This window comes from Buteo buteo, chromosome 4 (genome assembly GCF_964188355.1).
Source record: "Buteo buteo chromosome 4, bButBut1.hap1.1, whole genome shotgun sequence".
Taxonomy (NCBI): Eukaryota; Metazoa; Chordata; class Aves; order Accipitriformes; family Accipitridae; genus Buteo; species Buteo buteo.
This window is the reverse complement of record NC_134174.1, coordinates 17,203,501-17,347,679: the sequence shown is the minus strand read 5'-3', so window position 1 is coordinate 17,347,679 and position 144,179 is coordinate 17,203,501. Positions and strand designations below refer to the sequence as shown.

Below are 144,179 nucleotides of genomic sequence, written 5' to 3'. Positions count from 1 at the left end.
CTGTCCATGTCACCAACAAAGATGTTAAACAGTGCCGGTCTCAATGCAACTGCCCTTTCTGCAACCAGTTTAACAATTCTCTCTACCTCCTCCACCTGAAACATTTCTGCCCCTTCCCAGCTCCGTACGTCCTCACCTCCTCCTACACCTCCTTTTCCCTTGCAGTCGGTCTCCATCTGAGCTCTGACTTGTCTCCACGACCCCAGTGGCACCTTCTCACCTCCTGCAGCCCTTTCACCAGCCAGACAGATCTCCTTCTGTCCCACCACCTGGTAAGGGTACAGGAGGGAGAAGAGCGGGAGTTGTCTCCCACTACAGCAGAGGAGAGTAAAATCTGCTCACAGATTTCTAACATACCTGGAAGCCTTCTGCCACTGGTTGCATGCTCAAGGTCATTTTGCCAAATCTGAGCCAGAGCCCTGAGCGCTGCCCTGCCACCTCCATCAGCTCTGCAACCAGAGCAGGCTGCTGCAACAGGACCCTTAAAATCTCACTAAAAATCAAAATTTGCCAAGAAGCTCAAACTCTGGGCTTGGACTGCTATAGGGGAATATTGATTTCTTGAAGTCTCTGGCCAAACTGAATGAACAGACTCAGAGCTACTTGGGTACATATAGTCTGACTGCTAGCCACTGGTGGGCGTTGCTCTTTATTTGTGCTAAAATTTTGCTCTTTCAAACAGGCAAATATGACTTTGTCCTCTTTCTACTCTCATGTCCCAGGTGGCAAGGGTTTGCCATACTGCAACAAACTCTGCCATTACATAGCCATGTAAAAATAACCCACCTCCCAATCCACAACCAAAAGTAAAACAGTAAAGAACATGAACAGGTAATTGCACTGGCTGTAACTCAGCCAGATACAAATAATTGGCATTTTTGGGGGTGCCAGTGTTTCTTTAAAAAATAAATCAACACCCACCTTCCACCCCGATTTTGAAGGAAGAACTAATTTCCTGACATTTATCAGTTGCTTGGGTTTAAAGTAGAAACCTTTGAGTGACCATGTATGCAAAGACCAGTCCTGCCTGATGAGCAAAAAGTTGAGGCTGCCTGGAGGACTAACCCTTCTTTAACACCTGGTCCTTACAGCAGATCTCTCAAATCCAGTTTCTATTAAGGATGGCATAGGCAGAATCTATCCACCTAGAAGTTATCAAACACAAAATAAACAGGAAAGCAGTATTTCTCTCCCTTTATTTAAAAAGCACCTGCTGCATCAACTAAGTTATAGCACAGATAGAACATGAAAAATAAGAGTTGGCAGAGACTAAATTGGAGAAACAATATTTCAGTTGGTCCTCCTACAGGAGTGACTCTTGTCAGACTAACCATGAGGACAGACAGAGCCAGGCTCTCCACCTTCCTTGGCTTTCAGAGGCAGCTCTGCTGGTAAATCCTGGTCAATGAGTGCTGTTGGCCAAGCCTTAGCTAAAACAAAGCCAGCAAAGCACCAAGCGGCTGATAGCAGGGAGGCTGAGACAGCCAAGGCTGGGTAAAGTGGCATTAAGCAGGATTCCTCTGTGTGTCTGAAGGTGCCATGTGGAAGAGAGAAAATAAATTGGGTTTGTTCCAAATAAGACCCTGAACTTTTGCTGTTCCAGAGGGGTTGTAGCCAGCATCTTCTAGTTCCTACATCTGCTAGTGGGTATTTTTTATTTCTTAATGTGAGCAATATGTTATTTTCATATATATATATATACTGTAAATGCCATTTACATATATATAATGTAATTACAGATAAGCTCTGGAGGGCAAATCAACCCCATCTTTTGTTTACTACAGAGCCATAGAAATAGAAGAACCAATAGGACTTCATTATTAGCGAATTAGAATAATGACATTATTACACTGCTATTATTACACTGCCATCATTATTAAGACTTTTAACTCCTGAAGTGTGCTAAATGCTCTACAGAAAACCATAGGGCTACATTCAGACTGTCAACTCTAAGGATAGGATTCAGCTCCAGACTAAATCAAGGTGCCACCATTTAAGCTGCATGTTTAAGCTCATATTACACTCATGGAGAGCCTAGTCAATAGAGTCAGTGGAGCACAAGGAGTGATTCAGCTCACTCTAGCAAAGTCACCTCGAGAGTGATTCGGTTGCCCAAACATAAACATCAAGTACCATTTGAGATGCTGTAGGCACCTTGCTGGCATCCCAGCAGTGATCTCACAGGCTTGCTGCCATATCTGCCGGCCAAAGCAAGTGTCCCAAGTATCTTGGGACATCTAGAATAACACAAGCAGCTATGTTTGGGCACCCTCAATAGCTCGGAGGACTATTTGCTCTCAGGGCTCAACTGACTGTATTCAGTTGCCTAAACAGAGGCTTCTAGTGATATTTGAGGTGCTCAAGAATCTGCTCCCTCAAATACAGTGGCCACACCAGAAGGGCATGGTCACCCTGTGTTGTATCTGCTAGCCTTGTGAAGTTGTCTCAGATACATGCAGAGCATCTCAAATTGCCCTCTCTCAACACAGACACATAAATCTCACTTTCCACTACTTGTCCTGGGGGTGGGACTCCCTAACCCCTAGCTGTGGATAGGTATCTCGGAGAGCTCCCTAAGCTTAGACTACTGGAATCAGATGCTCGAGGGTATCCATCCTCCAGAGCCTGCAGAAGACCCTGTCCTCCTGAACCAGCTTATGCAGGAAAAATGACTCCAACCTGGTGTCAAAGACAGATATTCCAGCTGCTGAAGTGTCACACTAAAGGTAAAATGCTTTAGTGTCCAACCCTCCTGCTCAAGCAGGCCACCTAGAGCCAGTTGCCCAAGGTCCACGTTAATATGAGATCAATGTAAGATTGTAACTGATAGGCCTGAGATTTGTCAGCATGAACACGAGTAAATGAAAGTGGATAAGTGGATTCTTTCAGGGATCATTAGCAACCTGAGGGAGATGAGTGCCAGAAGGCAAAGGAAGGACTGGGAGGAACAAGGGTGCAGTTAGGGGACAAGACTCAACTTCTTCGTTGAGTCTAGAGAATGGGGTATAAGAATGTGGGGTCAAGAAGCAGGGGAGACAAGTGTCAGCTTTATGGAGATGGAAGATCAGATGATTGCTTGGACTTTAGGAAGAAAGAGGCAGGAAGGGCAGAAGATTAAGGCTGAGGGAGAATCTGCGGGATTCATGAGTCCTCAGCAGCAGCTGAGCCAGGGGTCAGGTAAGCAGGGCTGGGGGCTTCTGCAGGCTAAGCACCAGGGGCAGGGGTGAGGTCAGGGTTTACCCTCTGGATTTAAAGGACACCAGTACTGGTAAGAAGAGGATGTGGTGTGCATTTTTTTGCCAATAAAAAAAGGGAAAAGATTGTGAAAAAGAAGTACTTGCTTTATTCCTGCAAATAAGCCCCAAAACCTCAAATGTGCAGTTTGTAATTCAACTCACCCTCTGTAACCATTCTAAATCCACTCTGAGACCCACTATTTTTAATATTTTAAATAACTCTGCAAGGATTAGATAAGGATTTAGTGGTCTTATCCTCCCATGGATAACAACGTGAAGCTCTTTCACCTGTTCGTTGCTGCATTCACTTCCTTTCCTTTCTGTGTATGTGACAGCGATGCTTTCTATTCCTCTGCTCTGAAAATTAGCCTCCCCAAACACTGACATGCTTAACAACTGTTGTTCCTCAATTTGCACAAAAATGGAGTATTATTCCATAATGCCGCATAATTTGCCAACTCTTACACCTCCACAGTCCTGAAATCTTTTTCTCTGCATCAAGAGGAATTTGCATACCTCAAGTATCCAGCCTCCTTATGAAACCAAATGCAAACTATGCCTGTTTGTTTCTTAATGTATCAGCAGTCTGAAATTTCTGTTATCTGAGCTGGTTGCAAACAGCCCTTTCAACCACGGACTTGTCAAAGCGCCTTGGATGGCGGCTCTGCCAGAAGTATCATCCCCCTTCATCCCTGCTGGGAAAAGCCAGTGAGAAATTTTGGAATTTGCCCTGGGGGAAATGCCCAGTGAACACGATGTGTTCCGTCGTCAGAGCAGCGTGGCCGTGCAAGCATGAGAGGCCTGCCGCCGTGCTGTCGCCACAGCCGTAGGTGCTCAGCTCCCAGCAGAGGTCCGCCGGCACAGCACCGCAAGCGGAGGCCGTGCCCTCCGTCCCCAGCACCCGCAACCCACAGCGGTGGCTGCTGCTTTGTGCACGGGGCTGCTGGTGAGAGAGGACTGATCTGCGTTTGAGGAGAGCAGCTGCTCCTAGCCTTTGACTGAGGAGTGGGGCTGTGCATAAATCCCCACTCCTCCGGCACTTAGAGGTGTGGGGCCCATGCTTGGCCACATCGAAGTTGCCTGCACCTTATGCTATACTGCAATCGTACGCTTAAGCTTCACGGGCAGTAAAATGTTCCTAGGGGTTCTTGCTTCGGTCTGACCACATCTTAACAACAGGTCTGGTGAAAGGTGTAGCTTCAGTGGGCTGCCCAGGGGGCACAAATGTGCAGAAATGGTCTGCCAGGCTGTATCCACAGCCAGGAGACACAGGCAGAGGGTGGCGGGGGCATGGGATGGGAGCTGGGGACACCGCTTGGATGCCACAGTGTAATGCTGGTGCTTTGCCCACAGTCCAAGATCTTCCATGCAGTGCTAGCACTCTTTGCATGGTCCTACGGTTGGTGAAACCCAGTCAGGATCTTCTGGCGTCAGAATTTCCTCCTCTGTTGTCATGGGGGTGGTCTTGCACATCTTCCTATTGATTTAGGTTGCTACGTCTCTCAGGAAGATGCTTGCACCACCTCAAGCCCACTTCGGCTCATCCCTGGTCCCCTGTAGGTGTGTCTGGCTCCAGCGCTGTCCCTGCCTCACAGACGGGACCTGCTGCTGCCACCCCCAGCTCTGCTCACCTGCTCAGGGGCTGTGGGACAGTGCCCGGTGGTGAGGGCATGGCCCACGCCAGGGTGCCCCACGGCTAGACCCCTCGCAGAGCAGCCCTCCAGAGGCTGGAGGTGGTTGTGGTGCCCAAAAGCCCGTCATCCTCAGAACCCAATGTACCTGAACGCTTCACAGACAGCAGCTACAAGACTGCGCTTTTTCCCCCTCTTCTTTCTACAAAACCAGTTGAAAATACTGGGTTTTCCCCTTAGTTTTTCACAATATGTTGGATTGTGGCCACCTCGGCCATCTCCACTGCCAGTAACCAGCTGCTTGGTCCAGTCTCTTGCTCGTTCATGGGGCACTGCAGGACATGCGGAGGTGATGCCCTCCCCTGCATAGTAAAGCTGGATGCGAAGTCACCTCCTGTGATAATCATGTCTCGCTGTGCCACCTCCAGACTGAGGTGCCTCCCTGTGCCGGGCAGCAGAGCAGAGCACTGCCTGTCCCACACGTAGGAGATATTGGGGATGCGACAAGGGGTAAAAAAGTCTGACGCAGTTCAACCCACTTCATTTTCCAGTCTTTGTGAAGTGTCAGAATTGGATTTCCAGATACACTACTCTGCTGTGGATCTGACTGAGAGATTTAATGCTTCAAGAACATATTTTCTTTCTTGTTCAGATGCAGATGAAAACTCAGAAGAACAACTATTCCCATGGGATTTTTGCCCAGAAGTAGCAGAAATCTCAAGCAAACAATCCGGTTTGTAATATCTTTGACTTTCCTGTTCAAAAATCTCATGAGGATATTTTCCAGGACAGATGAATTTAAAGCTGAGTGCGACCTAGGTTAGGACTCAAATCCAAGTGAGTCCGCATAAGCTTATGGGTTTTTTCCCCTCCTTTTTAATAATGACTTGGGCTACTGAAAGAGAGCAGTGGTCCCTGCTCTAGTGTCACTGCTTGGTGCTGTGCTATCAGGAGATTTAGGCACAAATGAAATCAAACCCACCACAGAGTAAGCACAGCATAGGCCTGACTCCCCATCGGCATGTGGTGGGGTAAGGGCAATTCAGCAGTTGGCTTCCTTTATTCAGTCCTGATTTTTCACAGCTCCACAGCCTCACCTTGATTGCATGCAATTGGTAAAAAAGCAGCACGCTGGTCCAGCACAGCTCTGCAGCAGGCAGGAGTGCACGGAGAGCCTGTTATCTGTGACTGCCTCGACCAGGCTCTGCCTGAGAGCCACACACCTCTGGCCTTGGCTTTCTGTCTGGGTCTCACTGCAGCTCAAACACAGCATTCTTCAAAAGCAAAACTGATGAAAAGCATAACCACCAGGTATTTTAAGTTATCCCACCACTAGATTCACCACCACTACATGGCACGAGTAAGACGCTGGGATTTGCTTACATTCCCACAGAGCTTGCAGTGTGGGAGTTTCCTGCAGGATTGGATTGTCTCCCCCACCTGCCTGTGGCATGAAGTATGCTGGGGCACAGTCACACGCATAATAATGTATAGGAAGGATCTGTAGCTGATGGTGCATATCAGCTCTAAAGGTGGAAGTTATTTTCGGGGGAAAATAAGAAGAAAAGAGGAGAGAAAGAAAAAAAAAGGAAAAGGGAAAGGGAATGTGCGTAAGGCCCTTTGTAGTCCAGTAACAAATGGCTTGGAGACTGTGATGGGTAAAATGTCTTGGGGGAAAAAAAGAATTGGAAGGGGAAGACAGGGCGTAGGAAAGTGCAAGGTGGGGAAGGGACGGGCTGCAGGAGAAAAGGAGAGTGAACAGATCTGAAGATGAGTGGTCTGTGGCTGAGAAACCCAGCCTGTCCTGGCTTGGTGCCTCTGAAATTCCTTGCAAGGCAGACTAATACATTCATGAGCAAGAGACAAGGATGAGAGAAAAAGAAGGGAACAGTGAATTTTATAAATTTGGTCCTCCAAACCTACTCTAAGGAGAGCTTGATGAGACAGTGAGCAGATCCTGGGGAAGAACCACTGCCCTGGGTCTCCCACTGCTTAAACAGCATCTGAAAGTGCCTTCTGTAGTCCCAGTGAGCTGCACTGCAAAATAACAAGGCACAAATACAGCTTGTCCCAGCACAGCTATGAGGAGGAATTTGTGGTTTAGCACTCCAAAATCTGACTCTTTCAGAGAGGCTTTCTGCTCAGCACGGTGCAAAATTCCCCAGGTGCACCCCTCCACGCTCCCCCTGTAGCTTCTCAGAAGGTGATTATACAGCACGTACAATACCAAGGGCTCTTGGTATTATTAGAAGCCTGTGTAATAGTGTAGTTACATTAAGGAAGGATAATGGTACCACACTTACAGACACCCCCAACCTTATTTAGCTTAACAAAACCAATGACTCTCAGTTGGGCAAAAGAATAGTATCAAATCGCTGCTGCTCACTGAGGCAGACTGGCAGGGCATCCCCTCCTTTGGTGCTCCCAAGGGCCCAAAGGTTACGGAGGAGTTTCAAAGATCTGCCTGCAGCCTCCACCTGCAATCAGCACTTTTATCTCAAAGACAGATCTTGTCTCTGTGCCATTTCCTAGAGCTGTCAGGTAATCACAACTGTTTGTGCTCTCCCAACAGATTTCATGGCTACAAGGCTTCAAAATGAAACAGCCAGGCAATGAGGCGTTTCTCTGGAGAAGACATGTATTGACTAAACAGTTTAAGGTTTTTACTCACAGTAGAAGTAAAATGGATTGTGTATACCTGCCCAGTCCAAAGCCCACTCCAGTTCAACAGAAATACAAAACCACTACCGTGTGCAAAAAGGAAAGGAAACAGAAATCTCACAGAGGGCATGACAGGTAAAAGGTCAGACCCACCAAAACTTTAGAGCACCTAAGCTCTGTGAAATCCCACAGAAGACAGATTCCTATGGTGCAACTTGGAGAAAAGATTTCCGTGGTTCTTCTGTCGGAGCAAGTGGAAAATGCAGAATAACTTCAGTTAGGGTGTAGACCCCTTCAGCGCCTAATAGGATGGATCTGGCCCTGCCATCAACTGTGCCTGAAAGGTGGGCATGCTGCTCGGTAGCTGCATGAAAACAAGAAGTACGAAATGAGGTCAACTGGCAGTAATGGTTCCTGAAATCTTCTCTTAAATCTCTGAGCAGGTCTAGCTCCTTCCTAACTGCCCTGGCAGGCCAAGCCTTGAGCTGGGGAACTTGACATGGGGAAATAAGGAAGTCTTCCCTGCCCATCCAAGCCAGAATGTATTGGCTGGAGCTATCAATCAGATGACCAGCCAACAGTATTTCATGAACTTCTCTCTAAGGTGCTACACTTCGGACATGATGGAGTCTGGTTTTCAGCTTTGAGGTCTTTAAAAGACAACAATTTCCTGCATGAAGGTAAATAGCAAGAGTGACCATCCGGGTAAAAGGAAGCTAGTCACACCAAGGCTCCCTTTATATCAGCCGGGAGAAAGAGGCAGGTTTAGGGTAGAGTGGTGTTTGGATCTTTCCATATCTGCCTTACACATCTGGCCATTCAAGTGTCTGTGTGGTCAGATGATTCGTGCCTGACATGTCTAAAGCTTTAAGCAGAGGTCCAATTTCCTGCTTTGTCCTACAGCTGTAAACCAAGAGTTTCTCCAATGGCATCCTGAGAGTCCCTTGGCATACTTGGAGAGATTAATCAGACCCTGTAGCCATGATCTTGCTCAAGTCAGAACAAGGTGCAAGGAAATACAAAACCAGAGCTGTGCTCATATTTGTCTAGGCAAGGTTTGTCTTGACAGGGAAAAACAGATTTAAAATACAGTAGAAACAGACTAGCTGAAAAACACTTAGGAAAAAAACCCTGATGCATTACTTGCACTTGATGTATTTAAAATGTCTGAGAGTAATGAACTGGCACCTTGCTCAAATGGAAACAAAAGACGAAAAGGTCTCAGATGGGGCAGGGGCTGGGAAGGGAACACTCCTGATGCACATGTTGGTCTCTGAATGTAAGCCTACTTCACACTCCTCCATGCAAACATCATTATTCTGAAAGGGTTTTACTTATGTTCATATAAAAGGAAAACTTCTGTTGCCCAGAAAAGATGAAAGAAAATTAAACCAGATCTGACCCAGCCTGCTGGAGATAACAGGAAAAGAAAACACAAGGCTGATACAAACACAGGGTGATAATTTTACCTTTTCATTACAAGCAGTTATCCCCACCTTCCTAGGATGCACATGCTGCATACACGCTGTGTTTTCTGGGAATGGCTGGGCATGGCCATGGGTTTGAGGGTAGGATCCTAGAAGTTGGGAAGAAGCAATGGATAACCAATAAAGAAAAAAACCAACTTGTTCATCAAAACCTTCAGCTCACTGCTTAGCAATTTTATCAGCAAAAAGAGTATGCACAGCTCATCCTTACAGTGCCTCTGTAACTCAAGAGCAGTGGTGGGAATTAGGACAAAAAAGAGTAATCCGCTAGATAAATGTTTACTGCCTTTTCTCTCTTCTAACCCTTGTGGCCCCAGGCAGCGGGGAGCCCATACCGATCTGTAATGTAAATCGTGCTGTCTCCCCTGGCTTCTCCCTCCCTCTCCCCAGCAGCTGGGATAGGTTCGGTGCTATCTGCTCGTGTAGGTAGCAGCCTATTTGATATAACTGCTCCCCACTGCACAAAGTGGCCAGGTGCTGTGACAGCTCGTTGGAGCTCTCCAAGTCACTCTGGCAGGGGTTTTTCTACCATTATCCTCCCACAGCCCCCGGGGACATGATTAATTCATGGAGCGTCACTGAAGGCATCTTTCTGTGGCATATGGAGTTAAAGTGTCCTCTTCACAGAGCTGCCTGGGGACAACTGTGGAATTTGTACAGACAATCCCACTAGGTAGTCAATCTTGTAAAAGCACTGATATTACAAAGTAAATACAAGTGATCTATTTGTTTAAGGTTATTACTGTGACCGACAGGGTATTAAAACAATCTTTCTACTGACAAAAGATATCAGGCCTGCACTCCCATTTGATGTTCCTAGGCGTGCTTTTTCTTCTCTCTTTCTTAGCCACTGAGCTTTGGGGTGTTCATCAGATTTGACTGATATGGAGATTGGAGTACACTGCACAACCAGTCCATTGAAATTCCATTCAGATATGGGGCTTAAATTATAAAAAGAAACCTTAGCTAGTAATAACACTTTGATGTGCAGATGCATAAAAGTTTTAACTTCTACTTTCTTCTGAAACAAGTCAGCTTCCAGTCATGCTATTTGATTCGTATTTTATCTTTTAATACATCCAAAGCACGAATATTAAACATTGCCCTCTGTGGTCAGGAAAATTACAGTGGGTGCCACATGAAGGCTTCCATTTCATCCTTTTATCAAGGTTGTATATTGGACACAAGGTTGGACACTTCCCCGCAACATGAATATACTGCCCAATGTTCAGAGAAAAAAGGTCAGTCCCTTTATATCTGGTCCCTTTTCAGAAGCATACCATTTCTTTTGGAACTGGAAATTTCAGCTAGAAAAGGACTTTGCCTTCCTAGTTGCATTTTATATTCCAGCAGCAGACAGGCCTAAGGAAGAAGTCAGTCCTGGACACAGAGAGCACCTGGACAGGCTTCCCTCTGCTCTGTGCTTCGCAGCCCTTACCGCGCTCTCCTGGCTCTTTTCTATTCCAACGTGTGCCATCCTATGCAACTCCCCACTTTGCTTATTTATTTTTGCTAGAAGGGATACTACCATTTATTCACTCATACCCATGCCAGCCTCATTTTCTTCCTTGGGATCCCACAGGATCCAACAGCAGGTGCAAAACTCTTTGCCCTCACAATCCCCAAGCCTAGCACTAACCCTAAACTTACCAGAACAATAATTAATTATCATCTAACTATGATCCACATGTTCATGTGAGAATCAAGCTTCACTTTAACTTTATGGCTCTTGCAGGATCCTGTAAATAACATGTCAAGCCTGCACTTTGCTACCTCTAGCTTTAAACCCAGACCAGCAATACTTCTATGCTTCCAGAATTAAATGTGAGGGATTCCTTCATACTGGCACTGGCCTTGTTCCAGGAATGATGACTCTTGCAGGATCCAGGAATAAATGTAGCTTATCACTAATCAGAAGACATTTGCCCAGGTTTTATCTCTCATTTTAGTATTTCATGTTTTCCCACATGGTGCTAACCAAACCATGTCTTTAATCCTAAAGGTCGCAGGGTTTGGTCAGGATTAACATGTCAGTGTGAGGAGGGGACTGAAAAGCTAGATTTATGTTTCACTCCTTCGAGGGCTAGGGTGAAGACCTGTGCCCACAGGAGTTCTGGTTTCCTGCCAGGCAATACCAGTCGTGCCAGAAATAAATACACAATGGTGCATGCAACCCCACGGGAGCCTTACAGGGGTGCCAGTACACAACCCTCCTCAGACCCTTAATTCCTGGCTTTTAAGCTGACCTCAGCTTTAAACCAGACACACAACCTGCCAGAAGGTGCATGCCAGAGGAACCAGCCCTCAGCCCAACCCGTCAGGACCTCTAGGTGTCACCCAGCTCTGTGATGCTCTGCCCCCAAACTGTGCAGACAGTGTCCGAGCCAGCTGACTCCATCCAATGCCCAGCCAGGGACTGTGCTAACAATTAAACAGCATGGTCAATCACATATCCTGCCTCTGTTTAGTTTACTAGTAGAGATACAGCCTGAGATACTGTTGTGGTTTAACCCCAGCTGGCAGCTAAGCCCCACGCGGCCGCTCACTCACCTCCCTCACAGTGGGACAGGGGAGAGAATCAGAAGGGTAAAAGTGACAAAACTTGTGAGCTGAGATAAAGACAGTTCAATAGGTAAAGCAAAAAGCCACGCACACAAGCAAAGCAAAACAAGGAATTCATTCCCCACTGCCCATGGGCAGGCAGAAGTTCAGCCATCTCCAGGAAAGCAGGGCTCCAGCACACCTGATGGTGACTTGGGAAGACAAATGACATCACTCTGAACATCCCCCCCTTCCTTCTTCTTCCCTCAGATTTATGTGCTGAGCATAACATCATATGGTCTGGAATACCCCTCTGGTCAGTTGGGGTCAGCTGTCCCGGCTGTGTCCCCTCCCAACTCCTTGTGCCCCCCCAGCCTCCTCGCTGGTGGGATGGGGTGAGGAGCAGAAAAGCCCTTGGCTCTGGGTAAGCAAGGCTCAGCAGTAACCAAAACATCCCTGTGTTATCAACACTGTTCCCAGCATAAGTCCAAAACATATCCCCATACTAGCTACTGTGAAGAAAATTAACTCTATCCCAGCCAAAACCAGCACAGATACAGTAATAAATACGGCCCTGCAGGCCCCAAGATCAGAAAGCACGTTCTTCATCCCATTCCATCTTTGTCTTACCTTTAATGCCATAAACAATAACTTTGCTAGATAAAATACAAGTCATTCAGCCCTCAGGCACCAGTCTTGATTCTAGTATGGAGTATTTGGCAGAGTGCAATGCAGATAAACAGTAAATGATTCATTTCCCAGATTCCTGTTGTAAATATTATTGCTGGAATTTAAGTTCTAGGACTAAAAATGTAAAACCAGATAACTGCAGAACAGTTTAGATGAGAAAGGATGTCTGACCAAAGGCCTCTGCTCCTACCTCCTGCTCAAAGCAGGGGCGGCTTCAAAGCAGAGCACATTGCCCTGAGCCTTGCCCAAGCTGAGACTCTACAACCAATTTGGCCACCCTGTTCCAGTACATAACCACCCTCTTTCAAAAATGTTGTCCTTACGTCAAGTTGGTATTTCCCTTGCTACAGCCTGTGAGAATCACTTCTTGTCTTTTCATTCCGCATCTTTGAGATGCAGTTGGATTTTTCACCTCTATGACCACTCTGCAGAGACAGCAATTACATCCCCCTTAGCCTTCTCTTCTCAAGGGTATACAAACCCAGGCCCCTCAGCTCTTCCCTGTACGTCAGGTGCTTGGACTTCTTAACTAGCTTGGTGGCTTTGCACAGGACTCCCTCCACCTCTGTTGTAGCAGATAGGCCCCAAAGTGGATGCAGAATCCAGAAGTGGCGTTACAAGTGCTGGTGCAGCCCGGGATGTGGCTGGTCTCCCTGGCTGCAAGGGTGCAGCACTTGCTCGGGCACAACCCATTGTACACCAGCATCCCCAGGTCCTTTTCTGCATGCTCTGTCGCCCACCTGCAAGGTTTTATGGAGTTGTTTTGTTCCAGGTGCAGGACTTTTTGCACTTGTCTGTGCTAAACTTCATGAGTTTCTTGTTGGTCCACTCTTCCAACTTTTCAAGGACCCTCTGAATGGCAGCCCTGCCCTCCAGTCATGAACCACACCTCCCAGTTTGATGTCATTGATATCCGTACCCACCTCGGTAATGAGCCCTGAGGGATGCCAATTTTACTGAATTATCAATTAGGCTTTGAACTATTGACTGGACTTTGAGCCAGACAGGCCAGGTATTTTCTCACCCACCTTGTAGTCAGTCCATTCAATGGTCAAAAAAGCCAGATACCTGCCTGGGACCTGGCCTGCTGCCTGTTGCCCACCCTGCTACCCTCAATGTGGCCTGTGTGTGGACCTCTGAGGTTTGTTCTAGGCATAGCTTCAGAGCAAGGGCTAATGCTCCAGCTAAATCTAGGGATGAGGTCCCCGGGAGATGGACAAGTAGGCTTCCTGGTGGCTTTTGGGAGGCCATCAGGGCTAAGGGAAAAGCCACTATGTGCCAGAATTAACATATAATGGGATTTTTTTTGAGAAAATGACCTCACTTATTGTAATGTACATGAGTTAGAATTAGGATTCAGGGTTGTGCAGCTATGTGTTGGTGGTCCATGATTAAGTGCTAGTTGGTAGACCAGGATGAAGGCTAGGCTTTAAGTTCAGGCTATGAGTGGGGACCTCATAAGTTGATGAATTGAGGCTTCCTCGCCTGCCTTCCACAATACCTGCTGGATTTGAGCTGGGATAGGCTCCAGTGTACAATACAGTGTTTTATTTACTTAAGGCCTTAACTACACCAAATGGTTAAGCTTTGTTTTAGATTTTTGACAGAGAGAAAAGTCTCCTCTGCAGGCAGAAGGAAACAACTAAACATGTCAGACTGATGTGGGAGCTAACAGTGGTGGGACAGATCAACTCTGTTTAAGGGTAAGAGAGAAGTGGTTCCCTTAGCCTGAGTGAAAGCCCGCAGTGACTACAGGCAGGAATGAAGGCTGGTGTGAAATGAGGCCAATAGATCAGAGCTTGTGCACTGAACATTAAAAAGAAAATATTTTTGGCCCCTGATTTCTAAACCCTACCCCGTATCTATCTATCTATCTCATCCCCTAACAAATGAAGAAATGCAACTAGCCCTCAAGCAAATCAGTCATCCCACTGAACACTGCTCCACATCTCAGCAAACAGGGCTTGCAGGACACAGCAATGGCACAGGCATTTCACCCACAGGAATCCCACATTTGTTAAATGACTCACTATAATGTGCATGATGCCAGTGGCACCAAATGCAACCAAAGCCTGCATATTTTGCAGGACTCATTACTGTACTAGTTTCCCAGCCCTGAATTTCCCAGGCCCTAATGTGAACCCAGTAACAGCATCTCTAGTTCAATGAACTGTAAGACACAGTCTGTGGCACCAGTCCTCCTCAGAGACTCCAGTGGCAGAAAAAATCCCTAATTTTTCAACGCCTCATTTCCCATGCCTCACTGAACCATGTAGCTAGGTGAACTATGTGATATATGATATGTACCTCAGGATATGACCTTGAGCAACGTGATCTAGCTTTGAAGTTGAAGCTAACTTCGAAATTGGCCCTGCTTTGATTGTAGGGTTGAGGCAGATGCCCCCAGACAACCCTACCAGACTTTACTCTGTGAGCCTGCACATGAACTCAGCTGGCACAAGCCTCTCACCTGAGTTTTGTAATATCAGCCAAGAAATCAATTTATGCAGCCCTTTATCTACCTGACTGTAATGCCAATGCAAGCATTAGTGAGCGCTGTCTCATCCAGGCCTGCGGTAGAATTAACCCATACTATTTTCCCAGGCTGACATTTGAATCTTTTGGGCTTCAAAAGATGCTCAGTAAATTTCTATAACCACATGAAGAAGGGAAAAGAAGCCATCTTTGGTTTCATGTCATAACCCTCTCATTTGCTTTTTCTTGAGTTTTTTTGAAATCTTCACCTTTATGCTTCTGTTATCATAGGGGTCCTTTGGCTGTCTGTGTTCAACCTTTCCTCCTGGGCTCAGTCCATCCCCCATATAGTTTTCCACTAGTCACAGAGGGAAAGCTGCCGATCACTCTCCTCTGCCCAGCCTTGTGTGTGATGGCTCCCTATCCCCCACCACTGCACGTGCCATGTTCCTCTGAGCCACGCTGCTGCTCTCCCTCACCCAAGATACAGAAACATATACTATTGGCTTTACCCTTGTGCCTATCCTTTTTGAGAAGATCAAGGCTTTAATTTTTTCCCAAATCCTCATCTTCTTTTCTTGAGAATAAGGTGAACGCTCATGGCTTTCTAATGTGTTTTTAGAAACACATATCAATTATAGCATTAGTATGGCATTTGAAGAACCAGTTGAAAAACTTGGAAGTTAGATGTCTAGTTAGACCTCTAATTTAATAATCACCTGAGACTGGGATGACTCTGATTTAATTTGCTCTCAGTGCTGCACCTTTTAATGGAGGAAGTGTTTCCTCTTCAGAGCAAAATCAGCTCCTGTCTCTGCCAAAGTTCAGCCTGGTGCAGAGGTGGGTCACTGAGCCCTTCCCAGATCCAGGGGAACAAGGACTTGCACAGTGCCCTTGTTGAGGACCCAGGGGTACGGCATGTGGGAAAGCCCAGGAAGGGTTCGGTTCTCCAGTGGCCCCAGTGTGTCCTTGGGCACAGTGCATTGAAAAGCAGCAAGTGGGACAGGGGATCCCAAATGCATCTTGGTCACAGCAGTTCAGGTCCTTCACCCTCTGCAGCATCATCTGTCATTTACGCCTGAAGGTACAAAATCTAGGTTGTCCAGGTGGATGGTCAGTGGCAGGTTCCTAACCCACCAGCCACCCATTCCAAGCTGCAGCTGTAGCTCACGTTAATTTTCCTGCCAAGTCTTAACTGTAATTTAAATTTCCTACACTATTTAAGTTGAGCAATCTGTACTTCAGATCTCTTAAGCATTAATAAAACTGTTATGAGAAGTTTGGGGATAAAAGGTTAAGCCCATAAAAATATGCAACTCATTTATAAAAATAACTCCATCAGGTTTTTCACAGACTATAAAGACAAAAGTGTTAATTTCTGCATCTGTAGTAACCTTGGGACTGCCAGTGGTAGAAGTCACAGGAGTAGCCGCTCTTTGGGAAGCGGCTGCCCCAAACTTTTCAAAATCTGTAGCTAGCCCATGGTCCTTGCAACACAGTGTCAGCGTGGCATTTTCTATTTCACAGCCAGAGAAGCAGCTGGGAGACATCCTTGGCCACCTCTCGGAGCTCACCCCCTCCTACGAGGCTTGGCACATGACCCTCTCCCCCAGCAGGACCACAGAGCCTGTATCTCTGCCCCTCTTAGCAGGAAGGGCCACTTCAAAGAAGCCACATTCTCCGCCACCTGGAGATGCTTTTTGCAGGGTCACAGAGACAATCTCCCCGTTTTACCTGACTGTGGCAGTGCCACCTGTGGGAGATGCTTCAGGGCATGTCAGACATCTGAAGCACCCTTGATGTCTTCTGTCGGCTGGGCTTGACTCAGTTTGTATCCCCTGCAACTGGGGGACCCACTGGGGCTAGCTCAGATACAGCCACTCGGCATTGTGGACAACCTCAGTAGGGTAGAAGGAACCTGTTCTTGTGTCTATCCCCTCTCGGTGGGGAGAACCAAGGCTGCCAGTATTATCAGGTGAATCCAATGGAACACAGTTAAAATATTCTACAGTCATTTATTTTTAAACTAACTTTGTTATTAGCGGCTCCCATTTGGGCTGAGATCATGAAAAAGCCAAGTGTGTCAGCTGCCCAGCAGATACACAAAACCAGTGGGGGCTGGAGACAACTTTTAAGCTCTATTAAAAACCCAGATCTTTTGCTATTGCTGTAAAATACTATGAAAAATGTTTATGTAGTTCCTCAGGAGCTCAGAAATTATTTTAAAATAAATCAGCTTAAAATAAACCCAATAATTCCTTGTTATACGTGATACCGTATTCATCCTCATATAAGCAGCTTTCTTCACTAAGCATTAGCTTGTATTTGCCTATCAATTTTAGAAAGCCTGGTTTCTCTCCATCTAGCAGCCTTTAAAGCCTTTTCCTCTGCAGCGTTTGCTGGACAGTCACGTAAATGCAAGGCAAGCATCCTCCTGGCTCGTTACTGCTGATTACCCGGCTCTGGCCTGGTTTTCTCCCCTGCTTGTTCTGCAGGCCTGGCCTTTTCTGGGAACTGCCATCATTCCACACAGCAGCACAGCACAGGGAAGCTGTTTAAAAATTCTTCCTTTAGGGGGGTGAAAGAATGCTGTGTGGATGTTGCTCACAGTACGTGATGTTACTCCAGAAGCAGCACGTGGCAGCCCACGGGTTGGCCTCAAACGTGCAGTCCAGGTTCTTTATTAAAAAGTATACAAATTTACATTGAAACGCAAATCTGTGTTGCTATGAGCAGTGACAACCACTGTGACGAAGCCCTGCATCAGGGGTTTCTTGCCTGCTTGATGTCTTGGTCACACACTATAACCCCACCAAGCTCCAAGCTATTTATTTAGCTTTACTCTGATATAACTAACATCTATGGCTGGTCCAACATCTTATCCAGTCTTACTTATCACAAACTACACTTTAATAGAAATCTCCTCTCAAACCAATAGCTTAACGAAAGGGAAAAGCACTTTCTCCTCCCCAGTCTGTCCAGGGAGAAGGGGGCAGGCGCCCATCGCCTGCAGCCCCACAGCCGCTGCCCTGGGGGTGCAAGTGAGGAGCCGTCAGGTGGGAACAAACTGATGCCAGTGGGAGCTTGAGCAGGTCCCAGGAAAACATCGCCTCATTCAAACAACCATAATTTCATATAAGATAGCTCACCATAGGCTGGCCATCCTCTTAGATGTACTTTTTTCTTCCTATTTGTGTTAAAAATGAAAGCAGACACAGGAGAGTGCTTCAAGCACATACTGTGTGAATAGAAGTAGCAATAATAGTACTTAGCCTTTATGTAGTGGCTTTTCATCTGCAGATTCCAAAGCACTCCCATTACTGTCATTCTCCGTGTTGTCCTGAAAGAAGGGACATGGCCAAGCTCACCAGCACATCCCACCAGTCTCCCATGGCCGCCAGCTCTCACCCTGGCCTTCCCACCACTTGTCCTGGGGTGCCTGAGCTCTGCTGGGTTTCTTCTCACCACCTTCCCTCCCCAGGTGCCTACTGGGATGGGGACTGGTGCTAAGCGGGAGGGAGCAACCTCTGGGTAGGAGATGCTGCCAGGGGACCTAGTCCTAAGTGGTGCAGGGAAAGGGCATCTTCCCAGTGCTAAACCAGCTTCTTGAGGTGGGCGGCCTGAAGAGCTGTTTCTCTACCTCCTGCTGGTAAAAAAGGAAACAGTCAATTAGCACCATGTTAATAAAACGGACCTCCAGGTTTGTTTGCTTTTTTTTTAATAAATGCACAGTACGCACACATAAAAAAGGCCTGTACATAGGGGAAAAACAGTAACCCAGTCGCTCTTTTCTATGTGAGGAGCAGGGGATGCTCTCAGAGCCCTCCTTCATTAGTCACTTCAGCAACCACGTACCCTTGCAGGGTGTGCAAATGGTGCCCGGAGAGGGGCGGTCATGTTGCGGCGAGTTTTGTACCTGCCTGCAGGTATTTCACACGGACCTGGTGTCTGCTGCAAGGTCAGATTCCTTCAAGGTGTTTCGAGACAGTGAAAGGCTGGAGAGCCCAATCGTTGCTGATGTTTAAAAACATTTCAAGCTGAGCTGCAGTACTGAATGAGCAAACAGCAGCGGGGAGCCCCTGGCAGCTGCAGGAGGATCTGGGCCTGTTCTTTATAGGGGAAAAATGCGCCTCCTGCGCTTCGGCTTCGTGCGCTGCGAATGCTGTTCAACACCGGGATTTCCATGGAGATGGAGGTATTGCATATTGTTGAGGCAAGGATGTGAATTTAAAACAGAGATATGATTGATCTCAAAATGCTGCTCAGGGGGCAAGGCACTGTTATGCTAAAAAGTGTGTTTTCCAGCCCTCTGCCACAGCCACGGAAGGCTGCCACTGTTAACTCCTTCAGTGCCAAACCCAATAGGCACCCTGACAATGAACAGCCTGCCATAGCTTAAAATCTATTCAGAGGTAGCAAGGTACCTGGCTGCCTGATGCCTCAGCTCCGGTATTTCTGTGATACGATCATTTCCATAGCAGTGTGGCCATAAGTGCTCCCCCTGCAAGGTACTGGGAAGCTTCAGTTCCTCCGGGGAGTTAGTGGAGACACAGCATCCTGAAGGATAAGGCCATCAGATTTTGGATCTGCAGAAGGATTTAACATGAGGAGTTAATAAAAATAAGAATTTTTTTTTATATGTCAGCCATCCATTAACTGCCAGAAAATGCAAAGAAAACATATTATTCAAGCCAAATAAGTGTTTAGTGCCAATATTTTCTCCTTTTACATCCCCTACCTGCAACTCAACACTTAAACTGAACTTGAAACCAGGAGAAAGCAGTGAGAGACGCAGGAAGGTGACTTGGCACGTGGTTTCAGCTACTTCTGGCTGAAGAAGGTCTGTCATCAGATGAAGGTCTTTAAGCTCTTTTAGGATTGGGCAAGCTCAGAAATATTAAAAACAATGTGTATTGTGCATCTGCGGAAAAACCCTTGGTGTATCAGTGCGGAGGTGCAGTCAGCCTTGCAACAGCCCTCACAGGAGCATTTAGCCAGGAAAGCACGTGGGTGTGATGCTTGGGACGGAGACGTGGGGGCAGAGAGGACGGTCACCTCTACAGAAATGAGACAGAAGAGTCCCTGCAAGAAGCTGCTGAGGGTTTCTGATTCAGCAGGGAGCTAATGTGGCTGCTAAACCTCTCACAAGAAATTCAGCATGGTGGGAGGCAGGAAGCACCCCCTGCTCCCAGCCCAGGGAAAATGGGGTCTCTGCTTCCCCAGGGGGATGGCTGGGGAAAGGACCCTCTGCTGCCAGCATCCTCCCGCCCCACCGCCCTGCCTGCCACCCAGGACAGGGTCTCCGAGCCCAGGGCTCCACCAAGGCACCGGCACTGCCATGAACAGGCTGCTGCCAGCACCAGGAAAGGCTGCAGAGCCTATATTTCCAAAGAGCTGAGGACCTTGTGAATGTCATTGTGAAATCACTTTTTTTGTTTAGGACTAGAGGTGGAGGGAGTGGAAGGGGGAATTAGCAACATACCCCGGTGTGCTGCATTTCTGTATATGACAGGTAAAGAAACTCTAGCCCAGAGATCTCTGGGGCTGTGTGCTTTGGTCCTCTCAGAGCAGCACATCTGAAGCTCTACCAGCCTTTTCTGTCCCTCAGATCACAGCAGCTTTCCCAAGCCACTGCCTCTGGCTCCCCAGGCTCCCCTGGCTGCATGGGTCTGCCCCCGTTTCGCCTGTCCGGTTGCAGACGGATGATGCCACACCGTTAATTGTGTGGTGGCAGGACATATGCTTGTCTCTCACTGCTCTTCATACTCCACCGAAAATGAAGCATTTTACATATTCTTGATTAGATGAATGGCCCAACAAAGGCAGTCTTCATTAAAATTCCATATACATAAGTATCATTAAAACACAGAGCTAGCTTGTCCACACACACAAATTTCCCGGTGTTAAATCATGGAATTATGACACTTAATAACGTTAGAAACAAAAAAGTTAGTCTGGCAACAAACCATCAGACAAGCACTGCAGGCCTGAATTTCACTGTAAAACTATTGCTTGGTTGTGGGGCTTATTTTTAACTCTACCCACAATGTCTGGAAACCACAGACTGAAGATTTCTTATCGTTGTTGTGAATAAACACAGTGTGTGGGAGAGAGAGAACAGAAAAGCACCAGGGCCACTGTTCGGCACGAGACATTTGGGTGGGCAGGGATCAATCTGGACAAGCGGGTCGTGACAGCAAGAAGCATGAGGCTGCGGGGGCCTCCCTGCTCGTGGAGTTCAGCCTTCGCTGTCTCAGCAGTCAGGTAGTATGACCTTCATAAGCTGATCTAGGTCCACCTTAAAGTTATTTAGATAATTACATTTCCTCAGCTAGAACACTATTCCTAGATCTGATTCTTCTAATAGCTTGGGATCCTTCTGGTAATTTCCAGCCTATGTTTATTCAGGGCCAGTTTATATCCCATACCTAAGCTGTCCTTCAGATCAAATCTCCCTGAGGACCATTCCCTGAATATTGTATTTGCAGTGAGCATATCCCATCTCAGTCCGTGTTTTACCAGGCTAAACACAGACCCTTTGCTGTCTCCTTGAATGGTAGCTTCTCCTTTCCACAGGCAGCCGTAATAATGACTGGGGTTTGCAGGCGTCTCTTCTGGACACAGACCTACACATTTGCAGTCCATAGGATGGGTGTGGATTTGAAGGTAGTCTAGAAGGTCAATGTTGTCAGTGTAAAAGTAGCCTTACTGGCTTGAGGGGCTTTGATGCTTGAGGTAAACAGTGATTTACCATGCCATTCTCTTTGGCAAAAATAGTTAAATTCCCTGGTGACAGTTTCAAGTGCAGCCAAGGGAATGCTTAAGTAGGATGGCCACCTTTGTGAGCGTTGGACAGGGCGGGCTGAAAGCACAAGTCCCATCACACAGTGCTCTACCACCATCCACAGCTGTGGGCTTTTCCATTTCACACCTCCTGGGCTGCTAATTAAGTTGGCCTTCATGTGAGCAAAGTTTAGGTGCATCCTTATATTCCACCTCAGTGAAGATTTGGATGTGACAAAAAGAGTCAACATAAAACAAGTTTCAGAGCAAGTGACAGGGGGATTAAAATCCAAGCAGAGCATAAACATACAAGGTTAACATCATCAAAATGAAATTACTTTCTCCTTATTGTTCTTTATAGACTGCATATTGACCATGAAAGTGAACTGTTTTCTGTAGCATGTTCAATTGACTTCGTGAAACTTCCTTAAATCAAATTGGAAATGTTTTGAGATTTCTCAGGAGAATAAATGAGAAATAAATAGCAAAGCAGCATTTTGCTGAAGTGTCTAGTCACCAGTCATCATTAGATCTGACAGACAGAACAAGATGTTTAGAAAACTTATTGAATATGGTCTGTTATCTAGCTATGTACCAAGGCTTTTATCTGATATATCTTTCGTTTTCTTAATATAACAAGAACTCTGTTGTATTTGCAACAAAAATATCTGTTTATCCTAAGGACCTTGTTGTCTACAGTATGTTGTTTCTGAGCACTACACAATTTATTTTATGGCAACATAGTTCTCTCTGTTTTAATATTGCTGTGAAAAATTAGGAACATTACAGTTTGTCTGGTGAAGGGCAGACAAAAATCTGCTCTTATTTATGCTTAAATAAATCTAAAACAACTGTTGACTTAAGTTGCTCATCTAGATATCCACTGCTGTACCGGAGGAGAAACTCATCTACAGAATGCTCATTTTTTTCCATCACGGCTGTCCCTGCATGGCTGAGCCCAGGGTCCTGATAGATAATCTACAAACACTTTGAAAAAGTCATTGTCCTCCAGCTTAGATCTCCAGCCTTGCTCTGACCCTATCTCCAGCCTTTCTCTGTTATGTTACAGAGACTCAGAAACTTCAGAAACCTTTTTTCCCTGGGTAGGGACTTATAGGCCATGACCAAGGCATTTAAGCTTCTTCTAGATAAATTATATTGAGCTCTTGGCATTCTCTAAGCTTTTCCAGACTTCAAATCATTCTTGCAGTACTTTTCTGAATCCTTTCCAATTTATCAGCATGCTTTTTAAACTGGGGATCCAAGAAGTGGTCAGTTTGTTCCAGTAATGCTCTTGCTAATGCCTCACGGAGTGATAATTTCTCTTCCCGCCTCTCATCAGTATTTTCTTCCCATGCAGCCAAGGATCGCTTTAGCACTTTAGCCACTTGGCTAGCCTGGGAGCCCATTAGCAGTCAGCTATCCTCTGTGAAACCATTCCTTGGACGTTGCTTGCTGAAATACAGTCCCAAGTCCTATCACTGGTACCTGCATAAAAATATTCCAGCATACACAGTTCCATCTCCAGCAGTTCAGCCCCATGTTAAAAGGCACATTATTCAAGGAAGCCCGGACTGTGCCATCAGGTAGCTCTGAAGGGCTGCCCTTTATCACCTGCAGCCCTGCTTTTTGCAGTCAGGTCCACTGGGGTGTATTAGGACCCCGGCTGTGGGTGATGTTGATGAGAACAGGACCATGAGTAGGCACTTCGTGAGATCCCAGTGAGCACGCTCCACTGGGAGACTGGTTTCTCAGATATAATTACTTTCTGAGATCTGTCCATTAGCCAATTTCTGAGCCTTTTGATAGAGGTTTGTATTACCTTGTGTACAGAAACGGTTATTTTTTTAACAGAATGTCATGCGTTATTGAATGAAATGCCTTACAGTGTTGAGTTTGGCATGCTGTTAACTTTTATCAGTAAACCTGCATCTCAAAGAAAAAGCAGTATCAAGTTCAACAGAAATACTGCTCTGCACTTATTTGCCTATGCATACAAAAAAGCAATCAATCTGCAAAACCTCGGCAAATAAGAAAATATATTCAGTTATTTAAATTTTCAAAGAAAAACCTTTAGTTCAACTGCTTTGCAATATTCCTGAAAACAGAAAGGTTTTTACTCCTTCCTGATATTCAGCAACTCCCATAACATCTGAGACAGCTAATTTCACTCTCGAGCCATTTAAAGCAGATGGATTGTAGTCATGCACAAAACTCTCTAATGAATAAGTAAAACTACAGTTACTTATTATATTATATAATAGCCATTTGTAAAGAACTGATCATTGAAGCAGTTGAAGTTTTCAGTTTCTCTCTGCCTGGCTTTATTTAATTGCCTTTGTCTGCCTCGGTTTTGTTGTGCATTTACTGCCATCCAGTGCTTCTGTGAGATATGACTCCATCATCCGCTATTAAGAGCTAACCCAAAGCAAGAATATTTGGCTCTTAGCGTATTCACTGACCTCATTTGCAGAAGAAGTGCTACAGGTATTTTACAGCAATACGCTAGCGCATCGCTCGCTGTAGCAGTGTTTTGAAATGATGCAGTACCTGATTGTGCTGACAGCTCCATAATGACGGGACACCAATTTTCAACTCCTCGGGCTAGGGCTCTGTCTGCCCAGCATTGGAGGGGGCTGATTTGAGCTGCTCTTTTGCAGGTGTCAAAGAGAAGAGGTTTCATGATGAGTACTTTAAATAATGGTTTGCTTTGGTTTTAAGATGTTAATTGTTTGGTTGTTTTTTTAAATTCCCTGCACACAATTTGCTTTTGCATTTTGTAGCCTGCAAGTACTCAGAGAGTGTGCTACTTCTGCTTCCCTGAAAGATAAAGCTCTGTACTTGAAAAGCATCCATCCTACCAGGATGTTTTCTTTTTTTTTTCTTTTTGGAAAAAAACCACACTTCATAAGATCTGCACATGTTTATACAATGTCTAAGAAAGTTAAAGTAGTAAAGATTTTAAAAGATCCAAATTTTTCATATTTTCATGAAATGTTGGGTGGGGTTCATAATGAACAGTCCATGTAGCAAAAAAAAAAAAAATAAATGGTACTCCCACATTATGCTCATTTTAGTAAGTCTGAATGTCTTAATTCTGCGAGGAATAAACCATCTGGGGCTTCGGAAAGGCCCAAATGTTACTTCAGATTTCATGAGAAGGTGGGGAGAAGATGAACCAGGTAAAATGAGAAGTTTAGGGCTGTGAGGTGGGGAGTCAAGCTCAACCCTGATCCTGGCTAAGTCATTCAGACCACGTTTTTGAAGCTCTTTACGTACTCCTTGGTTTGGGTGGGTATGAGATACCTAAACAGCTTTATGTATCCAGGCATCTTCTTTGTACTTTCAGAGTTTACCAGCTAGTAGCATTTTCCTTATAGCAACGATATAATACATTGTGGTGAAAATTTACTTAAGGAGAAATGTATATTTGTGTATTTAAACTGATGTCTATTTTGCCATTGTATGGTGATTTAAGGAAGCCAGAACTGGTAGTATACAGCACTTAACCGTTTTTTGTTAGTTTGTGGGAGGTCAAACACTGGAACAGACTGCCCAGAGAGGTTGTAGTGTCTCCAACCTTGGAGATATTCAAAACCTGACTGGACGTGATCCTCAGCAACCTGCTGTGACTGACCCTGCTCTGAGCACAGGATGGACTAGATAGTCTCCACAGGTGCTTCCAGCCTCAGCAATTTGTCGTTGCATGGCATAAATTTGTCCTGAAACAAAATATTATATAGATGCAGGAAATTATTGTACACAAACCCTAGGCAAAATCATAGCCAAACAGTTTAATTATGTTCATGAGCTAACCACTTTTCACTTTCTATTAAGATAATGAACCTCTAATGACACAGAAACTCATAATAGTATTCATAAATATCACATAATTTAACTTCCAATATATTAAAATGTTCAAGCACATCCTTAAGTATCAGAATAACCCTACTGTGATCGATACTCAGATTTAGGCTAAGCACGTGTTAGATGAACACATAAGCTTTACCTCTTCTAACACATCCACTGCTCTGGTATCTGTAGTCCAGACCACGGAGCTAGCTAATAAAGGGCAAAATGAAGGTTATATGGATATTAGAAGCTGGTGTGTGTCCGGATGAGATAGAAGTGAACTGGGAAACCAAGAACCCAAAGAAGGGAAAACCTGGCCCGGAAAACACTTCCAGGTGCAACCATAAATTTCCCATGTAAAACTTCAAGCACATGTAGTTCAGCTGCTCCACATATCCCAGGTAAGTTTGGCCTCAGGCTGGAAATATAGGGGATTTTTGCTTCTACAGCTGTATTTAACCAGGAAGGCTGACATACATGAAGACTCTTAGTTACCCTGACCCAGCTTTCCTGATCGTCTGATCCTTGCTTGCCCAGCACAGCACCCCAGAGGTCACCCCATCCCCAGGAGCACACGTCCCGGCAGGCACAGTGCTCCATGCCCACCAAAGCCTTCATCTCCCCTTACCATGAAACCACACCTCCCCCAGCCTTTCCTTCCTCCCTGAATAGAAGAAAAAAAGCCTCCACAGCTCTCACCTGCGTGATAGGACAAGGGGCAATGTTTTCAAACTAAAAGAGGGTAGATTTAGACTGGATGTAAGGAAGAAATTTTTTACGATGAGGGTGGTGAAACACTGGAACAGGTTGCCCAGAGAGGTGGTAGATGCCCCATCCCTGGGAACATTCCAGGTCAGGTTGGACGGGGCTCTGAGCAACCTGATCTAGTTGAAGATGACCCTGCTCATCGCAGGGGGGCTTGAACTAGATGACCTTTAAAGGTCCCTTCCAACCCAAACGATTCTATGATTCTATGATGTGAATACTCACATCACCATATACACCTGAGCAGCGGTGCTGTACTGCTGCTGAATACTCTTTGCTTAGTTTCTCTCCCACAGCAGCAGGAGGCTAGGAGGAACTGCTGAATGCAATGTTTCAATATTAGATTTTGTGCTACAGTGTTATATTTTACTTTAAAAATCATGTTAATTAAAAATCTTTGCCTCAATTAATCTCCATGACTTGGAGAATTTCAACTGAGCCTTTAAAAAAAATTATCTTCCCCTTCATCATTGTTTCTAATTTTGCATTTCTTTCAGAATGGTCATTCAAAGAGGTTTAATCTGATTCACTTTGGTTTTTAATTGATTCCAAATCCAGATGGTTTTACATTCTTCAAATGCCTCAAACAGAGATGGTAGGGAAATGCAGATCCATTCTAATAACAAAAAAACCCCTGCCCTGAAGACTTCTACCCTCATCTAAAGCAAAAAACCAAAAGCACAAAAATCTCAGACAGGACTTTGCTGAGAACCTGGATAGGATACCTGAAGCCTGGGGAGCAAACTGTAGTTTTTTTAATCCTCAGCAGAAAACAAAACAACTTATTACTGGATTTTTTTTCAATTACCTCTCTCTACGGCTCAAAAAATATCACAGACACATAAAAGAAATAGCTTGGGTTTTGTGACTCGCAGGGGTATGTGGGAGGTTGTTTGTTGGTCTCACTTCTTTTAAACAAAAAGTAGAGTCTGATCCTATGGCTGGATCCACCAGCAGCTTTTCCACTCACATGGGGCCAAGTATGTCTAACTGACGCTCTTAATTCTAGCCTGGTCTCAGATTGTCCTGAATGGAAATACTGAGATCTGAATGCGCTTTGATACTGCTCTGCCCACAGCTCTGAATGGAAAACTGATCATTTAAGCCTGTTTAAAAATGCTGAAAAGAATATGTAACACACTGAATGCTGAAATCACAGTTGAACCACAGAAAATAGGTTTGCTTTTGAAGCAGCAGGAGAACAACAGGTTTGGCTTTTTCCACAAGTGTCTGTAAAATTGGGCAAAGAGAGACTCCTTTGCCTTTTCTGGTCAGTGATATCTTTACAAGAAAGTTTGATATGCCATTTCTTCCAAAGTTTCATCTAACCTCTTCCAGATGCCTGCACTACTGGTGTCTCAGCTCCCTATTTCACCATGGCCTAGTATGTTTTTCATCCTGTTAGGTTTGTCACAGTATGTACCCTACCTGTTTTCATGTTTAGTTACTTCTCCTACAGTCTCTGAAGAGCTCTTGACCTTATACATCTGCTGCATGAAAGTATTTACAGGCTACGAGCCTATCCTGTCGACATCCCTTCCTGTACTGCATCACATCGAGTTTCTTGAGGAGCTCCTCCTCATATTACCCAGATTTTAAATTCTCTTTTGTTTGTGCTTTTCCTATGCTTTTAGAAACACTGTGAATCATGTCAATCCCTCTCTCTGCATTTTTAATGTTTTTCTGGATCTGAAATGAGCATTGGCAGGTAAACATGTGATGGACACTCCATAGCCTTGGCAGACCTGGGCATTAAGACAACTGAAGAAAAGGAAAATAAACCTTGCTTTGACTTTAGCCATGAAGAACATATGCTTGCTTCCTGTGTGATTGTACCCAGAAATTTCTTTAGTCATTTCATGGTGCCTGATTAGACATAAATCCCACCAAACCTAAAAATATTAATTGGGTCCTGTCTAACGTAAGAGCAATCTGGGAGTCAACACAGCTCCTGAAGGTAACGTAGCACAGGTAAATTCATCACATAGAAATGTGGTGGCTTGCCAGAGTCTCCTTTTTCAAGTTGGGAATTTGGTTGCATTACCAAACAAGTTTATAAAGCTCATCAGGAGCTTTCTCTCAAAAGGATTTTTTGATTTAGCATGACTGTGGGTAAATGATGGGAGACATAGTTCCACCAAAGACAGGCTTCTCAGGCCCCCAGCCATTCAGATGTTCTCAGGAGGCTGACAAGGACCCACAGAGGTAAAGGAGAGAAAGCAAAGTAGGTTGCTGCCTAATTGGCATTCCTTCCCCAGGATTTTTGGCTATGAGGTAGCAAAGCCTGAAGACTAACGCCACAGGGGAAAATGGGAGCAAAGAGGACATAAACTCATACCCCCCATGAACTGCTGCTTCAGGGACAGGTATGCGTTATAGTTCATGGCTTGAAGCAAAAATGTCTAGATGTTTCCAAATTAGGTGGTGTTTTTTGAACAATTTGGTCAGATTTTTATGTGTGCTCAAGTGAATATTTCAGCCTGCATCAGGACAAAACAAAAAATGTTGAAGAACTCATTTTTCCCCTGGGATGAAAAACCTAATTTCTACTTGGCTGTAGAAAATGAACAATCTGCAGTAGCTTAGAGGCTTAATTAAAAGCAGACTATACCTGTGGTAAGAATTGGCAAACATTGACTTGTTAATGCCTTCTGTGAGCAATCAAAAAAAAAACCCCAAACCAAAAAATCTACTTGACTTTGCAGTGTAAGAAGAGCAATTTTGAAGAGCCGGGCTTTGGGACCCTGACCTTTGCTGATGGTACCCTTGGAGATAAACAAGACTAAGGCAAGCACTGAAGTGATGCACAGATAGAAAATACTACCTTAATGAGATGTATTTTATAGAGCTGTGTGTTTTTACCACCAGGCCACGATTAAGACCTAATGAAAAACAGAAATAGAAGTGCTTTTGAGATGATGGAAACAAAATCTATTGCCACTACTGGTCAAATGGCAAAGGGGTCTAAGCCAGTTTCCCAGCACTTGCTGTGCAGACGGGGAGCTGCTGAGAAGTGCTGCAGCTGGCCACCTCATGGAAAATGCAGTAACTCTCAGCAGAGGTTACATGGACAGGAATTTAAAGAAATTACACTAAAACCTGCTAAGTTTAATTTTACTTTAAAGGATTGTTTACCGTGAGCCTTCTAAGACCCTCACTTGCTCTAAGGTCTGGCTCACAAGTAAATAGAAAGCCATCATTGCAGAGCTGAATAGGATTCAGCTGTCCTTAATACATGTCCTAGTAAGAAGAAGTAATTAATAGCTTTGAATAGGATACCAGATGAATAGAAGACAGTTCCTATCACACTCTCATCCTTGCTACTGCTCTAAAACACACTGTAAGACTCATCCCATTTGTGTGAATGGCTTCTAAATGGCCCATTTGTTTAAAAGTCCCTTTTTGCTGTGCTGAATTTCCCTCCTAGAAAGAGAGTCACATTTCACATTAATAGTAGAGCCGCAGCTAGTAGACCCCCTGCAAGCAGGGCGCTCATCGCTGCTGCGTTCACCAGCTTGCAATGAAGTTCACTCCACACTGATTCATTACTAGGGAGAAGATGCAATAGCAAATTCTTTCAGTCTTGCTGACCGGTTCATCTGTTAGTCAAATAAACAGAGGAGGAAGCTGGTTAATTTGGTAACAGGAAGGCTTTCTTCATTGAAACATCACAGGCAATAAATAACAGTTCAGTGGGGCTTTGTTTGTTCTCTTGATTATTCCATGTCTGTAACAAAGAGAATTCATCTGGTATTATGTTTAAATGAAGAAAAAAATATATATAGTCATTTGTACCAAAGTCATACAGGGAAACCTAAGATGTTTGCAAAGAAAGATTATAATGGAAAATAAAACACACATAATTTGTAAGCAACTTTAATCCTTTTTCTTCTTTCTTTTAGAGAAGCTCATTACAGAAAGAGAACTGAATTTCTGCAGTAGCTGCCTTCGCTCACAGACCTCTGATGAGCAATCAGCACTGTGCACTGAAGCATGAACTTTATATGTGTACAGAAATTCACAGTTCAACAAATTCCCCAGATCAACCTGGAGATGGAATAACAACAGAATTAGATGTGTTATTACAGATAGTGACCCAACACCTTCATTCTTCATCTTTCATTTACCTATCCCTTTGCCTGCATCCAGAATGACAAGCTGAGTCTGTCTTCGCTCAGTCACTTCTGTGATGAAGTGTTTGATGAAATTTCTGCAGGCCAAAAATATTATTGCTTTCTTATTAATTTTGATGTTTTTTTTACGTTGCTATTCACATAGAAGCCACGTATGGATAGAAGAGATAAAGGAAAATGCCACATCGTACAGGCTTTGAATTAAAATAAAGTCCCTGCATCCCAGTTTTTTTCACGTACGAAAACACAAGAAAGATCCTGCATTTCTTCCATTTTTCCAAGAGGAATCACTAGGTGATTTTAACTCTGCCAGTGAAAGCAGCAACAAATTCAGACTGCGACAGGTGGGATAATTTTAGTATCTCTTGTTTTCTACAAAGTAAACTTCTCATCCAAATATACCTCCTCCCTGCAAGCCTGCCATCGTGTCCCTGGTCATCGTGCTCTCCAAACAGCAGCTCCAGCTCCCCTGTGCTGCACGAGCCACAGCAATGGGCATCTCCGTGCCACTGACAAGACGGAACCAAAATGCCAGTGTCTCTGCGCTGACCCAGCACCTGCAGCTGGCACAGAAGACAGCGTACTGGTTCCTGTCAGGGTGGTCAGCAGTCTGCTGGGGTAGCCAGATACTGGTACTAAATTACAAGGATTTACTAGGTCCAGCATTTTTAGTGTATCTTGGCTTCCCTTCTTCAAACTAGTCTGCAAGGCTTGCAAAGGCATTAACTTCTTTCTGAGGCACTGGGGAGAAGGACACCAGTGCTCTTAGGGTTGTGGAAAGCAAACCATTTCTTACAGCTGGAACCAGTGGCAGACAGACCCTGAAGCCAGGTGCTGAGACAAGCGTATTTCCAGTCCTGCCTCCTGCCATGCAAAGACTGCTGCAGCAACTGTAAGCAGCAGCCTCCTGCCTCTGAGTTTCCTCGCTTGTTGGGTGACCCAGGATATAACGAGATCCCCATTTTCAGAAGTAAAAAAGAATTTGGCCTTGAATAGCAGGTGATATTTTTACATTTCAGTTCAAACTTTTTTTCTGAACATGACAGGGGCTTTTAGATTTCACGCTCCTCAAAAATACTCGTCGTAACTTTACTTTAATAATCCCTGTCTGTCATATCTGGGACTTCAGACTCCTCTTGCCTCATACAAGTCTTAAGCCAAAGTAATATCAGCAACAAGAGCAGCACAGTCTGCCACTTCATCTTTTTTATTTTATTGTGTTACCTTAACTCTTCCCCTTCTCCCTCCCTCCCTCCCCCCAGTTGGTCAATACTTTTAAGATTTTTGGTCACTAAAATCTCTTTTATGTAATACATATTTCATTACACAAGAGATTTTGGAGCCACATCCTTGATGTATCAGCTTAGCACGGACAAATTTGTAACAGACCCAGTTTGTAGGGAAATGGCACTGCAGGGTGTGCCCATCCCTGGGTCAGACCTGTTTTCACATCCCACTTGCTGCTGGCCAAGGGGCAACGGCTTTCACCTGCTTGTGCCAACCACATCTCGCTGGTACAGCATCCAGTATCACCTGTCCCATCCAAGGCCTATCAGCAGGGTGGGAGCATCCTTCCAAATGCTGGAGGGCACCACAACTCCTGCTGGCATCAATAACCAAAACTGCCCTGTGCAAGGATTCTTACAGATAAGAAGCACATTTACTTTATTCACTAGAGGGATAAATACATTATCATATCTTGAAACAGTCCCCAAAAGACTAAAAGAAACGCAGGTGTGTCTGGAACCGCCAACTTCCCCCACTGGTGCTGCTCGAGGGCTCCTCTCCTGCTTCTGCCCCAGCCCCCTGCCCCGTGGGTCATTCCCCATGCCCTCCTCCGCAGCCATCGGCCCTGTGGAGCTCACCAGGTGCTTCGCACGCCAGCTTTCGTCATGCCTTTCATTTATTCAAAGTCTTCTAGCAAAGGCAGAGAGGTGTCCTATGGTGAGTGCCAGGGTTTTCTCCCTGTCTGTTCCCATTTCGAGCCCTGCAGCTGAGGTCTCCTTCAGCCCCCCTTCAGGTCCCCCGGTTACCTTCCTAATTCAAAGCCACTGGCGCCGAAGCCCAGCATCACCTCTGCAGTTCTTCAGTTGAAGTGCCGAGGGTGGTGGCACATGGAGTCCCACCACTCAGCTTTATGGCTGTGAGAATTTGAGGATCCAAAAAGTTTGGGGAGCAGGTTAACATCTCCAGAGGTTTCCCTTCCCTGGTACTGCGGCAGTGGGGCCCGGTGCCTCACAGAGCACATGTTTGATGTCACGGCCGTGATGGAGGATGTCCCCAAAGATATTTTAAGTAGTTCAAGCTGGCTTATTCTACCATAGGGGACCACAAAGGTGCCATAGCTTTATCATTAGAGAGCTCTGAGCTGATACGTCTGATCGCAACCTGCGCCAGATCTGTTTGCCATTAAATCATTAGTGGTCCATAAAAGCTGAAAATAAATCAGGCTACTATTCACCAGACTTTGGCCATTTCCTAATCTCATGAAACACACAAAAATAGCTATGCTAATGACATTGTTATGAATCCAGTTTTCTTGCTCATCATTACCATTTTAAAGTGGCTTAAATGGACTAGTAATCACCATAGCAACAAAGCAGCAGTCAGGAGGACTACTATCGAGAGAATTTGGTGTCTTAAAAGGGAATGTGTTTTTTTTACATCTTTTCAATGAAACCTGGGTTTCTTCTGATTTTGAACCTGATAACAGACCAGAAAGAAACAGGAAGAAAATATGAACATTCTCACGAAAGCACTGAATATCCCCAAATCTACATTTATTTATTGATGCAAAGTTTAAGGGGCATAAATATAGAAGTAAGCAGGAATTAGCATATCAGGAAGGATCTAAGTATTCATTGGGGTAAATAACACATTCCAGTAGCAAAAAGGCAATGTTGCACCTGGGAAAGCAAATAACTGAGGTCTGGAAGAAGACCACAGTGTCTTGCTGTACCTGAGGTTTCAGGGTTATTTTTATAATGACTTTTCCTGCTTCTGCCTCCTCTTTCCATTGTCAAACACTCACAGACCCTTAAAATGACCTGTCATGGTGTACATCACAGTCTAACATAGTGGTTTTAGTTGTTCCTTAGACACTGGCAACCACAGCTAATTGTATTAGAGATGAGATAAATTATTTTTTTTAAAGTGTGTGCTACTGCCTGGCTTAAAAAGTTTAGATCTGTCTACAAAAAATAATGACATTGAAATAGCTATCATTCTCTGTTGTCTCTTTCCTACCCTTCCCTTCTTCTGGAAGACTTGATAGGTCTCAAGAAGAAGCAAATTGAGTTAAATACAACAAAACTGTTTAAAAACCTTTTTACCTTTTTTTTTTTTTTTTTTTAAAATATTGAACTATATCTGCACAAATGCCCAAGAAACTCTGGGTAAAAACTCCTCCTGTGAAAACTGAGCCAGCTGCAGCTGAGGTTGCAGTGCTGGGATGTTCCTCTGCCACAAGCCCTTCACCGGCACATGGCAGCAGAGCCCGAGGCTCTGGGTCCTGGACTAAGAAGCAGAGGGGAAGCCAGAGGCCAGCTTCTTGTTGGCCAGATCCTACCCCCTACTTAACATTATCTTGCCAAGCCACTGACTACAGCAGGGTTCTGGGCTTCCCAAAAAGAAAGATAGCTCTTCTTCCCCAAAATGCCTGACAGCAGTTGTTCTATTTAGGCACTAAATAGGCAAAATAGACAGCAGGTACAAGCAAGACACCTGCCTGCATGCAGGCATCATTTAGCAGCCTTAGAGAACAGGGCTTTGCAGTGCACAGTCCCTTCCGACCCAATAAAAAGGCAGTGGTGAGTATTTTCTGCTCTTGAGGAGCTGGTCCTCGGCGTGCCGCAGTGCCACGCAGCACGGGGACTGAGAGCCAAGGCACGAGGCGGGCGTACCCTGCGGGGTTTGGAGCCCAGGAGCAAACCGCAGGTGGATGATGGGCTGGGGGAAGCGGTAGAGAGCTACCCCCAGCCACGCTGGCCAGCCCTGGGCTGCTCAAGTTGCCAGTTAGACGACAGACATTGCACCCTCGAAGGCAAAGTCCTTTTCCCAGCTCTTTCCAGTCTGCTTACCTTGCCGGAGCCTGAGGAAGCTGCGCACATCCTGCTGGAGATGAGGCCTCTCCATCCCTCCCCACCCTGCCTACAGCTGGCAGGCTTCTGCATCAGGAGGTGTGAGAAATTATATTACTTCAGCCTTTAGCCTCCACCTTGGTACAAAAGCATTTCAGTATTACAGAGCACCTGGATTAACTGCATTGCTTCTCTTTTGGAATGCGCAAACATAGTTTTCTTCTTATAAGGGGCTTGGGTGCATGTCAAAAACTTGCATCCCGATGCCACTGTAATCACTAGGTATGGAGACCTTTTCCAAGACCTGCACACTGACCTGTAGCCAGATGCTATTTTCACCTCACTGCTGACGAGTGTGTAGAAACTGCTGATGAGCAGATCCAAAGCAGTACACTTACTCCGAGTTCCTTTCCTTCATCATTAAATACCAGCAGACGGACTCAGCTTCAGGTTGTCCCCAGCCATGCCCAGGGCTCGGGGAAGATGCAGGTCGTCTTTAACCGTGAGCCGAATGCAGCAGGACCCACCAGGAGAGAGCTCACAGGAAAACACATTGGTTAAAAAACCCACCCCGAAGGTCTCAGAGGTGCCCAGCTGAGCAATGCTCTGAGTGATGGAGAATTCCAGCTCCAGCACAGCGTTGCAATACCTGTACCACTTGGGGATGAGTAGCTCTTACCCATCCTTTGCACAGGAGCACCTCACCCTCACGGCTCAACAGGGTCCTGCACGTTACCCACTGCAGCAGCTGATAGTCAAGCACTGGTGACAAAGGTCCCTGCTGCTCATTGAAAACATATGAAATTAGACAGGCGATGTAGCTCTTCCTAAAGAGAGCATCAGAACCAACATCTGGTAAATGCACTTCAACTTCATCCCCTGCAAGGGCTTCCCTTTTAATTAGTTAAAAGTCTCACTCACCAGCTGTATTCAGCAACAAATTAACAAAGAAAGGGTTTTTAGGCCACCTCAGCCACATCGGTAGCAAAAGGAACTGGAGACCAAGGGTGCCCTGAGCCCCGGCTGGCCTGGCACAGCACAGTCCCCCGGGCTCTGCTGGCGGTGCTTCTGAGCTGTAGACTCAGCCTCCAAAAAGGAGAGACCACGTAGTTCCTGCGCTTCAGGAGCTACAGAAAGAGTGTAAAACCAGACAGAAACAGTTACCCTAATAAAGGGGGACAAACCACGCAGGACGGGTGAGACCCCCCTCTGTAACAGTGCCTCTCTCCCCATCGTGGCTGCTCTCGTGACCTTGGCACAAGGCGCAGTGCGAGCCGCGCCGTCCTTCCCACACAGAGCTGGCTGGTTGAAAACGTAACAAACCTGATCGAACGGGCAACAACAGCGTGGAAACGAGGGTAACCGCCTAAAGAGGAACTCTCTTTTGCTACGAGAAAAGTTCAGTTTTTGACCGAAACCTTTCTGGCTGTAGCCGCAGGAGAGCGGAGCAGGACCCCTTCCACCTCTGCCCACCCGCCGGTGGCCTGGGGACGGCACTGGCCCGGCTGCCGGAGGCGCGAAAAGCCCGGACGCTTCTGTCGCTCGTCCTGGCTGGGACAAGCTGGAGCGTGAGGGGGTGATGACTCTCCTGGCCAAGAGAACGAAGCCGTGACTTGTACCCAGCCGGGACGGGCCCTCGCTCCGACCGCTCTCTGTGCCGGGGGTACGTGAGCTGCTGCACCCTGACCCCCCGCGCAGCCACGTAGGAGCCCGGAGCTCGCTGCAGGCGCCTCCGACCGGCTGCGAAAGCCAGCGGAGCAGCACGAGCTGGGCTCGGAGGGGTCGTCAAGCTTGCGGGCACTGTGAGGGTCCCCTGGGCCGAAAAGCTTCAGCAGCTCCGTACCTTTAGACAACTGCAGGGCTGGGTGCCCGCCGTAGGAGCTTTAAAGCACCTACGTTTGGGGCTTAATCCCTCTTGGAGATCCAGGTTTGCCAGAAATCAGAAGTCAGACCGAGTTTGTCACCACTGTGCCCCCCCCCATCACAGCGTGTGACGTCTCCTGCCAGCTGCTCAGGTCTTCTCTCATCGGCTGATCTGTTTTCCGAGCAATCTGATGTGATTGCTGAAATGACGCTGCTGAAAGCGAGGGAAAAGTGTCTCTCATCAGGGCTTTCTTGACAGTAACAAAAAAAAAAAGTCTAATTCCTAAAAACAAGAACTCAGAAGTAACTGAAACCTGGCACCTATATTATGATTTTATATTGTCCAGCAAGGAGGATTATAATACAGTGTCATAAAGTATCTCAGCCACAGAATGACATAAATAGCTTACAAAGGACCTTGTGTGATGCATTTTCACACAGGGCTTACAGGTCAGGTTCCCAGAGCTGTCACGGGAACCTCTCAACACCAGCAGTGCCTCAGGCTGCAGGCAGTGCCGAGGGACGAGCCATGGCCAACAGTCCCCACTCCAGTCTGGCACTGGGGATGCTTTTCTTTTTTTTTCACTGGTGACTTGGGCAGCTGATGCTTTCAAAAACCAAGGGGGAAAAAATCATAAAGACAGAGGTAAATACAGCAAACATTGAAATGCCTGGCACCACTGCAAGGACACAGATCTGGGTGTGTTTAACAGTGAGACAGTATTTTCTTTGTAGACTAAGGGTACACAGGCATAAAGGAGCAGGTCATACCCCATCTGAGAACGCTAGTTACTCCTATCTAGGTTTTAAAAGCATCAAGTGTTAGAAACTCTGCATGCCTGAGAAAAATTCTCATGCAGGTGTGTGCCGACGGGGATCTGAGCTTTCTCTCGGCAGCCGGCGCTGCTGGTACAACCAGTGGCGCATCTGCACGCAGCTTACAAGTCAAGGAAGAGATTTTTTGGAGATTCAGGACACCAGCACCGCCAGCAACTTCCTTTTCACACAGGCTCACAATCTGATCCTGTATCTACCCTCTTTTTATACCAACCCACTTCTGAACCTCTGAAGCTGGGTCAAGTATAGGTCTGCCCAAGCTGCACTTTGAAGAGATGATGAGCACTGGGCGTAGGGGAAAAACAGGGAGAGTATTGTGCTTCCTTGGGGGAGCTGCAAGAAATGAGATAAAATCATTTCTGCCAGTTATTGTCCCCACCCCCTTCTGCTAAAGGGGGCACCACAGCTTCCTTCTGGCAAAAACTCATTCTAGACCCAACCCTCTAGAAGCCGCATTTCCCAGCAGATTTAACCGAAAAGTGATTAACCAGCTAAAGCAGGCAGGAACACTCCCAGCCTTGCGGTATCAGATGGCAGGCGATGCCCGAGAAGTCTCCCAGTGAGAGGAGCACCCGAGCGGTGCCACCACCTCCCGAGCCCTCGGCCCCTGCGGGAGCACGGCGGGGCTGGAGGCAGCTTCGGGAACTGAAACGGGGAGGGCTGCCTGAGCACGATGGCTGGGCACGGGGCTCGGGGCCTGGAAAAAGAAAGCCTACCCTCATGCGAACGCATCTGCTGGGCACTGAAAGGTATGGGTTTGTCAGTGCACACAGCTACATACCCACAGGCACAGGTGCAGAAAGCAGACGGTAAAACTTGGAGATTAACACTGGTTAAAAAAACCCAAACCAACCAATAAATCCTGTTTTTACTTCAATTTAACAACATCCAAGATCCTTACTTCTGACTTTTAGGAGGAGAACGCGCCGCCCTGCAGATGACAAGTCTTCTGCTCCTCCTGCACGGGTGCCCCGAGATGGCTGCCCCCACCTTCCGAGGGGACCAGCCTCTTCCCCCCGCGCCCCGCTCCGTGCTGCCCGCAGAGCCACAGCCCCTGAGACAACGTGCCCAAGGAAAGCCCGCGACCTCTCCTGGCCATCCTTCCTGGCTCCCCTACAACCCTCCCTGCTCTGATTGCAATGGCCCAAAAAACGAGATGAGCAACTACCACCCCCTCCTCACCTTCTTTCTGTCAGCTCTGGTTGACGTCCTGAGAGAAGGAGCAGGGGAAAAGTCAGTGCTTGAAGGAATCAGATTTAGTGGATTAAATGGAGCTCTAACAACAGCATACCGACTCTAAATATTTGCACAATTGGGTTTTGTGCAGAGTTAGCTTGCACACAGACATTTTTAGCTCAGTTGCTTTCCATTATTCTTTAATATTACAAACTCAGGACCAGCCTTTAATGTTTATCCAATTTATATTCAAAAGTTACCTCCGAAATCTGATGGATATTGCAAAACTGGGAAGGGGAACATAGAGGCAACTGTCTGTATCAGCTCCACTAGACACCAAAAACCTACCTGCAGCTGCAGATCCAAGGGTAGCTCAGCCAGCCTGTAACAATTTACTGTGCTGGAAAGGGAGATGTACACTCCTTCTCCCATTGTGCTCAGGTCCTCTCCTGGGCTCCTGACAATTTTAGGACGGTTTGGTGAGCCCTAGCGCCAGTACAAGGTAGGTGGCAGGGAGCTCTCAGTTTGGCATGAAACCATTGTCAGCTTAAAATGTTTGCTTGAGCAGAAGCCAGAGTTTGGGCTTTTCAAGAAGGTGTTTACCCAGTTGGACCTGGCACACCTGTAGAAGTAGGCGTGAAAGGGCTCCTGTCATCTACAAGTACGGAGAAGGCTGCATAGTGCACAGTAAGTCTTCACTAAGCTGTCCAGCTCATCAGGAATATAAAACAATAAACCTACTCAAATAGGAATAAATTTTTAGCATGCATTAGCAGAGCAGTAAGTCCAGGTTGTTTGCTGAGGCCATGTATGATTTGTGTGTATTTATTTTCCGCAAAAGTCACCAAATGCAACTGGTATTTGCCACACAGTGACCTTGCGCGAAGACCATGGTGGTCATATGTGAAAATGGCTGTTAGGGTAATACAATAAATTCTTCACATGAACATTCTGTATACACTTTTTGGTATATTTAAAAGCAGAGTCTCAACATATTTACACGTCTTTGAAGACAGCATCTCCCCTTCTTTTCTGAAAGCCTTTCTGAACTCTGCTCAGCCACAGATGGTGGGGGGACCACCCACAATCATCCCACGTCCAGTTTTGGACTCAAAGCTGCCTGTTCCTCACATCCCATCTGTCCTCCCTTCCAGCAGACACCATTTCAGTCCTGCATCACCCAGACCAAGTCCAGGGCTTAACTCCCTTCTGCTGTGCTTTGCTTTCCTTGGATAGTGCCCAGAGCCACTCATCTTGCAGAAGGATTTGACACAGCCACCGCAACTCCATGAGCTATGCAGTCGGGGTTGCTTATTTTGGGAAATCGTAGGGGTCAACGCACCATGAGAAACCATGTGAAGCTCCGTCTATGAGCAGGAAGATGGCTTTCTGAGGTCTCTCCCCTGCCAGGTGACCACTGTGAGCAGTGATGATGCCCTGTGCAGCTTTGGAAACTTTCCCAGAGCATGTCTACTAAGCAACACCATCCACATGCTTCCTGCAGGCATCCAAAACACAGGGTATTGCAAGAAAAACCCATCTGAATACAGGAAAGCCCTGAAGTAATATACTAAACCCTACCCCGAGAGTAAAAAAAGGTAACTGCTACCGTTACATATATACTCCACAAAGAAATGCCCATTAGATCATTTCCACCCCACCCTTTTTTGCAAAGAGCTTCTTTTGTTCCCAAATGTTTCTCAGACAGCATCTCTGAAAATTTGTAGACCTGCATGATATTTTTAGGGATTATTTGGTTCAGAAACAGCTCATGTGAGTCTTATTCCTTATTCCTGCTGTGTGGCTGGTTAACATTTGTCAGTGGCTAATGACATTTCTGGTCAGAGGAGATGATTTTTCAAAAAGCAAAAAATAACACTATATAGTTGTTTGATTTACAGACTGTACACTAGGAGCACTCCTCCCCAAATACTTACCTAAAAAACTAGGGAGAGGATTTTCAAAAGTTCTTGCTGACTTAGCTGTGAGAGGTTAAAACCTCACCCCTGTGCTCAAGAATAGCATGGAGATGCCTGAGCAAATATTGGCTTAGGTTCAGTCCTTCCCAAATTCCATTTGGCAGCAGGCAGCTATTTCTACATTTATTCCTCTCCAAACAAGTTTTGTTTGACATAGGCTTGCACCAGTGAGAAAACTGGCTTTGTCAAGAAGAGATTTTGTCCGCTTTGAAGAGCTCACTCAACGATTTCAAGAGGCATCCTCTCCCTTCAGTTGTGCAGGTCATCAAGGAACAAAGACATGACACATCAGCGTGAGAAAATGGAAGCCACTGAGTAATCCAAAGCAGCAGAGAGAGTACTTTAGCTCCAATTTGCACAAAATGGAAAATGTAACAGGTGCGAGGCAGCTTTAGTGAACTTGTGACATGTTCATCAGGGAACGGTCAGTCAGTATTTCAAAGTAATCAGGACTGAAAGTATGAGGGTATTTTTGTCAGAGGAAGAAAACTGGAACAACACTGAAGCAGAAAAATCCAGTTGAGAGGAAAGAGAAGAAAGCTCTCACTTCGAAACTTGAGTAGTCACAGAGACAGCAAACCAGAAATTTGGGCCATTTAGGAATGAAAAAAGAGCAACTTCTCTTCGGACATAATTCAGCTTGAACTTTCAGCTAGACTGTAAGGTAAAAGCCAGCCACAAATTACTAAATGAAGTGAGAATGAAGAGAAATTTCTGTCTAGGCACGCACATGCTAGTAGGATTTTATCCATTCACATGAGATCATCCAGAGATGAAATAAAGAGCAGAGGATAAGGGATGCAGTAGGCCAAATGGGCCAAGTGGTTTTGGAGGAAGGCTTGTGTATGCGCATGAGGAAAAGCAAGAAAAAAACATGAAGGAAAACAAATATAGAGAATTAGGGGAGGGTGAAGCATAAGGCAGAAGCTATAGAATAAACAAAGTTGGTATTTAATAGAAAAGCACAGTGAAAAAGGAAGACTGAAGGAAATCATCCTCCACATACAACTATTTTCCATGAAATGGGCAAAGATGGTGCTTCAGTAGAGGATGCAAAAGCAGAGATTTTGCCTAATTCACACCTCAAATTGGCTGCAAAGCTCACAAGGTACAGAAGAGCCAGCTATCTAAACACAGAAACAGGTGTTTGTTTTCCCCTTTTCTTCCCTGTCTCCCAACCAAATCCAACCTGGCCAAATACAGCATCAGTTCAGGCTAAATATATCAAACACATGTTCACAACTACCTTCCTGAGGCACTGCATTAAGCCAACTTAACTTTTAGAGCATCCGCAGCCCAGTGAGGACACTGTTGCTGCAAGGGCCTGCTCCCTTTGCAACGCTCTGACTTCTTCAACACAGAAAAGGAATGCCTCACATCTTTAGTACTTTCTACTCATGATGTAGGAAAAATACTTGACGGTCTGAGATGAGATAATAATTCACAGGTAAAACATTTAGCTTATCCTGAAACTGTCTAAACAGAGGAATTTAGTGAATCCAGGGATTCAGTAGAGGAACTGAGACTTAAAAATTACTTAAAAGTGACAGCAAAGAACCCCCTCTGCTTCTGCAAGCTGAACACTGCCACTGTCCTTTACTGTTAATCCAGGTACTGCACAAGACATGCTTTTATCTGCTTATCTGCATTAACCCAGCATGTGCTGGCGACACTCTGCAGACCACCACCAGCATGCCTCCTTTCCTTGCACAGGCGTTAGAGTCACACAGAGAGCAGGTAAATGGCTCATTCAATTCAATTCTGTTATCTTCATGGGCTGCTAAAGAGAGTTTGAGAAAGCAAGTGGCATTTTCATGAATGGCATGAACGACCATCCCCTCCTCCCAAGTGCCATGCAGTCTACGGCTGAAATGAGAATTCCAGGCTCTACACCCTCCTTCCACCAGGCTTCAAGCAGGGAGGGTTGAATCCAATCTCTGTGAGCGCTGCTGCAGATGTAACTCATCTTGTACAAATATTTTATGAAAAATGCATTAAAGTAGTACAAGTCTGAAGTTAAGTATTGTCAGAACACATAAAGTACCAGCTTAAAAGCACCACTGCATTGCCAGATGCATCCCTGCCATCATGAAAAAACTAAACATTGAAATAAATAGAGCAGCACGCATTCATGACTGAAGATCTGTCCCAGACTGATCTATTTCAGCTGAGCAAAACACAGAAAGGAGTATTGTAGAGGCAAACAAATAGGTCTGGATTAGATGACCAGGCAGCTCACTCCTGGTATTACGTTCCTAACTGCAGACAAAGGCCTGTGTACCCAGTGAAAGCCAGTGCTGTGCAGCGAGCCTCCCTGGCACACACCACGGATAAAGAAGCCCTGCCTTATATTTATCCCCAGTTGCGTTACAGGTTACACAGAAGCACAGCCAAAGGCTCAGCAATTAGGCACGTGTCGGTGCAACCGATGAGCTGATGCGACCACAGATGCTGCAGAACAGCCGCCACATCTGGATGTGAAACGCTTCTGCTGAGCACACCTCCTGCACACCTCAGGGGTGGAAAAAGGCTTATCCTCACCTCCAGTGCCCACCTGTAGCGCAGTCTGCAGCTATTTTTTTCGTGGATGAACTCCGGCAGGTATGAGTTAGTACTCCTACAAACAGTCTTGTGCTATCCATGCCCTCCTGCAGTGGCAGCATCTTAGAAATCACTCCTTGCTTTTTCATCCCTTAAATTAACTGTGTGATTACAAAGTGACAGATGTACTTATAGACAAAGATCTAACCAAAAATGTACATCCAGTCTCCAATACATTAACAGGATTATTTAAAACAAAACCATGTTCCTTGGGCTTCAAAAGCAGTGAGAAACAAAATACACTCTCCTTCCCCCCAGTGACAGACTTGAGGTGGCTATGAATCTGCCCAAAAGCACTAACTCGCCTCGTTCCAAGAAATCAGGCATAGTTTTGATAGATAAGTTATTAAAGTTTGTAAGAAGTGTTAGCACAAAGCATTTTTAGGTTTATTTAAATAAAAATTATAATTTATACAAGACTTTTTAAACAAACAAGATTTTCTTAAAAAATGTACAGAGCAAATCATTTCATTATTTCAATTCTTCATACAGTATAAGTCTTTTGTCAAACAAAAGTTACACTGATAATGAATTATTTACAACTTCAAAATATAGACTCAAACTTCAGACATAAAAATTTTAACATCCATTATATTTCAATGATTAGTAGAAATTAAACATCTGCCAAAATGTACAGAATTCAATAAAAACTACCAGTGTTTTCAATACAAGTTTAAGTAGCCAAAAAAAAGTACATCCTTTCATCTCTTCACGATTGGATAAAATCTCTTTTCTCTTTGTCTGCAGGAACAATGCTGCTGGCGTCCTGTGTGATGTTGCTGCTAATAAATAGCTCGTTTCATTCAATCTTGCCTCACAAAAGCTACAGTGCACAGAAAGGCATGATTTCATATTTCGTCTTTTTTTGCCTTTTGAATTTAAATGGTCACCAATGAAGAATTAAAGCAGTCAGTTTTCATCTCCCTTTTTTTTTTCCCTCTTTAAAAGGGACTCAAACTAACCAATGCACTTCTAAAGAAGTTAAATCCAATTACACGTGAATGATCCAGCAATGAACCACAGACATCAACAGAATTGCAAATATAAACAGCAGACAGACAGAATGACAAGAACATCACTTTCTGCTATTAGAAAGTAGCACTTTACATTAAGTGGTACGACCCATCCTGTTATTGAAGTACAGCAGGCTATACTGCAAGACTATGTAGGAAGATTGGAATTTAAGGTTAGAGCTTCAGTGTAATTATACAAGTCAAGTTTATATTTACTCACTGTCCATCCCCTTCTGCCCTCCAAACCTGGGAGAGCGTAGCAGGAGGAAAAGCATGAGTAAACACACCAAGGTTACCTTCTAGTGTCTCTGAAGTCACATACACTACAGGAGCAGTTAATGTAGCAGGAACTTGGACAACCCAACGTAAAGTGAACTTTGCAAAATATGTACATAGATGTTTGTCAGTTATATTACAACTCTATTTTCTAAAAAAAATCCAGTCTGTTTTCTATATATTAGAGTGAAACAATGTTGCATTGCAATTTGCACTAGGTTTACTGCTTTAAGAATCACTAACTTTTAAGTTCACACTGTTAAAGTGCGGATTCATTTCAAACATCAACACGTTAGATTTTATAAGAAGTTTCTAATTTCTTTGTCCAGAAAAAAAATTTTAAGAGCATATTGTACATATGAGGCATTTCAGTCTGGGAAAAAGATAATGACTTCTTTTCTCCCTCTCCGAAGCCTAGGTATGGTTAATTGTCCTGGCACCATCAACATCAGACCTATAGCTCCTCCAGGAACCAGCATCTAGGACAACCCTGTATACGAGGGTCAACCAGTGAAGGGTGGGAGGGGGAGGAGGTAATAAGTGCAAGTCAACTGATTTCCTACTGAAACTGCTGTTATGATCAGAGTGAAGGTATAAATTACATTTGAAAAATGATACAAAAATAAGAAAAAGAGCATGCTCTCTGTAAAAAATATAGTTTTCTGTTTCTTCAAAAAAAAAGGATAACCTTAAACACACCCAAGGAATTTTTCTTCTTAAGACAAAATGAGTGAATCTGATTAAGATTTATATAACATTAAGCGATTTTAATGCCTATTTGTTAGTCACACTTACTATTCAAGGAAGCTTCTAGAAAGGAAAGCCAAATGGTAATACACAGCAATTACAAAAAGAGATTAATTGGTTTTAAAGTAGGTTTGATGAGAAAAATTTAAGATCAAGGATTTTTACTTAAACATAAAACCTGCATGTGTAAAGTGAAGAAACCATAAACTGTCAAGCTACATCCATATTAGATGGTGGCAAAATGGATTTCCCACCAGCTTCACTTGTATTTTAAGTTTTCAGGCCCTGAGTTACACCATACGTAAGGAGATCTTAGAAATGCACCCCTTTTTCAGGTCACATAAAGACACGTTCAAGTGCTACTCTAAAGGGAGAAATCAAAAATAGCATTTTAGCCATTATGGTGGATTGTCCCCCACTCTCGTTCACATTTCCACCCAGGCCACAGAGTTTTACCCTGTCAGTGTTTCACTTTACACCACCCAACCAAATCACAGTATTCAACAGTATTTCTTCATATCAAGTTCATATGAAGTTCTTCATATCATGCCTCTTCATGGCCAGACTGAAATAAGGTTTGTACAGTTTGACTGCCACCTTTTTCCTAACTGCTGCGTTTGTTGAGAGACTTTAATCAAAAACTGTGCTAAGAGTTAAACACCCTTTGGTGTTTGTCTCCCCTCAATTTCCCCTTTCCCTATAAAGAAAGAAAATTCCTGTTTAAAAAAAGAGAAGAAAAAGCCATGAAATTAAGTCCCATTTTTACATAAGAATTTGCATCTCCATTGCTTTTTGGGAGGGGCATTCATATAATGTCTGGAGACACCCATACTACTCAACTCAAAAGACATAGCAAAGGAATAGACATACTGGAAGGCTTGGCATAACTCCTACTGTGCTTTCATGAGAATTCTAAACCTCTCAGATGGGTGCTATTATATAGAGTATAAAAGCTTTCTAATATTAAAGACAAAGGTCAATATGTGCTTTGCTGCTAGAAAGGCCTGAGAGAGTTTAGAGAAGGAGCACAGCCTTCCTGTTTTACCTGGCAGTTGGGTTTAATTGTTACTAAAATTTAATTTTGCAAGGGGAAAGACAGCAACATAACAATACCCCTCAAACTACGCTTTGAAAAAGAACTAGTGCTTTCAGCTGCTATATTGTAGTGTTATTTTATTACACAGTAACTCAAGAGAAAAGCCAAATAAAAAAAAAAAAAGTCATACCTCAGTTTAATTTAATTATTCCCACCTCCCCCAACACAGAAAGCCTGCAAGTCTTCAATGCATTAACATACAAACACCTTGTACATAAAACATGTACAATAGTTGAGCCCTTCTATGACAAGTATCTACAGAAATACAAATATACGATGCCTAACATTTTAGGAACAACATTTTGGTGCCCTCTTTTATAAAAAGTATCTGCCTGCCTTCCCTCCTCTTACTTTGGTTAATTAGGAAAGGAAGATATAGTTACAAACTTTCTCCTCCATTTCACTGTACAAGCAATTTAAATGTCTATGCAGGAACCTAACCAAACCAGTAAAACATCCTTCTGCAATGCAATAATTAGCAGGGAGAAGTTATTTTAAGTGCAGTTTTAAATATGGACATATTAAGATGATAACACTTCCCTGGTGTTGCTATCAGTTTTAATAAAGAACTCAATTAAAAACTCTGAGCTGAAGAAAGAGACTTCAGGCTGCTGCAGTCATCATTCTCACATATTGGGGAAAAACAACTAAGATAAAGGGACAAATGTATCCCTAGTGGTATCAGTGGAGTTAAAGGGATCAATCTGTTTCACTTTGTTATTTAGTCAGTTCTCCAAGTATCTTCCCAGCTTTTAATGTCAGTAAATAAACATTAAAAGTGCTTAATGTGCAAGGCTAATAGTGATGATAGCACTTTCACTGTTGTTTCATTTTGTTTTTGTTTTGTTTTTTTTTTACAAAAACCTTAAAAACAAACATGAAGGCATATATAAAATACACTTGATTTATGTAACAGATAGAATATAAACCACCAGACAAGAAAAATTATTGCAAAATAGATGAGGATGTTCATTTTTTTTCACTACCAAGTTGTAAAATAAGAAAGTTTCCTTTAGATCTTCTAAGATAAGATACTAGCTCTCACTGCTTGATGATGCAGAGGTTATCTTCACATATTGGTTGAAAATTGTCTCAAAAGCTTCATCTCTGTGTACCATGGCACCAAACACCAAAGGCTAAATGACAGAAAAAAAAGATCATGTCAGTCTGGAAATGAAAAATCTTCCCCTAGGTATAGTTTTGGCCAAATCAATAGGAACAGGAGATGAACTCTACTTAAAGTGCATTAATAAAGACATAATAATCTTTTTCTCTACTAAATCCTTGGATATATGGCAGAATTTCTAAGATTTTTTCACTTCTCTTCTTAAAACAACCATGGCATAAAATGCAACTGCACAGAGTATTAGCAATGGAGAACACTTCACCTCTCTTTCCTCTCCATCCGCTCAGTGCATGATGTTTTCCTGATTGACCTCTGCCTCCATTAAAGATTTTCAGAAATCTTTATCAGTGCCTCTTTGTTTTGGCTCATAGAATATTTATTTAGGTAGATGAATATTTTCAACCTCGTAATTAAGAAGTACTTCTCAATACCAAATGGCAAATAGGAAGCCTGGTACAATGGTCATGTGACTTGGAGAAAAGTTTATAGGTGATTAGTTTAAAATAAGGTTCAGTCATATGTTATGAAAAGCTACAGTCTCCCAGAGGGTATTTGAGGCTTAGAGAAGCTTAAATCTTCAGCAACATAAGACTGAAACAGGAAAACCACATCTGAGGGTCAGGCCTTTCCACTCCAAAGCTGCCTCACCCACAGATACTCTCAAGCCATCAGCTTTTTGTTCCAGACTGCACAGCAGAGCAGCCCCCATGCTCCTGATGAAGGATGCTGGGGAATGGTCAATGGAGGTAGTGAAATAATGAAGCAAGTCTTTCTGAAGTGTTACAGTAAAATAGCCCAGATGCAGTAGAATAAGCAAAATGTTTAAATTAAAATTCTGAAGCCAAATATACTGAATAATAGACAATTGAATTAAAAAAAAACAAAAACAAACCAAACAAAAAACCACACCACTGGAATAAGGAAAAAAAAAAAAAAGCCTTTATGTTAGTGCTAGCCAGCAAAGGAAGACAAAAAGGGCACAAAGTCAAGCACAGCAATACAGATACAGCCAGCCACTTACTTTTTGCGTAGATGGTGTTGATACAGCAATACCCATCCCTGATCCCGGGAGAACAGAGAGCACTTTATACTAAAAAGAAAAAAAAAAAAAACAAAACAAAACAGACCAAAGGTATCTTACATACCGAACAATTGCAAAAGGTGCTGAGAAGGTTACACAACTCGTCACTGGTGTATCCTCCCAGCCACAACTAACAGACCTCTACTAAAAACAAGAGGAGGCCAGACGATGTTCTTTGACCCTGGAGTCAATGGGTACAGCATTGCCCATCCTGCGAGAACCTGCCTCTCCTCCTCCTCCTCCCATGCGCTGCGGTGGCACCCAGCCTGCCTGCCAGAACCGGCCCTGGCCCTAAACGGAGCACCCCGGTACCGCTACGGCACGTGGGAGCTGGCCCAGCCGCGATGCCAGGGATCACGCTGGCTGCTGGACAGCGCGGGCAGGTAGTACACCCTGGCCCTACGTGTATATCTGTACGTGAGAGCGTGCTTGTGAGTATCACCTAGAGGTTTCCCTAGAAGTAACAGTCATCCACTGTTTAAAGGAGCAGCAAGGAGAGCAGAAAAAGCTTCTTTTTCAAAATTAAATAGACAAACGGGGTATGTATAGGTTGTTTTTTGGTTTGGTTTTTTTTTTTTGGTTTTTCTTTGTTTGTTTGTTGGGGGGGGGGGTGTTTTGGGGTTTTTTTTTTGTTTTTTGGGGTGTTTTTTTTTAAAGAAAGTCTGTAATGCTAAGGAATACAGTTGGCTGAACTGGAGAATATCCCCAAGGGGGAAGAGACCCTGAGTCTGGCCTGTGTTCCCCACCCCTAAACAAACCCAGGCACAGTATGTTTTTATGCCTGTCTGCATGATCCCAGTCTCATCTTCATTAAAAAAACTACACAGATACAAAAGGACCTTTATGGCAGTAGACCTACTAAACAATGAGCCAGCATACACTTGAAGTATGATGTTTAAAATCCATCAACATGAATTATTAACTCCAACAGGAATGTTCAAGTTATGCTTAATGGACATGTGATATAAATAGAAGGAACTAATTTGAAAATCTGGAGGTACTTAAGCAGTAGACACCAGACTGAGGTGTTTCTTTGCACAGCATGATTTAATCTGTGGCACTCACTGCCACATGATGTAGTAGAAAGCAGGGGTGCTGCATTTAAGAGTAGGACAAGTTTGGACAGGATAACGAAAAGTGACATTAAATGCCATATAGAGTGAAGCAAAGCGCCAATAAAGCTGTTGGTGACTGCAGGCTGATAAAACTCAACCAGAGAAAGGATCACATTGTACTTGCCATGCTTCCAACCATCCACTTCTTGCCTCTGTTAGTGATGGGATCCTAATTAGATGAAACTCCAGCCTGATCCAGTCTAACAATTCTAACGATTTACCTTTCTCCACTGACAATAATGCCTAATCCCTCTGAGGCATCTACTTTTAAGATGGTGCATCTACTGATATCAACATGCAAACTGAAGTTAGTATTACACAATTCCTGCTAACAATAAATCTTAAAGCCTACACAGCTCTAGCCAAAGCCAATGCAGGAGTTAAGAATCAACACAAATTTAATTTTAAAATAATTCAGAAGTGTAAGGGTTTAGTAAACTACTTTGGTTTTATGGTCATAGTGAGTTTGAGTCCAAATGGCTAAACAAGCGGTTCTGGGAAATATTCTTGATCAAAGAATTACATTTTACTTATAAAAATTATCAACTGCATGATTTTTCAAACTAACTTAAGCAGAAAAGCAAAACATGACTAGCTGAACATAAAAAACCAGCTTTCGCCCCTATTTGCAACACAAATCAGACATACCTTCTGAATATCTGTTATATCCGTTAGCTTTATAACTTTATTTCTTTTAGATGAGCCAGATTTGGAGCTTTCAAAGCACAAGTAACTGAAGACAAGGAAAGAAAATGCTCATTTTGATACAGTATTCTAAAACAAAGCTCTCAACATCTTATCACTTCTGAAGTTTGAAATCTCACAGGTTAAAACCAGCTTCAAAAAAAAGAATGAGGCACACAATTCAGTTATGGCTTCTAATTTTGAGCAAACATTTGTAAATTCTAGCAACTGGCTAACATGTCTGAAAGCCCAGAACACACAGTATGCACACAAACACGCACACAAAAAATCTTGTATTTATATTACTGCACTGAATGGTTAAACCTGACAAGCATTTTAAAGACACAGGAAGCACATATATATATCCTTTAACAGTTGAAATACCAAGTCTCAAAAGGCTTATAAATCTTTTACCATCCTAAAAGAAGATTAATGGAAAACACTGTGTTAGTTTCATGCTATTGTGATGCAAACAAAAGCTCAGATTTGCTGGAGAGTACTCTCCATCACTAGGTGACATTGCATACAGATGAGCTTTACTTCCATTCATTACACTCCAAAGGAATTTCAGTGCAAGAGACCCAAACAGTAGTGACGATAGCTAGTCAGCTTTGGGAGGCTGGGGGGTAAGTAAGGACTAAAACAAAATAAAAAATCAAGTACTAGTTTTGAAACCAAGGCTTGAATTTCTATGTTCTTTTTATTGCACACTGTTTCAAGGAAGCTATACAATGTTTCCTTTTAAAAAAAGGAACTAAGAGTATTTGCCAAATAACCATTGATCACAACTCCCCAAATACACTCAGCTTTTAGGTTTCTTTTTTGTATATAGGTAGTATGTTATCCACATCAAGAACTGCAGCGACTAACAGCTAACTATATAGAGCTACTCTCCATTCCTATGCAAGCCTTTCCAAGGCAAAACCACATTTGTTAAGCCTTACCACACCCCAGATTCAGCTCTCCCTTGTTATGGTGCTTTCTTGAGGTTTTAAACCACCATGAAAAGGCATTTTTGTTTCTAAACATTGTTAAAGGATTACTTTTAGATTCAATTTTTTAATGCCTGTTAAGTTTCCCTCTTAAGAAATGTGTGGAGTGCAATGACTCACTTTTCTGTGACGTAAAGAACTCCATTCCTGATGTAGTCTGTAGGCATCTTCCTATCTCTGTTTATCAAGCAACAGCGCCAGCCATTTTCACACACTGAAAAAGTCATAACAAGAAATCTTACTTTAAGAAAAAGAGAGACAGACATGCATTATTCCCAACAGTTTCCTTATAAAACAGCAGAAAACACTGAAAATTAAACTTTAGGTACCTAAAACTAGACATGTTTACAAAGAAAAGCCTAAATAAGGTGTTTTTAGATACCACAACATCTGTTTTGACACTGTTTTTAAAAAAACACAAAACAAAAACCACTGACACAATTATTCCCTTTAACTTGCCTATTCTACTTGCATTACCACAAAAGGCATGCCAGGCTGTCCATCCTTTCAAAGAACTGCAAGGATGTGGAATGGAAGAGACCGTCCCCATTCATCCTGCTTTAAAGCAAGTCTTTTTAATCAAAAGCTTATACCTGTAGATTGCACAAAGGGAATTCAACTTTAACCTATCCTTGGCTTTTTAGAAAATACTAGTGTAGCCTCCCTGTTGCATAATACCTGCCAAAGGACGCTCATTTTCTGACAGGTTAAAAACTTCATGGAAATTCCCCCTCTTGGTGGTATGAAAACGACTTGTGTCTTCATCTTTGCTTATTCCAGTTGGGGCGCTTGAGCCCACGTAACTTCTGGATGCTGCTGTTTGAAGCTGCAGAAAAATAAACATGATACCAAAATTTGAACAGCAACATTTAAGGTGTGCTCTTAAAAATAACTTGGCTAACTACTCTTCCTAATAAAAAAAAATAAAAATAAATCCGTAACACAACAATTTTCATTAACTACTTAATAAAGTTAACTTGGGACTATTGCACTGTACTATTGCTATAGCATAAAAGTCTAATGTGCTATCTGAACATAGTCTTTCAAAGTGCTGCCCTTTGATGGACACCCTTTGCAGTGCTAAATGCACCTATCTTAAAATACCATTTTTCTGCAGTAAAGGGTATATCTGATTAGATACAGCTAAGTCACTGCACACAGCTCCAATTATTATACTAGTGGGACTGGGAACAGTTAATACATTACCAGTACTTGGCTTGTCTTCAAGAGACAGACCAAGCACAAAATATTATTGCACAAAATAAGTTTAGAAAGAAAAAAGAGCAAACAAAGAAAAAGCCACAGAAAACTGCTTAAGCTCATTATGAATACAAATGCTGAAATTGAAAGGAAGTTTTCCACACTATGATCCATACCTTTTCATGCCCTGACAGCTAGCAGGAAAAGAAACAAACAACACAAATGTGACAGTGACAAAAGAAAAAAGTGAAGTCTATTTAACAGTATAATACATAGAATAAAACATGAACTGAGTGACACTGCAAGATCTTGCTCACAAACCAAAAGACTACACACAATGAATGCAATTAAAAAAAAAAGTTATCAGTGGTTAGAGCACACCAGTTCAATTTATTCAGGTTGCATTAGAGCCATTGATCTTTCCTTTGCTTTGAAGTTACACTGAATTTTGAGTGTTGACATGTGAAATAAAACTGGAATGGTTGTCAGCATCCTTGACGCGGCGGGGGGGAAGACAGCACGGAGTTCTCAAAACCGAAGTACTTGAGTAAAATCTACTTTTAAACAGAGCTCTTGAACCACTGGAGTAAAATCTACTTTTAAACAGAGCTCTTGAACCACTGGAGACTGCCCTAGCAAACAAGTCTTGCTTCTGGAAGGACAGCAAGCAGTTTCTTCTGGAAAGCTTGCCTGCGTTTGCTTTTTCATCTTGGTGGGGCACCACACGATCCCAAAGCCTGGCTTTTGTCATCGAAGCATTAACAGCTCTGTTCTTAGCCTTACCATACACGTGCAGTTAAACAACTGGCAAACTGACAACATGCAAGCTCCGGACTAAGCCCTTCTTCTGTAAAGGCCTGATGCTGTCGCAGGCCAACTAGCCTCTGCTGGCTTCTTTTGCACATAAGTTGGCAACACTCAACACTTCGCAGGATTTAGCACTTACAAAAGAAATCCAAAGCAAATGAAAAAACGCGCACTGCAATTGCTGACTAGAAACCAGACTGACAAAACAGGCACAGCATAGGGTATTTACCATCCAGCTTTTAGGGTAACTGTAATACAACGATGCCTTGGGGGAAAAGAATAAAGAAAGTTGACATAGAAAGTAAATGGTTGAACGATAACTGTACTATTGCTTCAGTTACTGCCCTTCTGCGGTGCTCTTAGCAATGATCGAGCCCCTGGAACCAACAAAAATAACAGCTTCTCCAAAAATTTCTGTGCAAGTAAAAATCAGATTAATTTTTGGAAGGCTTTCTTGGACAAGTTATTTGGCTCCATATGCACGTAACCACATGAAGCTCCATGCCCCAAAACATAAAAAAGTCAGGGCAAGAGGTCTAATGCATTTTGTGCTGGCATGAGGATTATTCCTGCTTTCTGCTACACTGATTCCTACCTATCCGTTATATAAAGAGATTAAAAAAAGGTGTTTAAACTTCAGTACCACATCCCATCCGGTGGCTGAAGATATGAGAAAGTTCTGCCCTTACTTCTAGTTCTTCCTAACACAGGCAAATGTTTCCTCTTCTACCCTTAAAAAAAAAAATCAGCTAATTTATCCATAAGCACCCAGGCTTGAGACAACCTATGGTCAATTACTCAAAAGAAAAGCATTACATCCAATTTTGATAAGCCTTAAATCTAACTGGAAGTGATTGGATTTGTAATGTTGGAGGAGTCCTGTCTAAAAATATCACCAGCAACCTGGAGGCAGGAATATCTGGAGGTATTCCTTTTCACTTGACCTGTTGTCAGCTTTTGACATACAACCTTTACCCATCAGATACTGTTGATAGGATTGTTCTCTAAGGACACAAGGTCAAAGTGGTGGTACAGGCAATGAATATTGCATTGTGTCTAGGTTTACAGTGTCTTGTATGCTGTTTAATGATAAGAAGCCAAAGCAAATGTACATATGCTGGCACTACATGTTTTTGGGCTCTGCCTTTTCTATGAAAAAAATGAAAAACCTATTTGGTTTTTACCTTTTCATACAAAACCCCCTGTTTTTTATACTATGAGGTTCCCAGAAATCTCTCAAGGGGTAAGAAAGTTTGTCTAAAATTACTGAGACCAAGTTAATGGTTTCAAAGACATTTAGAAGCAGATAATGCACATCCTTTCCAGGCAGACAAGCCAAGCCCATAAAGTCAGACACAGTAGTACTAAAACTCTGGTCTACTTGTCAAAACTTAAGCCATGAGGAAAAGCCAGAAGGGATAATTACTCTCTAAGTTTATGGATTCAAGTTCAGCAATTCATAGCTTTTCCACTTCCAAGGCAGATTAAAGACACCCGGCAAGAAGCTGCCGCCACCACCACCACAGTATGTGAATGATAACCTGTAAGCTTGAGAAGCACAGAAACCTTTAAGCCCATCTTCTGCAAGCAAGAGAAATACCAGCTATGGACAGCTCCATCCAACCGCTCATTCACCTCTCTTGTCCCTTGGAAAATAGGAGCAAAAGACTCACTTTCTGTCAGAGACTGTCTTTCTCTTCTACTTCCTTCTGAAATACTCAGACTATGCTGCAGTTATTTTACCACCAGCTGCTCCATCACCCCCAGAACCCCATACTACTTCTTCACAGGTTAACAACCAAGGGTTCATGTGTTTAACCCTTTGGCTCTCCAGTGGTGTACCCAGGCTGAATTATTGCTAAGTGCTGCATATTTTAGTCAGTGAGCTTATGACGGTACTCAGATACTCCATGAACGTAATTAGATACCGTAACAAGAGGCATTAAGCAAATGCTAAAATGGGATTAGACTGAAGTTTTATTACAACTATTTTTATTTTTAAACTAATAACCATTGACAAATTCAGGGATACGGAAAAGCATGACTTGCTTTTCAGTTGTCATGTCAGACCCCAAAACAATTTGCAAAAGATGCACAAAACGCAACACTTAAAGATTTAACTATGAGATTTTAACGAAAGAAAAATTTACTGTTGGAGTACTAACATGGTGAAAAGTCATTTATCACCATTATGTTAAAAGGTCATCCAATACAAATAACCATAAGACATAATGCCTAAATCTGTAAACTGCTTTATTACCTCTGTTAATGCTTATCCCATTAGTAAGCTGCATACTACATCCAAGCCTTTGTTTATTTATTTTTTAACTAACTGTTCTTCAATCTACACAAGCAGCTGAATTTCCACTGAAAAAGAATGTCTGAGAACAGAGAAGGGGAATGCAAAAAGACTAAATTTTGACAATAAAATCACACAGAATGTATGTTACAGAAATTTATATGAATATGGATGGTGTTATTTTTGTGCATTTAGCTTCATACGACTTCCAGTATATGTATATTTATATACACATTTTGATAATAGATTTCTTTCTTACAAGAAACAGAATCCATATAAAAACTCTGTGGATCATGAAAATAATTAAAAAAAAATAGAACTAACATTGACTTGTAGGATTTAATTAACCTTCCTTTTAATGTGCTCTAGTCACTGGGGAAAAGGGAGAGGAAGAAAGGGATCCGATTTTCAGATGTTGGGAACGGAGGGACAAAAAGATTTATTACCCTTACCCGTCTCGACACTGTAGCATTAGATCTTTCTTTGAGCTGAGGATCTGTCGGGAGACTTGTCCAGATGATATAAGGAGTATCATACTTAGCTCTTAGTCTGGGGCATCGTTTGAAGATAAAATCAATAAGGAAAAATTTGATTCCAGCATAGAGTCCTGAAAAAAAGGTCACTTTAGTAGGCGCGTTAAAGGGCATTAAGAACATCACTGCTTTGATCATGTTTTAACAAGTTCATGAATGAAATCAAATTCTATATTTTCAGTCACAGTGCTAAACCATTCTCTTGGTTTTAATATTTTGATTCTTCTTCCAGAGGCAAGAAATTATTTTTCTTTTCCTCCGCTGGACAGATTTCCTTCCTCCCCATCCCCAGTTCTTTTAAACCACTTACAAAGCTTCTTATGATGCAGAAGAATATTAAAATAATACAAACATATATTCCTTGTTGCCAGAAGCATTCTGAAAACATTATATACTTCCAAAACAGAAAATGTGCCAGAGCATTCAACTCTGCAGCTCCCTGCAGGAATTTAAATGGCAACAGAGGGCTCTCATGTACTACATTAAACTCTATCTTCCAGTCAGTATGTCCTCTTATCTTACACAAGGTATTTCCTTGCATTCTGCCAGATTAATAAAGGCTTGAAATACTCTCTCAAAACTTTACTGAATGCAATTCAGATCTCTTTCTAAGAGTCAGTGTAAAAAAATAATTCCTCACACATCTAAGTCAATTGTCACATCAAGCAAACCTATGTTTATGTTCAAGCTAACACAGTCTGACATTCAGTGCCACTAAAAGTAATACTGATTTGATCATATCATTACTTTAATGAAAAAAAAAAAAAAAAAAGAGAATTCTTGGTTCACAGGATGTGGCTTCATACCTTAGAAAAAAAGACAGTCTCATGCTATAGCAAAAACCCTCTTTTCCCAATTCTCAGTTGAGAGTTTAAGTATCTGCAACTTCACCCACAGTAATCTGTTCATTTTGTCCAGCCTATCTTCCAAGTCTTACAAGTAGTCCCATTAACCCTTTCATTTTTCCCAACCCTGTCACTTTTGTGCCTTCTGTGTGGTCCCACATATTTAATTTGCAAGGATGTATGAGTGAAAAAAAAAACCCCAAAATATAGGACCTTATGGAAGCCTTGTAGCTGACAGTCTGAAGACCTCTGCTAATAGCTCATCATAAAGTTCCCCTCTTCAAGGAGCGAATGCATTATCCAGTCTTTTTCTATTACATTACGTATCCAGAGATGGTTTTCAAAATGCACACAACAATGTCAAGCACAATGAAAATACTTTAAAACACTGCATTACTTATTAATGCAGAGTTTTCCTTCTTAAACTCTAAAATTCTCCCTCTAAAGATCACTTTGAGTTTTAACACATTAAGTCTAGACTGTAACAGGTCAATTATTTATTACGTTTACCCATTGCAAGCCCAATAATCCTGTAGGGCAAAAAGCAGGATGCAATAAAAGCTGCCCATAGAGTAATGTAGAGCTTCTGTGTTATTTCTGGCTGGACCCACATGAACAAGCTGAAAACAAAAAAAGAAACAAAATTTTATTACTAGCATTCCAGACATTAGTCAAGTCTTGTTTTAAGAGGAAAAAAAGACTCATGTCAGATAACTTACTTTTTAATTTTTTCCAGTATGTCTGCCATCTTGCCAAAAAGGTTCTACATAAGAAGCAAGAGAATTATAACCAAATCCTGCATTATTTTGAGCTTTTTCTCCACATAATAGAAAACAACAGTTATGTTACCCTGTTGGTAACAAGCAATTCCCAGAAGTGAGTTTTTTTAACTCGTTTTTAGCCATTTATGTACTTCAGGATTGAGTAAATACAGAACAGAATAGCAATACTCAATGACTTCCATGTCATTTAACACCTTGTTCTGAAACTTGTGATTGACTGTTAAAAGTGAAGAAGTTACCTTACCCCACTGTCACAACTGGAAAGTGTTTACATCACTGCAAATATTTTAAATTAAGGTGTCAATCTAAGAGTTAAGAACTTCTGTCAGTAGGTAACAAAATGGGAAGTTTCTTCACGCATTTTGAGCACTGAAATCTCAGGCAGTGGTTACTGAGTTCATCAAATGTTGGACTCGTAGCTTCTTTAGAAACACACCACCACCAGGTGTTTATGATGTACCCTTCGAGTTACTAGATTCCACAGAATCCCAACAGTTGTTGATGCAAACAGACCCCTGCTCAGGACTAAGAGGGTTATTCAGCCATCTCCTCTAACCTATTGCTGCTGTCACAGGACCTAAAAACTTCACCTTCCCAATAAATTTCCAAAGGCGTTCATATAAACATATGCACCACCCCCAGCAGAAGGAAGGAGATCAGCACACACAGTTGGCGAGACAAAGGTAAGCTACTTTCAGCAGTGACACGTTGTTAGACGAGGCACAAGGCTGCAGTTCAACTAGATGGTGGAGTCACTCAGCTGCGAGGGTAGCTCATCAAACTGATGGAGCTGGGAGAAAACCTTCACTCACCCTCTCCCACACAAGCAGCAGATTTCAGGGCTGTGGTGGGGGATGGTGCTTAAAACAGACTATTTCAGAGATGCTGTGCAAACTGTTGAATTAACACAGCTAAACAGACAGTTGAAGGAATAGGGCCTCTGACACCAGTTTCACAACTAGCAGATTTGGGAAATGGATCCATACTCCAGTACACTGGTAAGATCTGCCACCTGACCTGCATTATCAGAAGCTCATTTACATATATTAGGGGAAAAACCATCAGAAGCTGCTTCTGTTCCCCTTCAGACCTTGCTCAGAGCCATGATGGCAGAATTTTGACCAGTTCTCTGAAGCATCATGCCATTCCAGAAGCTCCAGGCATCTTACTGAGATTTCTATTGCTTGTAAGTAAAGAACCCTATGCAAGGAAAATATTGCTTGTTTAAGTGTTTGTTTTCACATGCTGCATAACGAAGTACTTTGACCACTTGGACTATGAACCTCCTTGTTCTAAGGAAGCAGCCAGAGGAGTCCAAGAACAGCACAGTACCTGCGCCTTCTGAGCCACGTCTAGAACAAGCTGAAACTTTTCAGACACCGTCAGGTCCTCTTTTGGGGGTTCCTTGGGCAAGAAAGAGATAACCCATTAATTTTCAGCTCAGCTAAAACTGGTATTTTACACAATTCCTCATGAAAACATGACTCCTCAACATTCTTGGCAATAGTCCTCTTGCTTTAAACAGTCTCTAAATTTGCCAAGTTCCTTCCTTGTTTCAGATCTACTGTTTGCGCTGGTTATCTTTAGTTATCAATGCTTCTCCTCCACGGTATATGCAAACATAGTAACATGAGGCTGTGAAAGACACAGTAAGTCTTTGGAACAGCATGGTTACAATGACTTTCAGTCTATGAACACACAATTGACCTACTTCTGGTCTAGCATAGAAATTACTTTTTTTTTTTTTTTTTTAAGTTTTACATCTATAACTTTATTATTTATTTATTTTAATAGCTTATTGGCCTTTTAAGAGTAACAAAATTATCCTGGAAGCAAGGCCTCACTAAGTCTTACTAAAAGGGTTGAAATTCAAAGAACTCCATCTTACTTACAATACTTCCTGCTTAAAGCAGGATATGCAAATATTTATTTCAAAAATAATAGAGAGATAACAGAATGCAAGGCTTCCTGAAGATCCCATAGGATCTAACTTGTCCCAAGCTGGCATATTAACATTTATTCCAGAAATGTAATTCAAGTTTGGACTACTTTATGGTGAAACACCCAAACCTAGTGCTGTTGGTGAAGATTTCTAAATTTAAAGAGAAAGAAAAAAGCTGTAGTGTCTTTATTTGCATCTCACTCTTCCCTCCTTTTACAGCTACCCACATAAAGACAGAGGAGGGTTTTGAAGGTACAGCTTTTAACATAGGCATATAGGCCAAACCCATTAAAGACCTACCATGGGTTCAGAAACTTCAGGCACAATGCTCCACTGTATTCTCCAACCCCTAGAAGTTATGGAAATAGTTAAAGAGAGCAAGTACTTCTTCTCCACCTGCCAACATGGATTATTTGTAAGAGGTTAAAAAGTAGTTTTCTGCAACAAGCACTTACGGCTTAAAAACAAAAAATAAAACAAATAATCCCCAAATCAACAAAGAACCCACAAAATAACATAAGCATAAGTGGCCAACAACAGACAGCTTTAAAGGTATATACATAAAAAAAATTATATTAGCTAGGTGGATACTACACAGAATCACCGCTTGTGGGTTTTACAACAAAAGTGAACTGTGTGCACAGAGTAAATAATTAGGAATATTTTTTCTTAGTTTGTTTATGTGAACAAAATTGGATCAACCTATTCTGGAGCCTATTTGCTACTGGTAATTTTCAAACAGAGTGTCAGACAGTAAGTATTAATTAAGAAATCAGAAAATTATTTTAAAATATGCACATTAAGATCCTTCCTGCCATCTTTAGCTTTTTTAGGGGGAAAACACCATTAGCCTAAAATAGCATTTTTAAGAGATCCTCTCAGTACAGAAAATGTACTTTTTTCTAAAAAAAGAAAGTCTTGATTTTTAATAGAGACCAAATATACAAATGGAAAAAGCCTGCCATTTTAAGCCTAGGTGAAAATCCTCTCCAGGGAAAAGCAGCAGGGTTCAATATTTAAGGTGATGTTCTCCACCTACTCTGAATACTGCAGAATATTTTTATTTTAGAATTTTAAAGTGTTGAGGGGTTTGCCTGAGAACATGCAGCATCATTTATGATGACCCAAGTCGCAGGAAATGAAGACAATTCCTTAGAATAGTCACAAATTATAGAAACTGAGCAATGAAATTAAGGATATTAGAGTTTGAATTTCACTTTGTTAAATTTAACTCACAATGTTAGAACAGGTAACAGTTTATGACTCAGTGCAAGAATAATAAAACATCTTTCAAGCAAAGTGTTACAAGACAATAATCTAGTATTTAAGTAAATACCTGGCTATGAGGTAATTTAGGGACAACCTCAAAATTGCTAAAAATAAGAACATAGGAATGGCCCAGCCATGCCATACAGCATTCATGTAAATCTGCAGATTAAGAAGAAAAAAGAAAAAAAGAAAAAGAGATGTGGATTACAAACTGGGGTACAGTGAGTTGTATGAAATACCGTTTCCCACTGTACTGTTGGTTTCAGAATCACACAACTCAGATCACAAAAGTTAATAAATTTTAGCCACCCCATGACCGACAATAGCACTGCATTCATGAATGTAAAGTCGAAACTAAAAGATTGAACTAAATCTCCAAAGAGGACACTTAAATAGTGCTCAGCTGCTTGAAAGAATGAATATTTCCAACACTGCAATTGCATGAAGGTACAGAAAAAAAAAAGTAAACCTTAAAGTTTGTGAATCTGCTACGTGACCATGATATGGTCTGATTTCACCTAGATCAGCTGAAGCAGTGGTATGGTAGAAGAGTTCTGACAGGCCCCCTTACAGGGCGATGGGATAAACTCTTGCTGTATTATTTCAGGTCAACTAAAGCCCAAATTTTTACCAAGCTTAAAAAGACTGTAGGAAAACAGGCCTTATTTTACCTAACAAGTACAGACACAAAGTGCTTCAAAAGGTGTTCTGTCTCCTTCCCAACTTCTGAAAATACAGAGACTACAGCCTCCCTGCCAAGAGACATTAGGCTAATTTTTACTGAAAACCCCAAAATGAAGCATCGCTCTGGCTCTGAGGTCCCAGAGCTTTCTGAACAACAGCTGAAGTTCCTTCCTTCACCTTGTATCTGAAGAATGGGTTTGTCAGGACAGGTGAGAGAAAAATCAGTTCATAAGGAAAAGGGACAGACACAGGGCACCAGGAGGGGGAAGTCTCCTCAATATTCCTTGAGCTGTGCCATCAAAGCAGCATTAAGTAAGGCTCTGTAACTTACAGGGAGGGATCATTTAATGAAAAGGTGCGTGACACTTTCACCAAACAGGTTCATTCAACGACTACTGGTAACAATTTCTACGAGTATCAAAATTTTTCATATAAACTGTGACCAAACGAATTTAGATCATTTAATTAACAATTGGAAGGAAAGCAAATAAAAACTCTACTAAACAGTTATGTCACTTTGTGGCATTCAAACCTCCTTACATAGCATGGGAATACTTGAATTTAGTTCACAGACCCAATGTTTGCACATTAAATGATACTCAAATCAGGGCATTTTGTTTCTCATCAGTAAGTATGATCCTAACAAAGGCCAAAGAGCACTGATGGTGAACAACAGCTTCTTATCAAACACAGCTGCTATCAGCATTTCAGCCCTAGACAAGGGATTCTGCAGATGCTGAAGTAACCATCAAAATACAGTACTGGGAGACAGGAAACAAGAAATGACAGAACGATGACCAAATCGTTCTAAGTTATTTTAACAGTTTCAGAACTATGCTACAATAAACCCAGAATACACAATTTAAGTGGCTGTGAAATATAATTGAAGTGACAACTACCAGTATTTTGTGTTAAATGAAATTACACTATTTGATTTGACTTAAATTGCAGCATAACCCCATCTCAGATATGGCAGTTTCAATGAATTTCGTTAAATAATACATTTAAAAGTTCTTATTACTCCTGGAGGAATAGGATAACTTACAATAAAGGCAATAGCAGAAGTGTAGATAGAATACCAGTCTGATAAGGCAGAAAGATTCTTCACAAAATTAGTAACAGGTTTGGCACCTCTCTCTAAACAGAAGTGGAGAAAAAATACAACTGTTAGAATTAGCTGGCAGTGGTTAAATCACTTGTAAATGACAAACACCCAAATCAGAAAATTAACAGGAATATTCAAGACATGGAAAGATAAGAAGGCTAATCCAAATTAAGAAAAATGAAATCCATCAATGTAACTGAACTAGTTAGGTAATGCATTTCCAAAAACTAAAGTGTTATTCAAGACAAAGGTTATGTCTAAACTCTGAAGTACAGACAAAAATAATCAATACCCTCTACAAGGGTACCCTGGATGCTGATAGCAGTCTGTTCTGAGTCCTGTTCATGCTACCCCGAAGACCTCCGCACAGGTCAGTTCATCCCACTGTTAAACAAGGCAAATTAGCCTGACTGGACTCCAAGTCACCAAGGAACAACTTGCTGCTGCTTGACCAAGCTAGCTTAAAACCAGGATAGATCTCTCTCGGCTACGTTTCTGCAGGAGTCTATCCATTGGTAGCATTTTGCTGCTTACTCTTCCTAAGCCAAGAGACACAGGACCTTGCTGCCTGAAGAAGTTTTTCTCCCACCTCTGCAGACCTTTGCTCTCGCAGTCACCGCACAGGAGACAAACCTGGGCTGGGAGAGGCATCACTTCCATGCACAGATGCCCACAGCAAGAGGAGCTCTTCCTCAGCTCCCTAAAAAAGACTTGTCCTTTACCCTTCCTATTCCACTAAGTTCTTTTACCACTTGGGCAAACTAGCTAGGGGACACAAGAAAACAGGAGAGGGCTGCTGCAAGAAGACCTTTGCTTTCTCTGTTGGAACACATGGGTTTTGCCTTCCCTGCTGAGAAGGGTGACGACTTCTCTTGCACAGGAGGCCCCTGAAGCACCCATCATCGTTTGCAGTATAGCTCACAACTTTCAAAGGCTTTCCTCAAGAGAACCTGCGACTTGCTGTTCAAGTTTGTTTGGCTTGAAATTCAGCTTTCCTTGACACATTCCCTATGGGAAGTAATTACAACAGCTAGGACTAGATTTCCTTGAGTATCAGGACAACCAAAGCAGTGGATGAAGTAAGTGGAAGGGCACGCTTGAGGCACTGGAGGTGGTCACGGACTCGAGCACTGCTCCACTATCCTCCACCAAACCTGCAGGGAAACCGCTGGTGACAACAGGGGTCTTGAGAGCATCCAAGGGTCTTGAGCTCTGGGTGGTCGTCAGGCACCCCTGGACAAGAGGGATCTAGATTTTGTAGCTCACCAAGTGGAAGTTAAGAACCACTTAAAGCTTGAGCTTAATACTGCTTTTTTTAAAAGCTATTCTGAAGGCAATGCACATCTACCAAGGAGAACAGGTCACAAGTACTCTCCCAAATGAAACTAGAATGAATACCAGTATTAGAATAAGGAGAACAAAACTGACCTTACATGGAGATTACAGACCCTTATTTCAACTTCACCTTCCCCCCTACAATAATTTAACAATTTGGAGCACAAATCAGCCATATTTTTTTTTCAGGCTAGCAATTCTTTGCTGTACAGAACTTCTGGAGGGCTTAACTACTTTGTTTAACCCGCCATCTTGCATCCTCCACCTGCCAAAATAATTTTATCAGCTATCCAAGAGAAAGACACACTCAGGGTATGCACTGTCCAACCCTTCCTTCTTTAAAAGCATAAGGTAATAGACCAGCAAGCAAACTACCAGCAGCTCCAGGTATAAGCGTATGAATGCTGTTACTTCTGTCACTGGACAAATACCCTGTTCTCATTCATTACATGTTTACACATTTTAATTGACATTACATTTTTAGTTCAGAGATACCCTGTGTAATTCAAGATTAAAGGCAAGCTTCTACCACCGCTCCTCTAAGTTACTTTACACTCCAAACACTAACTCAGGATTTCAGAATTGTTTCTGCTTATGAACTGGCAGAAGTATTTCAAAACACTATATTTTAAAATGCAGCAATCCTCCCAATAGGGTTACTAAGAACTATTTTTACTTCCAGAAAATAAAATACTGCTAAGTACTTACTTAATCTTCTCATATTTTCAGTCAATCTGAAAAAGAAAGGATAAAACCAACTTGTTAAATAGGCAAGTAGTGCACAGTTGTGTACATTTGGTCCCTGAAATACTGCTCACAGTTATAAATTAGATGTTTGTGCATAAAGCTTCGTTATTGCCTGTTATAAAATGTGTTTCTAGTAACTAATACAGCCTGCCTTGCATCAGACCAAAAAATTGAAATGTAAAAGCTCTCCAGCCTAACTAAGACTTTGTCCACAGTTTTTGAGAGGCATATGACAGAATGTGGTAAATAATATAACTCTTATTCTACCTCAGACAGCAGATAAACTTCAAATTTCATGTTTTGGCCAAAGCATTCACAAACCTTTTGAGATGGTTCTGTACTTTCAGTTTTATTACTTGTTATGCAAACACTTGTTTAAACCATGTAAAAAGTTGTAAAAAAAAGAAAAGAAAAAAAAGCCACTTGCAAAGAAGCCAACAATTTCATACAATCACATTACAGATTTACCTTCTAGCACTAAGTGGCTCTTCTGTTTCCACTGTATTCTCTTCTGGCTGAAATCTGAAGTCTTCAACATACTCCCCAAATTTGTCACAAAACCACTTCTGGAGTCTTGAACAGATTGTGTGACTACGCTTATCTGTAAAAAAGAAGCACTAAGTATCAGGCTAATATTAGAAGACATCTTCATCTAAAGCCTGCCCTTGCTCCTGCATGCCATGCTTCATTGGAAAGCAAACTTTGTACAACTTTCCTGTCCTTCACCACCACTCTTCACAGAAACTCACTATGCAATTTACTTCTGCCATTGCACAGAAACCCTGACTGCACTGAGCTGGTAAAATAAGACTAAAGGTTACTCCTGCTTTGTTCTAAGTATGGCACATGGAAGCACCTTATTAGCAGAAGTACAGAGCTTACTTAACATCCTAACAAAGGAGAATTTTAGCAAACACTGTAAAAACATTTGCTGGTTAAGAGGTTCCTGTAAACAAAAGACTGACATAAATCTCAGCGCTCCTATTTTGCTGAAGCATCACGTCGAGAAAAGCAAACGTAAAGCAAAACACTCCTGAGCAGGAAGCAGGACAACCACCTTGCAGCCATACAAATTTAACAGGAAAGGTAGGTGGAAACTTAAGCAAGATTCTGCAAGAGGCATTTTTCCTACCACTTTCCAACCATTTATAGGCTTGCAAAGATCGTGTGTGTGTGTATATATATATATATATATATCTAAAACATGCGCTTTCTTTTTTTTTAAAGCCAGGCTACAGAAATTATGCTGTTTATGCCACTTTCTATATATGGAACATACAGGCGTAATACTGCCTGGAAAGTCTCATACAGCAAAGTAATGAAGCGATCCACACTTCTTATATGTCAGTTTCAGTGGAAATATATAACAAATATATGGATATATGGAAACAGTAGAAGGGTAAAAGCCTTATGGTAGCACAAGTGAGAACAAAACCATCACCTTTTGTTTCACCTGTAATTCACCTGTAATTCACCTGTAATTCACCTGTAATTCACCTGTAATTCACCTGTAATTTACCTGTAATTCAGAAAATCACTGTCTAGAAGGAACAGACAGACTATTCTTTGGAAAGGTAGGTCAACACAGCAACGTCACGAAGGGTAGACTGGTCACAACTATTCCAGAATCAAACTTTGTACAGAACTCCATAAAATTAAGATATGATTAAACAGAGGCATAAAAAATTAATCAGCCAACTACAACAGCCAAAATAATGCTTTTAAACATCTGAGAAAAAGCAACCAGAGTTCAGAAAATAGAATCAAACTATTTATTAATGAATGACAGTGGTATCTAGAAAAAACAGGAATTTAGTGACAGTTTACAGCTGAGACAACACTACAATTTGAAAATAAAAAAATATTTTTTTATTAGCTTCCCACATGCTAATACTTCAGAGAGTACTGAGAAATTTTGAGTGTACAAGACAGGAAAAAAAATGGTAGGTTATAGTTCACATAACAAAAAGTCTTGACATTATGGGAGTACAGGAGGAGCAACTTCAAATTTAATCTGCAGATTTAAAAGCCTAAGTCTCAATCAAGAGATGTGGGGTGGAAAGCTTAAGTGTACTGAAAGACTGAGAATCTGCCTGCTGCCTCAGTTCTTTCAGAAAACACTATACTATTGAATTCATAATAAGCACCAGCTTGAGAAATGTAGACGACAGTTTAGGTGTCCAAAGAATGAGTAACTCTTAAGCCTATTCCTTCTCCAGAATGTCTTTTCTTTTAGAAAAAGGAAGAAGTAATCAGTTAATGGCATAAAAGAGCTTTTACAGTTGAGAACAAAATAGAACATCTTTTCTATGTATTATACCTGTTTTCTGGTAAGTCAAGGATCAGCAAAGCATGCAAGAATGATGATGTCAGGCAACAGGTTTCATTATATTCCTAGAAGCTATACAATGCACAATAAACTCCTTGCTCAGGTGTGCAAAGTCAACTACAAAAAGTAAACGCAGAAGAGGTAAGAAGCTACTCAAGTGGTCTTTCATATTCAGCTTCTTCGGAAGCCTGCTTCAGGACCCAGCAAGTTTTTCAGCAAGGTTTGATCTTCTAAGGATCAAAAGAAAGGGGTGGAAAAAAGTCTGACTGAATCAAATTGCTAGTAGAGATCTGACCAAGATTACCTGTTCCATTGGCTTGTGTCTGTGGCTTTGCAGGTTGCTGAGCTGCTGGCACCTCTTCCGTCCTACAAAGAAAATGGAAACAATGTGAAATGCTACAGATGAAGAATTTTTTTCCCTCCTAGGTAAAGGGAGCACCGGAACCTCCGCGGCTTCCATAGCTGAGATAATACAAGATGACAAGAAAAAAACCACACTCATGCCCTTTCGCAAGAGTCAAAATATTCACCGCACGTTGCACTTAGGATCCAGGGAAATACCATCCACTGGAAGGAGAGGTGTGGTTCAGCCATTTCCTGCCACCGACAGCTCCATTTCAACTTACAACTACTACATAATTTAGTATCAAATTTGTTGCATAACTTATGCCTTTGTGTTGTATATTCATTTCAATGCCTGCCAGGAAAACTCTTCAGAGCCTTGACTTTTCCCACAGTAATAAATGAAAAGGGATTCCATATCGCAAGTTGATAACCACAGTACTAGAACAAAACCACAGTTTAATGCGTGAACCTTGAAATCTGCCATCGTTATCAGAGTCAAACACCACTCATCTTCACAATGAGAGGAACGGGTGTCAAGAATTATCTTGTAAGCTCTTGAAATGGACAGATACCAAGCAATTCTAAAAATATTTTTTTAAAACTTGCAAAATTGAAGTAACGGTCTGAAAAACCGAGACAAAAATGTTTTAAAAATATATGGCAAGTAGCAGGCATCATTAGTCTCACCTTTCAAAATGAGTCAAGAATAATATTCTCATCCATTAAAAGTGAACAGATTTTGGAAAACACAAATGCTTTTGCTATTCTGCACATGTGCAAGGCTTCAAATTACATTTACACTATCCACAGCCTCCAACTGCCAACCCGTCTTGAGAATACTTCAGGCTTCAGTCCAAAAGACTTCAGCCATCAATGTAGATGTCCTACAGAAAGATTCTTCTAATGAAGCAGCAGCTTTGACAATGTAACACCAGCCGCAGCAAGTTTTACTTGACAGGGAGTTGTATGACTGAAAAGATTACTGCTTGAAACAAAAACATGTCCGTCATGCAATTTCATTATCACTCATTTATCAGACTATATAGGTGCTTTCAGATGTTCCCCTTCATCATTTGCTCCTCAGGAAGGGAATCAACTGGGATGCCAGTCAGCAAATGGATAGCAAGAAGAGGGATCCCACTGGACTGGGCACATTGCAGCAATATAGACAAATATAGTTCTCTCTCCTGCTGTTCCTCTACAAAGTACATTAGGGAAAGATCTTGGTATACTGTCTGCACATGGAAAAAGCCATTACTAACACGTGCTGTCTCAACATCAGCATGTATCAACGAGCATGATGGAGAAACTACAGAACTAATTACCTCCTTTTGTTCCTAAGCACATTTAATGAGCTTTCCACATCCTTGTTCATTTCTAAAAGGAACATTTAGAAATAATTTACTGATTTATAAATTATAACTGGACATCTATCAGTGTGGAGAAGGTGAATTCAATGGTTTCTGCTTTCAAAGCCACTTGTTTTCACACCTCTTCAGGACTTTTCCACATGGCTTCCATATTCACAGCAACTCTTCTTTTCAAAAGCCACCTGAAATTCCACCAGTTTATTTTTTCTAGCTAAATTTTAACTTTGCTTTCTGTGCCATTCTTCCCAAATTTCTACACAAGCCATGGGTTCCCCACCTAAAACCTCCTCTTCTCCTTGCTCTTTCCCCCACATCCTTGCATCTCCTCCATTTCCAGCTCTGACTCTCTAAAGGCAGAGCGCCATTAATGTGATTAAATTTGCACAAACTATTATACAGCACTGTCTTGTTTTCCTCAGCCAGCACACCAGATGATTACACTATATAGGTGGGCATTTTCATCTGCAATCTGTCACGGTCACCGTGTTTCACTGAAGCTGAAAACACATTTAGGTAGAAAGGAGGTAGTCATTCACAAGCAGGTTCACACAGGCAGGAGCCAGTTACTCTACCTGCTCCAGTCGTGCAAAGGCACTGGGGGGTGTCACACCTGAATGGCCCCAGTGACAGAGCCGAGAGAGGACCCCACCACTGCCAGCCGTCAAAGCCTTCAGGCTGGGTCTTCCTTTGACATGCTGGGATATATTTTCAGAAGCAGCACAGCGTCATTACTCCCCATGTTTCTTGGAAAAAAATCCAAAAAATCTCATCAAGAAGGAGTTCTGGATAGCAGCCTCACTGGGCTCCATCAGGAGTACATGATGCTTTGGCTTTGGCCCTTCTTGGTGCTTTTTTGTTTTGTTGGTTTTGGCAATGTCTTACTTGCCACCTGCTTGTTACTCCTTCCCTGTGAAGAACCTGACCTTTACGAATCATCAGGTTAATGACAGCTCATTACTGCACCTGTGAATCAGGTTATAATTAGCCACTTCAGACAGATTTGGGCCAGGAAGCTCAGAATTCATTGTTTAGGCTTGCACACCCACTGGGAAGCTCAATCCCCAAACCAGGTCATGTTGAACCAGCCAGCACATCAAGACCACTGACAGAGGGGAGAAATTATCTTTTCTACAGTTTCTGAACCACTCTTCATGCCAGAGATCAGTTAAAAGGCTGGAAAACATAAGCGGTCCCTCAGAACAACGTAAAAGGCTGTGTTTCTATGAGGGCTTCCTAACTGCAGCCTGCACCAAAGAAAACAAGCTGCACAAATTCCTCCGGGACCATGGTTTTCACCCAGAAAAAGGGTGTGGTTGGTAACACCAACAGATCCCCAACCTGAGGTTAGGTCATGTTTATGCAACTAGAGATTGTACCCATTTAAAAGCACAGGCTGATTAAAACAGATAAGAGCAACCTCAGCCAATGGAGAAGACAAACACAAATATGCCTTTTTTTTTGTTTTCTTCAAAGATACTGAAAGCAGGGAAGCATGAATGTTAGAGCTGTTCATGACCAGTACACGTGTACCATTCAAAAATGACCAGCACACTGATGCAGCATCCACTCAATGCTGCTCCACAGAATAGCACCAAAGTGTTATTTTTGTAGCTGCAATTATGACACAAAAGTTAAGGGAGCCTGGATACTGAAGGCCATTGACCTTAAATAAGCATTTTTGGTTTGTGCCTATTAGGCCTTGAATACAGTCGTGAGTTGAGGCGTACGTGGATCAACTGCCTTCCCCCAACAACTGCGTGAAGACCGGACTTGTTGCACACAACAGGTCCAGTTGATGTCAGGATGTTCTTAGACATATTAAAAGCAATTTTCCTACAGGCTAACTCCACATTCACAAGCAACCCACCACCATTCTTTTGACAGCTGTTGTGGAAGCCAGTCAAGGCTGTTACATCCTTCTTACTGCTCAAAGCAACGTGAATGTGTGTGCGCTTCCATCAAAAGCGCCCTCCAACCTCAGAAATGCAAAAATAAGCATAAAGCAGGTATTTTCACAGCCTAGTTTAAAGGCATATCTTTCAGGTATGCTTGGCTTCTTCACCTGAGGAGCTGTGACTTAAACCATTTTCATGTTTTGCATCTCCTTCAAAGAAATGTCATCAACCCAAAGTCGTACAAGATCTAGATGTTCACTGGCAGAAAAAATTCAAAAGAAACTCTTGACAGGAGCTACTTTACAAGCAGCCTGTCACCAAATCTACTAAGTTAAAAATAAACACATACATGAAGTTCAGCCAACTGGGTACATCAGCAACCATGTATGTCAGCAAGCCCAGTGCAGCACGGCAGCCAGGTGAGAAACTTTTGGCCCTGGGACTCAGGTTCTTGCTACCTGTGCAGAGTCCCAGCCTGACAGGGATCCTTCCAGGAGGGAACATTTCCAGCCTCCAGAGCAATCTCAAGCTGAGGCATCTTCTCAATGGACAAAGTCAGCCATGCTCAAAACATTGCATGTGTCAAAGACAATGTCATTTAACAAAAGGCCAGGAAGAGCTAATTAAAATAACTAAGATAAGCAGCGCAGAAGGAATGGGGGCTTATGCAGAAGCATTGCCTATTTGCTCCTCTTAAAAATAGTTCACAATGATACTAATAAAAAAGTTTGCATAAGCCGCATCTTGTTGGTAGGTGTTGTTACAAAACTACTTGGTTTTGGGGTGGGGTTTTTTCCTGCGTGATAGAGCTAGCTCACAATTTGTAAAATAAGGCAGCAACAGCCCACAATTTATGCTAAAGAAGCACTGCTCACACAGACTATTCCAAATTATTTATGCATTGTTCCACTAGCAAAATGTCATAAGCTTCAGCTGTTGTACCAAGTGCTGGGATGTCCCAAAGTGCATCTATAGAAAACTTCAGCTGGGGCCACCATGTTTCTGAATGCCGACATACAGACAATGAACACCAAACAAAAGCACTAAAAATCCTATTCTTCCACTCCTCCCTCCACACAACTCAGTGAAAGAAACCCATTTTCTTCACAAAAAAAAAAAAAATCTAGATTGTTAGCTCATTGTTTTCTCCTTGCTGAACACTTTGCAGCATGTATTCATATAGCTACATGTATTGATGTACTTCACAAATACTTCTGAATACTGTAACTATTAAAAGAATTTCTTCCTTCTTACACCATGATATGTTTTTCATCAGTACTTCACTTCTGTAAGCAAAAAAAGAGTACAAGCAAAAATGTTTATATGCATATCTATTTAAAGATTACACGAAAAATTAGCTAGCTGAGAAGCAGGGCAAATTTTGTTTTGTTGACATAAGCAGAGATGACTTTCTGTGGTAACTTTGCTTGATAAAATTAAGTTTCCATCAGGTGTAAATTTGGCCTATTATGTATTTGATTGTGTCAGTCAACACTTTGCCTGTAGTCCTAATAAAAGTATGTTAAAATGTCTACAGCAAAGAGCAAAAAGATAAAAAAGCAGTGAAAAAATTTCACACAATGGAGCACAAGTTAAGGAAAAAACGTAGGAAACCTGCTTTTTCTTCTTCTGCGTAGAAACTGGGAAAGTCTTCAGAGTCTTTTTTTTTGTTGTCTTCTTACATATACCTGCCTGTCCCAAAAAGGTTGGAATATTAGCAAGACTAGCCTGAAAAAGACATGGATAAAGGGGATAATTGGCTGAATGTAATCCCCAAGTGCAATACCCAAGCTAACAGGGCTAGTGTAATCCTTAGGATATCTAAATGGGAATACAGCATTGAAGCACACAGGTCATGCTACCTTAATTTAGCAACGGCACGCCTGCTAGAGATTTGCTGTTGTCCACAATCCAATGAGACACAGATGTTGACACTAATACTGAGAACCAAAATCCTTCAAACTCTTTTTTCTATAAAACACACGTACTCTTAAGTTGCCCTGGGCCATAGCAGACCCTGGGCCATCCTCATTACTCTGAAATAGGACAGGATGATGAGTACCTTCCTGCAGAGGAAGGCAGCTCCTCATCCTTCTCCAGGACTCCCAGCAATGATGGGATCACTCTCCCCCTTCTCTGGCGCATGAGCTAGAGCCCAAGCATATCTGCTCTTGGGAGAAAAACTTAAGGCCTACGCCAGTGTTAAAGATATAACCTGTACCGTGCTCAAAGACAAGCATGTGGAACTTGCATGTCAGATGACTTGTTCAAGGCAGCATGTCAGAGACGAAAGGTATCCTGAACCGTTATCTTTCTCTACCAATAGCAGAAAACAATACTAATTGCTTTATACTGCTTTTATGGAGCTAACAGATACTCTAAGCATGGGGATGGGTCCAAGTTTGTCCTCTTCCACTGTCCCCAGTAGCCCTCTCAACTAGGCAACATCAGTCTAGATACAAAATAGAAGTTACACATGCATACAGCCAGGTCAACCAGCAGAGGCAATAAAAATGCAATCCCACTTCCCAGTTGTAAGAGTAACTTTTAAAAGTCACCAAAAAACCACCCAGGTCAGAGCTGTCCAGATCACCTTCCCAGTGCATGGTCACAAGGCTGGCTTGGGAACAAGGCTCCTCCACAAGGACCTTGCAGAGCCCCTTCTAAGCGTGCAACTTGGCAGCTCAGGTCCAGACTACATGTAGACCGACCTCGCACGGAACCAGTGCTTTTGGAAAACCATCAGTGTGAAACATCAGCCAAAAAAACCCCACTGTACTGGGTACTGAGGGTAAGAGGAAAGGACTGATTTATTCTATATAAGGCCTTGGTGAACCCACACTTTGAATACTGCATGAACTCAGCCTCTTCATCTTAAGACGGAACAGTTAAAGAATGGCAACTGAAGTGATGAAAGGAATGGAGTACTCTTAAGAAGATACTGGCAAAGCTGGAACTCTTCAGTCTGGAGAAGAGAAGAGTAAGAGAGGAAAGGACTGATCAAGAGTGGTAAATAAGCTGAATGCTGAACAGTTATTCACCAAATCTCAAAATTCTGTAACTTCAGGCCACTTCTTGAAACCACTAAGAAATCTGTTAAAAAGGGAAGAAAAGAAGTCGCTTCTTTAGAGTCAAGAGTGGACTTCTGTAATGTACTGTCTCCATAGCTTCCAGTTGTAGACAGCACCAGCACTTTCAAGAGGGAGATAAATAAATTCATGGATAAACAGGTCTGCAAACAGATACTGAAGTGAAAAGGCAGCAATGTACCTTCTGATACCCCTAATACAGTGTTTGCGGATGCTATAGGAGTAGGAGATAAAGACACCACAGAAAGCAACTACGCTCACACATTTCCTATAAATAGCTCCTACAACCATTGCTACAGAATACCAGGGGACATGGACTACTGGCCTGACCAGAAAGGCATTTGTATGCTCAGGATGAGTACAGAAGGAAGCAGCGGGCTGGGAAGAGTTTGTATGGCACTGGGAAACCTCACATCCAAGCAAAAAGTTTTGCCTGATGGTTCTTGCTTGTCACCTCTAAGTAACTGGCAGTGCTTATCACGTGCAATTACCAACTCAGTGTGCACTATCTCCTGATGACAGCAGCTGATGGAGAACCACAGATCCTACTGCTCAGCCAAGTAATCTTAGCTACTGCTGAGGAAGATAACACAGGCAGCTATATATGCAACTGGTCTAGACCAACAAGGCCACCAAGCACCTGCTATGGTCTTAAGACCCCAAGTCTGTGCAGCTAGGCAGACTAAGGAGAAAACATCAAACATGATGCTTTGCATCATCAAGGTGGGCATCCTCAAGTCTGAAAGGACTTAGAGGCATGGGAAGGCATGTTTCCATTTGTTACTGCAGTGGCAAGGAAGGCTCAAACTCAGGTCACTCCCACACAGTTAGAGTTGTGCTGCAGTACTGGGATGTCCTTGCTGCTGCTAGAACAGGAGTAACAAGGACTAGGCAGTCTGGAGATGACACAGGTTTTGAAGAGGCAAAGCATATGCAGTGGCATGGCAAAGGCTCTGGCACTCAGTAGCACACAGTGCATGCTGATAGCTCCAGGCAGGTGAGATCCCAGAGGGACGGCATCAGAGAAGGTGAAATGAAGAATATCCCAAATAGAAAAGTGTCAGGACACTTCTGTAGCTAGAGCAGTATGTATGGTCAAGTAACTTGGGTGTACATGGGTGCACAAGATGCACTTTTACAGGAAAACGTAGACAGCTTCTCTCTCTGTGAGCTACTAATTTATTTTAAAGAGAGCCTAGGCTGGAAATGGATGCTTTTACCAGAACTCCTCAGAGACAGTCAGAGATCTCAAGTGGCTTTCAGCTTTACAGTGAAGATATTTCTCTTACCTTGCTTTATATATTTCTCTTACCTTGCTTTAAGTACTTCATTGACTTTTTGTTCTAGTTCTAATCTCCTCTGCCGTTCCTTTTCTAGCTCCTGCCTTAACGTTTCAGCGTTTGTTTCTTCTCTCAGCTTCCTGAGCTCCTCCTCTGTTAATTAAAGGAGAAGAAGAAGATTTAGTTACCCTGAAGTATTTCTATGAGGAAATTAAAATCTAATTATGATAGATTAGGTAGGGGGTTTTTATCTGTGCTATACCAAATACGTTCACCAGAAAAAAACAAGTAATCAAGGGCTAGGAAGATTTCATAAAAAGCACACAGCTGTATCACGTACAAAATATTTAGTTACAGTTGTTAAATCAAGGAGAAAAACAACTTTAAAGTTTTCTTTTCAAGATGCAATGTATCAAAAATAAGCCCTTGGTACAAGCTACCTTTATCTAAATACAAGGTGACATACCCTTTATTCTGCAAAGAAATAATCAGTAGGAAAGGCTGTCTATTGCTAAATCCAGTGGTCATAACAAGAAAAAAAAAGTATCTGTTTTCTTCGCCCATGTCTATGGGTAGGAAAAAACCAAACCGTATACTCACATAAAGTTATATTATGCCATATAACCCTCTATACATCAATTTCTGGCACCCCTGTATTTTTGTATAAGTCAGATGGCCCCGTTATGGACCTAAGCATCTTATGGTTTTAAGATGGGGTTATGAGACAAGGAATTAAGTTCAGATTTTTACCCTTTTCTGAGGTTACAATGTACCCTACTAACTTCCATGTAATAATTTTATATATAAATATATAAACACATACACACACATATATTTACTTATACAAACACACATAGACCCTCTCAGAACTTTTTTCATGAGAAGTTAGTATCAACTATGCATAAGGCTTTTTTGTGGCTAATTAGCCTTGCTTTTTTGTTTCTGGCAGTATCCTTATTCATGACCTTATTTTACTCTAGAGCTACAACAAGGTCACTATCAGTGATCACTTTTCCCATATAGGCATATAAGAGACATGACAAAAAGACAACGACTGGGAATCACTCTTTTTTTCTTTTTAAACAAAAAAAAATACTCTACATTTTGGTCTCTGGGCTGGTTTTTAAGCTCAATATCGGCAATAAACTGTAGAACAGCAGGTGTATTTCAAGCTTACAGCAAACCATTACAGAAAATACTTGCTAATTCCACCATCACCACAGACACAGGGGTTGAGGTTTTACATTGTTTTTACAAGATTCGTGTATTATGCCATACCCTCCAGCAACCTCTTCTGTTTATTTTCACATACTGCCTTGTAAACCTTTGCTAGTCAGATAATTTTGATATCTGACCCCCTCTGACTCCAATCATTATGCATCTTCAGAAGGTTTAAAGCCCTAGTGCAAATGTTCAGAGGAACTGACAAACACTCCCACCTCTGAAGGAGGCCCTTGTGCAGTACCTCTGATCATTTATTTTACTTGCTGTGCAAGTTAGGTGGTACTAGATTATCTGTATTCCTGCAGCGCTAAGAGATTTAGAGCACAGAGTTAGGGGAGAAAGGAAAAAGATACACAAATCAAGAGGACTTGACAGTTTCCACCATGAGGCTACAGGTTGAACTCCACCAAACAGAAAGGAGTGCTGCCATCTCCCTATTGATGCTTTGTTAGTGACCTCAGAAAGAAGAGTCAGAGCACATAAACCAAGTTATCTTCCAGCAACTAAAACTGAAATTTATTTCCAAGGGTAGGGTAGGGAACTTTCACTGTTGCAGCAGGTATTGTCTCTCCTGTAAATAAATGGAAAGATATGGACAAAAAGGCATACCCATACATGGTGCTGTTCCTAACCATGTGTCCACAAGGACTTTTAAATCCAATAAGAAAACTACGTTTATAATTAGCTTACCCTACTTCCAAGGGCTCACCCTGTTCCAGAACAAGAGCAGGCACACAGCTAAGGGGAAACATCTGTTGCACTTCAAATGCACTGGACCTTGTGCAATATCATGAAGATATCACAAAAACTTCCAAAGCTTCATAGGGTTGTTATCTTCAAGACCATTAAAGGGAAAAAATTTTTCACTAAGCACTTTTTTTTTTAAAGAGGAAGTGACTATGCATTGTGTGTACATAAGAAAACCACAAGTAGTATAAATTAGCCTCAGTGCCCTTGAAAGTCTACTCAGATCTTCCAGCTTCCTTAATTCCAGTTGTTCTGATTGCGCTACATCTTGTTCTACTAAAACCAAAACACAACCCCCAGAAACTTGACCACTAGCAGGACAAGCAGTGCCAGAGATTCTTTATGGAAAGAGGCAGAGTGAAAGGATACACAACGAACAGGGCAGAACTCCTGTAGAAAAAAACATAAAAATACAGCACCCCATCATTAAGGATTGTCACAGCTTCACCTTTCATAGCATTTCCTAACTTTCACATACATGACTGCAATTCAAATCCACCCCACTATGACTGCTCTGGCCCCTCCAACTCCTTCAAGCAGTATTTGTTGCTACTTTGGCAGCAGTGCTGTCTGGCATTGTAAAACCTCTGTGTTTGGTTAGTTAAATACTCTAAAGTTTGCTAAGCAACAGAAACCATGGCAGAGGGTGGGGTGGTGTTCTTCCTTGCTCTGTCCCCTGAAATAATCTACAATTTGGCCAAGCTGAACGGCACTTTCAGAGGATATTTCTCTAGCCCTAAGGGGTCCTCCTGCAGAACCAGTGAAGTTGGCTACAGAGAGCAGAGGTCACGAACCCTCGAGAAGAACCTGTAAACATTTCACCATGGTATCTATCTACTGAGCTTTACAGATGAGTATCCTCCTTGACGATGAGAACGGGAGTGCTCCTTGGATTTCATCTTCAGCCAGTCAAAATTCAAACAACCTCCCCCCTCCACACACACACAAAAGGGTAGAACATAAAAGGTCAAGCTTCAGCTCCAAGATGAATCGGCTTCCGTGATTTCCCTCCTCGGCATATCAATCACAGCTCCCTATCTCCTGCTGGGCAAGAAACATTAAAATATTACAAGAGGCTCAGTGCACGTCTTAACTGGACATGCAGGTGATGTGAGTAGCCATAACAGTGACCTGGTTAGAAGGGGAAAATTACTAACAGAAGAAAATGTCTGCTGAAATACTGACAGAGAAAATGCCTGCCAGCCTGGGAACTAGGCCTTGGAACCAGAAGCATCCTTGAGAAGTACAGCTGGCCTCTTTGAAGTACACAGATGGGTACCTAGAAACCAGAGACATCCTGAGATACCACTGATAAGCACAAAAACAAGGAACTGTAACAGCAACTTATCATCTGAAAAGGTGAAAAATAGTCTGCAAAAGGGAGAAAACATCCTGAGAAAGTAAGAATTGGTAACTGCCATTGGCTGTTCTGTCTGCAAGAACAGGAAAACAGTCTGGAAAAATAAAAATTGGCCTGAGACAACAGAAAACATCAGCATTTATTGGCTATTCCAGGTAAAAACCAGAAATTAATAGCATCTATTGGCTGCTGAAGTGGCGGTGTCCTACACCTCCTTATTTCTCTATGATATAAAAATGACTTAATTTTTATCCAAAATGAAGCTTCTCTCTCTGAGAACTTCCCATGCGGCATGTACTTTTCCTTTCCTAAATAGGCTGAACTCTCCACACAAACTTTCTAAGAGATCTTGGACCCTCGCTGGGGAGGGTTTGGTTTGTCCTCCCACTTCTGGGATGGTTTGGCCCATACTGAGATCTGTCCAATAAGCTTAATACTGGTATTATTGTAAACATATGTATATGTGCACAAGTAATCTATCATAATTACATCTGCTGCTATATTATTGATAAGTTTGCTTCACCAGTGTTAAGTTTGTAGTCACCTGTAATAGTATACACCTACTTGGTTGCTGCCATACTACTGACTGCTGCCAACAATTTGTAACAGCTTTATATATACTTTTTTTTTCATACACGTATATTTGCTTTATCAATCATAGGTATAGTTTCTAGTAATGATTTTTTTGGTATTTGTAGCAAACTGTAATAAAATAGAGAAATTTAGAGTAAAAAGCCTCCGTGTCCTTCTGCATTACAGAATCCTACCAACCCACTGTCACAATCTCTATATACCTACAGGCTGGGTAACCCTTTAGGTTGTGACAGCAAGTGTGACCCAGAAAAAACACTTTAAAATCTCTCCAGCATAGTCAACTTGTGTAGAAAAGCAGGACAGTATCTGGATGCTATTGCACTTCTAAAAGTGAGCTTCAGAAGTCTGTGAGACAGGGCAACAATAGCATTTCAACTGCATTAACCTGAGTACTACTGCACTGTAAACCCTAGGAGAATTGACCCCATAGGAAAGAGCATCATCCATGATACATCTCACAGGTTACCAAAAAAATTTATCCATTTCAGTTTTTCTACAGCATTTTATCCTCTATTAGGTGTAACATAACTGTCGCACCTGAAGGATTTGATCATTTAAATTTAAAGATTTAACATTTCAAAAAGTTTAGCTGCTATCACACAACTGCTAAAAGACAAGCTACTGAGCGCTTCGCTGCGTCATCATATGGCATCAGCCATTACAGCAACTGAAAAATTTCAGTTTGCTCCTCAGAATACAAAAGTTTGTAAGAAATGCTTTGATAAAAAGCTCTTAAATACCAAAGTATTTAGTTCAGGTGAGACTGAACAGAACCTGAGTAGTATTTCGAAAAGAAAGATGATACATCAGGCTGGGAAGGCATGGCAGCAGTTTGGATTTCTAATTCAATACTGCATGTGCAGTAAAGCGGATGTTTCCCTTAATGCGGGGATTGGAGGTGGATTAGGGAGTCTCCTAGTAGCTGTTTTACATAATAGCATTCCTTCGCAGGCCTACAGGTATGCTGCAAAATCCCCCCTCTGGGACAAAGTGACCAAAAATTTCTTTCAGAGCATAGCTAAAGACTGCAGACTACTGTTTCCAGGTACCAAATCAGTTTAGTATTAAACCTAAGGAGACCAAGTTAAAAAACTAGAAATGCCAAAAAGCGTACATGCACCCTGTAATATTTACATGGGGAAACACCAGTACTTAACAAGATATAAATAACCCTTCTATGTCTATGTTAATTATGGCAAATCTCCCTACAACCCTCTGAACATTACCAGAGTTCAAGGATGTTGTTTAATTGGTACTAAATGCACTAAATCCCAACCACACACAGTCAAACTGGATCTCGCCAGCCACACTGACAGAGCCAGACATCGGAGTTTTCTCCAGTGCAGGCAGCTTCTGCCTTTGCCAGACTCCCAGCTCCTACAGAAAGCTAATATTTTAAATTTATCCCAACTAAACCAACTATATGACATTACTAACAAGATGTTAGGAGTCTTAAAACATGTCTATTTTCACTAACATAGACATTGAAGAGCTTTTTCTTTATCTTAAACACCAGCAGCAAGTTGCAGTGTTCTGAAAGACAAGGAACGGTTCCACCACTTGTGATAATGCAAAGACATACAAAGAACACTGACCAACAAGCAGTGATGGAGGAAGGACCCACAACAGCAATCCCTAACCTGTTTTTTTCCTGTTTCCAGTTATTTTGTAATTCATATACTCCTCTGGAGACAAGTTCACAATTCATAGCAATAACCGGATACAGCTTAATTGTGTACTATTTGTTTCTTGTTCTTCTAATCTCCAACTCTCCTTACCCAGGGCTTATGTCCTCTCCACCAGTGACTTGAGAACCACAGAGACTGCCAAAGACTTACCACAAATCTATCCAAAAGACTTCAGATAAAACATTAGCCTTTGATCCCAGACATTGCAAGATATTCTACTTCTTTGCATGCCAGATGCTTGGGAAAGAAAAGGGCTTGCCTAAGCCATCGCTCTAGCAGCTGCCCTTTCTTAGCTGTCCTTTCTTCTTTAAGTCACCTCTTAAGTTCATGTCCTCCTTCACACTTGGACTTCTATGCTTCACTTTGGAAGCACAAAGCTAACCTGCTTACGGGGACTACCCTTAGCATTTTAAGAAGGAAGAACCTAAAAATCTCCCCTTTCAAGTCCCAGACTCGAGGTTGACTGTCTAACCCTTCCTTTGCTTGTGTGGTTAGGTGGTTGCTTCTAAAACAGATACCAGCCTTCTTGTTCTTCATAGCTCTTCCAGAACTGGACAACGACTGGTCTGGAGAGTCATTCCAGCAGACAGACAGCAGCAACAGTGGGAGGGGGGTGGGAGAAGGAGCCCGACTGTGGCGTTATCTGACCACAATTTTAGAAGTTCCTTCCTACTATAACAATACCAGATACTATTACCAGGATGATTCAGTACAAAACTGTAAACTGACTGCATTTTAAGCAAGAGTTCTTCATGCTGTTTTTTTCAGGACACTGTCCTCACATTCTTTGCTGGAAAAAGTAGAAATCAGCATTATATTGACTTTAAGTCCCTTTTACACCAACAGACTAAAACCACCACCTCAAATTCAATACCTCACATGATCTACTACTATACAGGGATCAAAATGTGTTGTCCACACATTCAGCTACACAACTAATCCTCAGTGAACTCTCATTCCTCCTTCCTCAAAAACTTCTTTTCCTATTGCTCCAGAAGACTCATCCTGAACTACTTTATCTTCAGCTGATCTTCGCTCAGCTACACTCTCTAGAAGAAAATAATGCTAAAAACATATGAAGATTTTTTTTTAACCCAACCAGTCTATTCATGGGGACAAAAAAGCAAGACATCCACATGCTAATTAGATAAGGGCAAAAGACCCACAAACCAAACAAAAACAAGTCAGCAAAGAAAGAAAACTGAAGGAAGAACTGTTCAGAGGGTTTTTGCATTTGAGAACACCTTGTTTCCTTGCTTTGTCAATTTAATGGTTTTCCCTTTTGGTCAGGCCTCTTGCTTGTTTGCATGAGTCTTTCATACAGAAAAAAGGGGAAAAAAAGAAGATTTTCTAATGGGAATATTGGTGTCATAAAAAGCCAAAAAAGCAGACAGAAACATTAAAGATAAGCTACATTTTTTGAGTGCATATCCTTTCCTCCTCCCTATCCTGTTTTATATAGGTGTTTTGGTAGAGTGGAGAAATGAAACAGTTAAGTATAAACCCCACATTTTCACTATAACCTTTCTCCAGCTCAGTCTGGTTTACCTGCACACATCAAAACCAACAAGTGATGTGTCACATTGAGAAACAGTCATACGAGTTTGCCTTAAAAAAACCCTAACATGGGTTTGGCAGTTAAACAATCCCTCTTTTTACTTTTTTTGTTTCCATCATTCTACTGCGCCTCTCTTCGCTCTTTCAAAGGCAGAGCTCTGGTTCCAGTACTTAAAATAAGCATAGCTTTTGAGGACCAGTTTTTGAGTGTCTTTGCATACGCCTACAGGGTGGGGAGCAGCCTGGGCTCCCTCTACGCTGATAGGAAATAAGCCAACTCTGATCCAGAAGTAGTGGAGGGAAGGTTAAATCTGAACCGTCGTCCTGCTTCTTAGTGCAATTAATATTCCCCTGGTACTATTTTCCTCATCTCAATAGCAGAGTTTCATGTGAAACTGCTCTTCTATCTCATGTGATGAGGAAGACTGATTTACAAAGCATATCATGTTTGACAAGATCTTCTTCCTCTATGCAAACTGGTCTGGTCTCCTCTCTCACCATTCCTGTTATGTCCCACTTCAAGTGGGTGAGGTTGGAAAGAATTAAGATGTCATTACTATGGTATGTACAAAATAGTTATGCTAACAACCAATTAGTTACTTCACGTTTACACACAGTGTTTTCAGTAGACCTTTACTGTGTTGTAACAGACACAAGACCATTTCCCCTTCATTACAGAAGGATTTTAAATTAAGCTTCCTGAAAATATCTGAACTATCTTAAAAATCAATAGCTTACTGAGACAGATCCCCATCTCAAAATATCAAGTGGGAAGTTTTCTGTTGCTAGATACACTTTTGCCAGCTTTAAAGTCATGAAAAGTACTCCTGCTCTATGAATTTTCAGAAATTTCAGAGACTAAAAATGCCAGAAGAGTTGCAGAATACATCTAAAATGAAGGGAACTGCAAAAATTTCGTCATTATTGCAGGAACTGTTTTCACTCCCTGTTTTTGGCAGAAGTGAAACAGGCTATAAACATTTCAACGTCTGGCTTGGGAAGAGCAGTAAGTTCTTCCAAGGCTTTTATGTTACTAAGCCGAGCAGGGAAGAGCAGGTTCTACATGGGGGTCCCAAAATCTCTGACCCAGTTATACAAAAGGGATAGGCACAGCAGTGCTGACCGCTGCCCTGCTTGAGCTTTCACACCGACTCCACAATTCATGAAGCCAAGTTGGGCACCCAAAAAAAGGCAGAAGCAAGAGCACATCCCACCTACTTAAAGCGATGCATAGGCACCATCTGTTTGAGCCCATGGAGGAGCTAAAACAATACACCTCTGTCAGCGCTGTGCTGCACTTCGGTTAATCAGCCCCACGAAAAGGCGGCGTGATGGCACATGATCCTCCTGGGTTGGACCCTCCAGCATTCTGGCATCTTCACGCCACCACCATTCCCATGCTTTATCCAATGAAGAGGGCAGATTGCACAAGCCAGTCCCGGAACAAGGACCAGCCCAGGACTACTCCAGCCTGCTGCTGCGCTGGGCTGGAATTGCATTCTTTCCCTCTCACCTCGGGAGAGGGTCTCGGGAACCTTGTGCTCTTGGAAGCCAAGTTGAGAGCAAGAGCACAACCCATCCTCCATTAGTCAGAACAGAGTCCTCACAGATGAGAAATGGAGTTCTGAATCCTCTTTTGTCTGTACTGATGCATCTTAAACACCAGGCAAATGCTCTAACCTGCTCACAGTTGCCTCTTCCAACAATGTTTCCAGGAAAACGAAGCCAGTTTTGGAGGCTGTTTTGTCCAGGAAGGCTAGACATGCATTCAATATATATGGTGCGTCATGTAAACATCTCTGGGTATAATCAAAACCTTTCCTACACCTTTTAAAAAACTTTCTGTGAGTTTTAAGAAGTCTCCCATTCAGAAGTCAGACCTTGAAAAAAACTTAAAAAATTTGTTAGTACAAAGCAACCAAGAGCAGCTCTCATGAACAGACAGCTCTGCAGCAAAACCTGGACTCATGCCTTTTTACTGTGGCTTCTCTGGGTGCCCAAGGAAGATGTTCAAGAAGATTCCCCACCAGTCACCATACACAAACCACAGTCCTCATCAGAGGAACTCCACAAGCTCGACGGATGTGTGCAGATCTCTCGGAAACACCGTTAGTGTCTGGGAGTCCAGGATTTTAAGCTGAAAGAAAGGAGGGCGCTTAGGGGAAGGAGCAGAGGGTGGGAGAAACCCAGGGTAAGCTCCACTGCCACCACAGCCTCAGTGCTCACCAGCATCAGCACGCTTTATTTAGCAGCCCATGCTGCAGCATCAGGATCCCTTGGCCAGGGTTGTCCATCTAAGCAAGGAATGGCTACTATGGCCCACAGTCAGTGTTTGGGTGGTTGAGATATACACAGCAGCTACTTACTCCCTTACCAGGGTCTTCACCTGCTACTTAAATCAACTCTTTATTCTGCTTCAAGATTTCTAAACCAAAGATGACTACAGGCTGCCAGGTCAGTAAGACGACAGCAAAACCAATGCAGTTACACTATTCCTCTGCTCTTCTCTAGCTCTGCTACTGCAGCAGGTGTTTGACCCTCATGTCAGGAGAAATTACACCAAGAGTGTCCTGACACAGCTGGGAGTCAGACTCTGACTCAGCTTCATAGTCAATTTGTGGCACACAATTACTATGGCTGTTGAAGGAGGTATTAGCATTTCTGTACAGAACAGGACTTTGTAGTACAGGTCTTTTGCTGGTCACAACCACTACGAAACACTTCACTTCTGAGGTTTATCACTATCTAACGCCCCAGAACTGCCCAAGGACCACATATGGTTTTCTAGAGCTCTACTTTCATGAGGTCTGCGTTCTGCTAGGTTGCTCTTCTTACGAAGAATCATTGGGTCATTTATACCAAAATGGAGAAGCCAGAGAAAACAATGGGAAGTTAGTCACATACAAGGTTTAGACAGGAACATGAGAATGAAGAGTGTGAGAAAGCAGAAATTTCAATGGGAAAGCATAATCCTCACTTCTTTTGTAATGTTGATATAAAAATCATAACCAAAGCCAGCAGTTTTGTAAGCCCCTAGAGACTCCTGCCACAGCCTGCTGTATAGACTGGAATGCAAAACCCTTGTGGGAGAGGGCTTTATTTCCTCCTAAAGCTTTTCATCCTCACACAGCGTTTCTTAGATTTACCAGTTTATGACTAACGTTCTTCACTAACTCACCTGGTTTGTTTACTGTTAACTGCTGCTACCACCACCTCCTCTTCCCCGAGCTGCTAAAATTAGCATTGCAAAAGGACTGAACATGCCTGAATGAAAATTAGCTAATACTTCATGTAAACCATAGGATGCACGTATGCCTACAAAGCACCTTGTAGCACAGGGACCAGAGTGCTGATATCAGGAAAACTGCCCTCCGTAACCAGGCACAAACGGTAATGGGAAGGTGCAAACCCAAAAAGGTATTGCCTATAGTTTTGTCTTTCAAATGCAAAAGCAGCAAGCAAGTTTTTATTTCTTGTTTAGATACAAGAAGATTTTGAAATAGAAGTGCTAAAACCACTACTAACCTTAGGATATTAACCCAGCTGCCCCAGTTCAGCAGTTGCCTTCCCTACCTGAACCTTTAGCCAGCACCAAGGCAATGTTCATGTGCATTAAAACCAAGTTATATTAATACACAAAGTCCTTTATAAGCAGATTATTCCGATGGTGACAGCTCCAAGACAGAGCTTTTTCTGTCCACGTGCATCTGGAGGTCCAGCAAACTAAGCCCTTTGCACTTTTCGTTCAGCAGGCATTCAAGACTTGTTCTGCAGAACCCACCCTGATACTGCAGTCTGGACAGACCCAACACACTTTTTCAGCATTTCTGTACTACGGCTCAGAAAGAGCCATTAGTTTACGGAGATTAAGACCATTCCCCCACAGACAGGAAAAGCAACTTTAGCCCTTTCAAGCTGGAAGAGTCAGATGATCCCTCCCTTGCTTAAAACATCATTATCCAAGATCCCTTCCTCCTCGTGCCTCATCATCCTGTCAGTCTGCAGCTTAAATCCCTTGCATTTTCAGTCACATTTTATTTGCATTTACAGCTATGCAACACACTAAGCAATTCCTCTCCATCTTCACTTCTCAATGTTTAGATTATCTCTTTGCTAAGGAAGAGATTCATCTGACATCTTAGATGTAGATATTTTCCCTTTACAGACAACTGTTTTTATCCAGTAACTATTTGCTCCAGATTTCCTCTGCAGCTTGTAGAGGCTACAGTTAGATTTGGGATGTGTTTCACTGAAAATACTAGTCAGCCAAACTGCACCTTTTACTGGTGCCTACTAATAGTTGAACAGAGTTTAGAGAAGACTGCAAGTTCACTCTTCCTATAGCCAGGCACCTGCAACTACAGACCCACACTGACTTGTAGCTGTGTTGTGTATGTGTACATTATACATTATGTATAGCTGGAAGGAAATCTCTCCTCCTTAAACCTCCTGGCTCATGACACACCAATACAAATAAGAGTTACAGAAGAGGCAAAAATAAAGCCAGGATCAGGCTAATAATGATTAGAAACTCAACACATTAAAAAGCAAATCCATGGAACCTTAAATATTTCCCCCACATACTAGCAGTTGCTTTGATTTTTGCACACCTAGCTGAAAGAAATGGAGTAAGAGGAAGTGGCAAACAGTTTATGCAAAAATACAATTACAGCAAGGTGTCCTTAAGGAATTCCATAATTAAAAATAGTATGCAAATACAGCTGAGTGACTAGCCTTCTTGAAAAACACCTACTGCAGCAATAGGATTTAAAAACAATAATGATCAGGCGTTCTTCCAAGGGCAAATTAAAGTAAACAAACTGCACATTTCAAGAATGTTTTTCTACTCATCATCAATTCACTTTTGGGAAGAAAAAAAAATAACAAAGCATTTCTAGTACATAAAAAAAAAACAAAAAACAAAACATTAACTCAAAGCGAAGGAGGAAGAAAACAGAAGAACACAGGAACCATATCCAAAAAGTAAGCTCCTACTTCACTCCCAACTGACAAACATAGTTAAATATTTCAGCCCAAAACTTTGATTGTGTAGGGGAATAAGGGATAAGCTTTACTGCACTTATTTCTCTACCAGTTTACCATTTTTTCCTCCTGTTTTTACGTTCAGAGTTACGACCAACTTGCCAGGACAACTCTATAACTGCAGCTACAGCAAACCCCAGGCTTTAGTGAAGAGCTCTTGACCTAGCAGTAAGGGCTGGAGACACCCAGGACTGACCCATGCCACTCAGCTGAACTACCCCATTGGCCTGAACATATGACCATCTGCTCAAAGTTTATGTGAAGGGGTGAGCTTTGTTACCCTTTATCTTGGAGTTTGCTACAAAGGTCTGCGCAAAGGAAAAAGATTCAGCTAGAAGTAGTAACATAGTTGATCAGAAGGTTTTCAAAATACAGCAAGAGCCTGAAGACTAAAAATATTCACAAAAATACCTGCCCCATGTAGTTACTGTAAGCATATACTAAGGACTGAGAATGGATTCACCAGCCATGGAAGTATTTGGGAACCCTATCATGTTTTTACAGCAAAAAGCATGTCCTAGTTCAAATCAGAAATCAGTTCTGGGAAGTCCTACTGTTTCTGTTACACATCAGATTACATCAGGAAATCACAAATGTCCCATCTAGTTTAAAAAACAATTTGATAACAGGACCTTAAGCAATATCTCTTTGGGGATGGAAGGAGTACGTGGTAACTCTGTACTGCACAATTAAATAAGAATTCAAATAAATCACTGAAACCAACAAGGCAAGTCAAACAGAGCTTTCAGTTTTTGCTTGATATTCCAATCATGATACCTCTTCCAGATATCAGTGGAAGCTGATAGCAGCTCGCTATAAATTCTTGCCCAGTCTCCTTTATCAGGCCTCCCTCTCACACACACAGGGGGATAAATATCAAAGAAATATTGCCAAATGAAAACACAAGTCTTGTTGTTAGATTATAATCTAGAAATTGAGTAGAATCTATAGCCTTGTTACTTCTACCCCTTAGAAAATATCTGACAAGCTTTGAACACGTAAAAACAACCCTTATATCCTAAAGTTCAAAAATAATCCACTAAAATTATTATTTTGGGAAGCAACTGAGCAAGAGTTCTTGTTGATTTATTACAGAGATCTCTACTTTGTCAAGTTAAAGGAATGCTTGTCTTCCATTTTTCTGGTTTAACTATCCTGTCTTACAAGTCAGCAGTTCAGATCTGCTGAGGCAAAATCTCAAAAGTCTTACAGGTGCCTCTAGCCATGAATGACAATTTTGTCTCATACGCACACACATATACGTACACACAAACCCTAACAAGTAACACTTGAAATCTACAGGTATTCTTATCTGTATTTCTTACAACACTTACCAGTAATTCATATACTGTTAAGAGACATGTGTTTTAAGACGTATTACTTGTTGAAACAGCTGACAAGGAAATATACTGGTCACCCCTTCAGAAATCTCTTCTTACAATTACTACTAGACAAAAAAACACCTACTGCAACCACACTAAGGTTGAGTTAATTCTAAGATAACCTGCAGATGACAACACCAAGACTTCAACTAAGCAGCTTTTGTCATGTAGTGAGGTATGTTGTGAAGAATGCAATGAGGACAAAAATACCCAAGTGACCCAGAAACCCTGAGAGTACTTTTAAGTTCCTCCTACGGAAGCATCAGTCCACGCGCTATCCACACATCAAGCACACCTCAAAATTCTGATGCCAACTTTTGCAGTTTAGAGAAGCCTTATTTAAGCAGGCTTAAACCATTCCTTTCCACAGAGCGTTAATTTTATACTTACGTAAAAAGTGTTTTTCCAGTAAGGCTATTTCCAGGTGACCTTTGATCTCATTCAGTCTGTCAGACTCTGTTCTGTTAAAATCCTGGACTCCTGAAGCCATGATGATGGTCCCCGGACCAGCCTATAAGAAAGCCAGAACACACTCACAGCTCGGAGGCACATTTTTTTTTTTGTCATTTAAATACATCAACTTACTTCTGGGGCAGTAAAGATGCAAGTATCAACAACTCTGCATGCCTCTTATTCAGCATTAAATTACCAAAATAAACGAGTGAAAACTAATCAAATGCACAGCATCTCTCCCATGTGAGTTTACAGAACGCGCTTCTGCAGACCTCAGGGAGTTACAGAAAACAAAGATATTTCCCCCCCCCCCCTTACCAGTTCTGCTGCATCATCATTTAGCCTTTCTTCTGCTGACTTAAAAGGCATACTATTCCTATCCTCTTCCTATTAAATGAACTGTCAATTCAACATACTTTACATATAAAATTGTGAAGCTAGCAAATGTAATACTCTTCTAGATATTTACTGAGCTATTAGAAAACACATATTGTCTATTTTAATATCCATTTATGAAGTGTGTAATTCTGAAGACCACGGTTTCTCTGCACAGAAAGGGTTCCCTGCTCCCCAACCTCCAGCACAGCCCAGTTACTGCTGAAGTACGTGGTCAGTGCCCAGAAGCTCATCCTGGCAGGCCAGGAGAAGGGGGATTCAGGAGATTGCTTGTCTCGAGAGATTTACCAGCACCCCTTGAACAAATTCAGCACTGGAAATACTGCAGAATGCTGGAATTGAAGAGCAATTTGATTAGTTAGGAATGACAATGACAACCACCACCTCCATGAAGCGAGCACAGAAAAGCCCCAAGCCCACACAGCAGAAGGCAGGTGATGCTGTCCTTCCCTCAAAGTGGGCATTTTCAGACAGCAGTGGAAAGGGTGAGTGAGGGCATCTCCTGGGTAATGGCTGTTCAGGCACTGTGTGCAGCCCCCACCAGGTACAAAAAGTCTGCCAACAAGTATTACAGGAGCTTCTGCAACAGTTTGTACTCAAAATCAAAGTGCTAGATTACAGAAGCCTACATCTAAGAAATGACCTCAAGACAAAAAGAGATTTATTTACCTATCCTAATGATTCCCCCACCCTTTGAGCCCTGAAAACATACAGGAACTGTATTGCTTTCCAAAGTCAGCTTGCATACATTTAATCATGACAGCTTAAATTACATACATATATGAACTCAACTAATCTACAAGAGACTTAATTAAAAGACATTTCTATGTTTTAGGAAATATGTGCAGAAAGCTCACTGACAGCAAAGTACTTTCACTGTTGGGAATGATTTGCACTTTTAAGATAAAACAGTGCGGAGATACCTATTAAACATCTGTTTTCTTGCTTGAGCTGAACAGATGCTGAGTTTAAGCCTCAGAATTTGTCTATACAGGCAAATTAGCACTCTGAAGGCATTTATTGCACAGCGTTTACCTGGCAGCAACTCCCCACCTGGGCTTGCTCAATACAGTGCCAAGCAGAGATGCTATTTCCAGTCCCAAAAGCAACACACACCCACACAGCACTGTGCCAACACTGCTAGCCCCAATGAGGAGCAGAAGCTGTTAGCTGAGCAGCAGCCCTGTGCTGCTTCCCATTTTGGAGCCGGCATGAACCACGCCATAGCAGAGACGGACAGACCCCAGGGCAGTCCTCACACGGGGAGCTGCAGCACAGCATCCTCCTCCCCGTGCTCCATGTTTCCCGTTCGCACCTGCCTTTAGCCAGAGAGGTGCAGTAAGTCATGCCATTTGCAACCACTCCAGTCTGCTGAAGAGCAACAGCTGCCTGTTTTCAGATGAGCATGGGATGGCAATTAACCTCTGTGTTGATTTCTTATCAATAGAGCTGGGCTATATTTATTTACGCTGCAAGATTCAGTGTTACCACTTGCCAGACACTTGGAGGGTCCCAAGGAGGATGGTGTGGCTGAAGTCAAACAGCAGCACCCTTACAACACACTCTACAGGCAACCACAAGGAAAGTGTTATTAAAATATAGATTGCTGCCCAGGTGTTAAAGCATGGCTTTCCATACTGTATATCCACATCTGGTACATCCACATCTGGTACAAAGGGACAATCTCTGCTCCCAGCACGCAGGAGTTCATACGGAACTGTCTAAAGGAACAGTGCCACTGTTTAAAAATAAATAAATAAATAAAATCACATATAGGTCAAAGAGCAAGATGCTGTACTCATCAGGAATGCACCTGGGCTCTGCGCATCAGCCCAGTGCTTAGACCTGCCCAACCAGTCCCCGCTCCCCAACCCCATGCGCTGTGGTGGGGACAGGAGCAGAGAGACTGAGGTGAGGGATGAGAGGAAGAAGGGGCTAGCACCTATCTAAGCATATTCAAGTTTTCAACCTCATTGAAGATACTCATAAGGTATTTCACCCAGAGATGAGCTACATTTCAGAAATCCATCTAGAGAATCAGCTCTACTTTTGCTTCTTTCAGAGATGTTAAGACATTAATTAAAGCCCAGGATACCTTGGCTGTGCCTCTTTGGAAGAAGAAAAAAGCAAGAGGTGCATAGCACTGCGGGCAGTAATGCAAGTTAACAGGACTCATTCTGAAAGTTTCCAAATGCGTCTATCTGCTAAAGCATTGGTTCCAAGAAGTCTGACATCAGTTGATGGGTTAAAAAACAGGAGGGTACACATCATTAAACTAACACAAAAGGTTACAATGACTTAAGTTAGAGAAAAAAGAAAAAAAAAATCCACTAAATTAAAACATAAGGCTGCTTGCTAAGAATACTAGGAGCAAGATCATGTAATTATTGTGTAATGATAAAATGTTTTAAACAGAGTAGTAAGATACATGGTGATACAAGTTTGGTGGAAAATAAAGCATCCATTTCCAAAATTAGTGACACCATAACATATTAATGAATACAATTTAGAAGCATTTAGAATGTCCAGGACAGTGATACGGGAGACATTTAAGCAGATGGTTCTTTTGTCCAGAAGTTTCTTCCCCACACCAACACACCTCATTCTGTCAAGAGGTGTTAACGGGCTAAAAAGATAAGAACTAAGGTCTATACATTTGCTGGAAGTCAACTGCCTGCCTCTGAATTCATAAAGTACCTCTGTCTGAAGTTAGCATCACTGACTCAACTCACAAGTTAACAAAAAATTATCTTGTATTAATTCCAGTGTTAACTGGGTAAAGGTTTCTCCTTTCTGCTGTCTCTGGAGGCTCGTGCTAGGACTTAGGCTGGATTAACTACACTGTACTGTACAGATGCCCTTTCTTGCTTCTGACTCACAGTAAAAGCCTTGAAGGCTTCCACAGATTTCTGCTTTTCCTTCTGCATCTCTAGCTTTGACAGTATTTGACACGGGAGCCCTCTTAAAATGTTGGCAATCACTATTGCTTAGTGAAGACCACGCACAAGGCTTGGCGATGCCTAGCCAGCAAAATGCCAGAGTTGAGTGTGGAGTCAGAGACAGAGGGGTTAAAAGAAGATTTCTGATGACAACAGATTGCCTCTAACCCACTATCAGAGTTCACAGTTGCTGCTCCAAGCCACATCCAGCTCTGGATCCGAAAAAACGCATCTCCCCACAAATGTGTTTTTCAAGCCATCTGCAGTTCAGGCTTTTCATAACAGCACCTCCCAACCTGAGAGTTCTCTGCCTTCCCTCCCCGAATCCCCTTCATCCTGCGAGCCATGGGATTTTGTTCTGTGTGCCACCGTTGCTGTACAGCCACAGAAAAGGTCTAAGTCACCTAACCCAGCAGATGCCGATCTGTCCTCTCCACCCACAGCACAGCACATCTTCAGCATCACACAGAAACGTAACTGGCCAACTCTGTCCTTTTATTTTAATTGCACAACATCGTATGCAGATTATTCTTCTCTAGGAATATCTAACAAAACACTGGTCTCATTTCCAAGCTTGCCATTTACTTAGGGAGGAGCAGTTCTCAAACACAGAGGATGGGGAGCAGCGAGGACACGGCATGCCAAGCCCAGAGGCGTAACCATCCACCCAAGTCACTCCTCAGGGCCCGGCAGTGGCTGGGACACGACACAGGGAAAAGGTAGTTTAAAATACAAAATTTTAACTTGCATTCATTTAGGCAGTGAAGCAGGGCAGGGGAAACAGACTTCAGTAATACAACAAAACACAGAGCTTGCTAGAGAGGTTGTAGCCTCCTGAGTTTCTCAACTGACACTTTATGTGTATTTTCTTACTTCAAATTATGAAACGGTTCCCTGTGGCTGCTGCATTTACTTGCTGTAAGGAAAGGGAAAACCCAACAACACTGCTCAAGAACAAAAGCATCTGCATAAATAGTTAATCCTTAGAAGCTATTCTTGGAAGCATACCCATATTGGCAAGCTCCTAAAACACAGCTATATTTTACATAAATTTTAAAAAAATCTAGCACTAGCCAGGTTTAGAGACTTTAATCTTAATTGTAATGTTTGCATCATGCTTTATACCTTCCAATCAATGTAAATGAGGTGACCAATACAGAAGCATTTAAGGTTTTAATTTACATGTTTCAGGAAAAGCCAAACTGTACTGGAACAGCAGTTAATTTAATGTTTTCTGTACCACAATAACTCAGATTTAATCCTAGCACACTGGCAGGGAACTTGCATAAGTAGATTAAACTGCAGATTTCAGTACAATATGCCAGGTACAAGAGCGCTTCAACTTGTAATTCTCACTGCCAAGTTAGTGTAGAACCTCCACAGATTTAAACACAAATTTGTTCCTTCCCCCCTCTGCCAAAGGGGATGTGATCCTCTTCTGCACCAAGTTCATTCATATACCTGTACATAGCACTGAGCATTTTCTCCCCTTTTATAAAAACAGGGCATTTGTCACATTAAAAGAACATAAATTCATCTATAGCACAAAACATAAGTTAAAATAAGGCAAATCAAGCCAGAACTGGCACATACAAGGGCAGGCTATAATTTTCAGGGCATAGTCCCCCTCCCTGAACATTTGCATCTTAGCAAATCAAGTTGCCAGAGCAATGTTTTAAAGCTTTTTGAGGTGCAGAATTGTGATCTAGCTGGAAGGAACCCATCTACAGAATAGGAAACCATGATAGCACTGAATAATGGGGACTTTAATTACCAAGCAAGCAACATTACCTGAATTTCCAACATCACAAGACAAATGCTAATGTGTTCATTATGAGGAAGTAGGAATGGACCAGGTTACAACCTCTACCTATTTCGTGATTGTGGTGTTTTTACAAAACAATGCAGAAATAACAGTGCTGCATACAGTGCTGAATGTCCTTGCTTTAAAAAAAAAACCAAACCAACCACTTATGGTAAAGAGGAAAGGGAGGAAGAAATGTGGGAAGCCATTCAGGAACTGAAAGAGATGCTTAGCAAAGAGTTAATTTGTTAACCAACACAGCTGTCTTGGCAATGATCTGATCACAGTGCCCAAGTACCCACAGAGACCTAAGGAAGTACCTGCTGCCCAAGACATAACTGGTAGTCAGGGCACTTAAATGAGAGGGGAAAAGTACGCACACAAGCAAACAGCCAGCCTGTAAGCTGAAACCAAACTAGTTCAAATTAAAAGACAGCCTTGGAACAAAAAAGTGTCAGCAACCACTAAGGAGAATTTAAAGGAAAATAACAAATCCTTCCAACTGCAGGGCCCTCCTACCAGAATCTAGCTGTGTGCTTTACCCACACATGAGTTAAGACGTTTATTATTGAACTAAACAGGTAAAGCTCACAGTTTTAACAAAAAGAATATAAGATGACCTCATCTGTCCATCCTTTCTGTCTTTCCACGGGGTGTAAATGTTGCACATGCTACTTCAGTAAGACATGTAAAGTGTTGGGACTAAGTCCCACTGCTGTATCTGTGGCCTGGGACTGAATGTTCTCTTCACTTGTTGGAGATGTGCAACAGAGGATGCTCTCTTCTTTGCAGATGGTCAGAGCTCTGCAATCACATGTTTTTATGACAAGGCTTTTTACTCTAACACCTCCATCTGTGGCAAGTTTTTGCATACACTTGTCAAGTTCAGACACCTATATAAAGAAGAGGCACCTAATGTGCACATTTTTAAGTGCATTACATACCCTTGAGGCTCAGTACAGAAGGGCCTTTCACTCATATGACTGTGCTGTACTGTTCTAATAGACAGAGATGCTCCTTTAATGGCTCCATGATTACTATACCAGACTGAAAAAAGCCCACCCAAAAACCAACCAACCAACCAAAACCCACAGAAAAAGAACATCCCCCCCCCCCCAAAAAAAAAAAAAAAAAAGTAGTAGAGAGGAGGAGCAGAGATGAAGTCTTTGTCAAGGGAATGGCTGACAGCGGAGTCAGAGACATCTACGTATTGAAGACGTGGATAAGGGGAACAGGACTCAAATTTTGCATGCCTATGCTCAGTTCCAAGCTACCAATCTTGCTCTTTCAAGCCCATGAGTTCTGTACTCAGATTTTAATAGAAACAGTGAAGCAACAGAAGTGGAAGCACAGTATAGCTTACATCTATCTGAAAAGACATGCAGCCTAACTTCAGTTTATGCACAAGACTTGCAATGACTTTTGTATGCTTTCAACAGTTCTGCAAATGTATTAAACGGGAAGAAACCAAGACTTGGTCTTCTCATGACCAGCATAATAAAAGTATAACACTAAGCTGTTTACAGAGCCTATAAAAGAAAACCACCCTGTACGTGCAATTTGAGTTTTAGTCACCAAATTAAAAACAATTCTGGCACAATTCAACCATATGATCTCAATAAGAAACAGAGACATAATTCAGAATTGCCCTGTTTACACGATCTCAGCCACTATCTTAATATTGACTTAAATATACAAGCAGTACTTTCTTTACTCTTGGCACCTCTGCAGCACAGGGGATTATTTCTTCTCCCTTCATTTTATGGATGGGCATCAGCATTTAGCGGGCAGATGCCTCCAAGGGGCAAGTGCTAATGCCCCAAAACTTCCCATCTGAAATTCATCCCTTATATGTCAGATCTCCTTCCTCATACAAGTTTGCTTATTTTGCTCCTATCTGTAACACAGCTGCTGCTCTTAGGCTGTTCCAGCATCACACTCGGTTTGGAGCTCTCCAACATCACGAGCAGGGCAAAACAAGTCTGATGCTGTTGTTGCTTTCCTCTCTCCCCTTCTCCCTGTTTTTAAAGAGCTATACTCAACTGTATCCCAAGGACTTCGATCATGACAGCCTACTTAACAGTATGTCATCAGCCAGAAAGCAAAGTGTTTCTCTTAAAATTACCTTCTCAGCACACTGAGCTCAACAATTTGAGAAAACAGAGACCATCACCGCAGATGTACAGCTGTAAGGCTTTATAACTAGTGAAAACTGTAGTTTTACCTTGCTATTCCCTCAGCCATACCGTCCTGGAGCTACTATCCTCCTCAAAAAACACAGAAAATAGTATCTATGGTTTCAGACAGATCTTTCTGTAGCCTCCAGCTCTGCCATCCAGATCCTTCTGATTAGATACAAAGAGTATTTATTCCCTGCTCTCCACGCATAAATATAATGCCTTGAGTTTTTTACCTACTGCCAGTATTTACCTACAAAAAACTCAGAAAATACCATGTTGGAAGGGCAGCAGCACAGATTAGTCCCAGTATACACAATACCTACGTCTTAATGAATGACAGATGTCTTCAGTAGAATAAGAGCAAAGGAAAGGCATTCAACAGACTTCCTTGTCTGAGGAGCTTGAGGATTTGCATGTGATAGGCTTTTTGTGACCAAAAAATGCTCTGTCATTACCAGTTGTTTGTTCCATGATCATAGGAAAAAAATTCTGGCAAAAGAGCTCCATATAAGCAGGATTGTTTGTGATACCATACAAGCACACTTAAATTTAAAAAAACTAATAGCTACAGAACAGGATACAAGCTGCCAACCTCAAAGGAGATGCTTAAACATATACAGTTTGAAGTCTTTTAGTTTAACACTTGCAGCGAGCAAGCCCTGTGCTTCTAGAAATGAGCTTTCAGACAATAGCCTGACCCCATTTCGGGTATAAAAACTGCACAGTGAGTTTCCAAATAGGGTGGTACAAATTCTGACTTCCAAGTCACATGCTAGAATACAGTTAGATGGACATACCTTAATTTAGATTGTAGAACTCCAAGATCAAGGATCCACAGTCATTTTTTAACAGTTAAAGCAGGATTTTTTTTTTTAACTAATATTTAACTTTTCCTGAAACAGTGTCTTTTAAAAAGGTAGGTCTGTTTGGGTGCTTCTGCTTACAAGCACCAAAAAGTTTGAGCACCTGAAGAGTCTTGCTCACCTCCTGCATAGGTTTAAAACACCTCTATAGCATGGAAGCATTACTGAACACAACACTGCAGTGAAGAACAAGGTGGTGTGACCCTCTAAGTCTAACGAAGCCACCAGAAGTCTTATCCCTATAGTCCTGGCCAGTGCCACTTGAGCAGATCTGAGCTCCTCAGACTGAAGTCTTTCCTTCAGATGTGTTCATCAGTAGTTCAACGAAACAAAAACTAGACAGCATTCAGAAGTACATCCAAGGTTAACAAACCTGTCAACCCACAGCATCTAAAATCAATAGTAGGGACAGGGAACCCTAATACTAAGAAATTAATTGATCTTTCCACAAAATGGAAGCCTATTACTGGAAGTTTACATCCTAGTCCACAAATCTTCAAGTGTTAAATCCAAAAGATAGGGACAAAGAATTATTAATTTCTGTTATTTTTCTGTCTAACAACTATATAACATACTGTAACGATACTTAAGTCAAGTACTTACAGGGTCTCTCAGCTCTTCATTGTCTCGAGTTGATGTTCGAGGTATTTTCACCGGGATTTCATCTCCACATTCAGTGTCTGAAGCATTTGGAGACTCTGCTAAATCAAGGAACTCATCTCTCTTGTGACCTCTGAACCTTATTTTGTCCAACTTCTTTAGCATGTTCAGCACTGCACTTTTCTGCTTTACCTTAACATGACGGTTGGAGTCTCTGCAAGAAACAAGAGTACTTTAGAAAGCTTGCAATAAACCAAAATACACACATTCTAATCACTAACGACTTCTAACCATCTTTCAAGGGCCTTCCTGGCACTGGAGGAAAAACATGCTGCAGCTTAGCTTTTTAACAGGCATTTTTTTCCACAGTGTAACAGATGCATGGTTTGTTTTTCAGTAGTTGATGATTTACCATCTTCCCACACTATCACGGCCTCTTTCTCATGGCTATTTTTAAAGCAAGTCATAACGGGCACAAGCTAACAACCTGCACTCCAGAGAAAGATTAGGAAGTCAGTTCCTAACAGGTTACTTGAAACAAAAAAAAACGTTTAGCTGATAAGTCCACATTCTTCAAAATGCTGATGCTTCTAATCAAAGACATGAAAATCCACTAAGCTTCACAACCAATCTTTAAATCCCAGAAAAACTGGAGCAAAGGAGTAAGGAGTCTATCATACCTCCCTACCGCTTCAGGCTAAGAAAACAGAAAGTACCAAGGGTTTATTGAAGAAAATCACCAGACAGATCCACGCGCAACATCCCACCAAAAGCTAGAGATTGTTGGAATCACCTATAAACCACTTTCAAATGCACTGCCCGAATCCTTAAAATTACCACTACTTACAATTTTTATTATTCCCTTTGAGACACAAAGGCAAGTCACTTTATTAGTGATGCTTTCACATTTTCTTAAAACTAGCATGACCAAAACTTTACTGTAAGAGAAACAGCACAGCCAGTATTTTTGCAGAACCTGCAGGTGCCCCGGCATCCAGAGGAATGAGAAATGCCCAGGACATTTCACTTCCAGAGACAGTATTTGACATGAGCAATACTTAAATTCTAAATCATAAACCATACAGGGAGAAGCATTTTGCTTTTTAAAAGACAATAGAAGAAAGCTTAATTAATGCATGTAAACTCATTGTAATGGTAGCTTTCCAAGACACTGCACTGTACAATTTCTGATTCAAACCAGACCTGCCAAATCGGTCCAATTCAATGTTCTACGTGTACCACACTCCACATCAAAGGTCCCAAGCTCCATCTTTTGCAGGGGCCTGGAGGAGGTGGGAAGTTAGTTCCTTGATCCTGCCACTCCAGCAAGCTACTGCTCTGGCAGTTTATAACAAACCAGCCGCAACTTTCTAACTTTCTCTCCTACAAACTCTGTGCCTCAGCTCAGAGCATTCCATTTGGAGGGTACTGCAATGCTCTCCCAAATGGATTTTGCAGTGGTAAAAATTTATTTTGAGGCACTTGTTGCTGTTACTATCCTTTCTTCCCCATGGTCAACACTGCCCTCCTCTTCATTAAAAAACATGCTTAGCTTCATGGCATGTCATCCCAGGCACTGGTGTGAGATGAAAAAGCAAAGACAGATCTAGACATGCGTCAGTTCAGGAGTATAAATAAAGAGCAAGAAGGAAGAGCCTTTTGCTGCTGGCTCCCACAGCCTTTGCACTTGAGGTAATTCTCACCTCCTAACACAAACCTCTTTTCAACAGAGCTCTTCGTCTTTCCCTGCGGATTCTCCGCTTACCCTAACACTTTGGCAGTGACTATTCACACCAAGTTCAAACCAGATCGTTCCCTTCAAAATCCGCCTTAGTTTGCACCTCTGCCAAGGTTTATTAGCACCCTTCACTTAAACATTTAAGTTTGAAACCAATACAAATCCCCTATAGTGCAGCTGGCAAAAAAACCCAAACTCTTCCTTTATCAGAGATGCTTAAAGTTGCAGCCCTGTGTTTAATCTTTCACTTAAAGAGAATCACTTGCAGTAACTTACACCAAGGTTATTTTCCAATAACAGCTTTTCTTTGAAGTTCTATTACTTGTCAAAGCTAAGTTTAAAATAGCAACACTTCTTGCTCATTCATGGACTATTTGATGAAGAAACTTGTCAGCTATCACATCCAGAAATATCTCTAGGCCCTACTATTAATAGCAACTAGAGAGCAAATGCTATCAGGGAAGTTTAAACCTCCGATAAGCACTGGCACAATTGTATCACGCTCCCTCCCATCTCAAAGATCTCCATCTATGTTCAACCACTTTCACATACCATGTAAGTCAGGCCTACAGCAAAGCAGTTGTAAACCAAACTCCACTTGCTCACCATCCATGCCATCACTGGTAATGACACAGCTACATGAAGAAATAAGGATGGCAGAGTGCTATCCTTTCCTGGCCAGCGCTCATCAGCCTCTACCAGTGGAGGACAACCATGCATCCCAAGCCTTCTCCAACCCTCTTACAGGTGGAGCAGTTAAGGCTGCAGACGAGCATTGCTGTCCTGGGTGGAACCAGGAGTCCCTAGCGTTCTCCTGTTAAAGCCACGTTTATTCACTGCTCCACAAAGAGCAGGGCTGGATCTGGACCTCTTTTTATAGCCTGGCATATACAGCACTTCAATGGACATTTCAAGATCTGAATTCAGTTTTCCCCTTAGTGTGGATTCACATTCACTTACCACACAAAAGAAGTGAGAGGCAACAAAACCATCTTGAGACAGAGCAATCTCCAACCCTTCTCTTCAAGCTTTGCCTTCAGGCAATGACAAATGAAAGACCCACAGGGCCAGTGAAAAGGCCCAGCAGTGTAACTGCCTGGGTTGGACCCCATGTGGGAACACAAAATCCTGAACTCCAGCCTCCTCCTAGGATGGTTCATGCATTTCAGCCCTTGGTCACAGAATAACCTGGCCAACAGATGTACCCACGAACACATTTACAGTATTTTGTTACTAGTAAAACTGATGTACCTATCCTTAAGTGTGTTGCCACCCGGTCTTTTAAAAATGCAAACCTTTCTTTAAAGCCCTAATAGATCACTCCACTGAACAGAGTCAGCTTAAATTCTGTAACACAGAGGCTAGCAAAAAGAGACATCATCAGTGTCAGTATTTTTAAAGTATTAATCAGTAGGTTGACCATTAAAAGATGAAACAGTACAGAATCATGTTTCTAGGCATTTTTAAGTGCTTTAAGTACAAGAAGCTGTTATATAAAACTATCTGCTCAGTTATAATTTAAAAATAATTAGATCATTTTGTCTAAAAATTGTTTTGAGTGTACCAGGCTCCCAGATTACTTACAGTTACATTACATTAACCTAAGCAAAAACCTAAGCTTGCCAACAAACTCCTATAGAAACTCATCATCTGGCCTCCAGCCAAACGTACAATCTAAGACAGGCTTTTTATGTCAGCAGCTGTTCTTGCAACTAGCAGCTTTTTTTTTTTTAGATAAAGATCAATAAATATGGCAACATTTCGGCACTTTCAGGCTCACTAGGAAAAAAGCTTCTCACAGATTTTGTATTCCAAGTGACCTGGGTCAAATTTAGATAAGCTTGAGGAAGCTTTTGTAAAACATGAGACCAGAATCTGATCTAGACTTAGATTTATTGTAAAATATAGGAACTAAATATCAAAACATTTGCTTCACCACCATAGCTATTCATCCCCTTACCCTCTCCCTACTACCCATCCACATCCTGGACTCAGCTGGTTCAGCTCTAAGTTTTGGGCTGTTTCTAGTAACTCCCCATACCAGCAACATCAAAACCAACACGCAGTTTTGCACATGCACAGCTCATAGTGCAAATGCAGACCCGCGTCTCCCTCTGCTTTCAAACTAACCATAAAGAAATATTATGAAATTATAATAAAAATACAAATATTTTAACTCCGTGCATTGTAAACACTCTCATTTCCCAACACTGTCATACATGTGACAATAATTGTTCTCACTACCATACAACAAACAAGCTATAAATAAGAATCAAGACTGGTATCATGCTTGCAAATTACTAACTTCAGCAACATAAAATCAAATCTGTCCTCCCCAATCAAGTTTATTTCTGCATACAAACACCCTACCATTAATGTAAGCAACAGGAGATCTTTCCCACATTCAATGCTACAACAGAAAGTGCTGCACAGCACAGTAAGGCAGACGCTGACTCTGCAAGACTGATTTAGGTCCAATTTTGTTGCACCTCAGCCAGATCTAATAATACTAGCAGGTCCTCTGTTGTAACATAGTAAGGCTATCTTACATTAACATGCTTACAAACAAGGCTATTCAGGCACCCAGGTTTTTGAGAAGGTGGCTTTTATTTCTCCTGCTGCAGTAGCAGAGGTCAAACTGGCAGAATTATACAGCAGCCTGCAAAGTTATTGTGAAGTCCCAAACCATCTATTAAAAAACTAGGCAACAGTTTATGTGTACAGGGTTTGATTAGTGAAAAAATGTCTGTATTTTCCACACTTAAAAAAAACCCCAAACTAAAATAATCTTTAAAAGTGTTTTTTTTAATTACCATTAATGTCTAGTTGCTAAAGCAAATCCTTCAAGGCTGAGGTTTTATTCCTTTTACAGAAGACCAGAGAAGAGATTCCTTTATTTGGACCTAATATGAAAACCCTCAATTAACCCCCAAATAACAGTCAGACGTTCAGTTTAAATGAACATATCAAGACCCAAAACCCCAAACCAACATAAGCACACATTCCAAACTTATGCTAAGTAGAGAAAAATCAAGTTTTCCCAAACTTTCACGTAAAAATCATAAGGAGATCTAGCACAGCTTTTTCTGCCATGTTTACAGAGAGGCTTCAGCAAGGAGACAGCCAGCTGCTGGGGAATGACAAAAGCCAGCCTGCCTGGTGCAGTCTGAAGGGACTCTGGTACAGGGCTTGCTCCTACGGACATCGCCCCCACCCCTTCGTGCTGCTGCTCCCCCCATGCTCTGCTCTTGCATGAACATGGAAGAGGTTGGGATGCAGAAGGGAGGAGGGAACTCAGGGAAGGTCAGTACCCTGCACACACAAAAAAAAAAAAAAAAAAAAAAAAAAAGCAGTCTTTTCTGGACGTGTCTAATTAAAACTGGAAACCTCAGTGAGTACATCTAAGCCTACAACAGATTCACAGTCCAGCTCTACATACTGCTCTGTGCAAAAAGTTCCCCTTGCTACATGATTTTTTCCCCCCCAATTTCTCATTTTAATGGACAGAATCTCATCTCAAGTCACTGTCTGAACATTTTGTACTTATTAATATTTAAGAAACTAACCAAAGAAAGATCAACTGACTGCACTTGAGAGCTCCTTGTCTGCTCAGCTTTTCTTCGCCTCTGCACACACTTCTCTCAAATTACTTGCTCTCCGGAAGGCTCACATCTGTGAAGAAAGCCAAACCTTACCAACAGCATCTCTTCTTGAGCAACAGGGAGTGGTTTTGTATAGATGAAGTTGGCACCTTTTGAGAAAACTTTACACTAAGCTCAACTCATCAAGACGCTTAAGCACGCAGAAGGGACACAAACCTCACTCAATGCAGCCCTTTCGTGAACGGCGCCCACATGAGACTTGTGTCATCCAGGACTACGCAGTATGTTAAGCTCTCTGTAGAGAATGATGTCACCATTTCTTATTGGAAACCAAGAAACGGCAATACTTTGGGCCAAACATCCAGTTGGACTAGCCAAGAGCAGCTTATAAACACTCTCCAAAAGTTGCAAGCGTTGCACAAGTGCCCTCAATTTCCGGCATCAACAAACACGCAAGGCTTGACCTTCAGAGCTGAGCTCTCCCCACACTCAACACGTCACAGGTTCATCCTGAAATTAGTCACCACCTTAGCATCACAGTCTCATAAAGTCATCCTCCAGTTACGTCACCCTCAGCCCCAGGGTCATAATATGATGTAATGCATATACAGAACAAACTGCTTTCTGGTTTTGAGTAACACCTACTAAAAGCTTCCAACCCTTTCAGAGTCAGGAGTCCTTAAAACTCTAGGTATAGACTAGATTAGACAGGGATAGACTAGTGGAACAGACTTTGTTGGGGTTTTTTTACATCAGAGATGAGGTTATCAGTTAGGCTACCTATGGTATGAAGAAATATTATGCTTAGTAATTCAGGCTTATTTTTACCTTGAGTTTAAAGGGAGATGAACAAAAAAAAAAAATCCCACCAGAATCATCTCCTCTGCCTTACAGACTGCTGGCAGAAGCAACACTCGATTAACAGAGGTCGAAAATGAGCTTGAAGTTGTGCTTCAGTGTTGCAGGCTTAATTAGATGCTGCTATTAATTAAGCATCAACTCTGAAACAATTTAAATTGTCCAGTGTCTGGGGGGAGGAGGAGAGGAAAAAAAAGTGGAAAGCTGTGTAACACGCACTGGAGTACAACACGAGGAGTGGAGACAGAAGTTCAACACACCGATCTTGACTGCCAGTGGTGAGGTTGTCACAGCAACCATAATGCAGCTTCATGAATATGCATTACACTAAAATCTATTTTTTCCCCAAAAGAGACTAACGTGTCATTCAGCTCACAACATGAAGCTGCCTGGGAGACGAAACGGGGTTGTACAATAAAAGTGACTTGTCTTCAAAACCTTCAGCTCGGCTGCTGCAGCCAGGAGGGGCTGGGGGAAGAGGGGAGACACAGAACATGGCGGCATGGGGCTGTAGGACTCTCTTCTGTACCTGCCTCAGCCAGAGGGTACTTCACACACATTTGGCAAACATTTTAAGGCAGGAGGTTCCCAAAAGGTTGCTGCTCAGTCCCTGCAAAGTTTCAGACCTGTGCAAGGCATCCCCCTGAACCGCTCAACCACCTGGGGACAGGCCCTTCAGCAACCCAGAGGCGGCGGCACCTCCAGCGACCCTCCAAGGAAAAATGGAGAAGGGGAGCTGCTGCTCCCGCTGCTAGGGACGGCACCCAAGGCACCTGAAACGGGGGGGTCTTGGCTTGATCATCACTGGAAAACTGTGGGTGGAGGGGCTCACAAAAAAAAACCCAAACCACACACCAGCGTGTCAAGAAAGAAACCGAGGGCAGCGACTATTTCAGCTGAGTAGCTGTGGGATTTGTATTTTGTACTTCATCCCTCACTTAACAGCACGCTGGAAACATCACGCATCCAAAAACACACCCCTTTCGCAAACATGTTGACACCCTACACACCTGTGTCTCTCTTTCATCATGAAACCTAAAATTAGCAAGCTTTGTTTAATTCCTCTGTAAACTGGGAAAATGGGAATTTTAGCTCCCAAAAAAGGAAGATAAAGTTCATTTTCTCCTCAAGACACCTGTGTGGGGAAAAAAGTGAAACATCTACTATGCCGTCGGAAAGGCAGCACCAAAAACCCCGCACAAAAATGACCTTTCCTGCAAAGAGGAGCTCAAGCAGCACATGCAGACTGGAGGAGCCACCCGTTCAAGCCATGGGGCACCAAGTAGTTGCTCAGCACTGGTGTTTGCCAGCTACTCTGCCTGGCAGACATCCTGTGAAAGGGGTAGCATGTCATGACAGTAATAAAAGCTGATCACCCTCCAGGTGACCCCCCCGCCCTTCCCGGTCACCCACTGGGTCCCCCCTGCTGCGTACCCATCCCAAACCCAGACCAGCCCACGCAAGCCTGAAACCCACTTGGTCACAGGCTGACACCAAAGGGAGCATCCCCGTTCATTTCTGCCATGGCCTTTATGTCACTTAACCACTCATGCAGTTTATCAGCTCATTGCTGATGCAACTAATTTTTGTGTTTGTTTTCTGGCAAGGTCAGTCTAATCAGAGCAGACAGCTATGCAGCCTCACTCGTGGTTGCACAAGCTATTAGAGCTGTCATGCCTCCCGCACAGAAAATGTCTCTGGTTGTGGGCAGAAGGAGAAAGCATCCTTTTACAGCAGCCACCTGCACTTAAATCAGGTTAAACGACTGCAAAGCCTTACCCTAAAGACAGTATTTATGAAGCTGCCGTGAGGCACAGCTCAGAAATCAGTCCCACACCAGAGCTTCAGTCCCTCCTCTGAAGGATGGTGAAAGAGCATGTCACAGCTCAGCATTGACAAAAGGCTTTTTTCTGCTTCCTCACTCTGAATTTTGTCTACTAGTCAGGGGAGCCAACGGAGAAGACGGAAAGATGATGAACATCACCAGCTCAGGAAGAACCTCCGCGTACAAGAAGGCTCAGGCAGCTCAGGTCTGGCTGGGCTTCAACCAAGTAAGCAGCCTAGGCACAGGGGAAGCACTGCCATAAGCAAGCGCACAACTTTTGCCTATAAAAACAGAGATACATGGGGGTGATGGATGGGGGGGAAGGACAGGACACCACTAAAACAGGGTAAGATAAGGCTATCACTGCATATATCTTCTCTTCCACCGTTCAACCGGAAGTGTAAGAAGCCTAGCTTGACACAGCACACAGAATAAAGTTGGCCTTTTATAATCTGCTTTAAAATAAACATTTGAAGTCAGAAGTACACATACTAGCATGGAACATCTTGTTCAGACTAATAAATTTATTACGGAAAGTGATCACTAACTGTTTAGAAACTGTGAGCCCTACCAGCCCTGAAGAAGAATTTTAATTCTATCCCTTCAAGTAAAAAAAGTGCAAGTTATTGAGACCAGTGCAGTTATACCTTTTTGATGCTGACTGTGTTTTTCATAATCTCAGCTGCATGTTCATCATCTTTGGATGATAAATACCGATAAATAAGATGGGGGTACTGCTTAAATAAAAAAAAAAAATATATAAAAAAAAAGACACTGTGGAAATGAACGATAGTCCAGGCTTAGAGAAAGACACTTTGAGAACAGCCTTACAAGGTCTATGCAGAATGGCTAGGACCTAGAAGGTATTTCTTTGAGAGGACTCTCAGCAGCAGGCAAATACTTCATCTGCTCAGGGTGACTGCTCGTAGCTCACCCAGCAACTTTCAGAAACAGAACGAAGGTATATAACATGGTCTAGTTTTGAAGAATGACTATGTATTCCTTTTTTTTTTTTGATAAACAAAGATTTTACCTTACTATTCATTTTGAAAAAAAAAAAAAAAAGAGAACGAAGAGGTACACGTTTGAAGGGGGACACAGCTCACAGCTAACGACTGTAGCCTGACCAATCTCTGCTGACCTCTATGCAGTGCATCTCCACTGAGCACCACTGAGAGCATGCAGCACATTGCTAAAGAGAAACCTGCCCCAGACCTTACCAACGAACTCCTGCAGCACCATGTGTAGGCAACTTGCACATTTGAGCAACACTTCAAATGTGCCACAGTGCCAAGCTACCTATGCCGTATGGTTTCACTTATGGCAAGACTATACAGAAGGAATTACTAAAGCTATCAGGCAAAAGACCACAGACGTGTCTTACATGTGCAATGATAAAATGAACTCCCCTACCCTTTTGCTCACAAAGCAGCCACAGGGCCATGTTCATACTCCCCGAATCATTCAGCTATGCAGGCACCTCACTGAGAACAAGGCTAAAGGCCAGAGTACAGCAAGATGGTCTGTTTTGAGGGGCTTACCTCAATTTAGGGAGACAATTCAGCAGAAGCCAACATAATCATCTTTGCAAGTGAGTAACAAGTTATCATGGAACCATCTAGATGCAAGTTTTCAGCAGAAGATTCCCAGGATTCAGTGATTTTGTGTACAACACTTTGCAACTTGCTTCTGCGAGCTTTAACTATTCTACTGCTGATCTGAGAATTCATTAAGCCTTTGAAATATCTATGTTGCAGAAATAAAACACAATAAAACCCAAGAGTTTCAGAGACGCTGACTACAGAAATCAATGACGGACACAGCCAAGGGAAGGAATCGAGTATTTTACCAAACACCAGTTGCTCTCCAACCACCATACAGTCATAAAAATAATTTTGATGAGTTAAAGTCTTTTAACTTTTCCCCTCATGGGTAAATAAGTTCAACATTGCTGGTATGTGAAGAACTACAAAGATACAGCTAGCATATGCCAATTACAACCACCGCTATGATTAAGAACCTTTAATATGCTTCCTATATACTGGCCTTGAGCTTACAAAGAATGTGTATAATCCCCAAATCCCACACATTTCCATGCAAGAAGCAGTGCTGCTGTTCATTCTGTCCCTTCTCACTTCCTCCCAACAAAACCTGAAAACGCTCCTGAAGTTGGTGCTACAGGCACAGAAGAGATAGGGCAGGGGAAAATAAATAAATAAATAAAAAACACTATGTGGATTATGCAAATTTGTAGCATCGTAATTCCTCATCATGTCAACTTCTAAATGTAGGGGCATGAAGTATTGTGTAAAAAACTTGCGTAAATAATACGTAAAAGGACACTGTGTGAAACACTGCTATGCTGCACGACACGTGAAGGAGGGATTTATCCAAGTAAGTTAAATGAAGGAGTAACAGAGAAACAGCAAGTTTCATACAGTAAGTCTGGCTTCAGGCATCAGCTTCATTTCTGGCACTGTCTGTACTACACAGCTGCTTGTAAAAGCCATGTAAACTATTCCTTGAAATCTTACCACAGAATAAAAAACTCAAGGTCAAGCTCCCACCAGGCTGACAGAAATGTGAACAGCAGCTCCACTGGAAAGCAGCACTCTGGAAAACAGCCTCCTTCATCCCACCCACACAGCTTGTCGAAAGATGAGAGGGATTTTTTTCTCTACGTAGCAGAGTTTGGAAATAGCAAAGGAAGTTGCGTGACACAGGAAAGCACCAAACTTGTCCTCTAGGTATCATGGACCCCTCCTCCATTTCTTCAGAGTGCAACCCTTTACGTAAGTTCCGTCTGTACTGCTGGCACATTTGCTACAAACAGAACTGAATCACTGTACCTGAAAGACAGTTTTGATTTCTGAACTGCAATTACTTGTTTAAATAATTTGGCTATTTAACTGACTTCTCTTAACATAGTGAAATGGTAGGCTTAAGGCTGAGAGGCCCTGCCGTTCAAGGTAATCTCCCTTACAGGAGCAAACCTCTATTCCCTCACATTTCAAACTGCAGCATTCCCTCAGTAGGCAGAATATCTGCTCTTTGACTCCATGCTTACAATAGTAATCCTGAATTTAAAAAAAAAGACAACAACAACAAAAAAAAACCAACCAACCAAGGTGGTATAGCCACACCAGACAGCAGAGCATTCAATCCTGTAAGAAACTAGACGGGCCATAAGGAATATAATCACAATCCTCCAAGTTAACTCTTTTGTTTAGTAAACTGCTGGGTATTCTGCCATAACTGCAGATCTTTCATTTCACATGCTGATTTTAACATGCTTTGGACAGCAAAAACAAGTGGAAATCTTTGCTATTAAACCTGATTCTTCCAAGAAGCGCACGTAGCCTGGGCATGTGCTCCACACTCTTTCCCAATAACCTCTGTACATTGTATCAACTGCTGTTAAAAAAGCCAATTTTGGCGATACTGCTAAGGGCTCTAGAAGTAGAGGATGGAAGACAGGCACCAGTCCAGCCCAGGAAAGGGCTGCCATACCTTCTTAGCAGTCTGACAGTTAGAGGGGCAACTGGTGGAGAAGGGTGAAGGTGAGGCTGAGCAGAGGGTGTCCCCTCACCCCGCCAGCAGTTACAGAGGGGGGACGACAGTCTGGATCTGTGCCGGGAAGTGGAATAACCTCAGAAAGAATGACAGAGCCTGCGAGTCAGACACTTGTAGGGAAATACACAGGAGGGAAAGAAAAGGGGAAAAAAACAAACCAACAAAAAAACACCAAAAAAACCAACCAACCCACATGACTCCAGTTACATTTCCCATGCATTCTTGTCTTTTCTCCCAAATTTTATTAGTTCGTGAAACCAATTTCATTCTGCAGACAAAACCAAAATAACTCATCACTCAAGACACTCAACAACGCCACGCATGAACTCCGGCTAGCAATTGTAACCCACTCATCTCCAGACACACACAGAGCGGTTCAGCTCCCCACCTTCAGCAGCTTGGCATATACGGCTACACGCACGACTGATGGAGGAACGGGGATGAAAAACGGAGATACGCAGCCATACTCTATGAGTAATTTTGAGGCTTCCTTAAAGCATGCGTAGAGTTGAGGAAAACTAAACAAAAAATTCCATACTTTCAAGAAAACACAGAAATGATGCATTACATAGTCTGTAAGGAAGGTACAAAGCCTTCTCCTAACAAGTAAACCAGCCAGCTGAGGCTTTTACCATAAAATAGCCCAGTTCTTACTAATTTGGCCATAATTGCAGGAAATTAACATTTTAATGGTGCTTGTTATATCCTATTGCCTCATAACTGCAGATGACAAAAAAAAATTATCCACAGGAGTTAACAACTACATTTTTAAAGCTGCTTGAAACAACTGGAACAATATATCTTAGACCAAGTCTTCAAATAAACCAGGGCACATCAACAAACCCAGCTCCCCTCCGCTACCGAGGGGGAGCCTGCTGTCGGCAGCGTCACCAAAGTACAGTTACATGCTAAGTGGCATTTCTCCCAAAAGAAGCCAGCTCCTCTCTTGATAGAGCCATATTAGTAAGGTTTCCACCATGTTTCAACACAGGATGTACTGGACACAAGGAAGAGGCATAAAAAAAAAAAATCTCTGCCAGTTTGGTTTTTTGATCACAAACATGGGGTAACCCATGACTCCAGTGGTGTTTGCACTTAATGGATCAGCTCTTCAGTTCATTAATCAAGCTTGTACAAACACTCTGATCTACCATGCTTTTTGCATGCTCTATTTCAAAACAGTATTTTCTCGTCTCAAAATGTCACAAATACACCACGAAGCCTGTCAGGCTGCTAAGATGATACAAACCCAATGACAGTAAATAGCAACCTGGCACATCACTGAGCCTTCAGACTTGAAATAGATTTAAATTAACACAAAGATAGCAGGACAGAGAATTTAGTAACGAAGTGAAGGAACCAAGGGAGAAGAAATAAGATTATTTCAGTCATCATTTCAATCAGACCAAGCAACTTAAAAGCCAGCTACAGGATGGCATTTACATCTGCCTCCAAGACTGGGATGAGGGCCAGAAATACACTACTTGAGCTGACAGGTTTATTTATGCCATGATGATACTTTGGTTAGCAATGATAAAGGTTCAAAGGTCAAAGTACTTTAAGAAAAAGAGCCATATACACACAGTATATCTTTCTGAGCAGTTACAGCTGGGGTGGGGAAGGAAGGGACAGTGAGCGTTATTCCTTGCATGCACCCACCTGCCCAACAAGCCACCATAAAACCAATTCAGCTGTGCCCATTTCAAAGCTTCCTAAGTTCACAAAGGAGATTTCTGTAGAAATCCCACCTTTCTTCGTCCAACCACCCCTAAGAAATGGTTTGGTTTTCTAAATCGAAGCCGGTGGTGCCTCATGGCAAAACAGAGAGGCCACATCACCAGTTGAAGCCCAGAGGGGGAAACAGTAAAAATGAAGGTAGAGAGCAACATTTTTGACACTTCTGTCAGTCTCTTAACCAGGACTTCTTCCAGCTCTAACTTATTCCCAATTACTTCATTAATATGCACATATTTAAATCTTGGGATTTCAAAAACTAAACTATGGATTTCACTTTTCAAGAAGGATCCTAAAAGTTTAACTACCAATCAGGCTTAAATTCTGGCTTGGGGATATCAAAGCCTTTTGTTTACACTACACAGATGTTTTAACAGATACAGTCTCTCAAAGTCACAGAAACTTGGAATTCCGAGGCTTTTTGCATTAATGACAGAAGCATGCTGAAGACTGCAGGACACGATCGAACCACCAGCTAGCACTGAACTCCCACTAACCTCTGATTGGCTTATATAATTGCCATCAATGTTTAAAAAAAAAAAAATAAAAAAAAACATTATAAGAGATTATTTGAGGGATTCCAAGAGGCTCCCATCTGTGCCCAAAAGCAAACTACAGAGCACCAAATTTGCTGGAGGGGGGGGGGGGGGGGGAAGAAAGATGACATCTTTGGATTTCTTTGTTGTAGGCATCTGGGGCCTTTATCCAGCTGCAGGAGCTAGACAGGGTGACTACACTTGAGCAGGGACTTTGGATGGCTGTAAATGTGAGTCTGTTCTAAGCAAGACCTAAGTCATGGAAGATGAGATGTCAAGAAACAGGACAGGCTGTCTTTAGGGTGAAAAGAAAAGCTGTAAATACACAATGAAGGGATAGTTCATATCCTACCGATACTCCTGCCAAACTCTTCTATTTATTGGATAGTACCAAATCTTCAGAAACTAAACAGCAGTTTTAATCAAAGATTGTTCTGAGTTTTTATCGCTGCACTCAACTTTGATGCCCCGCAGCGTACCAGAGGCATCAGGGCTCCAAGAGCTGTATTGCAGCAAGCAGACTAAGAAGCACACCCTGCTACAACCTCTCCTTCAGAAGAGGCAGCCACACAACCCAGAAGACATGAAAGCAAGTTTTGCTGAACCAGACGACTGTTTTCCAGTAAGTGGAAATGTTTCTAGGTGCCTGGGAATCATGACAAACAGTAAGATTGGAAAGCTGGGTCCTATTTGTATATAACCAGCCCTAAGACCTTTGACTAAGGGCTCACACATGTAAGGAAAAAAGTCTTTGGATTTGGTATATAAGTTAACAAGGTTACAGAAGAGGTCAGACCACTTCATACTGTTGTTCCTACACAAAGGTGCATACAAGAGCACATAGGAGATGGAAGAAGCCGTCTTCCTTCAGGAATGACAGGACTACTAAACCTCACTCAATTGAATACCTTTAAATAAAGGGGTTTTCTTTATCAGACTGGCTACGAGGCGAGCTTTCCTTTCCACCTTGCCATTGGCTCTCCCCCATGCCCCAGTGACAATATTCACACCACTAGTTATGACTGCATTTTGCAAAAAGCTTGTACTTCAAGAGTTGAATCTACTGGTTAAACTTTATTTAAAAATAAAAAGAAGTTATTTCAAATGATTACCAACTTGCGAGAAAGAAAATCTGCATGCTCGTAGCTAATCTACTTCAACAGTTGACGTCTGGTGTTTCCTCCACAGTTCGGAAACATCAGCAATGCATCTGCCTCCTAAACACTGTTTCTCATCTCCCATTTCAGATAACAAGCAATCTGTGGTCAAACAGTCATCTTCAAGGTGCAACCCCTTCTTAGCATTTCCAGTAAGTATATCTGTCTTTACCTACTTTTCTTCTTTTACAAGAATGCAGTATTAACTTCATGGCAATTAAATTACTGAATTTAAAAAAGCTCTAGAAAACACCAGTCTATGTAACTACCAACACTTGGTTCAGCTGAAGCTTTTGAAAAGGGAGGAGAAAGTAAAAAAGCAAATCACCGCCTTTAAAGCAAACAGGCACTCTTTTCTGTGTCAGCCCACGTAGTGTTTCCAAAACTCACCTAACAGTTAAATACGAACATGAAATTTTCTGTGCAATGAGTGAGGTCTGCCATACTTTCATATTAGCTCTCAAATATTATGATGAACTTTTAGCCAACTGAGAAGAAAGCCACCTTCAGGGTAAAATAAACAGATGTAGTTCGCTTCACACAATAAGGAATACAAACTGCATGGAAAGACTTTCCATGATTTAACAAAGACAATAAATTGCCACCAACTGTAGACTAATGAGTCACAGACAACAGCTTAACACTTAAAGCTTATCTCTAAAGAAAAAAATACTTACGCAATTTCAGAGTATTAACAACAAAACAGAAAATGAGTTTTGAACAGATCTCATGGTCTCCAACCAGGATAGTTGTACGCATCGAAGTGAAATCCAAAGTGGACACTGCATACAGACAGGCTTGCATTCCACCAGGAAAACCAGACTGAAAATGCCAGTCATTGTTTCTTATTCAAAAAGCATATGCTGTCCCTGCTCTGCTTTAACAGAGGACTACCAAGGGCCAGAAAGCTTCACCAGGCAAATTCAAACTGCTAAGCAAAGTGAGCTCCACATTCCTCCTGTAAAATATTCCAAGAAATGGTATTTGTGCCTCACTTGTTTTCAGTGTGGTGTTGTAGAGGGATAAGTGAACCAGCGTTAGAGGAAATCATTGTTGGCAGAGCCCTCAAACTGGGGAAAGGTTGCAACTGGAAGAAACAGGAAATAAACAGAAGTAGATTTAGAAAAAGTGTACGTGCTGTAAAAATGTTTCCTAATACAGTTTTCTGGGGAAGTCAGAACTATCCCACTTTGGCTGGTTATTCCCATAACTGAAAGTAATAACAAGAGCTGTTGAATGTGCAAACATTCAGCAGTCCAATAAGCAACTCTGCTAGGGAGGGAAGGCAAAATCCTTCAAAATAGGCCTAGAACCTTTTATAAGCATCAAAAGGTTTATATTCAGAACATTTCTCTGAAAACAGGGCTAGCTCCAGATAATCTAGAGGAGACCACAGCCCTCATTTCTGCAATGTTTTCCAAACTCTTGATGTTAGTTTTAATTACTGCAAGTTGCCAGGAAGCTCTTACACCTGAAGAAAATCTTCGGAGCAGAGCACCCTGTAGCAGCTAGCAGTTCTCTTAAAGGATCAGTGTGTCCAGCCAGATGGTCCATGGCTTGTTGAGGACATTCCTCATTGCACGATCCCAGGCGATCCCATAGAGCTGCTAAGACGATGCAGGGTTTTACACAAAACCAAGGCGCACTACATTTTCGTACAAAAGGTGATCTCAGACACTTGGCAGTATCTTTTGGGTTGCTTTGTAGATTAGCCTTTAAGAGGAGCATGAAGATCTTGGATAAGAGCACTGCAGAAGTGCAAAGAATTATAAAGTTAATCAAACTGGAATAATGCCTAGAAGTGGTTTAATGCTTTGAAAAGTCAGACTACATAAAGAACATAGTTATACAGGCTCTGCTTATTCCCACTCCTTCCGATGACATGATCCTTGCAAGCTGATGCAAGACTTAGTAGTCTACAGAGCTGTTTTTACTATTATCTGATGATCACAGTCCAAAGTCACCCTAATACTAGTCACACAAGGATGCTTTGGATGTTTTGCTGCTCTCAGGTCCCACATTTCACAGCTACCTTTACTCCACACAAACACGATAGCAGCCGCTGGAAATGGAACCTCTCAGCTACACACAGCAAGAGGAAGCAGCCAGGATCTTCAAGGATGGTACATGCAGGCAACTCCCTTGGCATCACTCCCTGTCTCACAAGGGAAAAGGTGAGCAAGAGGAAATATGAAGAAAGCCCCAAACCCAAAAGTGAGTTCAGAGGTAGGATCCCGGACTACAGATCATCTTGCAGCTTGATTTTGAATCAGGTACCCAAAGTCATGTTCATCAAGGGCCATGTAAGTGCAAGGAACATCACACCGAGCATACACAGCATTTCATCTTTGGGTGCTGAACATGCTATTTTTTTCCTGTTGCAACATGGTATCTTGTTGCAATAGTTGTGCATTTTACAACATGCTCAGAGCCCAGGCTACTGTTCCCTTCGCTCCCAGAATGGGGTTATGGATATTTTCAGACTGGTCCCTTCTCTGCTGCTCAGATCTCTAAGGCTCAAATTAGGCGTGCCACTCTCTCCAGCCAACCCAGGCAGCATAAACTCACCCAGTTTCTGGCAGCATGTTGTCCCTGGAACAAAACCTACTACTGGTAGTGCTCCAAAACCTACTACTGGTCATGGTCCCACTACTTCAGGAGCATCTGGGGAAGCAGCTTATGCCCAAAGCACACAACTATATAGCTCCCTGGACTCAGATCTGGAGTAAATTACAGTAAATTACAGGGTTCAGACACCCACATCAGTCCTAACATAACTGGGAAGGACCCTGAAGCTGTACGGCTGCAGATATCACATGGCTCTACCAAAAGCAAGATGGAAAAAAAAAGATATCCTTGTCAGGCTCATAATGCAGCATCATGGACTATACATGTCCTTCAAACCATGTTTTAAGAGATCCTTCTCTAGAGGCTTCACATTCCCCCATCCCTTATGGCTGTGACTCTGCTTGAAACTGCTGACTGTTATAAATCCACACGCCTTGCTGTAGCCCTGCTACAGTTCCCCAGGAATTACAACATGCTGTTAACCTTGAAAAGTGCAGCAAATTTTTTTAAAATGCAGTACTGTGCACACTTGGGAATGCAGAGATGAGATCCAGAGAGAGGGGAAGAAAAACAGGCAAATCATTTCCTGAATGTAGAAGGAACATGGAGCCTCAGGTAGTAAAATCCGCAGTGAGAGGCTGGAGGACTTTTTTCTGAAGGTAGCTCTAGAGCTAAAACTCTTTCAAGAAGTTCTCTTTTGCACACACATTTCTAACTTGAAGAAGCCACTTTTCAAAAATTAAGCTAACGATAAACTTCAGGTTATGAAATAAACCCCGCTTTGAGCATCTAAAGATGCTTGTGTACCCTTCATTGAAAAACCTGGTACTAATTTTCAGTCTCTGAGAATTGGTTGGTTTCCAAACCAGTGAATTTGAAGTGTACTGTATATAAGTAACCTGATACCTGAAATGAATATTGAAGGAACAAGTGGCTTTTACAACATGGTAAAAAATGCCAAGCATCAGTAATGCCAGATACTAATACAGACTGCTGACAGTCCTATCGAGAGTTCTGATAAGACAGTTTTAGCAGTTGGAAACTAATTGCACTCAGTCACTAATTGCATACATCAGGCCAGCATGGAGTGCATGGCTTTGTTCTCTTTAATTAAGATAAGTATAGACCTCTCATGTTGTGCAGTTACTTTCAGGGGAGTACTATGGAAATTTTAAAATGCGTCTATTAACCATTGTATTTGGACGTAAAGCAGGCAAGCAACTGCTAACTGCTTTTTCCACATAATTTTGCATATTCTTTAAAAACCTTGAAAAAACTTCTTAACCAACTACACACACCTAGATATACAGGAGGGGACACTCAATGGCAAGAAATGAGCATCCCCTCCCATGGAGTTTGACGAGAATCCCAAGGTTAAATTGGTATTTTGTGCTTTATGCTTTTTTCTTGTTCTCCTGTCCCCCTCCTGTCCATGAGCAGTGTTACCATTACACTAACAGTTTTATTCTGCACCCGAAGCGTTGACCTAAAAATAAAAACCCTGTTTACAAATTCTATATTTAACATTGACTACAGAGTTACCCATATAAGCATACAAAACAGGTGTGGCAGAATAAGGAAGCATCCAAACTTCACTTGATTTAGTTTATAAGACAGATGGTCACCTTCAGGCATGTCACAAGGGAAACGCAGTAATGTAGAAAGTGCCCACGGAGCAGGCAGGTCAGCCCTGACGGAGTACAACGCAGCTTGGGATGGCTGCTGGAGAACCAAACCAGCCCACAGCAAGGATGTGCCCTCACAAACATAAGCAAGCATTCACTCAAAACTGAAACGAGCTCTGTTTCAGAGAGCAGTCCGTAGGAGCACACCCCAAGAAACACACGTACCCGTGTGACTCAGCATCTAATGATGACACTTATTAGGCATGTGTAGCCAGCAAACCTAGTCATAAATCCCTTAATCACAGGTCAAAAGACTCGTCAAAGCCTGAATTGCTGGGATTAGGAAAACACTGAAGCGTTTGGGGTTTTTTAACAAGGAACATCAGCTGCTGTGGAAGAGAAGCTGCACAAAAGAGATCCCTCGGACCTCCATCCTAAAAAAAAACACGCTCAAAGTTTACTTTAGAAGTTTCTTATTTTTACAGAATACTGGGAAACGTGAGGCCACAGCCTCACTGTGTCCAGTTCTGGGCTCCCCAGTACAAAAGAGACATGGACATACTGGAGAGACTCCAGCAAAGGGCACAAAGATGATGAAGGGGCTGGAGCATCTCCCCTGTGAGGAAAGGCTGAGAGAGCTGGGACTGTTCGGCCTGGAGGAGAGAAGGGTCAGGGGGATCTCATCAATGTATATAAATACCTGAAGGGAGGGTGCAGAGAGGACAGAGCCAGGCTCTTCTCAGTGGTGCTCAGTGACAGGACCAGAGGCAACGGGCACAAACTGAAACACGTGAGGTTCCCTCTGAACATCAGAAAACACCCATTTGCTGTGAAGGTGACTGAGCACTGGAACAGGTTGCCCAGGGAGGTTGTGGACTCTCCATCCTTGGAGATATTCAAAAGCCATCTGGCCATGGTCCTGGGCAACCAGCTCTAGGTGGCCCTGCTCGAGCAGGGGGGTTGGACAAGACGACCTCTAGAGGTCCCTTCCAACCTCAACCAGTCTGTGATTCTGTGAAATAAAAGGACTAGTTCTCTTCAGTCACTGATGACACACCTGGGACAAGTTTTACAGTACGTTTGATGTGTTCTTGTTAACATGTGTATCTAGAACAGGGGATGTGTTCTTCACAGACCATCATAAAGAACTTGCTGCATTAACTCAGAATTTGTAAGAAGTTGCAACTAAACAGAGTTTCAGTTTCCATTACGAAGCAGACATAGCTTTAAACTAAAAGAGACAATTTTAAGTATTCTCAAGGCATGTTTAGGAAATATAGCCAGTGTTTTTCCTTCCTCACTAACACAGACATGTATTAAACACATATGGTGACCCAAGATGCAAATATAGAAAGGATTTTTCAAACACAACTGAACACATTGGGAATCTTTACCTTCCACTATTCTCAGAAACAAAAAACTGCATTTTCAATTATTTAAGCACCTCTGAAGACCTGGTCTTGTATGTCATGGAACTAAATTTACTGCTACCAGAGCATGCACCAGGAGAAAGGATTGGGTGTTAAAGAGAGGAGGGGAAAACCAGCAAGAGCACTCCTAACCACAAATACAGTATTTTTGGTTTGCATCCGATAAGTGCTCTTTCAGTTTAGTCAAGGCAAGAAGATTTACTGTGCAAAAGAAACTGTACTACTAAGGTGAAGAAAAAACATCCAGAACTTCCTTTCTGTGAAGACTGCAGAGCCTGTTAATATTTATGAAGTCTGAAGTGGCTTCAAAGACTCCTTAATTCATTTTCTTATGTCATAACAAAAAGCAGCACTAACTCGTTAAATTTTAAGGTGAGTTCACCACTAAACTATAACTGTTTTAATAAATTCTGATCCCCTAGGAAAAGGCCTAACTTCTTTGTTTTGTGTGTGTGTCCCATATCAATGACAATGACCACAAGATGAAAAGAGAAAACTTGCATTTGTTCAGATACTTGAAAGATCAAAACACATAAATCCTGGAAGCACCCAATATTATGACACAAAAGCAACGTTTGACGGCTGTACTTCCGTGCACAGATTATTTCATGGATTAACCTACCACCGTGCAAGGCCAGGGCAGTGGGCAGAAAGAGAATTTCTTTTGGAAGACACTGATTAAGCACTTACTGTCAAAAGCTTTCTCTCTATCAAACTCTGTGTCATGAAAATAACATATTAGAGGAAGTCATCTCTCCTCCTAGCATGGATGCTGCCATATAGATATTACTTAGCCGAGACAAATCTATGTAGGAAAGAAAAAGAAACAGTGTTACAGGATAAAGCTAGAAAATTGTGTACTTTATCTGGGCCTGACACCATCAGGTTTGGACAACAGAACCTCCAATTTGGGACAGCAGATTTTTCTGCACATAATACAGGAGTACTTTGGGAACAGCCAGGGCTTTGGGGACTTCAAAGTTAGAGAATAACCCACTGCTAAGCCTGATAAATACTGGGGGTAAAGAGGGGGAGGAAGAGACCGGGACAAGCCATTGAATAGCTACATAGCTTTAACCCAAAATATTTAGCAAAGTACATGTTGCCCTTGACTCAAGCATTCCTGAATAGCATTTATTTTCCAGACCTATAAGAAACTAAACATCAGGAAATGTGATCTATTACTCCTTAAATAAAAATATATTCACCACAAAACTATTAATGAGACCATATGTTACACAAAACACAGTCTCAAATCTTCAAGAATCCCTATGGATTTGGTGGCAGCTGAGTCAAAAAACAAAGCATGACTTTTCAGCAGACAAAAACAGGTGAAATGGGGTCTTTGTTAATTTTCCAACAGATCTGTCCTTGCTTTGGGGGTGAAACAGTTAACGCTCCTCCTTAGCTTTGAAGTCTCTGTATTAAGGAGTGAATGCTCAAGTATCAGAACGATACTGAAAACACAACACATATATGTACGTCACATGTATCCACAGACAACGTTCTATACCCCAGAAGTATACCTAACCTTTAAAAGCAGCACTAATCACTTCTCAGACACCGCAGAAGTTCCCTTACCAAAATAAAATATCAAAGTTGGGTTTTTTCCCCAGGTCTCAAACCACACTGAATCTCTTTGACACCCAATATTGCCCCAGCCATTCACTCTTATAATGAACTTTGGTCCCTACAAGCTTTGAATATCAGACGCCGGGAGAAGGAGAAGAGGTAGGGCGGGGGAACAGCTTCCACACTGGCTACCTGCTGTAAATCACCGGGAACTAGTTCCCGGCCAGGAACACAGCAGGGCTGCGCGTCAGCCCCCTGCTTTTGCCTCCTCAGTCAGGATCTCCCCTCTGTCAGTCTCTCTGAAACTGGGTCCCACCAAAGAGCGGAGCCAGGACAGGCTTTTCCCAGCTGCTGCCCTGAATTCCTCCCTTCCCCACAGGAGCTGACGTCAGGTCACCAGGACCCAGGGATGCTGGCGAGGCAGGCCAGGAGGGAGGTCAAAGCCTGGGTGATGCCTTCACCCAGGGCAGAAGCCGTACCACGCCAAGGAGCGGCACACGTACGTTCAAACAGCAGCCGCCTCCCCTGCGCCGCTTGACAGTCACCCCCTGACCCAGGACGTGCTGAGCAGACCAGGTCTCACTAGTGCCACAGTTAAAAGAGGGAAAAAAAACCCCAACCCATTAGTCTGACGCTTTAGCTCAGGTTAGTCCCACCTGCCACTGGCCAAAACCATCCCTGAGAGCTTACCTGCAGAGCTGGAAACACGACATGGCTCATCTTCCATCCAGTCTGGCATCTCAGCCCAAAACCACCTTTATTATGGCAGAGGGATGAGCCAAACATACTTGTGGCCACCATACGAAAAACAGCGAAACGTAACTCAGGCTTTCAGGGATTTTTTTGCACAACTTGGTATCTTAACACCATCAATTAGTTTTATATTTTATCAGTTGCACAGCTAGTAGCTTAAATGTGAGCTTCAGAAGACCACAGACTAGGACTAAAAAAGAAGCCCTCCCTTTTTGAATAACTAGATACAACATTTGATAACTATATATGGCATTTAAAAAAGAAAAGGTTTAAGACAGCTCACACTCTAATTCTGAGGAATGAAACTACTTATCACATGTTAAAAACTAAGGCAGGATACTGTCAGTAAATGCAGAGCACAGGCAACTGTGATCCCTACTCTATTAAATATTTCCCCTCCCCACCCACGTCTCAACCACCAGTGGAAACGCGATACCCGAGAACTTGCCCATTGTTCATTCCACATTCACACAAGCTTAACAGTACCACATCTAGTCAACCTAAAACTCCGCAGTTGCAGTAACGAGGCATGACACGAAAACGTGACAAAAAGCTGCCATTCTCCCATTTGCCCAATAAGTGCGCTTAAGCCCAGCGGCGACCCACAGAGGCACGCAGGAGGCCCGCAAAATTCGTGCACGCCTATCGGACCTTTTCTGAAGGAGTCCAGGCTGACCGCTTGGACCGCAGGACAGCCATTTACCCGGCACCACCGCTCTGCCATCCCCCCAGCCTCCCTGAGAGTAAGCCCTCCAGCAGCGTTTCTCTGCTCCTACTCCTCCAACACGCCCATGCCTCGTCGCTCCACATCGAGACGCATCCGGACCCTGCACACGCTTTGAGGGACGGGTACGCTGCCGGCTGCTATTTAACGCGAACATGTGGCAGGCCCTAATTCGGCCAGGCTCAGCTAGAGCTCAAGAAGCAAACCTCACAACGGAAACTACGTTCCCAGGTCTCATTTCCAAATCGGAGGCCCCCCCAGACGCCATCCCGGCCAGGGGGGGCGGGAAGAGGTAACGGAGGGGTGCGACGCAGCCGGCCCTGGTCCCCCCTCGCCAAGGGAGATCCCCGCAAGCAGCCGTAGGGATCACCCCGGGGTCCAAGCCAGCTGCGCGGCAGCGGGAGGAGCAGGTCCGGCAGGGGCGGACGGCGTACCGGCAGCCGCGACACGGTCCCCACGACGACGACAACGACGACGCGGGAGACCGGCGAGGACGAGCTGCGTTTGTCGGCGGCGATGTGACCTCTACCAGGTTCACCGCCGCCCTGCATGCGCTGTGTTTACTACAGCCCGTCGCCGCCGGCCCCGCGTTTCACCCGGACGGCGCCGGTGATGCACACCTGTCCCCGCAGCCCGGGACGGCTCCTCGGTGCTGGCGGGGCGGGGAGCAGGGCCGCTCCCCCGCCGCGGGAGGGGGGCAGCCGGGCCACCCCCCAGCGCCCACGGGGACGGCCCCCCGTTTCCCGCGGGCGGACGAAGAAGGCCCAGAAACGCTGAGCCACCGGCCGAGCTCCCCGGTGGCTCCCGCCGGTCCGTCCCCCCCCCCTCCCCGGTCCGTCCCCCGCCGCCCCCCAGCCCCGCGAGAGCCGAACAAAAGGCGACGGAGGGAACGGGGACGGCAACCCCGTCCCGGGGGGGGGCGGCGGGCCCGGCCCTGCCCTGCCCTGCCCGGCGGGGCACTCACCCTGCTCGTAAATCGGAGCAAACTCTCATTCACGCTCCCCGCCGTGCCCAGGCCGCCGGAGCCAGGCGACGCCCCGAGAGCCGCCGGTCGCTGGGCCGCGCCGGGCCGTGCCGGGGCCGCCCGCCGAGCCCCGGACAAAAGCGCGGCGCCCCTGCCCGCTGCGGGCAAGGGCGGCAGCAGGTGCCCGTCCGCCGCCGAGGCCGTGCCGAGCGCCCTGCGCAGCCGCCGCCGCCGCCGCTGCCGCCGCAGCGCCCGAGCCGCTCGCCGGGGCCGCGCCGCGCGCCCGCCCCGCCCCGCCCCCGGCGGCCCCGCGGCGGGAGCCCGCAGAGGCAGCCCGCAGAGGCGGGGGCGGGCGGGGCCGGCGGGGCGGCCTATGGGCGGCCGCACGGGCGGCGCGGTGCGGCCCGGCCCGGCCCGAGCCGCAGGAGCGCGGCGGCGGCGGCGCAGCAGCAGCAGCGGCAGCAGCAGCAGCAGAGAGCGAGGCGCCCCGCCGGCCGCAGCCCCAGCTCCCGCGGCCGGCGGCGGCGGCGGAGGGAGGCGGGTCCCGCGGTCCGCACCGGCGCGGCGTCCGCAGGCTCTGCGCGGAGCGGCGGCGAGCAGCACCCCCCCCGCACACACACACATAGACAGCCAGCCCCGCCGCTGCGCGCCCGGCGTGCGCGCCTGCCCTGCCCTGCGCCGCCGAGCTCGCCTGCGAAGGAGCCCAGACGCCCAGCAGGCAAGACCCGCCGTACTGCGCTGGCCGCGTCTGGTGCAGCCCGCGCTGCCCTCCGCTATACGCGTCGCACGCCGGAGTAGCCCGCAGCGGGGACTGCGCTGTCAAGTATGCTGCTCTTTGTCGTACAGCCTGTACCGTAACGCTCTGCACGGGTAGCGGTAGCGTGCGTTGCGGCCGGGTCCTGAGCCCGGTGGCAGGATGAGGGCTGCGGCGGCAGCCTCGCCCGCGCTTGGCTGTGGCCGCCGGGAGCCGTGCCGGCCGAGCTCACGGCGCTGCGGCTCGCCGGGGGGCCGGAGGCGAAGCCCGTGCCCGAGCCAGGGCCCGGCGGCGGCAGGGCCGGGGCCGCGGTCCGGCCCGGGGGACCTGCGCTGGGGCAGGGGCTGCGGGGGGCCGGCGGGCCGGGCTGGGCCGGGCCGAGCCGGACTGGGCCGGACCGGGCTGGACTGGCCGCCTACGGCCTCGCCGCCCGCAGGCTGAGGAGCCCGGGCCCGCGGGGAAGGGGTCGCTCCCGTGCGGAGACGCCTCTGTGCCCGCACTGTGCGCGTTGGTTAAAGATTTAGTCGACACGCAGGGCCGCACGCCGCCGCTCAGGCAGCGTTTGTTGTCCTTTGCACTGCTTGTTGTTAACCCTGATCTCTTTTTCATAGCTTAAGAAATACGGGGAGTATATGCCGTAAGAAACCCTTTTATTTCTCATTCCTCTCATGTCCCATCTCCTGGGTTTGGCGATGCAGGGACTGCCTAACGGAGCGGCTGCCGTGCAGCGTAAGCAATATTATACAATTTTGTAATAGATTTGTCTACCTCAGCGCGTGCCTCTAGCGCAACGCAGACGAGCCCCGGTTTGCTGCGCGGTGTCCTCTGGTGAGTCCCCGGAGGGGACGGCCCTGGCTCCGCTGCTTTTCTCCAGAAGATTTGTCTCTTTGCGTGCTGGTGACTGACGGCACGCTCTGCATTCGCCGGCGTCCTCGTATTTCACGTCATCTCATGCCCTTTGCATGCCGGCTTTGTAACTCTTTATTTTTTGCTATCAAGAATTTATGAATCAAAAGATGGGGGAGTGGAGCCATGTGGAGGCTGAGTCAGGTTGTGAAAAAGGAAAGCCAAGTGCGAGTGTGCAATTGCATATCACATTTACAAACACGGTTTCATTCATCTCCATATGTTGCTCCTGTTACTACTAATAAAACTCTGATTTCTCAGACTGGTGCTGCCCTGGGAACACTGTTTGGTCTTCCTGGGGTTTTTGCTCTATAGCCTCCACGGTATTCGTGTTATAGTGTGTTATTTTCCCAATTAACGTTCTTATTACATTGAACACATGTTAATAACAGAAAGAATTTGATAGTGTGAGTATACTTCCCACACCCTTCTCTTTTGTCCCTATTACTCAATGTGCAAAGGAGTGACAGGTTATTTACCAGCAGCAATTTTTTCTCTCTATACTGGTATGATTTCCTAATTATAAAAACAAAAAAAGCTTTTTCTCTGAGCGCACATCCCTCTCTGCTTCCTCTTTCCTCATCCTGCTAATGATATCCAACTCCATCATGGTAGTTTTGGAGCTGCAGGAAATCTAGCTTTGTCTCCTGAAAGATTTATGGGGAAGCCTCTGTAGGCACAGGGAGCCAGAGAGCAAGGTCTGCTTTGGGTGTAATGGTGTCTGGGGTTTTCTTCCCTAGCAGGGAGGTATAACTGTCGAGTGTACAGTAATTAATTTGATCCAACATTGGGAGAGAAGGAGGAAGAATGTATTGGAAAAAATAAGGGTGTTTTAAAAGTTTCAGGTGTAAGATCTGAGTGGCAATTTCATGACCTTCATGATTTCTATTTTAGATAAAAGGCAGCAACCTACTACAAGGGTATCGTTTGTCTTCTGGCCTCATCCTTTGTTCTCCTTGGGTTTAGCCTGTCACTTCCCAGGGCTTGACTCTGTCCCTCGCTGGGGCAGCAGCATCTCTCACCCGTGACTCTCCGAAGTGCTGGTCTGGCAGGTGATTTTTTGTTTTTTCTCCAACTGCTTATTTCGCATCTTCTCTGCTGTCCAAGGTCTTTCTTTCTTCTTATGGCCCTCTGAGTCTTGCCAAAGACTGTGCTGGTTACTTTACCTTCCCCCTTCTCTCCACTTTTTGTTGACTCATGCCTTTTCTCTCATTTTTGTCCCCTTTCATATACCTTCTTCTGTATTTTTTTTTTTCTCTTCTGTCCTGGTTTTATACCCTGTCTTGTTCTCTCCTTTCTGACATCTCACTTCAGTCCACTGCCTTACTCTACCTTCCTCTTTGACATTTTTTCTCCACGCTGTTCCTTTGGTCATTGTCCTGCTCCATCCTTTCTCCTGACTTATGGTTACGTATATATATGTGTGTACACATATATCTCTACTCCACTCCAGATCTTCCATTCTCCAGCTGAAACAAAGAAATGACTTATGCTGATAGTCTGATCCTATTGCATCCCTTTCTCAGCACCTGAAATACGCTGCTTCTGCCCATCCTTAAACACACGTATAGGGTAGACTGAAGAATTAAGTATGTGGGAAATGTTCCTAAATTCAGAAGTGGACTTGAAAAAGCAGCTCGCTCAGGCCGCACTGTGAACAGAGCAGTTACTGTGCTCCCACTGGCAGTACCAGAGGAGGACTGTAAGCCCCCTGAACTCAACGACTTGACGGCATTTTCTTCACATTTCCAAATTTCTGATTTTTGGTAACGATAAAGTAATGAAAAGATAAGGGTCACAGCCATCTATTGGAATTATCCTTGAATACTGGACTGATCCAAAATAAGACCCCACAAAATGCTTTTCATCTTTCCCCAGTTGTTTGGTTTTATACATTTGTTAAGCCGCTTTTGTGCAGCTATAGGGAGATAAATGCTTTTCTCCTCGTCAGAGCTAAGTTCTGACTCTGAAAAGGGCTCTGTGTGAGGCGAGGCTGGGATCTTGTCTCATCAGCTTCCCGTTTTTTCTGGAGCCAGGGGGAGAGGAGAGAGCTATGATTGTAGGATCATATGCATTGGGTGGGAGATGGAAGAATAGATGCATAACCCCAAAATGCTGCATTAACCTCAGGGGGTGGGGGTGGAGTTGTTTAATAATATTTCCCCTTGACTACTTGATACAAACAGCATCATTGGGGATCAAGGCCAATGTTAGATTTTGCTATTTAAATAAGACTCTTAGTTAAAAAAAAAAAATCTGATTTAATAATCAAACTTTTTTTTTTGGTCTTTCAAAAAGCATAGTACTAACTGGCTGGAATGAAAACAGCTCCATCCCACGGATTCCACCTCCGCTTTCTGGCAGCTTACCTGACTCATAAAGAGAGTGGGGGATTTTATATGCCACCTACATCAACTCAACATTTTCCTTTGTGGTGAGAGTTAATCACCACCCTTGTCATATTATTTCACCGACGCTGTCAGGGGGGATTGTTTATCTTTCAAGCCAGCCTTAAAAATTCATATAGAATAGGGGTTTTTTTTCTGAATTTGGTGAAAATACACAGGCAGTCCATTGCAGTAAGGTTTTCCATGTTGTTTGTTAAAAACTGGCATTTACCCCAGGATCAGGGAAGAGAGAGTTTTTGTTTGCAGAGGACCCATCTCTGACATGAGAAGCGCCACCTGGAGAGTTGAGATGCATCAGCTGAAGGTAGAGGACCATCCCCCAGGTAATCATGGCAGGAGGTGTGCGCTGAGGAAGAAACTGTGGAGTTGTAGCCATGATGACAAAGGACTTAAGAGGGCAAAGTTTTGTCAGCAGAGGCAATGTTTATATTAGACCAACAGACAAAGTGAGGAAATATGGATGTGCTTTCAGGCGCATAAAATCTCTCCTTATAACCTGTTTGTATAACCTATGTGACCCTGTCTCTTGTGAGGAGAGAGATTGTATGTAGCAGACCGATATTTGTCAAGCAGAAAATACTACACAAAAGAATTCAGGAATATAGGAATGAGAACAAAACGCAAAGGTGGCAATACAATAAATAGAGTGTGCACAGGAGGCAATGGAAGAAGGGGTAGGAGGAACTGAAAGTGCACCTCCAGGAAGGTCATTGGGAGTTACAAAGAGGACATGAGTTACCCTGGAAAGTGAGAGGAAGCTTGAGCAGAAAAGCATGTGACATTTTTACAGAAGAAATTCTTGAAGTACAGGGAGGGCAGAGAGGAAGGAACAGCTGAGACCGCTCTGGAGCTCAGCACTTGAAGAGAAATCTTAGTGTGAAGGAGGGCCAGGGAAAGCATTTGGTAAGAGTCTCCTCATTTCTCTGGCACAAGGGAAGGCAGAATCAAGGAATGAGAAGGAAAGGGGAAAACCACAAGAACTGAAGTGAAACGTTGACAGATGTGGATGAAGGAAGGGTAGGGAAGCTGCAGCCGTGTTGACAGAAAGGGAGAAGTCCTCTGCGGGACCTGGAAAATGACTGAGTAACAAGTGGGGTGCTACAAGACAGGAGGCAGGGAGCATCGCATCAGGAACGAGCTGTCTGACCATACCCAATATAAATACAGGTTATTTCCATCCTTGATGTGTATAAGCCTTAAAATGCGTTGCAGATACAGCAGCTCTGCCCTGAAGATATGGATGCTGCAGCTGTCTCGCCCGTCCTGTCACACCTTCCTCTTTCTCCCATGCCAGAACTAATCCTGTATTCTCTCCTCTCCTGCGCTGTGGGTCCTCAGCCCAGCTCCAGTCATCCTTCTTGTCGATTGCGCCTGCCTGGTAACTGGGGCACAACTCAAGATAAGGACTCGGGAGTCACCCACAAAGATGTGCTGCTTGAAGCAGAGGCACTAATGAGCTCTGTGGAGGGTACCTGCTGAGAGAGGCATCAGCAGGGAGGAAGAAGAGCAGAGGGTGAGCACTTCATCTGAGGAAGAAACAGGTTGGGAGACCATAGCAGTGGGGAAACTAAAGGTATGGAAGCCTCAGGAGGAAAGTTAGTGTAGGAGGATGGAGCCACAGATAATTAAAAATAACAGTGTGGTACAGATAATGTGGCGCTCCACTGGCATTTTAAACCTGCTGCCTTTGAAAACCCTTCTGTGTTTTGAAAAGGGAGCGTTACGTTTCATTGTTCTAATTGCTACTGACCAGCCAGGACTGCTGACATTTTGGGGCTGTCATGTTGTCAGCAACCCCCATTTTCTTCACTGCTGTGAAGTGGTTGCAACCGATTCTTCAGTAGAGCGCTCTTTGCACCCCTGCCTGACGTAAATATTGATGTATTCCTAATTATGCTTTGATTTCTGTGGAAGGGAGATGGCCTTTTTTAGCTTGCATCAGTATAGTGACTAGCACACTAAGTCCATGCGATAATGATGCTATCACAAATTAGAGCTAAATTAAAACACCATTCACAGGCAATTTGTACAACGTGAAATCTGGGCATGAGCTAACCTGGCCTGAAAGCCATATATTTTTTTTAATGTTTCTGGAGAACTGCAAGCTTTTCAACCCTGTGGCTGTTCAGAGTAATGTGTTAATCTCTGTACAAGTATCACACGGTTGGATGGGACCAAGTGGCAGCAAACCTGCTGGGGCTTGGAACCTCCTGGCACTTGTAATGGGTGTGAAAGAAAGAAGGAAGGAACAATAAAGAAAAGAATAAAGGGAAGAGAAGTGCAAAGTGAAGGACCTTTGTGCATTTTGATAACAATTCTTCAGTAGCACAGCAACATAGAACAGAAGGACATTGTCTGGTTAATGTAGAGCAGTTACTTGCTATTGCAAGAGCCGTGTTCTGTTTTGTTTTGTTTTTTTAAATCAGGTTTTGTCTTTGAGCTATGGAAGGTACAGGTTTTTTCATCTTTCTGCCCTCCTCTTTTGCCCTCATCCTCCCACTTCCAAGTAAGGATGTAAGTGAAGCTCCTTCTTCTCATCTCCAGCATAAATTTATCCATGAACATCTTAAAACAGTTTATTGTCTGTTCTTGTGCCAGAGTTTACTTTTACCTTCCGTAACTCTTGTGTCCTTAGTGCTCACCCCTGTCTATTTCCGGAGAGCAGCCAGCTCCCCTCTTTGGTGGAGCTTTGCTGTGCTGCCCCAGCCGTGCGTTTTCTCTTCTCCTTCCATCTAACTGGTTCTCCATTTTCCTGCTTTGTAGAGAAGATGACCTCTAACGCTCAGAGGACTCTCCGCCTGCGGTAATGTGATCTAGTGGCTGCAGCGGAGAAAGGTGTCAGCAGTCCTGGATCGTATTCCCAATCAGGTTATTGGATGATGTGAGATCTAGGGAAGGACATTTATCTTTGTTTCCCTGCAGGCTCCAGTAATAGTCACGCATCTCCAGTTTACAGTAAAATTGCTATTACTGTGCCAAATTAATTATTAATACACACATTACAATGTTTTCAGTATCCTGTAGCAATGGAATCTGACTCTGTGCCACTCCCTGCCCTTTAGCTTGTGGTGTGGCATGCATTCCTTTTGGATGTACCTGTGTGGTACCCACGGCTCCTGCATTTATGCTCCATGTTCCCAGGCACCCACGCTTTACAGTCATGATAAAGCAGCTTTCACATATTCCTGACTTATTCATTAATTGTATGCTTTCCACTAATTTTTTTTTAATCGTTTTTAGGACTTGCTGAAATGTGAGTAATGTAACTGGGAAACAATGATTGAAGTTAGAGACTCTCATTTAGAAGGAATGTCGGTCATGATTGATTACAGCTGCACACGTCATGCCCTCGCCTGGCTCTGTCTCCCCATGTAGGGGGAAAGTCGGTGGTACTGCCCAGGTCTGTTGAGCATACGTGCATTAGACCCATGTACATCGCATGAAGGTTGTTAAAAAGTTTTGCTGGGCTTATTTCACCCATGCCATTGAGGATATGTGGTAATACTTGGGTTGTGAGTTACCCATAACATCACTCTTAAAAGCCTTAATGACTTTGATCTGATTTTCAGTCTAATTTGGGAACATAGCTTTCCACTTCGGCATGGTTTTATATCCATACGTATTATTCCCAGTCAACGTGGTACGGCCAGAGTAAATATTTGGGAGTACGATCCCTGCTTTTGTTTCTTTCTGCTACACAAATTATCTGTAGCCCTGGAAAAGGTCACAGAAACCTACTGAAACCTGGTGATGGGACATGTGGGAGGAAGAGGTGCCACACGTGTCTGTGTTGGTTCCCACGTAACTCCCGCCTTATCTCAGAAGCAGCTCTCATCTCCTGGGGCTGCTTCTCCCCCTCCCACCCACTCTCCCCTTATGGCCTGCAGGTGTTGGGCTGTAGCTTCTCTCATATTTTTGGCCGTGGCTGAATTAGCACATTTTTAATGGATGCCTTTTTCAGCACCGATGAAAATAGTCTAGAATTTTGATAATTCTCTGTTACTCCATAAAATCCATAAAAATAGTTTGCTTAAATGCCACAGCAGTTCTTCAGGCTTATTATCATTACTAGTTTAGAGACCGTGGCTCCATTGTAGAGGGAGTTATTTAGATATAGCATACTCAGTGAATTTATGGTCTTCCGCTTTTCCAGGGAAATTGAAATGATGAGGTCAAAGATCAAGTGATTTTCATTTTTTATATGGCCCAAAGCAATTTATTTTGAATCTCTACTTTTTATTTTCAGTAGCATACAGCGTCATGGAATAAGTAAAGCACCTTTCTGATGTGTAACGGGTCATTAATATTAAAGACCCCAGTCACCTATGATTTTTGTTCTCACACCCATCTCCAATAGTCTGTACGTTGCGAATCACCAAGAAGATACGTAGAGCTTGTGATGCTGCCAGGTAGCTGAGCTGCTGTGATGTCTTGCTTCTCCTGCCCAGCGGGATTGCTCCGGGTCAGTTGGAGATCATCTGCCTGTATGTGGTTAGCAGGCTCTGACCTCCCCCTGCCTTCAGAGCAACTTTGCTGAGTGAGTCTGAGGACAGGAGCTGAACCCTGCACCAAGACACAGAGTTGCTGCTGACAGGTTGACCCACGGTCGGGCCAGTTGAGTTGCAGTGGAATATGAAGAGAACAGAAGCCTGTTGCTTGAGGAAAGGGTTCATGGCAGAAGCAGCAAATCCTGATGCCTGAGAAACTTTGAGAGGAAGCTTTGTGCTGAAGTTTATGTTGTGTTAAGGTTTTGACTTATTGATAAAACCTCAGGAAGGGAGTGAGCCTGGTTGTGTTCTCTTTTGGACTGTGTCAGCACTGAGGGCTTTCTGAAGGTGGCTGCAGTAATACGAGTTGCTCTTAAACCCTGGCACTTTGTGGGAAAGCTGACTGGAATGTAATTGTAGCAGATACTGATACTGGGTGTACTCTCGTACACATTTAACAGGTATTGATCTATAGAAAACATCATTTTTCCTTTTAGCATTTATTAGATCCTGTTGGTCAAGCGTGTAGATCAGAGATATTCCAAAGCAGGTAGATAATGAGTGCTCTTATAAAGAGCAAATAAAAGTAATGCTAGGGCTTTTTTAAGTACTCATTTATTCACAGTAACAAAACCTTGGTAAAATGTGGAGTCTGATTTTTATAAAGTACTGAACCTCCTGGATTCCAGTGGAAATCAATGTCGGCTGTTGGTGCTAAGCATCTCTAAACATCGTATTTGTGGTTTCAGACCCAGGTTAAACCCCCATTGACTTCAGGCACTCCTTTAATCAGTGTAAGGACAGCAGTATTTAGCCTGCTGACAGTCATTCTTGCAGCACTCTGTCTCTCTGTTTTGCTTGACTCACGGGTAAGATTTTCTTTTCTTTAAAAATTCAATGTATCTTCTCTGCAGAGAGCTCTGATCTAGGGTCCTGCTCCTTACTTTGTACGTAAGCATCTCCAATTGATGCCCCACAACCCTGAGAAGTACTTGCAGCTTGGGTAGAAATAGCACAAGAAATTACAGCTGTTGCTGGTGATGAAAAATGTGTTTTCTAAAATCATAAATGGAAGTGCTGGAAAAGAAAAGAAAAGACAAGACTACTATAGGGAGGATCCTGTACTGAACTCCCAGGCAATGTATTAACTCAAGCAATGATAAGGATCAGTCAAAGAGCTAGGATGCCAGTGTATCTCGGTGCTCTGTTCTGCTTTATTTCTTTTAAAGAAATCTAAAGATCACTTTGAACATAGTGTATCTGTGTCAGGAAATGCATTTGTAGCATTTGTTTCTATGTTAAGGAGGAGAGGCCATCTTCAGTTTTAACGTGTTTTCACGGTCCAATATGCAAGCATGAATCTCTTCACTAGAAGAATTGCATCTGTGTATCCAAGATTAAAAGTTAGCCATTTAAATGATAACTTTACAGGAGCAATCATATCAAATGCAGCAGAGCATGTGGGATTAGGTATGAGGCCTTATTATTGATACTGGATTACCTGGGAAGAGACCTGGGATCACAAAACTGATCTCTGTGCCCCTCCACCATCAGAAGAAATTGGGCATTTCACACTAGTTTACCTTTTTCTAGGAAATTCTCCTCCTCGTTACTTCAAAGCAAATATTACCTCATCATCACATGCTAGACAACATACCAAGAGAAAAATTCTTTCCAGTCCAAAATATGACTATCAGTTTTTGCACGAGGCAGCATCACCGATGTCTCATGGTGACTCATCATGCTTCTGATCTGCTTTACTACCTAAGGCAGAGCTTGCTGCCAAATAACCATAAAATATCTGCTTGTTTTCTCAGCTATTACTATTTAATGGCACCTGTTGTATGAGCAAATGCTTGTTTAATAACTTCCAGGTAGATGACCAAACATTATAAAAGGGAGGGGATTTGCAGTTTGCAGAAATACGCTGTTCCAACAACAGTCATTTGCTGACATTTGGTAATTTGTAAACTGTTTTTACCAGATCTGCTGTCTGTGCTCTTAGAAGCATTTTAGAGCAGGTGAAGCCATTAGAAAGCCTTTTCCTTTTGGTGGAAACATTCCCTATTTGTTGGCCACCTTTGTGTTTCAGAGAGAGCAAAGCAAAAAAGCAGCAGCAAATTTTACATTTCTTGACGTGTAGGATTAAAGCCAAGTTTTCTTTATTTTATACAGCAAGAGAAACTAAGGAAAGGGACGATAATTGGACAGACCTAGCAGGACATTCCTATTTAAGGGGCAGAATAAACAGCAAGTGCTTATTCTAGAGATGTAGCTTTTATGGTTGATGAGGAAATTACAGCAAGGGGGCAGCCCGGTGGGCATGGGGATTTACAGTGGATGCAACAGAGCTCATCGCAGCAAGGACAGCTTTTAATAGGAAAAAGAAGGAAAAAATCCAAGTGCCGTTTCCACCCCTGCATGAGGAGAGGTCGAAAAGGCCAGCTAATAGTCCATCCGTGGTCACACCTGCACACCGCTGGCACCAACTTGGCACTGATCCTACAGACTCAGCAGCAAGGACAAAAATGAACAAAAATGCTGCAGGAGCTTCTCTGCCTGTCTCTCCATCAATATATCAGGCCTGGGGAAAACAGAGACAGCATCAGGCTTCACATGGGATTTCTCAGCAGGGCTCCTCTCCCATCACAGATCTGAGAGACTGCGGTGATTTGTATCTTTGGATATGTTTTCAGTTCATTTTCCTTTTAATGATGCTGAAGAAAGGCGTGTCAACACAAAGGAAGATATAACTGTCACTCTGCACTGCTCTGGTTCCTAGCAGCAGGCAGGCTGCTGCTTGGAGCTGGCTAGAAAAAATACTGTGGTTGGTTTTGTTGGTGGTTTTCTGAGGAAGGAAAAAAATGCCAGCACTGATAACTGATTGACTCAGAGCATACAAAGCAGTAAAGAAAACAATGTGTCCTCAAAAACCTGAAACATTCCAAATGTTGCTGTGATGCTTCAGAGTGCATCCTCTTGCATGGCCATACCTTGTGTCCCAAGGACCTCGGTGGCTACAACCTGGAGATGAGCACCATCGCCCCTCTTGAGGGGTCCTTGTGAGAGTCTCAAGCTGCCGTATCCCATGGGAAATGTCCATCAGGGGAACACAGCTCATAAAGCATGTTCTAGGCAAGAGGTACCCAGCTTGTCTCCAAGAGTCACAGAATGGCTGAGGCTGCTATCTGGTCTATAACATCTAGTCCAGCCCATGCTCAGAGCAGAGTCAGCTGCTGCAGGTTGTTCAGAGCCATGTCCAGTTGGATTTTGAGTATCTCCAAGGATGGAGAACCTGCAACCTCTCTGAGCAACCTGTGCCAGTGCTTGGTCACCCTCACAGTAGAGAAGTCAGTCATGATGGCAACACTTCCAAACACAAAAACTAATAATTATTAACCTATTCAGTTTTCCTCTTTTTTTTTTTTTTAAAGGAAAAAGAAAGAAATGCAACTATTTTCATAAAAAGAAGCCATTTTTTTAAAGGTCATCTAGATCTAGTTTTCCCTCCACAAACTCTTCACATGGACACTTTGGGAATAATCCCACTACATCTGTCTTCGTACCAGAGCAGCACCTGCGTGTGGATTGTGTTGCACTGTTGACAGAAGAGTTGGTGATACTGTTGACCGTTATTAACATTATTTATTTAGCACCTGGCAAATGGAGTCAGGCTCTTTGTGCTAGGTGCTGCCCAAACAAGCTGGAAGGAAGACAACCTGTTCCCAAAGAAGGTGTTATGTCCCTCTTGAGGCTGCAAAGAAGTGGGTGGAGGGAAGCAAGGACACCAAAGCTTTTGTGCTTATCTCTGAACTTTAGCATCATTGCTTCCCTCATCGCGGCTATACATGGGTGAACTGAGATCCTGGCAGCACTACCCGAGGGCATTAGCCAGTCAAAGGGATGGAGATGTCCTGTATGTGTGACCTTTTCTGGAGACATATGAAATCACTCTGGTGCCTGTTGGGCACTGTATTCAATTTAAAAGCTGCAGTACAGGTGCACTTAACAATTAATACCTATTTTAGAAGGATGTACTTTTTAAAAAGCCTAAGAAATGGTCATTTACATTTTTCAGTTGTGGTGTTTTTCAGTCAGGAAATTAGCTCAAGAGAAAAAGAAGCAAGGGCACAGTTATTTCTTCTCTTGGAAGAATACCTTTCCATTGAAAAGACATAGTTTCAAGTCTGCAAATAAGAGCAGTAGGGGATTTCTTTTCCCAATATTGCTTCTCAAGTAGAGAAAGAAAGGAAGAAAAACCGTGGTTTCACCAGAGGAAGAAAATGTGGTGTTTAAGGGGGCATGTGTCAGAGTTTTGAAGGATGTCCAGGACTTTCAGGGTAGTCCAGCACTTGCCCTTCCAAATGCCTCCACTGAGAAGAACGCCCGGGGAAATTAAGAAAGTGCATGAGGTGGCAGAGGCAACATATAGCACATGAAAATCATGTCTTTGGAGATTTTAAAGGAAAGGTAAGAAATTCATCTAGGAGGGCACACCTAGGGTACCCCATCCTCAAAGCAAAGTGTGGAGCTCTGGAGGTTCCTTCCAGCTGCACATTTCTGGCATTTCTGTGACAATGTTTATTCACGTGCACTGAGCGTTTTGCCATGCCAATTCTTGGAGTCCACTTTGGTCAGAACCATCCCACATATCTTTGGGCATGGTCTTTGTCCATGGTTTTCCACCTAGCTCAGCTCACTTGGCCATGAAGCTTTGCCAGGGGGTCGGTTCATCTGGAGGAGAACTACTCTTGCAATGTGCCCATCTCTTTCCTCTTTCTATGAAACTGCTTTTCCTTTAACTTCAAAGAGTAAGCAAAATATGCTAGTTTATGATTGACAGGTGGTATAACCACATATGTTACAACTACAGGTTTCCTGAAACTAGGAAAATATATTAATGTTCATAAACCAAAGCCAACTAGAAGAAAGCATCAACAGCTTTCTATTTGGTTATCTTTTCTTTACTTTTTCTTCCTATCCTCCATACCTGATACTAGGTTGCTAGTTATTCCAGGGATTTGAGAGGGATTTATATGTATTTACCCAGTTTTGGTGGTTTTTTTTAATATTTGTATGCTTTAGTCACGAGCAGTTTGAGATTCTGGTGCAGCGAGGAGTTGGTGGTGAGCTTGCAGCCTGTTACATGAAGTTTTCCTGTATGCTGGCCACCTAGTTAGACAATATTCCATTTCAGAGTGACAAAATAGTTCTTTTTTTGCAAGATGAAGCAAAGGAAACTTGAACAGGTATTTCAGGCCTCACAAAGGCAAAACTCCTGTTAACGGAAAGGAAGAAACTGCTTTGCTTGAGCAAAACCTCAGTGCTAAGGACACCGGTGCCAACTTCCACTTCTAGCCAGGCGGGCATTTTGGAGGGCTCTGGTGGAAACATTGCATCCGCGCTCCGTAGCATCCCGAGCAGTGCCAGCCTGCCCTTGCAGCTGGGAGTACCCTGCCTTGAAAGGCTCAACGTTGCCCTTTGCCCAACCTCTGCCAGACCATGCAGGTGCCAGAACCCAACATCAGTCCCTTGTAGGGTAAAGCAGCCAGCAGCGGCCCTGGTGCTTGCTGCAGGCAGAAGGCAGCATCTCACATACTGAGGATCTGGAGCCACGGAGGTTTCTCGCATGGTTTGGTAGCAGGAGCTGGTATCCACCAAGACATGGTCACGTAAATCCAGCCTCAGCATCAAAGACGTCTGCTCCCACAGGGAGCAACCAGGAGCTTCTTACAGACTTGGTTGCAACACAGCTGTCGTGTCTGGCTTTGACTGCAGATGTGGGCAACAGTGGAGAAACGAGGCCAGGATGGAGGGTGGCATCTCATTCCTTCCCAAGGAAGAGAGGCAGGGTTGAGCGTGCAGCCGTTGCTTTGGCACAGGCACCATTTAGGTCCTTCTCTGATGCTCTGTGTGTGCAGGCCATATGTTACATCCCAGCTTTCTCTCTCCTGTTTACTTCTATCCATTTTCCCATGTGCCATCAGCCCTGAAGCTCTTCTTTCTCTTCTAGTCTTTCTTGGCCAGCAGACTGTAATTCCTAGATCATCTTCACAGGAGGTGAAGAGCAGTAAAAGCCCAAGCCCTGGGGTGATGCTGGAAGCTGATCCTCCAGCAAAGCCTGGAGAAGCCTTGCCTTTCAAGGGACCACTCAAAGTGTCCTCTGAAACACAAAACCGTTTACCAGGTTACGACACAGTTATTCCCTTGACCCATGTAGTAAAGCACATGTACATTTGTAGTGTAGGGGAGGCAGCCAGTTTTATGACAGGTTTACATACTGTCTTTTTGTTACTGCACTCTGGATGACAGCAGTCAGCTTCAGGTCAGGGCTCTGCAGGTTATGACCTAATGAAGAAAAACTTGGAAGGAGGATCAGGCATCTTTGATGTAACCAGCCAGCAGAAGCTCGCTTTCTCAAAAGCAGAAAGCACCAAATAGCAGGAAACAATTTCAGTCCATGTAGCTTCTCTCCATCAACACATAGCTCAAAAGCACTTTGATTTTTTCCTCCTATCCACATTCCTGTTTCTCTGCTAGGTGATTCCTGCCACCTCCTCTGAGCTTTTCTACTCTCTGGTATTTTTGCTAGCTAACATGAATACTGAGAGATTCCCTATAGCTCAGCTAGCTAGCTTAAAACTGTATGATTTTTATATTCCACTGGAATAGATGGTGTAAAACAATAGCCACAGAAACAAAAGCACCCTCAAAATAAACATTTGCCTACATGCAAAGAAAAAAGAGTCTATTGGAGATTGTAATAACCATATAAAATAATTTTGACCAGTCTGTCCTGGTTTCAGCTGGGATAGAGTTAACTGTCTTCCTAGTAGCTGGTGCAGTGCTATGTTTTGAGTTCAGTATGTGAAGAATGTTGATAACACTGATGTTTTCAGTTGTTGCTAAGTAGTGTTTAGTCTAAAGTCAAGGATTTTTCAGCTTCTCAAGCCCAGCCAGCGAGAAAGCTGGAGGGGCACAAGAAGTTGGCACAGGACACAGCCAGGGCAGCTGACCCAAACTGGCCAACGGGCTATTCCATACCATGTGACGTCATGCCCAGTATATAAACTGGGGGCAGTGGGCGTGGGGGGGAATCACCGCTCACGGACTAACTGGATGGCGATCAGCGGGTGGTGAGCAATTGCCCTGCACATCATTTGTACATTCCAATCCTTTTATCATTACTGTTGTCATTTTATTAGTGTTATCATTATCATTATTAGTTTCTTCTTTTCTGTTCTATTAAACCGTTCTTATCTCAACCCACGAGTTTTACTTCTTTTCCCAATTCTCTCCCCCATCCCACTGGGTGGGGGGGGAGTGAGTGAGCAGCTGCGTGGTGCTTAGTTGCTGGCTGGGGTTGAACCATGACAGAATCTCATATAAAGGTGGCTTCAGTGATACCTTGCAACAGTCTCCAGCCCATTCCAGCAAGATTTAATTTAATCCATGCTACAGTTGGTGTTTTCTTTAGAACTGCAATGTTTTTCTCATAAATATGTTCGCCCTCCAGCCCATATTTACTAAGTAGGTGCCAACTAGGCCTGGGTTCAGCAATGTTTACAAGGCCAGTGTTATGGGGATTTAAACAGAAAACAACAAAAAAACATACAGTGCGAGAGCAGTTCTCGCTGGCAGTTCAAAAATGCTTGCACAGGGTCATGGGGTGTTTGGCTCAGATGCAGAGCTGTTGCTTGTGTCCGACTCAGACTCTCTCATCTTTCAGTAAAACTATACTGTAGAAGAACAAAAAATAATTTTATTTTCTTTGGTGTTCTTTCCAAGCAGCTCCAAGACCCAGAGAAAGAGCTGTCAGGATGCCAGAGCCAGCAAAGTCCACCTCTGCCCCCAAAAAGGGCTCGAAGAAAGCCGTGACGAAGACCCAGAAGAAGGGCGATAAGAAGCGGCATAAGAGCAGGAAAGAGAGCTACTCCATCTACGTCTACAAGGTGCTGAAGCAGGTCCACCCCGACACTGGCATCTCCTCCAAGGCAATGGGCATCATGAACTCCTTCGTCAACGACATCTTTGAGCGGATCGCTGGAGAAGCCTCCCGCCTGGCCCATTACAACAAGCGCTCCACCATCACCTCGCGGGAGATTCAGACGGCCGTGCGCCTGCTGCTCCCGGGAGAGCTGGCCAAGCACGCCGTCTCGGAGGGCACCAAGGCCGTCACCAAGTACACAAGCTCCAAGTAGCTGGACATCGCCTCTCCAATGGGACCATCAAGCACCGGACCCTCCGCGCAAGCACAGGTAGGCAGCCACGGTCCGGATAAACGTCACAGCTATTATCCACAGCAATTTACAGCCTTGGGATGGGCATGAGAAGTTACCTGGTGGAAGAGGAGACGGTGATCTGGATGTCGGCTGATTTTCATCGTCTGTTCGGGACATGCAATGGGCAAGGCTGGTGGAGGAGACCCCTGCTTTCACATCTCATCCAAAAGACTGACCGACTGTAGTATATCCAAACTCTCCTCTGTGCTTAGCAAACATGCATGTTTGGCACTGGCGGGGGAGACTGGCAGCAGCAACACAGAGACACTGTCTCTAAAGTCTTCCTGTTTGGCTGCTTTCTCACAGTCATCCAAGATGGGCACCGATGAGTCAGCGCTGGTATCCTCTCCTTCATAGCCTGGATCCGTCCTGGTGTACAGCAGCACGGCCCACCCCGTGCCGGCAGAAGTGGCATCAACAGCTACCGGGCACAGGCTGTAGAATAAAATCCATATTGATTCAACAGCTCTCTGTGCTTGACAGCCTGTTGTAAAGAGCAAGCCTGGCAGGCAGGCAGATGCCTGGGATGATACCAAGCGCTCTTCCTCCTCGTCACTCCCCATGGATGAGCCGTCGAGTAGGCTGAGGGTGCTGGCGCTGGAGCTTTCTGCTGCCTCCCACCTTGCGCCAAGGCGGACGGATGGACAAGGGGGGACGTTGGGGCTGGGTCGCAGCCTTCCCCAGCTGCTGCTTTGCCTGCTTTAGGACTTGCTTTGGTGTGCAAGATGTTGCTAATTCTACTGCTTTTCAGAGACTTTTCCTGCCTCGATGCTGCCTGGGCGCTCCCTTCCACCATAAGTGTGGGCAAGATGGGCTGGTGCCCATGGGGGTCCCCTGTCCTGTGAGCGCTAGGGTGGTGCAGGACAAACAGCACAGAGGTGTCGGGTGGGGACTGACGTTTTGGGAAGGCGTCTGGAGTGAGAACAGAGGTGGTTAATGCAGTCTGGGGGAGAGGCAGGCTCCCTGCAGAGATCACTGTGGGCAGCTCACCTGGCCCTGCTTTCCCTGCTTTATTCACCGGTTAGAAAGCAAATGCGAAAACTGGGGCTGGGTGGATATATAGGGGCACTTGCCTGCATCCCAGTGATATTTTAAAGATTAAATAATTTTAAACTACTTCAGATACTTCCCACATCTTCTCAAAGTCCACAGTAAGGTGAGCAATAATAAAATGCTGATAAAAGCCATAGAGATTTGTGGAGGAATGTCTTGGTTACAGGTTTATCTTGGCCAAACTGCTGGATAGCAGAAAAGCATGTGTAGAACTGGTGTGAATTGAAGCTTCCTACTCAAAACACAAAATTAGCCAACGTTTAAAAAAAAAATCAAAATCTCTGGTAGGCAGTAGTGCTCAGATAAAAAATATTCATGTCTAAAATAACAACTGCTTTCTGCAGCTGATTCTGTAAATAAAAAGGGCAGCAAAGACACAGGATCCAGAACTAAGTGCGGGTTCTCCCCAAACTGCAAGACCTTGCTTTTAATTGAAAGGTAAATTCATACCCCGAAACACCAACCTTGCAGTACATCTCTCACTTTCCCCTACATTTATCTCTATCCTGTTTCTTTACACTTTGAGAGTGATGGGGACCCTTGACAAATTTATGTTGCTTTTGGAGCTGTAGGACTCTGCAACTCCAGAAGATTCAGTTATTTCTTGTCTTTATAACAGTGTTGCAGTCATTGTCCAGTTGTTCTGAGGAAAGGACTGCAAAGACCTGCTCAACCAAGAGCATCTCAGAAACCCAAGAGCAGCATGGGGTCTCATGTGGTCTCTGTGCAAGAACGAAGGTCAAGTTGCTTATGGGCTGCTCCCATCCTCCTGATTTGGGTTTGAACACTCCACACCTGAAAAGGGGCTTTCCTCCCATACTTTGCTTGGTGATAGCACACAGCCATGTTTCATACCCTAATGCCAGCAGGAATCCTTAGCAATATCTTTTCAGAAGGAGCAAAAGCAGGCTCCCCAGGTGTCAGCACCCACAACGAGCAGCTCCCAGCAGCAGTACCTGTACTCAGTAGCATTGGTAACCTGGACCACTTGGCCAGGACACTTTGGAGGTGGCAGCTTAGCACTTCCTTTTGTTTTCCAATCAAATAGTCAAAATCAGATACCAAAGATGAAAATGTACCTATAGTGGGCCTAGAGCCACTGTCCTTGGCCCTTCTCCCACCAGAAATCAGACAGTGGATGATGCAGAAGGGAAATACAGAGAGTGGAGGGCTGGCTGGCAGCGCTGGAGCTTTCTCCTCCCATCCCTGTGAGCCGCAGGTTAGACTTCATCCCTTTGGGGAGGCCTCCTGAAGGTAGGAATTCAGAGTGGAATAAATCCGCTGCGGTCCAAGCAGTGTGTGCGAGCCGGGACACACACCTCCCGTGATTACCCGGCACAGCCCCTAAATCCTCACTCTTCCGAGCAGAGCAGAGTCCTGCTCCAGTCTCTGCAGGCTGCAGGAACTCAGGAAAATAAAATGAGGTGGTGTCCCTCCAGGGTCTCCTGGGCAGCTTGGGGAGCTGGGGACAAGGCTGGGCACTCAGACAAGAGCTGCTGGCCCCATACACATACTCACAGTACTGGTCTCGTTTTCTTCTGCCACTGTTGCCACTCTGCATTTTTGGAGATTGTTTCAGAGAGAGGAAAAATGGCAATTTAAGGCTGTAAAAATACTTGAAGGCTTAAAGAGGATTTTTATCTTGTCTAAAGCCAAGTGACTGAGACTGGCCACAACCATCCATTTATAGTTTAGGCTGTTGTTTCGCACATCATTTGCTCTTCACTCTCCTTTTGTGTCTTTTCTTTACTTACCCCTGACAATGTGGAGCACAGGATTGAGGAACTGATCCAGGTTAAAATGAACCTTTTTTTTTTTTTCATGCAAGCTTTGTTTCCACCCAGTTCTAGTGGCTGCTCTGATCTGTCGCTGTTGTACAGACATTTGTGCCAGCCGAGAGAACGACTTTTCCAGGAAAGGCAAGGCTGGCATAAGCTAGGACTGCCACAGAAAGCAGTTGGGAAATTAATGGCCTTAGTGTCAAGATAAAATGAAGAAAGGAAATCTGCGTCTCCTGCAGTGGCCCAGTTAGCAGCAAAGACGTGGCTTTTAAATACACCGCTATGGGTGTAACCCTTGCAGTGTCCCACAAGCAGTTTCTCTAACAGTGCTGACACGAGGAATCAGACACATCCCATTTCTGCAGATCCCAGAGGACTCAAGTGTTACACAAGGGAAAGGGAGTAGTTTGGGGAGGGGACTCTGCTCCCATGCAGCCACGCAGCTGTAGTGGTTGGAGGTTGCCTGCCTTGTTCAGCAGGCACACAGCCTGCGAGGCAGCCTGCCCTTCCCACAGCTGCCTGCTAGTGTACAGGAGCATGCTCGCAGCGCTTCAACGGGAATTATATTGACTGTGGTGAGCTTGGGCTGAGCCTTAATAGTAAAGGCAATAGAAAATGGTCTAAAAGGTCAAGCATTGATTGTCCACTCAGTAATCTGATATGTGACGTATTCCACAGTTCCCTGGTAAGGGCGTTTCCTGCAGAATAGGAGTTCTGCACTTCAGGATCTGTGCTTTTTAAAAATACATATTTCCAGCTCTGAAATTGATAAAACGTTTTAAAAATGAAGAGAATATACCAAGCTCCACTGTCCCTACCTGATTCTTACTGCAATCCCAGAAGCATCTCTGGACCATTCCTGTGTTCTGCCAATTAAAAAAAAAAATCAACTGCAGATTGGAAGTTGGAAAGGGAAGCTGAAAAAGAGTAATACAGCCTTGATATTAACTTCATAATAACCCCATGGACATCACTGCACTGAGTTATTTGTTTTCATATACAATTTAAGAGATTAAATTAGCTGCTATAGATCTACTCCTGATTTTCCACCCTGCTTCCCTAGAAGGGCTTTAAGTCCATCCACCCTTCACAGCAGAGCCCAGCCTACAGAAGAACTGAGTGGCCACGTGCCTAGAGGTTTGCTCCTGCTCAGAACAGACAGGTCTTTAGTCAAGCACGGGGAAAACAAAAGTAAAAACAAGTGTGGAGGACGAGTGCCTGTCCTGGACACCACTACGTGTCCTAGGAAGGGATGCCTGAGCTGAGACCGCTGAAGAGCCCTGCCCAGAGGAGCCACATGGCTGTGTGCCCTTCTGCCCTGGTGACAGGCAGCCATGCAGAGGTAGCCCCAAGTCCTGGCCACCCCTGGAGTCAAGCTTGGCATGGCCTCTGCACAGCCCCGAGCCTTTGTCCCATCGTAGCATTTCCTGACGGTTTACATCCAGACCAAATTGTTTACAGGGAAAGGAAGAATGTGAACTAAATCATAAAAATCACTTGCTGCCAGAATTTTGAGAGTTCCCTGGGACCAGCACCTGGGGAGCAATCTCTCATGCTTACTTTCCATGCATGGTATCTTGTGGGCTTATGTACACAGAGTTTTTCTGACAGTAAGTGTTACATCAAGTGTGATCTATGTTATATTATTGCTGCTTTATGACCTGTCTTACTGCTAATTACCTGTTTTCTGTTAAATGTATAAATAAAATGTAAATGCCAAACTGTTGAAAGTCAGGTGAGACCCAGCTGTCAGGATGTCTTTGCTTCTGCTGTATCACACCCTCCCCCCCCCAAGCCCTATATTTCTCTTTCTCCATCATATTTCCTCCAGACCAGGGGTGACAGCAGCCACCCTTCCAGCAGAGATGGAACCTGGCTGGTCCTGGTAGAAGGTCAGTCAAAAACCAGAGCAGCCCTGTACTGAGGGATGTCACAGGCTGCCACTGTGAGTCCTTGCGGGGTGTCACGCACCCCAAACATGGGTGCAACATGAGCATGTGTGTGTTTTCAAGCCCTTCCAGCAAGTTTGCCCCAGGCAGAGCTGTGCCTGCAACCTGTTCTAGCCACGCTCCTGCTTGGGGTGCGCTCTGCCTGGCACCCATCATTTAACCCCCAAGGGGCAACACTTCTGACTTGCACAGACTAAAGCACTGTGAGATTCTGTGGTTGGAAAAGTGTTATATGCACATTCAGAATTTCTGTTTATCTGAATTAACAATTGTTGCCACTAGAAACATCTTTCCT

General features: G+C 43.4%; 2 protein-coding genes across 5 annotated transcripts; one reads left to right on the top strand and one right to left on the bottom strand.

Moving 5' to 3' along the window:
- Window positions 1–46,811: 46,811 nt before the first annotated feature.
- Window positions 46,812–122,499, bottom strand: GRAMD4 (GRAM domain containing 4). Of its 3 annotated transcripts, XM_075024909.1 has the most exons (21): window positions 122,265–122,499; window positions 97,609–97,819; window positions 88,761–88,881; window positions 74,808–74,928; window positions 67,101–67,162; window positions 64,936–65,068; window positions 64,429–64,454; window positions 62,326–62,417; window positions 60,664–60,755; window positions 59,628–59,676; window positions 58,718–58,789; window positions 57,323–57,366; window positions 57,114–57,223; window positions 55,678–55,832; window positions 53,156–53,191; window positions 52,296–52,313; window positions 51,598–51,745; window positions 51,040–51,133; window positions 49,892–49,976; window positions 48,069–48,137; window positions 46,812–47,057 (listed from the first exon to the last, which is right to left on the bottom strand). In XM_075024909.1, the coding sequence occupies exons 1-21, from the start codon at window positions 122,291–122,293 to the stop codon at window positions 46,956–46,958; spliced, it is 1,869 nt and encodes a 622-aa protein (XP_074881010.1). In that variant the 5' UTR covers window positions 122,294–122,499; the 3' UTR covers window positions 46,812–46,955. The 3 variants fall into 3 exon arrangements, with proteins under 3 accessions (XP_074881010.1, XP_074881011.1, XP_074881012.1); XM_075024910.1 differs by lacking the exon at window positions 52,296–52,313; XM_075024911.1 differs by lacking the exons at window positions 52,296–52,313; window positions 53,156–53,191 and having other exon boundaries at window positions 122,265–122,497.
- A 243-nt stretch (window positions 122,500–122,742) lies between these two features.
- Window positions 122,743–143,664, top strand: LOC142029821 (histone H2B 5-like). Of its 2 annotated transcripts, none has more exons than XM_075024914.1 (2): window positions 122,743–122,982; window positions 138,611–143,664. In XM_075024914.1, exon 2 carries the CDS (start codon window positions 138,640–138,642, stop codon window positions 139,018–139,020), a length of 381 nt encoding a protein of 126 aa, XP_074881015.1. In that variant the 5' UTR covers window positions 122,743–122,982; window positions 138,611–138,639; the 3' UTR covers window positions 139,021–143,664. The 2 variants fall into 2 exon arrangements, with proteins under 2 accessions (XP_074881015.1, XP_074881014.1); XM_075024913.1 differs by lacking the exon at window positions 122,743–122,982 and adding an exon at window positions 123,672–123,747.
- Window positions 143,665–144,179: the final 515 nt, after the last annotated feature.

Bases quoted from the DNA above. Each gene is read 5' to 3' on its own strand.
- LOC142029821 (XM_075024913.1), top strand. From the start codon at position 123,687: ATGTCCCATCTCCTGGGTTTGGCGATGCAGGGACTGCCTAACGGAGCG. The intron at 123,748-138,610 runs GTAAGCAATATT...CTTTCCAAGCAG, and splicing joins CGGAGCGGCTGCCGTGCAGC to CTCCAAGACCCAGAGAAAGA.
- GRAMD4 (XM_075024909.1), bottom strand. From the start codon at position 122,293: ATGAGAGTTTGCTCCGATTTACGAGCAGG. The intron at 64,455-64,935 runs GTAAATCTGTAA...TTTCTTTTTCAG, and splicing joins GAGCCACTTAGTGCTAGAAG to ATTGACTGAAAATATGAGAA. The intron at 57,367-58,717 runs GTACTGTGCTGT...CTTCTTATGTAG, and splicing joins ACGTGGCTCAGAAGGCGCAG to AACCTTTTTGGCAAGATGGC.